Consider the following 121,896-nt stretch of genomic DNA (forward strand, 5'->3'; position numbering starts at 1 on the left):
CTGTCATGGACATTATTTTAATAGTTCTCCTAAGTTAAGATAGATCTTAAAATTTTGATTAAAATATTAGGAAACAGCAACAAATGACCCGCCCAAGGTCACACAGTTGCTATGGAGCTAAGACTGAAAAGCGGCTCCTTTTGCCTGAGTACTCTCCTTGGTTCCACAGGAGGAAAGGAGATTATTCCAAATAAGTCCACAGTCTCTTGGAGCCCCACATACAGTGCGGCCATCCCATGGTCAGGACAGAAACTGACCTTGAGAGGCTGGCAGCTGCCCTGAATCCAGCACAGAAAAAGTGTGTTGCACCATCTTGAGGGCATGTATTTCCAAGAAAAGATTATTCAGAGAGAGAACTGCAGGGGCAAGAGCTGCTCTGATTTGGAGCATTTCAGTGAAAAACAATCTGGTGTTTTACTGACTTGATGATCAGGGTGACACAAAGGGAGCAAGGTGCCTGTCACAGAAAGTCAATCCAGCTCAGGTCACATTAGCCCAGATGCAGTGGAGCAGTTCTCCGGGACCGGCCTCTGAATGCATCTGGCAGCAGCGGACACTTGTGTCCCCCGGAGGAATGGGCTTTTAGGCAGATATAAGCAAATAACAAAGTGTCCCGAGAGAGTCAGAAAGGATATTGATGGAGATGCTGAAATGAGTCACAAAGTACTAAAAGGACTGAATGAAGCTGAAGAAAAGGCTGGGGAAGTATGGCAGACCTGCTGGAATGTGGTGCACATCAACCTCGGAGCAGGCAAAGGTGGCAGGGTGGAGAATGGAGGCAGATTCCTCCCCTAAAAGAAAATTCTACTAATCTTCTCCAGAACAGGACCAGGTATCAGGAGAGAGGGCGGGCAGAGTGCAAGCAGAGGTTATAACAGAGGTGAGGGGGGTTGAAGGAAATGAACACCATGTACCTTCTGATTTTACAATTACATGAGCCTATATTATCATGACGATACCTTATTGTATCAAACCACCAGAAAGCAGGCTCCCTCATGCTGTTTTAGGAAAATAAAACTATTTCTCGTCTGCCTTGTTCGTAAGTGTCTCCTTCACTCCCCGGGCACAGTCCCCGTATGTCCTGGTATTAGAGTCCCTTGCTTTGTAGTTTAGTTCCTGCAATTTCTGGATAGTCTCTCCCATAAGGTTGAGCAGACAGAGGGACTGTTTCCTGGGCCCTGAATATGAGTCTATGAGTCTGTCTGCCACACAGCTGAGTCCTGCATTGTGTCAGAGGAAAGGTGTGGGGTGTTTGGGGGAGAATGGAGTGGTTTGCAGACCGTCAAGGTCATGAGACAATGTGCACTCAGGAGCCTCCTGGGGCACAGGTGGCTCACAGGGGGCAGGTTAAGAAGTTAAGAGGTTAAACTGAGAAGCAGGCCCCCATCTAGCCCAGCACCTGGGGAGGTTCAGTTTTCTCATCTGTTGAGTGGGTGAGAATATTCCTCCAGCTTCATGAAACCCTGTGAGTCCCCATGAAGATCCAATGGTGTAAGCAGTGGGCAGTTAGCTGCAAGTCCGGAGCCCTGGGCTGTGGACTGTGCTGGGCTGTGGGTGCAGGACAGTGGTTCCCACCCTATTTCCCCTACTATCAACCTGCCGTTGCCTCCAGCTCTGCAGTCATAGTTCTGTTTCACGTATGGGTGAGCCCAGAAGGAGGGTAACCCGTGTGAGATGACATCAGCAATGAGAGGCTGTGGCTGAACCAGGGACTCTCAGACTCCCCTGGAGCCCTGACCCTCCCCCAGGTCCCCTTACCTAGCTTCGTGCTGAGGGCAAGCAGGGTCCTCGGCAGCCAAGGAAGGGGCTGGGTGGCCTTGGAATGTGTGAGCTGCGGGGTGCACAGGAAGCCTGGTGGATGGAGTTAAAGAGGATCTGACCAGAGGGCACCGGTGCTGCTAATGAAGAAGAAAAGGCCTTGCCGAGTGTGCCCTGCATCCCCTACAGACAGGAACAGGTCCTCGGGGTGGGCAGAAACTGCTGCAAACAAGACCTAGACACTAGCTAGGGCTGTGGGCTGTGTGTTCCCTCTAATGGGGCGCTTCCTGTCAGAGTCTGCAGGCTGCCAGGCTCCCTCCCCCTCCCATTTCCGTTTTATGATTTGTCAGAGTGAGCAATATTTGAAAGAAGAGGTATTCAGGCGGTGACGGGCCCCTCATCCCCACCCCAGGATCAGAAACAGCTCCTGTGACAGAAGAAATTTCCTATGGGCCACCCCCACCCCCAGCAACCATCACAAGAACACCTGCACCTGCCCAGCCTTACTCCCCAGGGCCCTCCTCAAGGCTCTGCTTCTAGAATGTCCCTGCTTACTGGGGACACACAGGCACTGCTGGCCCACAGAAGGCCTGGATGACTAACTCTAAGGATGTGACTTTGATGGGCTCACCAACTGCAATGCTGGCTGCCCCTTCTCTGCCATGGACAGAGCAGCCTTGTGGGACTTAGGGGGACTGGAGCTATGTGTGGGTTTACTCTGGTGGCAGGTGGAATTTGTCAACTGATCACACACTTAAGGCTGGAGCAATGAACATGGAACAATTGCATTGCAAAGGGAGATGGAGAGAACACAATGGGCTTAGGCTCCCACATCATGTTGGTCAATTCTCATAGTTTGATTGGTATGTTTGCAAATCAAGGAAGCTCTTATAGGTGCTGATGCTGTTTTGTATTGATTATTAAACATGAAATTGATTTATAGCACCACAGCACCCAGTTTACATAAGTGAGATCATAGGGTCTAACCTTGAACTCAGGGGGAAAAGTCCTTTTAGCCACAGCCTGAAAGAACGCTTTGCTAGATGGACTGGTGGATGGCAGCTGTTTTCTAATAAGAAGATGCTGGTGCTAGAAAATTCAGACAATGGTCAGCAGTTTGGCAACTAGGAACCTTGTACATAGAGGGGTATGGGAAAGTCAGCATCACTATTCTTTTTCCACACATTTGTTGGTCCCATTTTATATGCCAGACACTGTATTGTACACAGGGGACAAAGGTGAAAAGGTCAGAATCAGAGTGTGTGAAAAAGAAAATCACTGGAGAAATGCTATTGACCCTGAGGAAAAACAGTTAGACCTCTCATAATATCTGCTCCAAATTCCTGAGATCCTAGCCTAGGCGGCCAGTCTATTCCCCGTCGGGGCACATGCTGGAGTTGGGGGCTCCATCTCCAGTAGGGGGCGTGCAAGAGGCAGCCGATGGATGTTGCTCTCTCATCACTGATTTCTCTCTCTCCCTCTCCCTTCTTCTCTCTGAAATGAATAAAAACATATTAAAAAATATTGAGAACATTTTGAGAATCAGTTCGGGGGTGTCGTAGGGCACTTAGCCCCTCTCTTTGCATTTTATATGAACACTTGCCATCACCACTATAATGTTTTCACAGTAACAATCACCACCACCCAAGACAACTGGCAAACAAGTGGGAAGTTTGTGCTACTCTTTCTGCAGTTGTCATCCTATTTGGGCAGCTGCTGAGAAATTTCTATGAGTGAGCAAATACCACAATGGTGAAAAGTTGAGCCATTTAAACAGACAAGTACTATGGTCATCTTTGTATCATCAAGTGCATTAAAAGGTCACGAACTCTCCAGAGCTAAAGTTCTGGTAAACTTAGTCTTGTTGTTTTTGATTATAAGGAGATTTTTAAAATCTTATTTTGCAGACATGTTTCTTCACAATACCACTTGATCTCTGAGGCCCAGGTATCTTTTTAGACCTAACATAGAATCATAGCCAAAGTGAGACCCGAGCAAGGATGTTAAAAAGGTACAATTCCAAATGCTCTTGGAATTCAGTTAATTCACCATGACCATGTTCGTGGCACTATACTCTCAACAACTCCATCAGAAAGTGTCTAAATTTAAACCTGCACTGTGGGTCATGGCTTCGGTGGCAGCCTGAAAAGTAGCAGGCAGAACAGGAACAGGGTGCACAGCCTCCCCACTGCCATCCAGGAGCTCAGCCGGATCAGCCTGGTCCCCTCCACCCTGCACTCTGCCCACCAGGCTCTGGGCTTCCAGGTGCCGCCACTCGCAGGGCAGAGGAAGCCTCCGACCTCACTGCAGATCTGACATTTGAAAAGGAGAGAGAAGAGGGAGCTGGTTAGACAAAGAGATCCTCAGATCTGACAAAGCCGGTGCCGACTCAGTAGAGAGTTCTGGGACAAACACTGACCCACAGCCAGGTCCTGCTTGGGTGGACGCTGGGAGCTTGCTGAGCTCAGCCTGGGACCAACCTGGCTTTGGCTCAAACGCTGAGGTGGGTCTGGCAGTGTTGCAGCTGGAGGCTGTCCGCTAACTGCCCAGAGAGCCAAATTTTCTTTCCTTCTTTTGCTTTTTTATGCTTTACATTAGATTCCTAGAAATACACAAACTACTGAAAGTGACTCAAGCAGAAATAAAATCTGAATATACCTACAACAAGTAAAGAGGTTAAATTTGTAATTAAAAAAAAAACAAAACCCACCAAAAAACTATCACCAAAGAAAAGCCCAGTACTAGATGCCTTCACTAGCACATTTGCTAAACATGTAAGGAATTAACACCAATACATTGTGGACACTTTCAAGAACTAGGAAAGGAGGAAGTACTTCGCCATTCAATCCATGAGGTCAGTGTCCCTCAAAGATATTACGAGAAGAGAAAACTAGGGAACAATATCCTTTATGAATATAGACTGAAAAATCCTCAAGAAAATACTAGCAAAATGAATGCAGCAGCTTATAAATAGAAGTACATAGGTCAGAAGTATGCACCATATATAAGTACAGATGTCTGGGATTTATAACATTATTTATTATCTGATACGTCTGAGGCCCTCAATGTATGATTTCTCAGTCGTGTGTCAGTTGAGGGCCCCCCACCCCTTGATGACTCGGCCAAAGCGGTCCAAGCTCCAGCTGTGCAGTATGGGAGACTTCAAAGTCCTCCCCCCGTTTCTAACAGTCCCCTTTCCTTTCCCTCAGCCTTTCCCGTTTCCTCATTCCTGTGAAATTGTGTGCGGTTTCTACTTCAGCCTGTGACTCCTAAAAGCCCCAAATGCAGTGTTTTTTAAAAAACTGGTATTTATGGAAAATTATTCATATTCGGCTATGACTTCCTTTCTTCAGTTTTAGAAACTTTACCAGGGATGCTGCCGAGTGCAAGAATCAGGACACACAGCCTCCTCTCTCATTTCGATCACTCCCTTCTCTTGGCTCCTCCCTCTTGTTTCCCCTCTAATTTTTAAGATGCTGCTATTTGTGCATATGAGATGCTTCCCTTAGTGGACAAAAATGACATGCGTCTTTTAGACAGTCCACCTTTGCTTTAAAAAACAAACCAAAACACCTTGCTCTCCCTCCTTCCACTTTATATCGAAAGGCAGGAAAAGTCGATTTAACAAATACTTAAAAATTTCCCACATTGTCGGAATATTGGGTAAATTAGACAAACGCCTCAACTGTGGACCAAAGAACATTCAGGGTTCCCCATCGGGTTTAATAAGAGGACGTATTTGTGCTTATTTCTGGTTCTGGTTTGTTTTCTGTGACTATATAAGGCACTCAATTCAAGTCTCCTAGCTGCTGGAAAAAGGGCTCTTTCTGAATTTTCTCCAACTGGGCTTTCCTGGCTGTTTGCTGCCTGCTGCTTGTTGTTTCAGTTGTTCAAATGCTTTCAGTTTATTTTTTATTCATTTTTTCCTCTATCTCACAATCGCACGATGTTGGTTGAGTGAAGGGGTTTTGTGGTGTGTTTCCTGTTTTGCAGGTTTCTCCCTTATCTGCCTGTGTTTTCTCTGGGGCTGTGTTCGAGACTGGTTCGTAAGTTCACACTTGTGGTTTCATCTTCAGGGTGGTTTCTCGTGTAGCTTGAGACCAGCGACTCATTTGTTGCTCAGAGCCCGAGTTCTAAAGGTCGTCCCAATGTGGGCTCCTCCCTGGGCACTTCACTTACAGCTGCTGGATAAGTGACCAAGCCCCTTGGCAATGCTGTGTCTGAAAACTTCTGTGGGAAAAAGCTAGCGTAATGCAGAACCTTGTCCCTGTTATTAACACATAGCCATCTGGGTACCAAGCTAAGTATGTAAAGTTAGAGGCCATGGTTTTGGAAATAAGTTTGTGTTTTTTATCACTCCATACCAACCTCTGTCTTAAGTTTGGGATCCCATAGCAAGTAGCAACAAGCAAATTGTGGCCTTGACAAGAGTTTGGCTATAAGGCCAAACTCATCATAAATGGGGCCGTTTTGGTAATTGCACTACAGCCTTTCCTTCATTTGTTGTGAGTAGAAGAAAGTTCATTATCCACAGAAGGAAACCATTGTTTTGTTGACATCTGCACTAGTTATGGTTAACTCCCCAGTAGCTCTTCGATCCTATGCCTCCAAATCTGTCTTGGCCTTAGACACTTTTGTGGCTAAAGTTTCATGATGTTACTGAACTCAAGGAGTTCACCATTTGGTGTACTCTATTGAAGAACAAGAAGGGGTTGAGGCAAGGTAGTTTTATTTTCTACAGTAAGGAAAGTGGAAAGGGGATTCACATCCAAAGCTCTGTCTCCCCAAAGGGAGCCTTAGCCAGTGCTTTTATACACTATTTGGCCAATCACGCAGCGATTCCTTCTTTGCAGTTGGCCACCCTTGTGGGGTTGGGTTCCTGTCAAGCTCATTGGGCTCGGAGCTGCCCCTGCAAAAATACTGTGCTACATTCCAACAGTTAGCAAGAATGCATTTAGTCAGAGCTGCCCAGACCTTGAGAGCTTGTCTATCTAATGATGACATCCACCAAAGCAAGGTGCAGGTTTAGTCCAAATCAAAGGAAGTGCACCCTTCTTGAAATCCCACTTGATTGGGGCATGTGATCCTTGCAATGTGCTGTTGAGCTCAGTTTGCTAATATTTTGTCAAGGATTTTTGCATTTATATTCATCAGGGAGATTGGCCTGTAGTTTTCTTTTGTGGTAGTGCCCACGTCTGGTGTTGATATCAGGGTTATTCTGGCCTCATAAAATCAGTTCGGAGGAGTTCCTTCCTCTTCAATTCCTGGAAGAGTTTCAGAAGGTTGGGTATTAATTGTTCTTCAAGTATTTGCTAGAATTCACTCATGAAACTGTGTGGTATGGGCTTTTCTTTGTTGGGAGATTTTTGATTCCTGCTTTCACTTCCTTACTTATTATTTGACTGTTCAGATTTTTTGTTCCTTTATGATTCGGTCTGGGTAGGTTGTACGTTTCCTGGAATTTTACCCATTTCTTCTAGTTTATCCATTTGTTGGCTCATGACTGTTCATAGTAGTCTCTTGCGATCCTTTGTATTTTTGTGATGTCAGTTGTAATGTCTCTTTCATTTATGGTTTTATTTATTTGAGCTTTCTGTACTCAAAAATACTAGTCTAGTTAAAGGTTTGTACATTTTGTTTATCTTCTCAAAATACAGCTCTTAATTTTGTTGATTTTTTCTATTGTTTTCTGATCTCTGTTTCCTTCCTCTGCTAATTCGGGTTAGTTTGTTCTTTTTCCCCCAGTTCCTCTATGTAAAGTTAAGTTGTTTATCTGAGATCTTTCTTCTTCCTTAATGTAGGCATTTATCATTATAACCTTCCTCTTAGAATTGCTTCTGCTGCATTTCATATGTTTCTGTATGTTGCGTTTCCATCGTTGTTTGTTTCAAAATATTTTTTATTTAGTTTGTATTTTACTTTTTCCTCGGGCCACTGGCAGTTCAAGAGTGTACTGTTTAATTTTTATGTTTCTGTGAGTTTATCAGTTTTCCTCCTGTTAGTGACTTCTCTAGTTGCATAGTATTGTGGTCAGAAAAGACACCTGGTGTTTTTACAAGATGTTTAAATTTACTAAGACTTGTTCATATATATATACCATTTCCAGGCACTGAAAAACAGGCTGCTCAGGAGGGGTCCAGAGATGGGTAAGGTGAGCAGAAAATGAAAATGAGTGACAACTGGAGCCTCCATAAAGGAACGAGCGACCTAAGAAATAGTAAATAGGTGGATGAACTGAAAAGATCCTTTTTGTCATTTAAAGATTCCTGCTGCCCCAGCCAGTTTGGCTCAGTGGTTAGAGGGTCGGCCCCCAGATTGAAGGGTCTCAGGTTTGATTCTGGTCAAGGGCATGTACCTTGGTTGCAGGCTCCATCCCAGGCCCGGATTGGAGTGCATGGAGGTGGCAAGCAATTGATGTGTCTCTCTCACATTTATGTCTTTCTTTCTTTCCCTCTCTCTCTCCCTCTCTCTCTGAAAAGCAATGGAAAAAATATCTTCAGTGAAGGTTAAAAAAAAAAAAAACCTTAAAAAATTCCTGCAAAAGGCAATTGACTCTTGAAAGCAAAATAAAACAATATATGGTTGTGTATATTTTATGTGAATGTACGTTGCACAGCAACAATAATGCAGAAGGTGGGAGGAGGAAGGAAGAATATAATGTTACAGAGACCTGACAGCATTTGTCACGGGATAGAATAGTCACTGAAGGGAGAACAGGAGAAGTTAAAGGTGAGTATTGGAAGTTGTGGAGCAGCCACTAAGAAAAGAAATGAGGTACAGCTAATAGAGCAACAGCTGAAATAAAATGGAATTTAAAAAATTCACCAAAAAAGCAGAAAAAAGAAAGGACAGATGGGACAAACAGAAACAAGTAGCAAGAGGATGGGTTTAAACACAACCATATGAACAATCCTATTAGATGTAAGTTGTCTAAATGCTCCAATTATAAGACAGTCCGGTTGGGTATAAAAGCAAGACCCAGCTGTATGCTGCCTAAAGGAAACCCCGCTTTAGAAACAGGGACACAGACAGGTTAAAGGGGGGGAGCGCAAAGGATCCCCATATGGAAGGTGCTCCGCGCACAGGTCAGGCTCCTGGAACCTGCAGAGGCTGTATGAGCGTCAGATAAACGGGCTTCAGAAGGAAACCGCCTTCATACCCGGGTAAAGAAGGGCCATTCACATGAGAAATAGGTGAATTCATCATCAAGACAAGAACGCTGAATGTGCATGTTCCTCATAAGTAACCGAGTTTTAAAAAACGCACAAGAGAACTTCAAACTCAAGAGGAAAACGCTGACACAAACAAAGAAAGAGACAGACAAATCCACATTTACAGTTGGAGATTTCAACGCTCCTTTCTCAGTCCTGGGTGTTCTTTTACTTTTTTCCTACATTGAGCACAGACAAGGGAAGGGAAGCTGGGTATCCTAATTCAGATGTGTCCCACCCCACCGTGACTTGCAGTTTCATTTCCACATTTCCCGCAGCCTTATCTGAAGCGGTTCCTGGAGGGACAGAAGGAACCTAAGACTTTTAGGTTTTGTTTCCTGATCCTGGGCAGTGTGTGGCTTGGTGTGTGGCCTCTGCGCTCTCTAGGTCCCTGTTTCCTCCTTTGTCAGAAACAGACAGTCGTCTCTCTCCTGCTTAAAAGAAAGCTGGAGCCCCCAAAATCACGATGAGTGGGCCGAGACGGAGGCTGTTCACAGCCTTGCAGGGACACGAGCCGTGGTGTTGCCAGCGTTCTGAGAGGCTGAGTCTCAGCTCAGACGGGAGGACGTCTGCCCCGACCAGGGTGCTGCTCTCCGAACTTTCAGGAAGAGGCTAGTTACCCCAGGTGCAGCAGGTCACGCCCATGGGTTAGCACAACAGAACTGGGGGGCGGGGGCTGGCCAAGGGCTGAAGCTGTCCTTTTTTGAGCAAGGTCCTCTGTCCTCTAAATGAAAAAGGAGTGAATATTGGGACCAGGGGACAGACTTGGGTGGGGAACGTTATTGGCTCTTATCTTCAATAAAGGAGATTGGCTTCAGCAATGGGTAGAAAAAAGGGGGAAATGGCCACTTACCCTTCACTTTTCCATCCTTCAGTGACAGTGCGGTGAGTGCCTTCCAAACGCAGAAATGTCCCAATTCAGAGGTAGAATTTGAGCTTGGAAGACCATCAACAGGGCCTTTTCCTAGATTCTGATGAGCATTTAGGGAACCATGATGCTCCTGGTAGGGAGTGCAGACGGTACTTCTGATACCTTTGTGTTTGGAGTTCCAGCTCCATTCCATTGTGGTCCGGGAACATGTCCCATAGGACTTCAGTTCTCTGAAAGGTTGTGAGATTTGTTTTACGGCCCAGGATATGGCCTCTTTTGGTATATTTCCATGTGCACCTGCAAATATGTGTCTTCTGCAAATATCAACTTCTACGAATAGCAGTCGATCCATTGGTCGAGGGTGTTAATGAAATTCTTCTAGATCCCGGCTCACTTTCTGTGTCATTGTTCCGTCTATTGTTGGGGATGGTGAAGTCTCTAACTATAACTGTGGATTTGTCTATTTCCCCTTTCAGTTGTCAGTTTCTGCTTCACATGTTTGGCATCTCTGTTCTTTGGGACAACATTTAGGATTGCTCTGTGTTCTTGGTGGAGTGACCTGTTTATCACTGTACAATGTTCCTCTCTGCATCTGGTAATTTTCTTTGTTCTAAAGTCTAATTTATTTGGTATTAATACAGCCATTCCTTCTTCCCTTTGCGTGAGTAATATTTGCACTATTTATCTTTTGCATTGTTTAATTTTCAGCCTGTTTGTAGTGTAATACTTGAAAGGACCTTTCTGTAAAGAGCGCATGGTTGGGTCATGTGTTTTAATCTACTCTGCAACCTCTGCCTTTTAATTGGTGTTTAGACAGCAAACACTCTCTTCCCTAGTGTGTCCTGGATTGCAGCCTTAGTGGGGTACACCTGTCCCCTGGGACCCCTGGGTGCTCCTTCCTATGTTCCCACCAGCTCAATCACTGTCCCTTGGGAACTGTCTGGGCCATTCCTCCCCAACCAGAGAGCAACAATCGAATGTTTCATTGCTCACAACGGACACCTTGCTACTCTTTTTTCTCATTTACTTTCATCAGTGACCATCCCTTTTCTCAGCAAAGTCACAATGGTAGAGTTTTCCTGTTTGCTCCTTGCAAAAGGATACTGACAAGTGGACAAAACCAAAGTGAAGATTCCCTCTCAGTGCCTCTGCTGGGATCTGTGCACAACCCTTGAGCCACAGTGAGCTTGGCAGCAGAGGAGCCCTCAGGTCTCGGCATTTGGCACTGGACGTCCCCTTCGAGTTCCCAGTGGTTTCCAGGCAGGGCTTGTGCGCCTCTCGCTCTAATATGTGCTCAGCTGTTGAAGGTTATTTTCCCCTTTACGTGTCTCTTTAGAGATCTGAGGGCATCAGGGACCTGGGACTCTCTGTCTGTGTGGGCACCGGGCAGAGGAGACTGTGGGGAAGATCTGGAATGACCCCGCAGTACGGGAGGAGAGCTGGAGTTGTGTGTGAGGGAGGAGACGCTGGGGATGGAGCAAGTGTGGGTGGAGAGAGGAGCCAGGCTAACCTGCCTCATTTTACCTGGACCAGAGAGCCGACTCCCCCAGATCTGCATGAGACAGAAGGGGTGTCTTTACCCCACCATTGTATCACCTGTTCTCAGCCCACGGAGACCTGCCTGCCTTTTATTTTGAGATTGAAATAAAAATTTTCAAACCTAATTTTTTTTCTTTCCCCTTGAGTTGAAAAGCATACCCCACCCTATGAGTGTGTCAGGAGTGAGATAACTCCTCTTTGGAAGTAGACTTTCCGCAGGTCTTGGTGGCCCCTAGGGACTCAAGTCTCTAGTTTAAGTTTCCTTGGATTGTAGAAGCCTCTGCATTCAGGTTGCTAAGGGGTTTGAGTGGGGACGCAAGGGGAGATGTCCCCTACTGGGACAGATGGCAGTTCTTCAGGGCCTTGTCTTATGGGCACCCGCCCCCCCCCCCCCCCCCCCGTGTGTGAGTGTGTGAGTGAGTGTGTGTGTGTGTCTGCACTTAGGTGCAAGGTTTTGCAGGAGGGGTTAGGAATGACAGAGCAGCTTTTTCAACGGGCACATAAGGCAGATGAACAAACATCTACAAATGCTAATTTCTGTTAACACAACGTGAATGTCTGGGGCATTTATTCATTCAATTCAGATTCAATTGAAACAAATAGGTCTGGACTGAGGCTTTGTGTTGGCTCTGAACTTTGGTCCCCTGGGGAGACCAGGGATGATTCCATGACGGGAGGAAGCCTGATGTGAGTGGGAAACAGGCAAAAGCATCAACAATTGTTTGGCTCCAGTAAGAGAAGTGCTGAGGGAGGGTGAGGTCACGTGGGCAGGTTTGGGGGGAGATGGGGCCCTGGGGGGATTTTATCGTTGGTGGATGACTGGCAGGTGAGCCCTGGAAGAAAGCCCTGGAGGCACAGACAGCAGGGATTAATGCGACTCTCAGTTGATGGATCAGAGCTCTATTTAGAGTTTGTCACTCAGGAGGGACCTCAACAATGGCCTCAGGCCAGTGTCTGGCCAGCTGGTAAACCAGGACCACTACGCCCAGCAGCATGGCCCAGCGCAGCATCCTTGGCAGCGACATCCAGGGGAGCCACCAGTCCCACCACCAGCGCCTCTGCCACCGCAGCGCCCGGCCTGCCAGACTCTCGGCCACCCTGAGCCTCCGCTCCTCAGGGTCCGCCTGGGACAGCTCCTGCACCAGGCGGTACACATCGTTGGAGTAGGGGGCGCCTCCGTGGTCCTGCACCAGGCGCTCCACCAGGGCCAGCAGCTCCTGCACCTGGGCCTCCTGCTCCCCACCCACCGCCCGGTTGTTGAAGGTGCACACGCGGCCCCCGCATTCAGCCACCAGTGCTCGCAGCGCACGGTTGTCCGTGTCCCGCACATACTCCTGCAGTGAGCCCCCCCCCAGGTCCTCCTTGCGCGTGAACAGAACGATGGTGCGTGCCATCACCTGGTCCCCGAACAGGCCCTTGAGCGCTCTCACCGCCTGCTGGTCCTGCTCAGTGAAGCGGCCCAGCTGAGTCACCAGGAGCAGCACATGGGGCCCGGGCGCTGACAGCAGGTAGCAGCGGGCCCGTTCCTTGCACCCCGGGTCTGTCTTGGGGACTTGGGAGCTGAAAATGTCTGGGGTGTCCATGACTTCCAAGTGCCACTGGCCCCATCTGCAACTTTGCACCTCGCAGGTTCTGGTCACTGTGGTGGCCCCGAGCCTGGAGAGGAAGCGCCTGTGGCCCAGGATGGTGTTCCCTGTGGCGCTTTTCCCTGTCCCTGTCTTCCCGGCCAGGATGAGCCTCAGCCTGGGCTCCTGCAGGGCCTGCGTGGAGTCTTCAGAACCTGGAGGACAGTGATCTGTGAGCCTCCAAGCCTTAAAGCAGCTGATCCTGGTTACCTGGACCCCAGAGCCCTCTGAACCAGGAGAACATCAGGGCCTCAGCTCTGCTTTTCCACAGGAGCCTCACCGAGGTCCTTGCTCAGAGCTCTCAGAATCCGGGGGGTCTGAGATGACACTATTCCTGTCACCTCTGGCTTCACCACATGCACCTGCAGATGCTCAACACATGGTGGGCATTTCTCTAGGGGACGCCCCTTCATAATCCCAGGCATGACCTCACCTGCATGGTCCCTGGCCGCCCACATGGTGCAGAGCCGTCCCTATTTGAGGCTTCAGTGGCCTCTGCCATGCTGCTCCCAGATTCCAGCCCAGGGAAGGTGGGCAGGAGGGTGGCTGTCTGGGTTCCCGGACACCCTGGGCTTGTCCACAGCCCCCCATCAGCCAGCTGAGCCCCCTTGGAAGTTGCTTACCTAAGGTTAAACATTTGTGCAAAAATGGGAATAATAGTGTAGAGTTGTTTCTCCTGGAGTTGCTGAGAGGATCAGAGGAGCTCACCTCTTTCCTTCTGGCTCCCTCCCTCCCTCCCTCTTAAACCTGCTACCTACTGGTGACACACAGTTCAACCCCCACCCTGCTTCTCTAACACTCTACCTGGCGAGTGACCGCCCTCTAGTGCGTGACCTGATGCCCTCCAAACCCTCCTCTGTGCCGATCAGGGCGGTTCATTACCCCCTTTTGCGCTTGGGGAATGGAGGCGCAGGCTCGGCAAGGAAGTTCATACCTCCCGGCTGGGCAGGGCAGGGACCCAGCTAAAATGCACATCTCAGGGCTCCTGTTTCACCCCAGGCTCCCCAGAGACCCCTTTGGGTGGTCTGTTCAGTCCTGAGGTCGCCCGTTCCCCTCACTCCCCAGAGCTCACACCCAGGGCAAGGACGCGGTGCACGTGCTCTTACCATAGGCACTCTCTTCATCTCTTGCCATCTTCCGTCCTCCCATGCTGGCCTGAAAGAGTCCCAAACACAATTTGTTCATTCATTCATTCTCTCATTCACTCATTCAGTCATTCATTCACTCATTCACTCACTCATTCATTCAGTCACTCATTCACTCATTCACTCACTCATTCATTCATCCACTCATTCATTCATTCGCTCATTCATTCACTCACTCATTCACCCATTCATTCATTCATTCACTCATTCACTCATTCATTCACTCGCTCATTCATTCATTCATCATTCATCAAATAGGTATAACTAAGTACAATATGTCAGGCTAAATCCAAAGAGCTGGTGATACCAGTGACAAAGTCATGGTTCCCGCTTCCCCTGAACATCAGAACCGAGGGAAGAACATTGGAAGGGCCTGGGCTGGGGTTGGAATGATGCTGTGAGAGGGTGTGATGAGCTTGGTTTTGTCTTTTCAAGGACGTCAAACGCAAAGGGCAGAAGGGACATTGTAACACTTGTGTCAGTCAGAAAGCATTAGATATTAAGTTTTCTCAGGTAATTTTCTGTTGCTGACCAAAGCTGTAGATATTAAGTTTTCCCAGGAGGTTCAGCAGCTGGGGGAGACTTTGGAAAACTGTGAGAACTAGAACATTTGAGCAGTGACTTAGGGAACCACTTGGGGTGGTTAGCCTGGGAGACAGAAAAGAGAACTGGAATTTTAGTTTTGGAAATTGGAGAAGAAACATATGTCCCAGGTGATCTGGAACCTCTGACTTTGCTCTCAGAAGTCAAATCACTGTCCTGTCTCAATGTGTCTAAACATGAGCGCTGTCCTGGAGAGACTGGGACACTCCCCTCCAACTCCTGACATCCTGCCACCAAGCTGAGGCTCCTCCAGGTAAAGTGGTTCCAGCCAATCAGTCACATTTAATACAGTCAAACATTTCGGGCTCACAGAGTCCCTGGGCACAGTGTAGTCTGTCCTCAGCCTGCCTCTCCAGCCTCAGGACCATGACACCTCCACTCAGATGCTTCCCAGAGAGGAGATGCCGGGCCTTCCCCAGCCGCCTTGTGCTCTCGGGCCTGTGACTGTTCAGCCTCCCCACTCTCTGTCTGAGTCTTGTCTGTGTGTCATTTCCATTTCTAATAACACCTCTTCACTTCCTCCACCTAGTTATCGCAGGTGACTGCGTTCTTTCTTGTTGGCACCACTCAAGGAAAAGCCAAGGGAGAGGTGGGCTGAATACCTGGTCTCTGGCCAAGGTACTTAGATGACAGACTGGCCTGGTCCTCAGTCCAAAGGTGATCCTGTTTCTGCAGGAACTCCCCTCCCCACAAAGCCTTCAGTAATGTTCACATCTGTTGAAATCAACACACTCCCCTGACTGACACAGAAGCAGAAATGAAGACAGAGCCACAGATGCAGAGCAGAGACCAGGAGTTCAGCTAAAGCGAGGAGCCCTGGGCAAAGGTGGAGATGAGAAGGGGCAGGGAACACCCAGTAGCCCTGGGTAAACCCTCTCGAACTTCCCACAGAGTTGGGAGTGGGATTTAGAAAGTTCTAGTGCAGTCCAGAGAGCTGAAGGCTGGGCTTACGAACACGTACTGTCACTGAGGAATGGAGGACACGGGGGATCCTATACCTTAAGCCTCCCAGGGACCGAGTCTATTCGCCGAGTCCTGGGCTCCTGTTTCTGGGAATTACCCAGGGGATTCTGTAAAATGTGTTTCTTAGAGGTTTTGGCTCACATATCTGTACTGTTAGAACATAAGCACCCCCGCGCCCCCTACCCGTGATTCTGATGCACTCAGCCCAGGATCTGAGCTTCGGGGTCAGTTTCCTAGTCCAAGCCCTTCCTCCTGCAGAGCAGGGAGGGAGTTCAGAGGGTCAGCCGCCCGCACAGCCCTGGCAGCGTGGGGTGGGAGCAGGTGTCTAAGGGCACAGGTGGCACAAGGCCTTGAAGACCACGGTCATGGCCTCGGGCGTCTCCCTCAAGGCACTTTGGGGACACTCGGAGGAGAGCGGAGTGTTTTAGGCGGTCAGCCCAGATACACGCAGGATTTTCACTTTGTAACTTGTTCTGAGGTTAGACTGGCTTGTATGTCCTCAGAAATCTCCCTGCCTGAGCCGAACAAGCCCGTGGGGCGTGTTTGCTGCCTTCTAAAGGGTGTGTTGGCCCCTGTGGGCGAGCGAGCAGAGCCCTTCCTTCCTTGTTGGGGAACTAGGCTAGGAAAGGACTTAGGCCCAGTAAGAGCCCGGGCAGCAGGCTGCAGGAGATGCCTGCCTGCTCCTGAACCAATGTGTGAGGCTCAGGGCGGCCTCACTCACCTGGGGGTGTGGGGTTACCCTTTCTAGGTGCTGCTCCCCTTTCTGGTACCTACTAGAACGGGGGTGCTCCCTCAGCGAGCATCTTACAGGCACTGGATTCTTCCCGGTCCCCACAGCTCCTGCCCCAGCCAGCTCCCTTCCCCTGCTGGGCTCACCGGTCCTGCAGAATTGGAGACAGGTCTGACGCTGGCCCCAGAAGCCCCTGACCTACTGCTGTCCTCCGGCTGTGAGTGCAGCAGGCTGTTCCTTCTAGTGCAGGGAGAAGTGTCCCGCCTCTCAGACCTCAGAGGGCAGGAAGCCCAGGGAGGTGGGGCCCAGGGGTGACAACTTAAAGAGACAGAACACTCGCCACTGAGGCAGTGGGATGGGGCGTTTCCACTGAAAACCCGGCTTTGGATGATGGTGCTGTTCTCAGGAGGTCCCTGTGCCACCAACAGCTTGTCCCCTGGGGGTCTAACCTCAAAGGAGAAGAGCATTTTAGGTTTCTGGGGCCTGTTTTCACTTCTGGCCTTGAGCACTGATCTCAATTCCTTTTGCTTTTTAGGTCTTTACCTATAAAACGGTCTCTTGAAAGCCTCCTTCCCTAGGACAGTGCCACCAAGGTGGTCCTAATGCCAGGACGTCACCTGCAAAGCCTCATCATTCTCAAAGGAAAGGGAGGCTTTTCCACTCTTAAAAATGGGACAGCAGGGAGAGGATGGCACTTTCCTTTGGGGCTCACTCTGGCCATCTTTTAGGTCTCTCCCCCGCAGAGGGTCACGGGAAAGGTGAGGAACATAGCCAGTTACCTCGGGAGGGGGGAGGGAGGGACAGGATGATGGTGATGGGGGCCTGGCCTGGTCAGGTCAATAACAGGGAGGTGACCGCACCTGTCACAATCTCTAGAGTTGGCTCTGCCCATACATAGGGAGGGGTTTAATTTAATCTGAAGCTAATCAGCTGGGGTCTGATTTTCACTCATTCTCGCCAGCACATTGTCTCTAGGGAAGAACCCAGCTCAACTCCACCTAGTTCACCTGCCCCCTAGTCAGCTTTACTGAGATATAACTGACAAATAACATTGTGTTGAATTGATACATTTATATATTTGCAAAAATGATCACCACCTTATAGTTTCCTAGCACCTGCACCACGTCCCATAATTACTATTTCTTTCCTGTCCTGAGAATATATAAGATCTACTCTCTTAGCAACTCTCCAGTACATAACACGCGTTACTAACTAGAACCACTCTGCTGTGCACCCCACCCCAGGACTTACTCACCTCTCACTGGAAGTTTGCTCTGTTTCACCAACATCTCCCCATTTCCCCCACCCACCAGCCCCTGGTAACCACCTCTCTACTCTCCATTTCTATAAGTTTGGATTTTTAAAACTTCACATAAAATGTGATATTATACAGTATTTATTATGCTCAGTCTAATTTCACTGCAAATGCCCTCAAGGTCCATCTGCAAATGGAAAGATGTCCTTCTAATTTCCATGGCAGAACACAGAGAGACACACACAGACACAGACACACACACACACAGTGGGCAAAAGTAGGTTTGCAGTTGTGAGTACTCAAAACACAGAGTTTTTACTGCATTATTATTTATTTATTATTGTATCATTTGTTCCCCACACTCACAGCTCTAAACCTACTTTTGCCCCCCCATATATCTGTTCCTCTGTAGAGGGACCCTCAGGTTGTGTCCATTTCTTGGCTACTGTGAGTAATGCTGGAGTGGACATGGGGTGCAAAGGTCTCTCTTCGATCCTGTTTTCGTTGCCTTTGGGCAGATTCCCACATGCATTATAAAGTGGTGCTATGTTTGATTTTTTGATGACTCTGCATACTGTTTTCCATAGTGGCTGCACCAGTTCCATTCCTGACGGTGCACAAGGGTCCCCTTCTCTCACACCCTCACCAACACTGGTTATATCTGGTCTTTTTGATAATAGGCATTCTAACAGGTGCGAGCAAGGTGATCTCTCATTGAGGTTTTGCTTTGCATTTCCCTGGTGATTAGTGGCGTTGGGCCCCTTTTCTTGTTGGCCATTTGTATGTCTTCTTTGGAAAATGTCTCTTCAGTTCCTCTGCCCATTTTTTAAAAACTGGATTATTGGTTTTTTGCTACTGAGGCATATGAGTTCCATACATATTTTGGATGTTAACCCCTTATCAGATATATGACTTGCAAATATTTTCTCCCATTCTATAGATTGCTTTTTCATTTTGTTGATGGTTTCCTTTGCTGTGCCGAAGCTTTTTAATTTGATGTAGTCCCACTTATTTAATTTTGCTTTTGTTTCTTTACTTTTGATGTCAAATTCAAATAGTCATTGCCAAGACCGATGTCAAGGAGCTTACCCCCTTTGTTTCTTCTAGGAATTTTATGGTTTCAGGTCATATGTTTAAGTCTTAATCGATTTGGAATTGATTTTTGTGTATGGTGTCAGAGTGGAGTCCCATTTCATTCTTTTGCACCTGGCTATCCAGTTTTCCCAGCAGCATTTATTAAAGAGACTATCTTTTTTCCATAGTGTAGTCTTGACTAATTTGTTGTAAAATAATTGACTATTTATTTCTGGGGTCTCTGTTTCGTTCCATTGATCTATGTGTCTGTTTTTTATGCTGACACCACACTGTTTTGATTAGTAGAGCTTTGTAATATAGTTTGAAATTAGGATGTGTGATGTCTTCAGCTTTGATATTGCTTCTTAAGACTGCTTTTGTTATTCAAGAACTTTTGTGATTCTATACAATTTTTAGGATTGTTTTTTTCAATTTCTGTGAAAAATGCCATTGGAATTTTGACAGGAATTGTGTTGAATCTGTAGATCATTTTGAGTAGTATGGACATTTGAAAAATATTAATTCTTCTAATCCATAAACACAAACTAGCTTTCCATTTATTTGTGTCTTCTTCAGGTTCTTTCATCAATATCTTATAGTTTTCTATATATACGTCTTTCAACTCCTTGGTTAAATTTATCCCTAGGTATTTTATTCTTTATGATGTTTTTGTAAATGGAATTATTTTCTTAATTTCTCTTTATGATATATCATTATTAGTGTCTGAAATGCAATTGATTTTTAAATATTTTTATATTGATTTTGTGTCCTGCAAATGTATTGAATTTGCTTATTTTTTCTCACAGGTTTTTGTGTGTGAAGTCTTTAGGGTTTTCTGTATATAAGATCATGTCATCTGCAAATAGAAACAATTTTACTTTTTCCTTTCTGATTTGCATGCCTTTTATTTGTTTCTCATGCCTAATTGCTCTGGCTAGGACTTTCAGTACCATATTGTATAAAAGTGGTAAAAGTGGGCATCCTTGTATTTTTCCTTTCGTCTAAGTATGATGCTAGCTGTGGACTTGCCATATATGGCCTTTATTATGTTGAGGTAACATTCCCTTTGTACCCAGGTTGTTAAGAGTTTTTATCATGAAAGGAGGTTGCATTTTGTCAAATGCTTTTTCTTTGTTTATGGAGATGATAAAATAATTTTTATATTTTATATTGTTAATGTGCTGTATCACATGGACTGACTTAGGGATGTCGATCCATTCTCGTTTTTGAACAGTCTTTTGTTGCCTAATTGCCCTAGTTAGAACCTCCTGTACAAAGTTGAAATAAAGTGACCAGAGCAGATATCTTTGTCTTATTCCTGATTGTAGCAGGAAAGCTTTCAGTCTGTGATCATTAAGTATGGTACTAGCTGTGGGATTTTCATAGATTCCTTTTAGCAGGTTGTGGAAGTTTCTTTCTCTTCCTAGATTGTTGAGGTTTTTTTTATTATGAAAAGGTGATCAATTTGTGAAGTACTTTTTCTAAATCTAGTGATATTATCGTGTGTTTTTTTTTCTTTATTCTATTGATATGGTTTATTACACTGATTGATTTCTGAATGCTAAACAATACTGCATTACTAGGGTAAATTCCACTTGGTCATGGTGTGTACTCCTTTTTATATATTGCTGGGTTCTTTTCATTAGTTTTTTTTTTTTTTTTTTTTTGAGGATTTTTGCCTCCACATTCATAGAAGACATTGATCTGTAGTTTTATTTTATTGTGATGACTTTTTCTGGTTTGGTATCAGGACTATACTGACATCATAGAATGATTTGGAAAATGTTCTTCCTCTTCTATTTTTAGAAGCGTTTGTGAAGAATTGATATTAATTCTTAAATATTTGGTAGAATTCACTAGGGAAGCCATCTGGGCCTAGGTTTTTCCTTGTAAGTAATGTTTTTTATTAGTAATTTCATCCCTTGATGTATTATAGGTCTATTTAGATGTTCCATTTTTTAAAGTTAATTTTGGTAGTTTGTGAATTTTTCCATTTCATCTATGCTCTCTAATTTGGGGAGCATAAATTTGTTTATAATATTTCCTTATAATTGTTTTATTTCCATAAACTCAGTAATAATGTCTGCTCTTTCTTTCCTGATTTTAGTAATTCTCTGTATGTTTTTGGTCAAACTAGCTAAATATTTGTCAATTTGTTGATATTTTTAAAGAACCAAGCTTCGGTTTTGTTGGTTACCTGTATTGTTTTTCTACTCTGTAGTTCATTAATTTCCACTCTACTCTTTATTATATTCTTCTTATGATTGCTTTAGATTTTGTTTGCTGCCTGAATCACTGACTTAATGTGAAATATTAGCTTATTGGTTTAAGATCTATCTTCTTTGTTTAATATAGCTACATATATATGTCTAGTTGTAAATTTTCTTCTAAGCATTGCTTTAGTTACACCCCATACATTTTGCTATGTTGTTTTTTTATTTTATTCATCCCCAAATATTTATAATTTCCCTTTTGATACCTTCCTTGATTCATTGGTTATTTAGAATTATGTTGTTTAATGTCTACTTATTATTGAATTCCTCCATTTTTTTTCCTGTTCCTGATTTTTAATTTTACTTCGTTTTGGCTGGAGAACATACTTGGTATGATTTCAAGCCTCTTAAACTTATTGAACCTTATTTTATGGCCTCACACATGGTCTATATAGGAGAATGTTCCTTTGTGCACTTGAAAAGAATGTATATTCTGTTATTGTTGGGTGGAATATTCCAGTGTTGGACTTAGTTGCTCACATCTCATATTTGTTGACCTGATTAGTTTCTTTATGCATTATTCAAAGTGGGGTGTTAAAATCTACAACTATTATTGTTAAATTGTCTATTTCCCCTTAACTTCTGTTATTTTTTATTTTTATTTTTTTAAAAAGGGCTTTTAAAACAAACTGATATTAGAGAAAGGGGAAAGGAGAAGGAGAGAGAGAGAGAAAAACATCAGTATGAGAGTGAAACATTGATGGGTTGTCTCCAGCACAAGCCCTGACCTGGGTATGTGCCCTAACTGGGAATCGAACCCAAGACCTTTCAGTGTATGGGATGACACTCCAACCAAGTGAGCTACAGCGGCCAGGGCTTGACTCCTGTTATTTTTTTCGCCATTCATTGATTTTTTTCTTTTGCCGGTTCAAACCTACTGTTGAGCTCCTCGAGTAAATGTTTCATTTCAGTTATACTTTTCAACTGCAGAAATTACATTTTGTCCCTAAAAAATCATTATTACCTCTCTATTGACATTCTCTATTTGATGAGATATTGTCATCATAGCTTCTTTTACTTATTATTATTTTTTAATCTTCACCCAAGGATATGTTTTTATTGACGTTAGAGAGACAGGAAGGGAGAGAGAGAGACTAAGAGAGAAATATTTATGTGACAGGTAAACATCCATCAGTTGCCTTCTGTAAACACCCCAACCAGGATTTGAACCTTGGGTATGTGCTCTGACTGAGAATCAAACCCACAATCTTTGGGTGTATGCGATGATGCTCCAACCAACTGAGCCACACTGGCCAAGGCTCCCTTTATTTTTATTTATTTATTTATTTATTTATTTATTTATTTATTTATTTATTTATTATTTATTTAAAAAAATATATCTTTTATTGATTTCAGAGAGAGGAAGAAAGAGCCTTTATTTTTTTGTGTGTGATTTCCTTCAGTTTTTGAAACATATTTATAATTGCTACTTTGAAGCCCTGTTTTCAAATCCAATATCTAGGCCCTCTCACAGGTAGTTTCTGTTGCCTGAATTTTTTTCTGTATATGGGTCACACGTTCCTGTTTCTTTGCATGTTTTGTAGTTTTCATTAAAAACTGGGTTTGTTTGTTTTTCAATCCTCACCTGAGGATATTTTTTCCATTGATTTTCAGAGACAGTGGGAGGGGGGCAGAGAGAGAGAGAAGGAGAGAAACATCGATGTGAGAGAGACAGATTAATTGGTTGCCTCCCACAGGAGCCTGACCAGGCTGGGGATTGAGCCTGCAACTGAGGTATGTGTCCCCGGCCGGAATCGAAACTGGGACCCTTCAGTCCAAGGGCCTACGCTCTAACCACTGAGCCAATCTGGCTAAGGCAAAAACTGGGTATTTTAAGTAATGTAGTGTAGCAACTCTGGATAGTGATTTGCTTTCTGCTTTTCTAGGGCTTGATTTGCTGTTGTTTGCACGTTTGTTTAGTGACTTGGCTGGACTCTTTTGGGAAGTCGATTTCCCTGCAGTGAGAAACCTCTGATGTTGCTCCTCAGAAGGTGCAGCTTTGGGATGTCACTTGGGATGCCAATAGTTTTAGCAGTGTTCTCCTTGGCTATCTCTTTCCTTAATATCTCTGTTAATCTGTGTGCTCTGTTGGTATTGCACCCAGCTGTTAGGCCTACTAATTGCCAGCTGATTGTGCTCTTGTTTTTGACAAAGTTCTTTGGGCATAAATTGCTCCACAGTTGGATATAATTAAATGTAGTTTCTTTTTCAGGGGTGTTTTTTGTGTGGCGTCTTTCAGATTTTCTTTGACCCTAGAAGGACCCTCTGTTCCGGTCTCTTTTCCTGGTTCTCTCAGATAAACTTGCTAGCCCATGCTCTCTCTTGCAACTCTTAGAGGATTACCAGTCTCCTCTAAATTGCTTACCATTAAAATCGCCACTGTATTCAAGAATACACTTTGAACTTCCCACACTCAACTTCAAATAAAGACATTTCCTCAGAGAAGAGCTTTGGATTTCTCTGTAATTATGGACTTCTTTCCCCCCTGAACAAAATCTCTGAGCCACGGCTATGGGCACTGAGCAGGGGATGGTAGCCTTTGGTCTTTTCAACCTGACTCTCCCTGCATGGACCCTCAGTCACATGAGGGAGCTGTAGTATGGGCAGCTGGTTTTCTTGGATCCTTAGCCTGTGGTACCTGGGATGGAGCCTTTGCATTATCAATAGAGAAGCATTATCAATAGAGAAGCAGAAGGGTGCTGCTGGTGCACTCACCGGTTTTGTCCTGCAACTCAGAGATGGAGGGCATGAGAAATGCTTCCAGCCTACCACTGTTGGTAAGGTAGCAGCTTCTCGATGGGTCACTGTGGGGAGAGGGAGTTCCATCTTCTTGACCACACCTGCCCAGAATGGAGTTGCCTTGGAGCTGAGCTGAAGGTGAGTGGGGGAGAGAGGGAGGAATCACCGCTCAAGTACCACACAGACTCTCACTCTTCTTACTAAGATTTAGTCAATTTAAAAAAAAAAAATCACTATTTCTTTATTTCATATGGGACTTTAACACAGCTTTTAGAGATTTTAATTTAAAATAAATTACCATTTAGGGTTGCTCCGCCAGTAATAAGTCTGCAGGGTTCCTCATGATGATGTCTACAGGTGGAAACCCCATGAGTAGTTTTGGATTAAACATAGGCTACCCTGCTAGCTCCCTTATCTTCCTCCCTGCCGAGTGCATGCATTTTGTATAGTTCACTTTTCCCTTCTTGTTGTCTTGAGTGGAGGTGGATGACATATTGCTAAACAGGGGCCCAAATGAGAGCTACCAATGCTTTCAGGTTGCTGTCTTTAGCTGGAGTCCTTGGCTTTCCACTGAATGAGATATGTTATACTCAGAGGACAGGAGAAATGCTGGTGTCTCCTTAAAATTCCAAATAATCATTTATGGTCTCTCACAGATCAGGCATGAGTCTTTTAATTCTAATTTTCAAGTGATATTTCTTCATGATCAACAATATTAAAAAACAATGAGGCTGCTCAGCTCTTAACTCACCAGTTAAGCCTCGAGACCATCATTATTAGAATTTGAAAGATGGCAACATTCATGCGCACTGGATCCAATTTAGAGCAGAGTTTATTTTGTTTGGCTCAGGTGAGGGTCAAAGTGATAACTATAACTGTTGCACCTGCCCTGGAGGAGAAACTGCTGAGGGTTTGGAGCCTCACAGGAAACTCCTCCACTTCATCCCCAGGCCAGCACCAGCCTAGGAGGGGTCCGAATCAGATCCTGAGCACAGTTCAGTGCGATCTCCATGGTGAGGTTTCTTCTTGGCCCAGCCTTCTCCTCTCAGTCCTCTGAACACTTCAGCAGGTCCAAGTAAGGCGACGTGGGCCCCGTAAGCCAGCCTTTCTGGCCTGTGCTGTGACCACAACTTGAAGTGATGAGTGAAACGCAATAAGAGGATGTGAGGCAGGAAAGGGCTGTGGTGTAGGTGGGATGCCTGCTTTCCTGTTTACAGGTGAATTTACACTCAATCACCCTGTAGCTCATTTCTTGGAATTGGAGGGGATTATGAGAAACAAAACATTGTATTGTGCTGTGATATGCTGGGATAGACATTAAAATTCTCCCTTTGTTCCTTCTTAATGTTTTATTTATAGCATTTGTCCTTAATAATAAAGCACATAAAAACATCTCTTTGGCCCTGGCCAAGTAACTCAGGTAGCTAGAGGGTCAGCCCAGGTCAGGGCACATACAAGAGTCAACCAATGAAAGCACAAATAAGGGAACAACAAAAATCAATGTTTGTTTCTCTCTCTCCTTTCTTCTCTAAAATTAATGAATAAAAATTTTAAAAATGTATCATCTTTTTATGGGAGGATTGGAGTGAAACTACAAAAGATGTCAAACTGAAAGTGAAGAGCAGAAAAGCAGATAACAGTAGAAATTGTGCAAAACCAATGGAAAATCCAAGAAAGAGGGCAACTGACTGAAAGTCCCAGATGGATGCAGGAGGCTCTGAATTCTTTCCCGTTCCTGTTGGAAGCAGCCTCTTCTTCTGCCCCTAGGATTGTGGAAGGGCTGCAATTCAGGGGTTTCCACACAACCATGCGGGGTTTGGAGGGAAGGAGCTAAAAAGCCTTGGCAGTCAAGTTAGGAAGGGAGCAGAGGGTGTGCTGAGAGTGGCGGAAAATGGTGGGAGAAACACACCTGCTTCCCTGTCTCCTGCCTTCTTGGCTGTTGGTGCCACGTGGTAAATGGAGCTGCTGTCAGTCCCTGTGCATAACTGTGCATTAGTCTGATGACCTGGGGACTCACAGCATGGGAGCAGAGGGCCCACAGTGATGCTGCTCCTTCACACCAGACCCCTCAGGCCAAGAGTCCCAGGACTGGTCCCTCCAGGTGGCCTTCCATGAGGACCCTGTTCAATGTCACAGGTTTATCACCACAACCGCCCAACATCTGAGAAGTGTGGGTATGCGGCCAGAGTTCAGGATTCTTACTGGTGGGAGAGTCTGGGATTTTTCTCATGGGCCAAGGCCCAGATATTGGCATGTGATGTAGTTCCTTGGGGGACATCAGACCTGGATGATCTGACGCTTCCCCATCTTCTCATTTGTAGAGATACCAGGGCTCAGAGGGGTTATGGTTTGTCCAAAGTCATAGACCCGATGGTGATGGAACCAGACCCACACACCTTCCCTGACTGCATTTCACCTGTTAATGGCAGACACCAGGGCTGCTGTGCTATGATGACAGTCTGCTCTGAAGCTCATGGGACCAAGTAGTGTCACTGGGTGAACATAAGTGGACACACTGTCAGACAGGTTAGCCATCCTGTGCTGTGGCCGAAGCAGGCAGCTCCTGTGTATTTAAATGAATGAAAGCTCGTTTGTCTTATTCTGTTAGGGAAAATGCACTCCTCTCTTTCTTACATAGAACTATTTATTCTTTCTTTAAATTAAATGTATAGGGTTACAGTGGTTAATAACAGTATATAGGTTTCACAATTCTATGGTACATCACCTCTATATGGAGTGTGTGCCCAGCACCCACATCCCGTCGACTTCCTTCACCACATGTCTGATCCCTTTTCCCCTTTACTGCCCCCCCGACCCCCCGTTCCCTTCTGGTAACCATCATAGTGTTGTCTGTGAGTTTTTGTTAATGTATTTATTCTTTTGTGTGAATTTGTTGTTCTGTGGGAGGGTGAGGTCAGCTCTTGCTGGTGCACTTGGAGCAAGCTCTCAGGCAGAGGTGGTCTGAGGACCTGCTGAGCTCACACCCACTGGCAGTCTTCAGGTTCCCCTTTAAGATTCCAGGAGCCCTTCATTTCCTCTGTGACTCTGGAAAAGAAACAGTTATTTTTGGTTTTGTTTGGTGTGGTATAAATTGTTGACAACTGCTAAATTCTGCTGTAAGGGGCCTGAGTTCAGAAAAAGTAAAAGGAAAGAGAACGGGGTGGGGTGGCTCCAGGGTCTGGGAACCCTGGGCAGGGAATAGTCACTGAGAACAGGGTCAGGCAGAGTTTCAAGGGCTTTCTGAGAAAGCTGGCATTTCACTCCTCAGCGGCCTCCGTGGTCCACCTGGTCCAGATGTTGGGGTAGAGGTGGGGCAGCTACTCTCTAAACCCTGGCTCCTGCAGAAGGGGAAATCTCTGGGGTGTAGCGATGATGGAAGGCGAGGAGGCCAGGAGAAGAGGTGGAAGAAAGAGCCAGGTGTTGTGTGAGATTCCAGGGCTGCTGAAACCCAGCACCACACACTGTGGAGCTTGAAGCCACAGAAACTTATAGTGCCATAGTTCTAGGGGTCCAGCATCAAAAGGTCGGCAGAGCCCCGCTCTTTCTGAAGGTGCTGGAGATGATCCTCCCTTGCTGGCTCCCAGCTCCTCCTGGCTCCTGACAGTCCTTGGAGGTTCTTAGCTGGTGGATACAACCTTCTGACTTCTTGCCTTTTGCATTTTACAAGGAGAAACCAGGCTGCACCTCCTACACTGTGCTTGGAAACCTCCTAAGCTAAAGGTTCATGTTTATAGTGTACAAGCTCTTCTTTCCACCCAGCAGTAGAACATCACTCAGCAACTTCTCCCCACTTGGTATCAGTGTCACCTTTCCTGCAGGTTCCATAACACGGTCCTCACATTGATCTGCGATGTCACTTTTAAAATTCAAATTCCCAGCAACAATTTCTTCGAGGCAGTCTAAGCCTTTCTGTCATGTGTCTCAGAATTCTTCTAGCATGTGTCCAAAACCCTATTTCACAACCACTTCCTCAATTAAGTACTTTTTTTTACAGCTCACCCTCCTTCCTAAGACCAGCAGCAACCCGATTAAGTCAACACTCCATTTTAAAAATTGGGAAAGTGAGTTTCTGAGAGATTAACTTACCCACATGTGGTAGGCTGAAAATTACCATCCCTTTCCTCCAATATAGCCATGTCCTAATCCCCAGAACCTGTGTTACCTTATTGCAGATGTGATGAAGTTAATGATTTTGAGATGAGGAGATTGTCCTGGATTATCTGAGTGGGTCCTACATGTGATCACAAAGGCCTTTGGAAGAGGGAGGCGAGGAGATCAAAGGAGGAAGAAGGCAATGTGATGATGACAAGAGATTGGAGTGATGGGGTCACAAGCCAAGGAATCCCACAGATTCTTGATGCTGAGTGAGGCCAAAGATGAAGTCTCTCCTGGAGCCTCCAGGAAGTCCAGCCCTGATGATACCTTCATTTTATCTCCATGAGACTAATTTCAGGCTCCTGACATCCAGAACTCTAAGAGAATTAACTTGTTTGTCTCAGGCCACTAAATTTTTGGTCATTTGTTATGGCAGCAATAGTAACTGAAATACCACTTTTGGTAATTCTTGGTTTGTGGAAGAGTCAGGAAAGTGTCAGGAACCGTCCCTTTCACCTCCTGTTGTTATTTCTTCAATGTCGTAATAAGTTTGAGCTTTGAATTTATCTAAATTCTAGGAGAAAAATAAAAGCCCTGAGCTCCACAAGGCAGACTTCGAAGGAAGTTAAAGAAATGTATTTTAATAACCCCAAACCTTTTGAAAAATCCACATATATCCATCTTGCCAGGTATGTTTATGATGTAAAGAGCACAGAGATAAAAGGAATGAAGGGAAAATGTCAAAAAGGAAGCCGTGTCTTTCGCCACATCCATCTCTTTGTGTCTGACTATGTGCAGGAGCAGCATCCTGGAAGGATTAGATCGGCTTCATGGACTTGCAGGTGGGGACCAGCAGCAGAGAGACAGGTGGCTCACAGCAGAGCTGGAAGTGGAAAGGAGTTTCTACTGCTGAGGAGCATGGCCAGGTGAACAGTGCAGGAGAGAGACGAGGCATCTCTCCTCCTATCACAAGTCTCCTAGAGGGAGGTCACTCTTACCTTAGGGTTCAGAGGTGGGAGCTGGGTTCTAGATGCTCCTCATGGTCAATGGCCTCAAGGCTGTTACCACTCAAGACCTGCGTCCTATCCCCTGTAGCACCGGTGGATTCTGTCTCAACCACCTTCTTCCCTCTTCCCTTTAGGAAACTGTACAGTGTACCTGAGCTTAATACCTGGAGAAGCAATTAGTTGACCAGGAAATCATCCAAGGCAACTTCTGGCAGGACAAGTTTCATTCAAGGAATATGGAGAGTGAACTGAGACTCTGCAATGGTGGAGATGTTTTGAGCAGGAGATGAGGTTCTGGCTCTGCTTTAGACTAATATATATGCAGCCTGTCAAGGTAGCTTCTTGGGTGTGTGAGCTGTAGGGTTGCTCAGGGCTCTGTGCTTAGAGGGACCCCTCACGTAGTTTAATGCTCTGTAATTTCACTTGAAATTTTCATGGTTTTTGAACAAAGGGCCTGGTATTTTCCTTTTGTGCCAGACCTTGCGAATGACATAGCTGGTCCCGATCTGTGTCTTTATTAGACATTGAAAAGCTGTTGCCTGGGGGCCTTCAGGGTGACCCAAGTCATTCACAATAATAATTCGTCCAATGATATAGTCATTAACACCATCATTTCCAAATCTAGCTGCTTCACTCCATGGGTAGCCTCCCATTTTCTACGACTTCCTGCCACATCTGGCCCTCTTAGTACCTACCCTCAACCTTAAGCATCGACAAATCCAATTTCTCAATCTAGCGAACCAAAATATATAATAAAAAACTGAGTATTTTATGATGATGCAACAGACAACTAGAACATCCTGTCCACCGTGAGAGCTTTGACAGTCTGCCTCTCACCTAAACACGATTTCCAGAGCCTGTTGGATGCATCTACTGGTGAATCTAGGATAAGCTGCCTCTGTCCGGATCTGCGGGGGGATAGAAGGTGGGAAGGTTGGGTTGGAAAGTTGCATCTACTCCCCAGGTGCATGGTTTACTCATCAGGTCATGCAACCTTTCAACCTTGCAAGAACCATATGAAATGACCAGAAAGGCAGTTTGGTCACTGGGAGAGTTGTCCAGGCTCCCCCTTCCTCTTTTCCCCTGGTCTCACAGTAGTTTAGACCCCTTTGGCTTTAGTAGTTTAGACTCCTGAGTCTTGTTAGTTTCTGAAGGAGTAACTTGAGACCCACCTGAAAGACTTGACTCAAAACCTATATTGCACCATCACTAGCGAGCACCTGAGGATCCACCAAGTTACATGCTGACTCCCTTCTTGCAGAATAACCCTTCTGTCTCCCACTGCACCTGGGAAGATGACAGACACTGTGCCTGGCTTTCTGGGCAAGATTTATATCATTTAATAAGGGCCTTTTGGATCCACAACTATAAGCAAAATACCGAATATAGCTTTGGAAATTTCAGTGTGAGAGTGGGCACATGGAGGAGAAAGGTTTCACTTTGAGAAACTAAAGCCCCCACCAAATTAGGGGCTATATTATTGGCTCTTAGAGGCAAACAGTTCTTCCTCTGGCTCCGCCCATTCTGAGCTTCCTGGCTCCGCAGTTTCAGAGGCACAAACACTGGATCCTCACAGTTGAAGCAAAAGCATCAGCTCCAAGAGCTTCTTTGCAGAAACCCTGAGAACTCATCAGCTGGTTGAAAAGAAGGTGAGTGTGGCTGAGAAGCGGCAGCGAGCAGTAGAGCTGTGAGGGCGGGAGATCCAGGGGGCGCAGGTGTGGGTTCTGGGTAGAGGAGGAACCAGGGACTGTATTGCTAGCAGCACAGCAGAGGTGGGGTCTGCTCTCAGAGGGTAGTGCTGAGGGGTAGCGGGGGACTCAGGAGCGGTATTAGCACAATGTCACACGTCTCCTATTTGACAGGGCACATGTGTGATGACTGGTGCCCCTTCCTGCTCTTGCTGTTGTGACAGACACTGGGGGCTGCCCGAGGAGTCTCCTTTTCCCTGGAGAGGAAATAAGTGACCCCAAGGCAGGTCTTAGAGCTGGAAGGCAGTTTAGGGACTACCCCGTCTCACTCCCTCCTTTTACTGAAAAAAGAAGCAGGACCCAGGGAGTGTGGGACTCCAGGGGTTGCCTGTCACTGAGGGCAGAAGAAATTGCAATTGTTTGCTATCTCTGAAATGTAACTTAATATGTAGGTTTCCACCCTTCTCTGTTTCTTTCTGGGAAGTTTCTCTGTGTGACAAAGGGGAAGTCTTCCGTCCACAGAACCGGGCGTGTACACTGTGTCGATTCCATCCTCATGGTGTCATTTCAGCTGCTCTTGTAGTTCCAGGGTTTTGTGTGAAGTTATATTTAAGGAGAGGCTTCATCAGACTCTGGTGTGACTGGTTTTTGGTGGGAACACTTCATAGGTGCAGCTATCACCTTCCATCGGAAGGCACATGATGTTTGGTTATCTCTTTTTTAGTGGCATTAACCCACATTCATGATTGCCTTAGTCTCATTAAGGGTCACAAATACTCTTTTTATAGGAATAGTCCTATAAAAAGAAAGTTCCCCTCAACCATTCTCTCATTTCCCCGAGGTGCAGTTATATAAGTCAAGACAAGGTAACTGCTTCATTCTTTCTCTTTGTCAATGTTCAGAACAAAGAGAGGCTTTCCTAGCACATTCCAAGGGTGTGACTGACTACTTTCAAACAGAAGGCATTGCTATGAACTCATGGATTTCAACATATTTCATACATTTGGATTCATTGGAATTATTATCGATGTTCAGATGGTTTCATCTTTGTCCAGTTGGGTTCCCTTGAAGTTGGCTCTTATGTCCTTTTGATAAGGACCTAGTGATTTTTGAGAGCATCCTGGCTTTGTAGCTGACAAGAGTGTAGGTCAACTCAAACATTTCCTGCCTAGACCTAGAATCCGTACTTTCTTCTTAGAGCCCTAATTGTTTTGGTGGGAAAGGGCATTTGAAGACCACAAAGGCCATTTGAGGACCCTGGGCACTAAGGGTCCTCATTGTCACCGGGCTCATTGTTACCTCTATGCCTTTTCACTGGACTTCAAAACTATACACACACAACTAATATTAGGAATTTTGAAAACAATTTGTGTTTTTTTTTTCAGGTTTTCTGTTTTTTGTTTGTTTGTTTGGTTGGTTTTTGGCCTTAAGATATATCCCACTAGAGACAGACAATGAAATTATTGCATTTTCAAGTCTCTTGGACCAATTCCTTATGTGATTTATCCACCACACAAAATAGAATTAGATTTGTTTCTTTCATAAGCTTTTGAATTTAGTATATTAAAATATAAATTTTGTTGTATCATTTTGTTTCTCTCATCCCCATATAACTTTTTTTGTTTGTTTAGTTTTCTGATTATTCTGCTATTGCCTTTTCATATATATGAAAAAATATCTGTATTATATTTTTAAAATATAGTTCATATTCCTCCTTATTAGAGAAATGGTAGGTAAACTCTGTATTATTTTCTTCACTTTGTTTTTTTCACTTGATGGCATATCCTGGCGATCTCTCCACACTGGTCTAGACAGACATATCTCATCCATTTTCACAGCTGGACAGCATCCGTTTTCAGTTGGTTGACTATACCTTACTTTATCCAGCCAGTCCCTGCTGAGGGCCATTTGATAGGTTTTGGGCTTTTGCTGTTACAAATTATGATGCGGTAAATAGCCTTATGCATTATTTGTTCTGTATTTTTGTCAGTGTAATAATATAGGGATAAATCCTGACGCTGGGGACAGACCACCAAGGTGAAAATGTGTAGGTACTTTTGCAGGAAGCGCTGACTTCCTTGTAGGGTGTGGACTGTTTTTCCTTCTCAGCAGCCCCGCAGGAGAGGACCTGCTCCCCTCAGCCCTTTACCAACAGATTCTGCCAGCGAACGCTTGGACTTTTGCCAAAACTGGAGGAGAGAAATACTTCCTCACTCAGAAATAGAGGTGTAATTTTTATTTATTTTCTTTAGTTATTTTATTTTTTGCATTTTGAATTATTTCCTCTATTGTGAGTGTATGTTAGTGTTTTGATACATTCAAGGCACATTCAGTTTCTTTTTCTCTGAATGTTTATCCCTGTCTCTTGCTCAATTTTCTATGGAGTTGTTAGGATTTTGTTTGTGTACTTATTAGTCCGTCTTCCTCCCCATTGATGTGAGATGCTGCCGTCCTGAATGTAACTGTAACACAATGGAATGGAATATAAATGAACACGGTAGGATTAATTTGGTCTGTTTGTGAATTTTCTGTTTTGTTCCGCTGTCCTCTCTCTCTCTCTTTAAAAAGATATCTTTATTGATTTGAGAGAGAGGAAACGAGAGGGAGGGAGAGAGAAACATCAATGATGAGAGAGTCATTGATCCGCTGCCTCCTGCACGCCCCCGACTGGGGATGGAGCCCGAAACCCGGGCATGTGCTCTGACCGGGAATCGAACCCCAATCGTCTGGATCCTACGTCAATGCTCAAGCTCTGAGCCACGCCTGACCAGGCTGCTGTCCTCTCTCTTCGGCACCAACATCACGCTGCTTTAGTCATAGAAACTAGGGTACTTGGCTCCTAGCAGAGCCAGTCTTCCCTGCTTGTCCTTTTAGTTGCTGCTGCTGAGCAACTTTCTTTTTCCTTCACCCAAATAAATTCTATAATCCATTATTTTAACTTTGTAACACACTATTTAACTGTATAACCCACTCTTTCTCACCTTCAGGAAAAAAATGTGCTGACAACATTTTTAAAATTTGTATTTATATGAGATCATGTGAGAGAAGCATCTATTAATTTCAATTTTATGAAATGCTTTAAATATGGGTCAGTGTTGAATTCAGTCCAATGTCTTTTCTTCATCTAGGTAATTTTCCTCTTCATCTATTAATGGGTTGTAACAATCAATTTTGTCATATTAATCCATCCTAGTACTTCTTAACTAAATCACACTTTATCATAATGTATTTATTTTTTCGTTTCTGAAAATTTATTTACGATTTTTTGGTATTAACATTTCCAAATGAGACATGTCTGTAGCTTTACTTATTGGCCAATCTTTGTTAGCTTTTGGGATCAATATTACCCTTGAGTGATAGAAAGAACTGAAAGACTGTCCCCTTTTTTCATGTGATCAGAAATAGCTCACATAGCATGGAGATGACCTGACATTTGAAGGTTGAAGTGAGTTCCCCTGGGACAGCACCGGGGCGTTGGACTCTTTTGTAGGAAACTCAGCTTTATTATTTATTCCATAGTAATTGAACTTGTCTCATCTCTGCCCTTCCTGGGATCAGTATGAATAAGAGACCATTACAAATTTTCAGGGGGGAAAATTATAAAGAAAAGAAGGTTGGGAAGATCCACACTTAGCTAAGTTGACCCTTTCACACTCTCCTTCCCTTCACGAAGGTCCTGTGAGTACCTGCACCCCAGAGCCTCTTGACAGAACATGGCTGGCCTTAAGGACAACACTCTGAGGATTGTTCTCGTGGGAAAAACTGGAAATGGGAAAAGTGCAACAGGAAACACCATCCTTGGGAGAAAGGAATTTGAATCTAAAGTTGCTCCTCATGCTGTTACCAAGAAATGTCAGGCAGCATCGCGGGAATGGATGGAGAAGAAACTTCTTGTTGTGGACACCCCAGGGCTCTTTGACACCAAGGAGAAACTGCTGACCACCTGTGAGGAAATGAGCCGGTGTGTCATTGCCTCCTGCCCAGGGCCTCACGCCATCATCCTGGTTCTGCAGCTGGGCCGCTACACTGAGGAGGAGCAGAGAACAGTTAAATTCATCAAGGAGATCTTTGGGAAGCTGGCCATGAAGCACATGATCGTCTTGTTCACTCACAAAGATGGTCTGGAGGACCAGACACTGAGTGAGTATCTAGCAGAGGCAGATGCGAAACTACAAAACATCATCAAGGAGTGTGGGGACCGTTGCTGTGCCTTCGATAACAGGAAAGATGCAGGCGAAACTGTGAAGAAAGCTCAAGTGCAGGAGCTGGTGGAGCTGATAGAGGAAATGGTGCAGAAGAACGGAGGGGTTTACTTCTCTGATCCCATCTACAAGCGCACACAGCAAAGGCTGAAACATCAGGCGGAGGAATTGAAGAAACAGTATGCTGATAAATTACAGGAGGACATTAAAGTAATAGAAGAGAAATATGATCAGGGAAAAATATCAGAGCAAGGCAAGGAAACACAGATAAAATTCCTACAGGAAAATTACTATAAAGATGTTCAAAAACTAAAGGAAGAAATGGAGAGAGATGTATTTCAAGAAATTGTACATTACATTTCGCGTATCCTTTCTGGTATATGGGATAGGCTTTGGAAATAATGTAAGTTATATTGTTGTTTCTTAACCTACAACGATGTGTTAATGTAAATGATTGTATTTTCCATAGATGGCTATAGTAGTATCTTCTATCCCACCCATTGTTCTTGCAATCTGAGCTTGTTTTTCCTTCTGTAGAGTTATAGGATCTGAGTCCCCTACCTTGAGACTCAATGGACTTTGGGACTGCTTTGACAAATAGTGGATGGTTGTGACTTCTAACGTGAGATAGGGAGAATGCCTCCTTGCTCTTGGGGCACATGCCCTTGGAAATTGGCCACCAAGTTGTGAGGAAACTCAAGTTGCCCATCAAGAGACCACGTGAAGAGGACTGGAAGTCACTGGCCCACTCCCCTGACTGGTCTTTCATCTGCCAGAAGAACCAACTTGCCCAGCCACCCAAGTGAGGCAACACAGAAGCTGATTCTCCAGCTGCCAACTGGGCTACCTCAGATGAAGCTGCAAAGAGCAAAGATGAGCCATCCCCACTGTACCTTCCACCCCCTAGGATTGCAGCTTCAAAAAAAAAAAATAAATGATTGCTGTTGCTTTAAACCACTAGTCTTTGGGATGGTTTGTTATGTAGTGATAGCTAACCAGAAGCATCCTCCCAGCTCATTTCCCACCAAACCCACAATGCCAACAAACAGAAGAAGTTACAAAATTGGCATAATCAGGCACTCATACACTACATAGAGAATTCAAATGAGAAACCCTGCCTGCGTCCTGTGTTAGCACCACTGGTGATGTACATTATTTCAGTCCACGTCTCTGAGCACTTTGTTAGTGAAGCAGCAGACTTCTCCAGCAAGATGGTTCTGTGGTCTCTGTGAGGCAGGATAGCAAGAAGCTAGGAAGGTTCCTGGGCAAGTGGAATGGGGAAACTGAGACAAGAAAATCTAACAAGGCCAAACAGTTTGGACAGCTAGTAGCTAGTTTGTGAACAGCAGGACCTTGTCTTCCCCAACTGAGGGCACTTGAGAGCAAATGGTTTACATTTCCTCTCCCTAACCAGAGAAAAAAATAGTTTAAATGACTCTGGTCTGGGAAGTAGAGCACAAAAACCCAATTAATGCCATTTGTGCCAGCTCAACCCAAGGACAGATGAAGTCAGGGAACAAGTAACAAAAACCTCATTAAAGCCAGACAGACCTAAGGTTAATGTAAAGCGAACAAAGAGTCACCCAAAACTCCCCTATACACTTATTTTGATGCATCAGCATACTAAAAGTGCACTTGGAAAGCTAATGAATAAATAAATGGATAAAGCCCTCAGGAGAAAGACTCAGTGTGTACGTGCTCTAAAGCGGGCCCATGCCCCTTGCAGAGCATGAACTTTTTTTCTTCCCAAACTCTAAGGCTCCCCAGAAGAGACTTGCATTCAGGGGAGCAGTGGACAGTGGCAGCGCACCCAGCCTCACTCCGATCCTGTCTCCAAGGCCCCCTTTTTCCCCTGACTTTGCAGTGAGCTAAAGCAGCCCCACCTTGGCTGCTATCTTTCCTGTAACATTTCTGGGGGGCCAAGCAGCCCCACCTAGGCTCTCTCCTGTTCCTTCTATTCTAAGCCCTTCCTTTGTTTCTCACGGTTCCCACCCTTAATAAACATACTCTCAAAATCAGCTGGACTCACTTGTGAAATCTTTCCTGCATGGATGTTAAGAAGCAACACACTACAGGCAGGCCTGAGGCAGACCTGCTCTAGGCCAGTCCCTGCCAGTAACTCATGGACATCTGGAAGTTTCTAAATTTTCTTATTGTTTTCCTCTCTCTGTTGTTCTTTTAGGTACCATCCTAAAGGGTCCCTGACTGTAACTTAAAAATCTCTTCTGTGCCCAATATTTTTCTTTGCCTCTGCAGATCCACACTTTGTCCATCTTCACCCTTCAGCACTTTGCCCCAGGAGGCTGATCTATGTGGATCACATTGTTACAAACCTCAAGGGGTTCTCCACGTGAGGTGTTGCATTCAAAAAAGGAGACATCTTTGTCACAGGGTAGTTTTATTTACTTGCACCGAGGTAAGGAGAAGGGATTCATATCCAAAGTTCTGTCTCCCCAACAGAAGCCTCAGTGATGGGTTATATATGCTTTTTGGTCAATTACACATCAATTTCTTCTTTGCAGTTGGCTACACATGTCCTGTTGTGTTCTTGTCAAACTCATGCTGGTTACAGCTGGTCTGCTACATTTTAGCATTTAGCAAGAATAGCATTTAGTAAAAATGGCCCAGACCTTGAGAGCCTTGTCCTATCTAACAGCATCAGTGGGATCTCTGGCTCTCTGACTTCTGCTTGGCTTCTGTCAATAGAAAGTCCAAGCCGGAGATCTCTTTAAGGTAGAAAAGCAAGGTTGGGGTATTTGTTCTCTGGCCTCTCTCCCTGCCAGGTCATCTCTGACTTGCTGCAGTCCTAAGCTAAAGGTCACACCTTGTTTAGCCACCTGCCCTTCTGGGTTCCAGTTCTCCTTCACCCCCTTAGGGTTAGGGTTACTGCTCTCTCTCTTATCATTTGCATACCCTGTGTCCACAGCTTGTTGGAAACCCCTGCACTTTACTTTCCCCAAGTACCTAATGAAAGTGGGCCATCTCTACTGCTAGCATCCTGATTGAGAAATCTTAATGACACCAACTTTCTTTTCTCTTTCAGACATACCTTGATCTTTATTAATGTTTCTTTTAAAAAATTCCCTCTAATATTTTTTGGTACCAGACTATCTCTCTTGACAGCTGAAATCATTATCCAAGCAGAATGTTTTGTGTTTATACCTGATGCATCTGCTAATTTATCATCTTTGCTAAATCACATGGGATTAAAAGTCAAGGTCCTGAGCAATCCAATCTGCAGCCCAAGGGACTTGCTAAGTCAGTGGTTTGGGTCATGGGGTCTTGGACGGAAAAGGTTTTCCCTGATTTTGGGAATTGTTGTCTTAACCTGTGTTTTCTCTTGCATGTGACTGTATTTTTGGTATGGTGTCTGAAAGAGTAGCCACCAAACGAGCCACCTCCAGGCCAGTGAAGCCCCTTTTTGACCTCTCGGGTCAGGGGGCTCAGGGGGGGTGAGGCATATGAAATTGTGAAAGCCGGTCACCTGTGACGGAATGTTGGTGATAGTTGGGAGAAGGGTCCCAAGGCCTGGCTGTTATTACTAAATGCTAAAATGTGGCATAGTATTTTGCTGAGGAGCTCTAATGGGATGAACTTGACCTGAACCATGCACTGATCAGTTTAGCCAGCTACAAAGAAGAAATCAACATGTAGTGTTGGTCACTGTTTTTCAGTGGTTAGAGCATTGGCCCACACACCGAAGGGTTATGGGTTCGATCCCTGGCCCCAGTCGGGGCCTGTGGGGGAGGCAACCTGTAGATGTTTCTCTCTCTCCTTCTCTCTTCTTCTCTCCCCCTCTCTCCCTCTCTTCCACTGTCTAAAAATCAATGGAAAAAATATCCTTGTGTGAGGGTTAACCAAAAATAAAAAATAAAAAAGCAACATATCATTTAAAAAACCGTATATAAGCAATGGCTAGGCCTCCCGTAGGAGACACAGACCTTTGGAAATTATTCCCCCATCTCCTTCACGTGTCACAGGTGAAAATAGAACTTATTTCTTCCACCAAGACTTGTGTTGCTTTGGCTCAGACACTCAGAACAGTAAATCCATTGTGTTTAGTTACACTGGGGGAGGTCACGGCGAAGATGTGACCTCCAGGTTGACCCGAAGGCTGGACCCAGGCGATTGGAGGCTCGCCCCACCCTGTCTTTGGAATGTACGATCAGCTTGCCTTCTCTTCCCAGGAGCTGCCTCAAGGACACAGCCTTTGAGATAGTGATGTATTGTTGAGAACACCCAAACGTTGTTGGTGACTTAGCCCAGTTAAGGTCTCTATAGAAACTTTTCAGGCGGGCAGGCAGGTGCAGAAAATATTTGTCTTTGGGCCTTCTAGACAAGCCTTGTAAAGAAGTCCCCTGGCTCATTAAACTGCCACCTGCCCATCTGCAGTGGCCTGCCTCTTTCTTGGGTCTCTCCCTGCCCTCCGTAGGGGGGCTGCTTTGAGATTACTCCCAGGGGGTTTCAAACCAACATATGCTTTTATTATTTATTTATTTACTTACTTATTTATTTATTTATTTATTTGTTTATTTATATATATTTCTGGAATAAACACAGTAAATTTAATTTCATTTAATTTTATTTATCGTTCCTTATTGAATTTATTAGGGGTGACAATTAGTTAACAAGATTATACAGGCTTCAGGTTCACAGCTCCACAGCACATCACCTGTCCATGGTATTGAAGTATAGCACTCCCATTTTCTACCCTTACAACCGTGACTTTGAAGCTAAGCAAGAGCAACAAAATTCATTATGTAGACACAATGACCTCTTCCCTTCTCCTGGCTCTTTGTCAAAGATTTCTGCCCACAAAATTCCAGGGAATAGCTAACTGAAGAAGGTTAATTAATGCTTACCTTAGCTTTTGTATACCGCTTCCCTAGTTCCCCACCAGCTCCCCCCTTAACCAAACAGAAGGTGGTTTTTGCCTTTATATTCTCCCTGCAAAGACTGTCAGAGCCTACAGAGTTTTGTTTTGGGCAGGAGCTCGCTCGCAGTCACGAGTTAATAAATCTCCAAACAGTCAATTTGGTCTCTGTATGAATTAATCTTGCATAAGGCAGGTATAACAGTGCTGTGTGTTCACCAGCCCACGTTAGGTCTCTTTCCAATCACCATGTATCCTCTCTGTACCCACCTCCACCTTCCCTCCCTCCCATTCCCCCCACATCCCACCGCTGCAATCATCACACTGTTGTGTCCTTGAGTTTTTTCGTTCTTTTTTTTTCTTTTTTGCTCAATCCCTCCACGCCCCCACCCAGCTCCCCCCACCCCCTGAGTTCCGCCTGACAGCTATCAGCCTGATCTCTAGCTATGAGTCCTGCTCTAACCAACATGTGCTTTTAAACGAACAGTCTCATCTACAAACAAATATTACAAACAAATATTAAAAATGGAGTATGTAAGGCAATGGTTCTCAAGTTCTTTCTTTCGAGTGGAACGGAGAGAAAGGGACGTGTGTAAATTTTTAAACAAAAATAAAATTAAAAATAAGTAAATAAATAAAAAGCATCTTGATCTTCAAAAATTCTCCACTGGGAATTGCAATCAACAACTTGCCATGTTGCAGAAAATGGTCATCATACCCTCTTCCACAGTCTGGGCCTCAGTCCCTCACATGTTCACACCAAGAAATGATTGCCAGGCCTATCTGCACATAGTACACAAGTGGTTGCTGGATGGGCGGGGTGGGGGTGGGGAGGAAGGGAGGGTAGGTGGGGTGGGCAGGGATTACTACAAGGCATGAGGAAACCGAAAGACTTACTATCTTGCTTGTGGTGATGGTTTCACTAGTAGAGACAGATGCAAAAATTCAATCAATTCTCCGTTCCAATTATATGTGGTATATTATATGTCCAATATGCTTATTCATATCTTTTTTCCATTTAAAATTTGGTTATCTGTCTTTTCCTTGGTGGGTTGTAGGAGTTCTTTGTATAGTCTTTTCTTGGTCAACCCTTTATCAAATACATTTACAAGTTCTTTATCAGATGTGTGATTTGCAAACATTGTCTCCCAGGTCTTAGCTTGCTCTTGTCAGAGATGGTCATGGAGGTCTCTGGCCAGAGATGATCTCTCTGCCCCCAGTTCTTATCTTGCTTGTAGGAATCAATTCAAACAACAGATAACAAACGGCAGCAAAAGCAGGCAAGGATTTATTTGCAAGAAAGAAAAACTCTGAGATAGGACCTGAGCTGGCAACTCGGCTGGCCGAAACCAAACCAAGTGCCTTGATATTTGGAAGTTCAGAGGATTTGTAGCCCTAGGCCGGAATGCTGCCAGGCAAGGAGCAAGTCACCTCTTCCCTCATGTGTCCAAAAAATGTATCTTGAAGCTATAAGGCTCCTTCACCTAGTTGTTATGCCACTGGCTAGACCACACCCTGGGGGCTCTGAATTTTTCCTGCTCACATAGGGACCTGCCACCTCCATTGTCTTTTTTCAGTTTGTCACATCTCACACTTCCTCCAAGCCCCAGCTGCCTCTCCCAGCTCCTATCTATCTAGCTGTCTACTCTAACACTCTTATTTTTATTATTTCCTTGTTGATTAAGATATATTTTGCTGATTTTTTTCATTCTTTTTTCTAATATCTTTTTTCCTCAAAGATAATAATTGTATTTCTATTTTTAATTTTATTAAGTATGTTGGGGTGACATTGGTTAATAAAATTACCTAGGTTTCACTGGTACAATTCTATAATACATCATCTGTATTTTGTATGTTCAGCACCCGAAGTCAAGTCTCCTTCCATCACCATGTATTAGAACCCCTTTACTCTTTTCTATCTCCCCCACCCCCCTTTTACTCTGGTAACCACCATACTGTTATCTGTGTCTATGAGTTTCTGTTTGTTTGTCTTGTTGGTTCATTTGTTGCTTCTGTTTATATCCCACACACAAGTGAAATGATACGGTTCTTGTGTTTTTCTTTCTGACTTACTTCACTTAGCGTGATACCCTCAAGATTCATCCATGTTCTTGCAAATGGCAACATTTCACTCTTTTTATTGCTGAGTAATATTCCATTGCATATATGCACTACATCTCCTTTATCCAATTGTCCATTGAAGGGCATTAATGTTGTTTCCATGTCTTGGCTTCCATGAGTAACGCTGCAGTGAGCATAGGGGTACATATATCTTTAGAAATAAATGTTTTCAGATTTTTTGGGTAGATACCCAGAAGAGGAATTGCTGGGTCATATGAGAGTTCCATTCTTAATTTCTTTTAGTAACCTCCATAGTGTTTTCCATAGTGGCTGTACCACTTTACATTCCCAGCAGCAGTGTATGAGGGTTTCTTTTTCTCCACAATGTCCAACACCTGTTATTACTTGTCTTGTTGATGACTGCCATTCTAACACGTGTGAGGAGGTATCTCATTGTGGTTGTTTTTCACATTTCCCTCATAGCTAAAGAAGTTCAGCATCTTTTCATGTATCTGTTGGCCATTTATATGTCTTCTTGGGAGAAGTGTCTGTTCAGGTCCTCTGCCCATTTTTAAAAATGGAATTGTTTGGTTTTTAGTTGTTGAGTTGTATGTGTTCTTTATATATTTTGGATATTAACCGTTTACTGGAGGTGTTATTTGCAAATATCTTCTCCCATTTGGTTGGTTGCTTTTTTGTTTTGTGATGGTTTCTTTTGCCGTGCCGAAGCTTTTTAGTTTCGTATAGTCTTACTCATTTATTTTTGCTTTCACTTCCTTTGTCTTTCAGGTCAAATTTATAAAGTCCTCTCTAAGACCAAGGTCATAAGTTTGGTACCCATGTCTTCTTCTATGCTTTTATTGTTTAAGGTCTCATATTTAGGCCTTTGGTACATTTTGAGTTAATTTTTGTATAGGGTGACAAACAGCAGTTGTGTATAGTTTCATTGTTTTCCATGTGGCATTCCTGTTTACATAGCAGCATTTATAGACGAGGGATTTTTTTCTCCAGTGTGTGTTTTTTGGCTCCTTTGTTAAAAGTGATCACCCATACATAAGTGAGTTTACTTCTGGGCCTTCAGTTCTGTTCCATTGGGCAGTGTGTCTGTATTTCTGCCAATACATGCTGTTTTGATTATTGTAGCTTTGTAGTATAATTTGAAGCCAGGGAGTGTGATACCTCCACCTTTGTTCTTTTCCCTCAGGATTGCTTTGGCTGTTTGGAGTACTCTGTGGTTCCATAGAAATTTGATGATTTTTTGTTGTGTTTCTTTGAAAAATGTTATTGCATTAAATTTATATATTGCTTTGGGTAATATGGCCATTTTAACTACGTTGATTTTTCCAATCCACAAACATGGAATATATCTCCATTTCCTTGTCTTTTCTTTAATTCTTCTTTAATTTTTTAAAATAATGGCTTGTGCCCAGCCGGGCGTGGCTCAGAGGTTGAGCATTGACCTAGCATCCAGGAGATCATGGTTTGATTCCTGGTCATGGCACATGCCCTGGTTGCAGGCTCGATCCCCAGTGGGGGGGCATGTGGAAGGCAGCTGATCAATGACAACTCTCTCATCATTGATGTTTCAATTCTCTCCCTCCCTCTCCCTTCCTCCCTCTGAAATCAATAAAAATATATTTAAAAAATAATAAAAATACAATAAAATAATGGCTTGTAGTTTTCAGTGCATAGGTCCTTCACATCCTTTGTGAAGTTTATTCCTAGGTATTTTAATTTTTTTTTGCAGTTGTAAAAGGAAGTGCTTTTTTTGTTTGTTTGTTTGTTTGTTTTCTCTGAAATTTTATTGTGGGTATATAGGAACACAATAAATTTTTTTACATTGATTTTGTATCCTGCAACTTTACTGTAATTGTTTCTAATAAATACACTTAAAGCTAAAGCTTGTGTAATTAACAATTTCAGCTGCATCTCATAAGCTTTAATATACAGCATTTAAATTATGCTTTTGATCTAAATACAGGGTGTGTCCACCAAAATGTATACACACTTAGCAGCTGATAGTTCAATTTTGAAAATGAAATGCATTTTAATAAACACTGCCTTTATAATTATTCAGAGAGTATGTGTACATTTTTGGGGGACACCCGTATTTATCAATTTCTATTATATCTTATTTGATCCATGAGTTATTTAAAAATGTTCTCCAATTGCCAAACATATGATATTTTAATAATTTATCTGTTAATTCCATTGTGGTCAGGAAATATGGTCTATGCTATTTCAATCCTATACAATTTTTAGAGCGTTTCTTTAGGGACAAAGGTAAGACCAATATTAGTAAGTATTCCCTATGTGTTTGAAAATAACTGACTGCAAGTTTGTGAAGTATCCACATATGCTCATTAGATCAAGCAGGTGGCTTCAACTTCTGTGTCCTTTTTGCAGTTTTATTTGCCTGTTCTAGCAGTGACTGAGAAATGTGTGTTAAACCTGTCATCATATGTGTAGATTTGTCTATTTTTCTCTTGTGATTCAATTACACCCGTTGTAAATGTGACACCTGTTTATGTGGTCCATATAAATATAAAGCCCTGTTAGACCTTGGTGAGCAGGGCTTTGTAGCTATGCTGTGACCACACTGTGGAAGTTAAACTTGCCTTCTCCACTCATCTTCCTTTTTATACACCCTGTGGTGTTCTTTCTTACATAAATGAATATCTCATATATATATATTTTAAATATTTTTAGTGATCTTTAGAGAGTGGGAAACATCCGTGTGAGATGGAGAAACATCTACCCACTGCCTCCTACAAACCTCCCACAGGGGATGGAGCCTGGAACTTGCCAGTGCATGGGATGAGGCCCAGCCAACTGAGCCACACCAGCCAGGGAAATATTTCATATATTTTATAATTGACACATTTATTCCTTTTTGTTTATTTTCAGCTCCTTCAGGGAATATTGGAAGATCCAAAAACCAAGTGGCTTTACCTATTATTATTTACTATTGTATCCAAGTGCCTAGAAGAGTGCCTGGCACATAATAGGCTCTTAGTAGATATTGAATGAAAAGTATATTTAATTTGGTATTTTGTTCTTGTTGGTTTACAATTTGGGTGCTATCTTGGCCTATACTTTCAAACTTCCTCCGGTTTCGTGCTTTAGACTGAAATTTCTTTTCCAATCCATTTGAAAAAAATGGCGGTGTTGTTTTTTTCTTTAACTGAAACCTGTTTGGTTCATTCCTCATAATTACAATTTCTGAACTGTTTCGAGGTATATATAAAATTTTATTTTTTGCTTTCTACTTGTCCTGCCTGTTCCATAATTCATTTTTTTCCTTCTTCTTGTGGTTGAATTTGGATTATTTGGGTATGCTTTCACATTCTCTATTTATCTCTACTAGTCTGGAAATTACATACACTTTCTTGAATATTTTAGGAGCCACCCAGTGATAGTGACAGCTGTTCTTAACTTATGAAAGTCTAAAGGTTATCTATAATTTTATCTTCCTCTTAGACAACTAATTACTTTGAACATTGTAATTTCATTCCCACTCCCCATCCCAATCTATATATTATTGTGTATTATAATTTATTTTTTATGATTATTATTTTAAAAAATATATCTTTATCGATTTCAGAGAGAGGAAAGAGAGGGAGAGAGAGCGATAGAAACATCAATGATGAGAGAGTCATTGATTGAGCCCACAACCTGTGCATGTGTCCTTACCGGGAATCGAACCCCGATTGCCTGGATCCTAGGTCAACGCTCAACGGCTGAGCCACGCCCGGCCGGGCTAATTCATTTTTTCCTTTTAAATCCTAGGGGTTGTTTCTATTATTTTCTACTGTTTGTGTTAGTTTAGCCTTAGCCCTTGTTTTAACCTTTGATTTTCTATCTGGGGTTACTTCCCACTTGTCTCAAGTACATTCCTCTAATGAGGAAGTGCTGGTGGCAGGAATGCTCATCTTTCCTGTCTGAAATGTGCTTGTTTGGCCCTTATTTCTGACAGCTACTTTCCCTGAGTATAGAGCTTTCAGTTTACTGTTATTTTCTCTCAGCGCATTGGAAATCTGCTTGCCCTGTCTCCCGGCTGCCTTTGTTACTGATTAAAAAATAGTGCAATTCTCACATCTCCTCCTAGAAGGCAATCTGTCTGTGTCCCAGGCTACTTTTAAGAGCTTCTGTTTGCTTTGATGTCATACAGCTCCACTCTCATGTGTTAAAGTGTGAATTCCTTCTTAATGATCTTCTTTGGGGTTTGTTAGAGTTTTTGAGTTTGTGGATTGGTGTGTTCCATCAGTCCAGAAAAACACTCTGCCGTTACTGCTTTACAGATGTTCTCTATGGTCTTCTCTTCTGTTTTTCCTCCACAAGCATCTTTTTTGCCTGTTTTAATTGCATTCTGGGCTTTCCTTTTTCAAATGTGTTCTCCACTCACCAGTGAGAAGTCCCTGACTTCTTATTGAGGGGGTAGCCTTGTGGGGTTTATGGTAAAAGTTCCCTATGGGATCCCTTTTGAACCAGCCCTTGCCTTTGACATTCTTGTCATTGTGGCTTTGAGGAACAAAGTTTAAGTTCTCCAGGTTTGGTAAAACGTCCTGAGTGACAGCCAGCTGCTGCCCTTCACCCATGGGTCTGGGTTTCCACCTTTGCCTCACTCAGCACCTGAGAAAGCTCATTTTCTTGCCCACTCAGACATGGTTTTCAGAACATGTATGTAATATTTTTCAGTATTTTTAGTTGACTTCAGCGGGATGGTTAATAACCAGATACTTGAAAGAGAAGTTTGATTTTGTTTGGTTAGTTTTCCCCCTGTTTTTGTTTCTAGTTTATGGCTCCTTTTAGGGTTATTTTTTCTGTTATCTTTCTCTCTTCTCTTTCTCTTTCAAGTGTCAGTTCTCCCTGATCACCTTTTCACACTTCGGAATAAATCCTTAGACAAGCTACCTGGAGGTAGGAGTGAGGCTGGTGACTGCAGGCTTCCCCCAAGGAGAGGGGAGGACAGGCTGTTAGGCCCAAAGGCTGGCATTTTCCTTTGAAAACAGTGTAGTCTTTCGAGAGGACCCCTTTTCAAGTGTGCGGTTCTGAATAGGGGGAAGTGAGGGGATCATGGAAGCAGAAGTCTCATATTCACATCTTCAGCTCTTTCCTACCATCGGCCCAGTGCCCTTTGCATTGTAGCTGAAATTTCTGGAAGAGAACCTCACTGGGGTGCTCCAGTCAACACCTGTGGCCATCTCAACTACAGAGAGATCATGTTGTCTGTGGACGTTCTGCCCCAGTTCATCCTTCATCTCTGCCAGCCTTCCAGAAATTGGTGGAGACCTATTGTCTCCGTTGGTCCCACTCCCAAGTATGGGAGAAGATTCTGAGAAATGGGCTCACATTAACGGTAGACCACAGACTTCCTGGGGACTGTGGCGTGATGTGTATGAAAATCGTCCTGTGGCCTCTTCACCTTTTAATTTCCAGTAAAGCGGTACAGATATTTTTATATACACGAGAAGGTAAGACATGGGCTGGAAATGGGTGTCAAGTTGTGAAGAAAATGAAGTGTTTACAACACCAGAAACTGTCGAGGATGAAACTTCAAAGCTTTGAGGTTTTGGGTTTCAAGAGGTGCAGAAATAGCCCTGGCTGGGTAGCTCAGTTCGTTAGAGAGACATCTTTATACCCAAGGTGTGGGTTTGATCTCAGGTCAGGGCACATACAAGAAGCAACCAATGAATGCACAAATAGGTTGAACAACAAATCAGTTTCTCTTTCTTTCTCTCTTTCTTTCTCTAAAAAAATCAATACATGAAAAAAAAAATAAGGTGCAGGTATGAACTCTGTCTCTGGACTGAATAGATACAAATTCCTACTGGAAAAAGCACCAACAGGAGCTAGTGTGACAACTTGCGGCCCATTTTACAACCAGTGTACAAAGGAATATCCTAGTTCCATCTGATTGTACCTAAATGGCTACAATTTCCAATCTTCATGAAATTCTAATTTACATAAAATAAAATTCATTACTTCCTTTAGTAGATTCAGTAATCAATTTTGTAAACATATTTCCCACAAGTCTTGGTATTTCCCATTAGCTTACATGCATGTACACATGTTGTAATGTGTAGTCATTTTATTTTATATTTTATTTAATTTAAATTTTTACCTTTTGATCCCCTTTGACCCTTTCTCCCACGCTCACCTCTGGCAACCACCACTCTTATCTGCAACTATGAGCTCGTTTCTATTATTTATTTATTTATTTGATTAGATTCCACAGATAAGTGCGTTCATATAGTATTTGTGTTTCTCTGTCTGACTTATTTCACTTAGCAAATGCCCTTCAGGTCCATCCATGTTGTTGCAAATGGTAAGATTTTTTATGGCAGAACATATTTTATTTCTATATATCTCACAATTTCTTTATCCATTCATCCATCAATGGGCACAGGTTGTTTCCATGTCTTGGCTATTTGAAATAGTGCTACAATGAACACAGGAGTGCAGATATCTTTTCAAGTTAGTATTTTTGTTTTCTTCAACTAAATATACAGTAGTGGAATTGCTGGGTCCTGAGGTAGTTTTATTTTTAATTTTTTGAGGATCCTCCATACTGTTTCCATACTGGCTGCCCCAATTTACATTCCCACCAAGAGTGCACGAGGGTTCTCTTTTCTCCATATCCTCACCAACACTTGTTATTTTTGTCTTTGTGATCACAGCCATTCTGACAGGAGCGAGATGATATCTCATTGTGGTTTTGATTTGCATTTCCCTGATGACTAGTGATGTTGAGCATCCTTTCATGTACCTCTTGGCATGTCTTCTTTGGAGAAATGTCTATGCAGGTCTTCTGCCCATTTTTCAAATCAAACAGTTCATTATTTTGCAATTGAGTTGCATGAGTTCTTTACATAGTTTGGGCATTGAAAGTATTTTCTCCCATTCAGTATGGTGACTTTTCCTTTTGTTGATGGTTTCCTTTGCTGTGCAGAAGCTTTTTAGTTTGTTGTAGTTCTACTTGTTTATTTTTGTGTTTGTTTTCCTTTTGGTGTCAGCTTCAAAAAATCATCACCAAGCCCCGAGTCGAGGAGCTCCCCATCAATGTTTTTGTCTAGAGTTTCACGGTCACATCTATATTTTTCAAGTCTTTAATACATTTTGACTTAATTTTTGTGCACAGTGTAAGATAGTGGTCAACTTCTACTCTTTTGCATATGACTGTCTAGTTTTCCCATCACCTATTATTGAAGAGTCCATTCTTTTCCCATTGTATATTCTTGGCTCCTTTGTTGTAAATTAATTGACTACATAGGAGTAGGTTTATTTCTGGGTTATTTTGTTCCAATGATTTATGTATCAGTTTCAATGCCAATGCCATACTGTTTTAATTATTTCAGTTTTGTAATAAAGTTTGAAGTCAGGTGACATGATGCCTCCAGCTTTGTTCTGTCTTGAGATTGCTTTGGCTACTCGGGGTCTTTTGTGGTTCCATACAGTGTGAGGATTATTTGTTCTATTTCTGTGAAAAATGCTTTCTGTCATCATAGTTTTGCTTTTCCTAGAATTCCACATTATTGTAATCGACAAGACCCTTGATGGGTAATTGAGGGGAAAGGGAGCTCCATCTTCTTGACCACACCTGCCCAGAATGGAGTTTCCTCCTAGCCAAACTGAAGGTGTGTGGGGGAGGGAGGAAGGGAGTCTAAGTTCAAGTACCACACAGAATTTTACTCGTCTTACTAAGATTTAGTCAATTAAAAAAAAAAATCACCATTCCTTCATTTCCTACATGAGTTTAGAGCAGCTTTCACAGATTTTAATTTAAAAAAATTCACCAGTTAATGGTTGTCTACTAGTAAAAAGCCTGCAGGGTTCCTCACGATGCTGTCTACAAGTGCAAACCCCATCAGTAGTTTTGGATTAAATGTGGCTACCCTGCTATCTCCCTCATCTCCCTCCCTGCTGAGTGCATGCATTTTGTACAGTTCACTTTTCCCTTTTTGTTGTCTTTAGTGGAGGTGAATGACATATTGCTAAATGGGGGCCTAGGTGACAGCTGCCAATGCTTTCAGATTGCTGTCTTTAGCTGGAGTTCTTAGGTTTCCACTCAGTGACATATGTTAGACTCAGAGGACAGGAGAAATGCTGGTGTCTCCTTATAATTCCAAATAATCATTTATGGTCTCTCACAGCTCAGACACGAGTTCTTTAACCTAATTTTCAAGTGATATTTCTTCATGATCAACAATATTTAAAAACAATGAGGCTGCTCAGCTCTTAACTCACCAGTTAAGCTTCGAGACCATCATTATTAGAATTCGAAAGATGGCAACATTCATGCGCACTGGATCCAATTTAGAGCAGAGTTTATTTTGTTTGGCTCAGGTGAGGGTCAAAGTGATAACTATAACTGTTGCACCTGCCCTGGAGGAGAAACTGCTGAGGGTTTGGAGCCTCACAGGAAACTCCTCCACTTCATCCCCAGGCCAGCACCAGCCTAGGAGGGGTCCGAATCAGATCCTGAGCACAGTTCAGTGCGATCTCCATGGTGAGGTTTCTTCTTGGCCCAGCCTTCTCCTCTCAGTCCTCTGAACACTTCAGCAGGTCCAAGTAAGGCGACGTGGGCCCCGTAAGCCAGCCTTTCTGGCCTGTGCTGTGACCACAACTTGAAGTGATGAGTGAAACTCAATAAGAAGATGTGAGGCAGGAAAGGGCTGTGGTGTAGGTGGGATGCCTGCTTTCCTGTTTACAGGTGAATTTACACTCAATCACCCTGTACCTCATTTCTTGGAAATGGAGGGGATTATGAGAAACAAAACATTGTATTGTGCTGTGATATGCTGGGATACACATTAAAATTCTCCCTTTGTTCCTTCTTAATGTTTTATTTGTAGCATTTGTCCTTAATAATAAAGCACATAAGAACATCTCTTTGGCCCTGGCCAAGTAACTCAGGTAGCTAGAGGGTCAGCCCAGGTCAGGGCACATACAATAGTCAACCAATGAAAGCACAAATAAGGGAACAACAAAAATCAATGTTTGTTTCTCTCTCTCCTTTCTTCTCTAAAATTAATGAATAAAAATTTTAAAAATGTATCATCTTTTTATGGGAAGACTGGAGTGAAACTACAAAAGATGTCAAACTGAAAGTCAAAGGAAGAAAAGCAGATAACAGTAGAAATTGTGCAAAACCAATGGAAAATCCAAGAAAGAGGGCAATTGACTGAAAGTCCCAGATGGATGCAGGAGGCTCTGAATTCTTTCCCGTTCCTGTTGGAAGCAGCCTCTTCTTCTGCCCCTAGGATTGTGGAAGGGCTGCAATTCAGGGGTTTCCACACAACCATGCGGGGTTTGGAGGGAAGGGGCTAAAAAGCCTTGGCAGTCAAGTTAGGAAGGGAGCAGAGGGTGTGCTGAGAGTGGCGGAAAATGGTGGGAGAAACACACCTGCTTCCCTGTCTCCTGCCTTCTTGGCTGTTGGTGCCACGTGGTAAATGGAGCTGCTGTCAGTCCCTGTGCATAACTGTGCATTAGTCTGATGACCTGGGGACTCACAGCATGGGAGCAGAGGGCCCACAGTGATGCTGCTCCTTCACACCAGACCCCTCAGGCCAAGAGTCCCAGGACTGGTCCCTCCAGGTGGCCTTCCATGAGGACCCTGTTCAATGTCACAGGTTTATCACCACAACCGCCCAACATCTGAGAAGTGTGGGTATGTGGCCAGAGTTCAGGATTCTTACTGGTGGGAGAGTCTGGGATTTTTCTCATGGGCCAAGGCCCAGATATTGGCATGTGATGTAGTTCCTTGGGGGACATCAGACCTGGATGATGTGACACTTCCCCATCTTCTCATTTGTAGAGATACTAGGGCTCAGAAGGGTTATGGTTTGTCCAAAGTCATAGACCTGATAGTGATGGAGCCAGACCCACACACCTTCCCTGACTGCATTTCACCTGTTAATGGCAGACACCAGGGCTGCTGTGCTATGATGACAGTCTGCTCTGAAGCTCATGAGACCAAGTAGTGTCACTGGTGAACATAAGTGGACACACTGTCAGACAGGTTAGCCATCCTGTGCTGACAGCTCCTGTGTATTTAAATGAACAAAAGCTAGTTTGTCTTTTTCTGTTAGGGAAATTGCACTCCTCTCCTTCTTAGGTAAAACTATTTATTCTTTCTTTATGTTGAATTTACAGGGCGACAGTGGTTAGTAGCATTATGTAAGTTTCACAATTCTATGATATATTATCTCTATATGGAGTGTGTGCCCAGCACTCACATCCCTTCAAATTCCTTTACTATATGTCTGACCCCCTTTTCCCTTACTGCCCCCCCTTCCCTCTGGTAACCATCATACTGTTGCCTGTGTCTGTGAGTTTTTGTAAATCTGTTTATTATTTTGTGTGAATTTGTTGTTCTTTGGGAGGGTGAGTTCACTCTTGCCAGTGGGCCTGGAGCGAGCTCTGAGGCAGAGGTGGTCTCAGGACCTTCTGGGGTCACACCAGCTGGCAGTCTGCCCATTCCCCTTAAGAGTTCAGGAGCCCTTCATTTCCTCTGTGTCTCTGGAAAAGAAAGATTATTTTTGGTTTCCTTCATTGTTGTATAAATTGTTGAGAACCACTAAATTTTGCTGTAAGGGGCCTGAGTTCAGAAAGAGTAAAAGTAAAGATAATTGGGCGGGGCAGCTCAATGTCTGGAACCCTGGGCAGGAAGAAGTTGCTGAGAAACAGGGTCAGGCAGAGTTTCAAGGGCTTTCTGAGAAAGCTGGCATTTTACTTCTCAGTGGCTTCCTTGGTCCACCTTTGCCAGATATGGGGGTGGAGGTGGGACAGCTCTTCTATAAACCCTGGCTCATGCAGATGGGGAAATCTCTGGGATGTAGAGATGATGGAAGGCGAGGAGGGCAGGAGAAAAGGTGGAGGAAGGAGTGAGGTGGTGTGTGAGATTCCAGGGCTGCTGAAACCCAGCACCACACACTGTGGAGCTTGAAGCCACAGAAACTTATGGTCCCATAGTACTAGGGGTCCAGCATCAAAAGGTTGGCAGAGCCACAATCTCTGAAGGCTCTGGGGTGATTCTCCTTCTTGGCTCCCATCTCCTGGCTGCTGAGAATCCTTGGAGGTCCTTGGCTGCTGGATGCATCACTCTGATCTCTCCCTTTGCATTTTACAAGGTGAAACCAAGCTGCATCTCAGAGACTGTGCTTGGAAACCTCAGGTAGAGGCTCACATTCATCACCTACAAGCTCTTCTTTCCACCCAGCAGTAGAACACAATTCAGGGACTTACCCCACTTTGTATCAATTATTACATTTCCTCCTCTGTCCAAGAACACGGTCCTCACATTGACCTGAGATCTCACTTTTTATATTCAAATTCCCAGCAACAATCTCTTCCAGGCAACCTAGGCCTTTCTATCATGTCCCTCAGAATTCTCCCAGCATCTGTCCATCACCCAATTTCACAACCACTGCCTCATTTTAAGTGTGTGTGTTTTTTATAGCAACACCACATTTCCCAGTATCAGCACCAACCTGATGAAGTCAATACTCCATTTTAAAGAATAGGAAAGTGAGCTGCAGAGAGGTTAACTTACCCACATGTGTTTGGCTGAAAATCACAAACCTTCTCCTGCAAGAGAGCCATGTCCTAATCCCCAGAACCTGTGAGTGTTACCTTATTGCAGATGCGATGAACTTAATGATTTTGAGATGGGGAGATTGTCCTGGATTATCTGAGTGGGTCCTACATGTGATCACAAAGGCCTTTGGAAGAGGGAGGCAAGAAGATCAAACGAGGAAGAAGGCAATGTGATGATGACAACAGAGATTGGAGTGATGGGGTCACAAGCCAAGGAATCCCACAGATTCCTGAGGCTGAAAGAGGCCAAAGATGGATTCTTTCCTGGAGCCTCCAGAAAGTTCAGCCCTGATGATACCTTCATTTTATCTCCATGAGACTAATTTCAGGCCACTGACCTCCAGAATTGTAAGAGAATTATTTTCCTTTGTCTTGGGCCACTAAATTTGTCATGGCAGCAATAGTTACTGATATACCAAGGTTAATTGTTGATTTGTGGAAGAGTCAGGACAGTGTCAGGACCCGTTCCTTTCACCTCCTATTATTTCTGCAATGTTACCATAATGCATTTGAGCTCTGAATTTATCTAGCTCCTAGCAGGGGGGCGGGTGGGGGGAAGCCCTGTGCTCCACAAGACAGACTGTGATAGAAGTTAAAGAAATATTATTTAATAACCCCAACCTTGTGAAAAATTCATATATATCCATATTGCCCTATGTGTGCATATATAAAAAATAAGTGGAATATGTGAAAAAAGAAGCCGTGTCTTTCTCCATATCTATCTCTTTGCCTTTGACTGTGTGCAGGAGCAGCATCCTGGAAGGATTAGAGTAATTTCATGGACTTGCAAGTGGGGACCAGCAGCAGAGAGATAGGTGGCTCATGGCAGAGCTGGAAAAGAGTTCCTACTGACAAGGAGCATGGCCAAGTGAACAGTATAGGAGAGAGATGAGGCATCTCTCCTCATATCACAAGTCTTCTGGAGGGAGGTCACTCATAAATTAGAATTCAAGGATGGGAGCTGTGTTCTAGATATTCTTCCTTAGCTAATGGCCTCAAGGCTGTTACCACTCGAGACCTGTATCCTAGTCCCTGTAGCATCTGTGGATTCTGTCTCAACCAGTTCCTTCTTCCCTTTAGGGAACTGAACAGTGTATCTGAGCTTAATACCTAGAGAATCCATTAGTTCACCAGGAAATCATCCAAGGCAGCTTCTGCCTGGACAAGTTTCATTCAAGGAATATGGAGAGTGAAGTAGACTTGACAATGGTGGAGATAGTTTGAACAGGAGATGAGGTTCTGGCTCAGCTCTCGACTCACATATATGCAACCTGTCAAGGTGAGCTTCCTGGGTGTGTGAGTTGTAGGGCTGCTCAGGGTCTGTGCTTAGAGGGGCTCCTCACATGGTTTAATGCTCTGTAATGTCATCTTAAAGTTCTTCATGAATTTTGAACAAAGGGCCTGGTATTTTCCTTTTGTGCCAGATCTTGCAAATTACATAGTTGGTCCTGATCTGTATAATTTTTGGAAGTCAAGTGACTTTTATATGGGCCCTTTCTAGGTGACACACGTCATTAACAACAATAATTGGTCCAATGACATGGTCATTCACACCATCATTTCCAAATCTAGCTGCTTCCTTCTATGGGTACCCACCTTATTGTCCACCACTTCCTGCCACATCTGGTCCTCTCAGTACCTCTTCTCAAACTTCGGCATTGTCTAATCCAATCTATAAATTTAGTGAGTCAAAACATATAATAAAAAACTCAGTATTTTTTGGTAATGCACCAGACAACTAGAACATATTGTGAGAGCTTTGACACAATTTCCAGAGCCTGTTGTATCCACCTGCTGGTGAATTTAGGATAAGCTACCTCTGTCTGGGCCTTGGCTGGGGGAAGTTGGGAAGGTTGGGTGGGAAAGTTGTGTCTACTCTCCAGCTGCACGTTTACTCATCAGGTCATGTAGACTTTCAATCTTGTAAGAACCAAATGAAATAAACAGAGAGGTCACTAGGAGAATTTTTTCCAAGCCTCCTATTATTCTTTTTTTCTTGGCTCCCAGTAGATTAGACCCCTTTGACTTTGTACCTAAGTCTTGTTAATTCCTGAAGGAGTAACTTGAGAGCCTCTTTAAAGATTAGATTCAAAACCCATATTGCACCACCACTAGTGAGCATCTGAAGATCTACCAAGTCACATGCCAACTCCCTTCTTCCAGAATCACCCTGCTGTCTCTCACTGTATCTGGGAAGATAGCAGACACTGAGCCTAGTCATCTATAATCCAAAACCCTGAGGATAGCTTTGGAAATTTTGATATGAGATTGGGCACATGGAGGAAAAGGTTTCAACTTGGCAAAACTGAAGCACCCACCAAATTAGGGGCAATATTATTGGCTCTTAAAGGCAAAGAGTTCTTCCTCTGGCTCCACCCAATCTGAGTTTCCTGGTTTTAGAGGCGCAAACACTTTATCCTCACAGTTAAACGTAAAGCACAAGCTCCAGGAGCTTCTTTGGAGAAACCGTGAGAATTCATCAACTGGTTGAAAAGGTCAGTGTGGCTGAGAAGCTGCCTTGAGTGGTAGAGCTGTGAGGGCAGGAGGTCCAGGCAGTGCAGGATATGGGTTCTGCTTGGAGGAAGGACCAGGTACTGTGTTAACAGCACACTGGGAAGGGGGATGTGTTGTCAGTTGGTAGTGTGGAGGGTATTTGTGGAATCGGGAGTGGTATTAGCACAATGTCACACGCCTCCTATTTGACAGGACATATGTGCTGACGGGTGCACCTTCATTCACTTACTCTTATGACAGACACTGGGGGCTGCCTGACTAGCCTTGCTATTTCCTGGTGAGGAAATGAGTGTCCCCAAGGCAGGTCTTAGAGCTCGAAGGCAGGTTAGAGACCACTCAGTCTCACTACCTCTTTTTACTGAAAAAGAAACAGGATCCTAGGGAGTGTGGTGACTCCAGTGGTCCCTAAGGGCAGAGGAAACCTAGACTGCAGTTTGTGAATCCTTTCTATTATTCAGCAGAGAGAAGCTGTGACCCTAATAGTTTGACACATGAGGTGAGGAGGGTGCTGTGGGGAGAGGGTGGGTTGTTCTGCAGGAACAATGCACGTAAAACCCTCCTGTTAGCTTCCCTAGTCACAGGCTTCCTATGAGTTCTCTGTTCTGGAAAGAGTGTCGCCCCTCTTTCCTTTCCTCTCTTGATGCAGCTGTGATGTGATGGGACTTTAGAATCATGGGTCTGAGAGGAAATTGAGAAGAGGCCGTTGTGTGCAGTGTTAGGAGGGAAGGTGGAGGTCAGACAGCCTTCAATTGGATCCCTGCTCTGCTCAGTACCTCTCAGCACTGTGACCCTGGGCAAGTGTCTCAGCATTTTCCAGCCACATCAATGTCCTTGTTTAAAAAGTTAGAAAAATAGCCCGGCCGGGCGTGGCTCAGTGGTTGAGCATCGACCTAGGATCCAGGCGATCAGGGTTCGATTCCCGGTCAGGGCACATGCCTGGGTTGCGGGCTTGATCCCCAGTTGAGGGTGTGCAGGAGGCAGCCGATCAATGACTCTTTCATCATTGATGTTTCTATCTTTCTCTCTCCCTCTCCTTTCCTCTCTCTGAAATCAATAAAGATATATTTAAAAATAAAAACAAAAAGTTAGAAAAGTAAAATCAGCATTTTTGCACGCTATTTTTGGGAATAATGCAGAAAACATTTATCAGCGTACTTGAAGCAGGGCATTCAGTAGTGGTTATATTACACACAGATTAAAATATTTTTATTGTGGGAAATTTTTTAACTTATTCAATGATAAAGAAAATAATAAAAGGATCTTCCTTGTAGCTTGACTAGCTTCCACGATTACGCTTTGATGCCAATCTTGTTTCAACTATATACTCCCCACTCCCTGACACCCCACATTACTTTGAAACAAATCAGACATTTTTTCAGTTCATCAATAAATATTTGAAGCCATTTTAAAATATTATGATAATCAAACTTCAGATAGGAAGTAGAATTTTTAAAAATTACCTGTTGCATTCAGATTTCCCTGATTGTCTTATAATTTAAAACATTGACGTTTTAATGATGCCAGTTCTTCCTATTCATGAGCATGGTATATGCTTCCATTTATTTGTACCTACTTTAATTCTTCAATGTTTTATAATTTTCCAAGAATAGGTCTTTTGCCTTTTTGGTTCAATTTATTCCTAGGTATTTTTTTGTGGTAATTGTAAAGGGGATTGCTTTTTTAGTTTCTCTTTCTGATAGTTCATTATTGGTGTATAAAATTGCAACTGATTGCTGAATTTTTATTTTCTATCCTGCTACTTTATTGAGTTCATTGATCAGTTCTAGTAGATTTTTGGTGGAATCTTTAGGTTGTCTACATTCAGTATTATGTCATCTGCAAATAATGACAGTTTTACTTCTTTTCCAATTGGGATGGCTTTAATCTTCTTTTCTGCAGTGGCAAGGACCTCCATTACTATGTAGAATAATAGTTGTGAAAGTGGACATCCCTGTCCTTAAGATCCCTAATCTTAAGGAAAACATTTAAAAGTTTTCCCCATTGAGTATGATGTTAGCTGTGGGTTTGTCATATATGGCCTTAATTACTTTGAGGTATGTTCTCTCTATCCCCACTTTGCTGAGAGTTTTTATCATAAATGAGTACTGAGTCTTGTCAAGTGCTTTTTTTGCCTCTATAAATGTGATCAATAATTTTTTTCCCTTCATTTTGTTTATGTGGCATTTCACATTAATTGAATTAAAATTTTTTTATCTTAATGTTGAAAGTATTAAAAATGTCCCTCTCTTCCCCCCATTGATCCCCTCCACACTGTATCTCTTCCCCTAGGCCTTCACCCCACTATTGTCTGTGTCCATGGGTTATGCGCATATGCATATAAGTTCTTAGGTTAACCTCTTCCCACCCCACCCCCCTTCCCTCTGAGATTCCTCAGTCTGTTCCATGCTTCTATGTCTCTGGATCTATTTTGTTCATGGGTTTATTTTGTTCATTAGACTCCACACATTGATTGGTTGCTTCCCACACTCGCCTGACCATGGCTGGGGATTGAACCTGCAACCCAGATATGTGCTCTTGACCAGAATCGAACCTGAGACCCTTCAGTCTGAGGGTTGACTCTCTAACCACTGAAACAAACTGGCTAGGGCTAGCCTATGTCTCTTGATTGGAGCATTTAATCCACTTACATTTAAATTGGTTATTGATAAGTACATATTTATTGCCATTTTGAGATTTATAACTGTGTTCCTCCCTTTTTATTCTTTCTTCTTAAAGAAGTTCCTTTCACATTTCTTGTCATAGTGGTTTGGTGGTGATGAATTCCTTTAGCTTTTCCTTGTCTGGGAAGTTCTTTATCTTTCTTTCAACTTTACATGATAGCCTTGCTGGGCAGAATAATCTGGGTTGTAGGTCCTTGCTTTTCATGAATATGAATATTTTATGCCAATCTCTGCTGGTCTGAAGAGTTTCTATTGAGAAATCAGCTGACAGTGTTACAGAAGCTCCCTTATAGGTAACTAACCATGTTTCTCTTGCTGCTTTTAAGATTCTCTTTGTTCCTGGCCTTTGCCATTTTAATGATGATGTGTGTTGCTGTGGACCTCTTGGGGTCCATCTTGTTTGGGACTCTCTGCACTTCCTAGACTTGTGTGTCTTTTCCTTCACCAAGTTAGGGAAGTTTTTAGTCATTATTTTTTCAAATAGGTCCTCAATCTCTTGCTCTCTCCTTTCTCCTTCTAGTGCCCCTACAGTATGAATGTTGTTATGCTTCATGTAGTCCCATAGGTTCCTTAAACTATTGTAATTTTTTAAAATTCTTTTTTTGTTGTTGTTCTGATTTAGTGTTTCCTGCAACCTTGTCTTCTAAATCACTGATCTGATTCTCTGCTTCACCTAATCTGCAGTTGATTCCTTCTAGTGTATCCTTCATTTTAGATATTGTATTCTTCATTTCTGACTGGTTCTCTTTTATGGTTTCTATGTCATTTTTTTTTTTTTCCTTTTAGTTAATCCTCACTGGAGGATACTTTTTCCATTGATCTTCTAGATAGAGTGGAAGGGAGGGAGGGGTGGAGAGACAGAGAGAGAGAGAGAGAGAGAGAGAGAGAGAGAGAGAGAGGGAGAAATTGATGGAAGAGAAACACATTGATTGGTTGCTTACTGCACATGTCCCAACTGGGACTGAGGATTGAACCTGCTACCCAGGTATATGCCTTTGACCAGTAATTGAACCCGTGGCCCTTCAGTGTGTGGACCAATGCTGTAACTACTGAGTGGCACCAGCCAGGGCTCTATGTCATTTTTTATACTTGCCAGCTCTTTTTTGAAGTTCTCACTAAGTTTCTTGAGCATATTTATAACCATTGTTTGAACTCTGTATCTGGTAGATTGCTTGCCTCCACTTAATTAATTATTTTTTTCTGGAGATTTCTCCTGTTCTCTCATTTAGGGTATGCTTCTTTTCTCCCCACTTTGGCTGCCCCTCTGTATTTGAGTCTGTGTATTAGGTAGATCTGCTATGTTTCCCAGTCTTGGTATGGTGACCTTACAAATTAGATGTCTTCTTGGGCTTAGTGGCACAGTCTTCCTGATCACCTGAGGTAGGTGTTTCAGGATTATTTCATGTGTGGAATATGTGAACCCTCCTGTTGTAGTTGAGTCTTCATTGTTGTTGGCCCATCCATGGGTAGGGTTAACCCTCAGGCTGGCTGACTGTGAGAATCAACTTCAATCACAGTGTATGAGCTGCTGAGAGGGGACTGACTCCAGGAAGCAGAATTTGCCCCAGCAATGTCTGATGTCTGCTGAGTTCTCCTTTTGGGTGTGCTGCTTGCGGAACTAATTGGGTCATGCTCTGATGTAGTCTGAAGCCCACCACCAGGTGTGTTGGTTCTGGGGCCTATTTGGAGGCACTGTGGACCTGCCTGTGACCGACCATGGGATACTTGTTTGGAGCTACAAAGGGATCCACATTCTGTGGCTGCTTCTATTGGGCCTGGATGTGTGTGGAAGGGGCCAAGATATGCACCAAGTGTGGCTTCCACCAGCACCAAACCCAGAAATAGGTCAACAAAAGGCAGAGAGTTGTTTCAGATGGTAAGGTGGGCAGGTCTCTTACATGAGCAAGTTTGGACAGCTCTTCCCTGTTGTGGCACGAGAGAACCGAAAGACCACTGGAGCCGAATTAAGGTCAAATAGAGAGCAATTTATTAGCCTGCTGGCGACTGATCCCCACTCCTTCAAACCGGAGTTTTCGGAGATCAGTTACACTTTGCTTTTAAAGGGGGTTGTTTTGCACTTCTGCATTTGCTATTTCCTGACAGCTTAAGGGAGGTACAAGCAGACAAACACAAAAGCAGACATGGCAGTTGGCAATAAGCGGCACTTAATGGCAGTTCATTCTGTAGTCAAGGCTGTAAATTTTATCCTGTCTTTTAGGTTGGGAAGAACAAGTTCACTCAGAGGACAGCCAGCGGGTATTTGTCCACTGACGCTTGTGGAATTTACTTATATAATTAACCCATTCAAGACAGTGTTTATTTTCAAATTTATGCGTCATCACTTCCTCTTTCTTCCTTCCCCTCAATATCCTCCCTTAGCCTCGCCTTTAAAGAAGCCTCCCTTTAGAGAAGGGAATAGGACCCAGATTTTCCAGGTAAAGAAGTATGCTTGTTTGTGTGTGTGTTGAGGGGGAGAGGCAGGAAAATGTGGGATTTGGCGCTGAGGGGACCTCTCCCCTGGATCTGTATTTTAAACCTTTGGCAAACTTGCTGTCAGCATAGATTTGTCACTGCTTTCTGTTTCTTGTCTCTGTTGATTTTAGACTGTAATTGGTTGCAAAGGCTGAGCCCTACAAATTAGTGCCTCTTTCAGGAGTTGTTGATTAGAGGATATTTGTACAAATAATTCCTTTCACCATTTATAGACTTTAGAAATGAACTTGAAGTTTTCAGGGATAGAGTTGGGTAAGGGGGCAGAATTAGCTCTGAGGGCAGCTGGTGGGTGAAGGGCCCTAGGAAATGTAAGAAGCACAGCTCGGGGTGTTCTCCTCTGAACACCCATCACCAACATCAACTTTGCAGCCAAAGCTCATTTGGAACATTCTGTGATTTCTCTTCCCAGTTTAAAAGAAGCTGTTTTCCACTCCCTATCCTTAAGGGATAAAGACATACCTGTTCTTTCAAAAAGTGTGTCCGTCTCTCTAACAGTGTTTCAAGTGTGTATTTGATGGCTTCCTCTGAGATGAGCCTGCCTTTAACAACTAGCATTTTTAGCCTGTTGCAGTCATAGTCTGCTCCAATACAAGTTGTTCAGATGGCTTTCCCCATTGCCAAATGTATAGGTATCAGGGAAAAAAGGTGTTCAAAATGTAATATCATATTTGTATGACTCTAAGCATTGATGAAAAAGGAAAGGATAATCTTTTCACAGATGTAGGCAGGACAGAAATTTCAGAGTCAGAAAGATTTTTCATTGATTTATTTAACAAATATTTATTGAGAACTACTCTTTGTCCATCATTGTGCTTGTCTCCAGGCAATAAGGGAAATTCAAAACACAGATGGTCCCACCATCATCACAAAGCTTATGGTCTAAAGGGGAAGAGTAAAAAGAGCAGAAAAACAACTTCCTATTGTGCTGTGTGTTCTGTAGGAACCTCCGCAAGTGAGGTTAGAGCACATAGCAAGTGGATCCCAGCTCATCTGTATTGTTGATGGTCATTGTGTTGGGGAGGGAAACCTTAGAGGAAAAAATATATATATCAAGTTTTAGTTTTAGAAAACCACCTGGTTACAGAGGAGAAAAGGGATTGGAGGTGAGATGATAGTTTAGGAGCCTGTTACATGGCAAACAAGTAAAAGTGCTTGGATGAGCATGAAGTTAAGGAGAATGGATAATTTTGCATGATTTCGAGGTAGAATCCATAGGATTTGGTGGGTGGACTGATGAGCAAGTAAGGAAAGAGTGATGTAGTGACCCCAAGAGTCTGCAGCAGCCACTGGCTGAATGGTAATGCCATCTATTGAAATGGGGCGTAATCATTGCCGTGATCTGGTGGCAGGATGTGCTGCAGCTGGAAAAGGTAAAGGGTTCCATTTTGACCAAGTTCTGTTTGAGATGCTCATGAACTTGCCCAGTGAAGACGTTGAATGGGATATAAAAGTTCAGAACACTGAGAATGGTCTAGGCTACTGAGTATGTGCAAATGGCATTCAAAGCTAGAATTCCCTGAGTAGATGGGGGAAGGGCGCCCAGAACCAGAGCTGAGGAATCGCTTGAAACATTCATGTTTGTGTGAGAAAAGCAACAAGTGAGAATGAAACTGACCATGGGGAAGTTGAGAAGTGTTGGGAAATAAGGAGGTGAAGTCAAGTAGCAAGTTTGTGGAAAAGAAGGAACTATTGGTTGCACGAGGTTTCAGTTTGCAGTTACTCTCCATTTTCCTAAAATGAATTCTCTTTCTTATCTACAGGAATTCAAACCACGATGGCAGCTCAATTACCCATCACCCATTTCAACTTCAGTGAGGCCAAGATCAGCCAATGTGAGAGGATGGCTTGGACTCCCCAGGCCAGGCTGGAGGGACGGGACCTGGAAGGGGGTTCTCCTGTCCTGTCTGCCAGCCCCCATCTGAGCAACAACAAAATATTTCCAACCCCATTTCTGATTTTTTCTTCATTGACTCTGCTCTTGCTTGTCTCTAGACCCTCTGCACGGTCGCTTCCTGACATAGCCTAACCTCTAAGGGGAAGAGAGCTTAAAGCGTCCTGACTGAGCCCAGGCGGATGAGGTTTCTGATTTCCTACTCCTTACAATGTGGACACAGCAGAAGGGCCAGCTGGAGCCTCTCTGGTTGTTTCTCTGCACCTCTATTGAGCCTGAGAGAGGACTGGGAAGGAGGAACATGAGAGGAATTGATCTTTCCCTCAAGTCCCTCATTTCCCTGTTCAGGTGGCCTCACTATGACCAACAAAGTCAACAGACTGGCTCACTCAGTTTCTCACTTAACCATCCTTTTACTATTTTATTTATAGGAATCTACAATATCAGTTGAACTTTTGCTGGTTTTGTACCACACTAGACCACCACACCACACCACAATTTAGTAGCCTAACACCTCAACCATTTATTTGGCTCTGGATTTGGTAGGTCACTGGGCAGTTCTTGGGTCTAGGCCATCTGGCCTTATCTCAGCCAGATTTGCTCATGCACAGATGTGGTAAGTGGGTGGTTCAGTACACAACTGGATAATGTTGTGTGTTTTTTTAGATTAAATTTATTGGGGTGACATTGGTTAATAGACTTATATAGGTTTCAGGTGTACAATTCTATAATACATCACCTGTGTATTAACATTGTATGCTCACCACCCAAAACCTTGTCTCCTTCCATCACTATATATTTCACCCCCTTTACACTCTTCGACCTCCCCTCAACTCTTCTTTCCCTCTGATAACCACCATACTTTTGCCTGTGACGATGATTTTGTTTGTTTGTTTTGTTTGTTCGCCGGTTGACTTATATTTTATATCACATATGTGAGTGAAATCATATGGTTCTTGTCCTTTCTTCATCTGACTTATTTTGCTTAGCATGATACTTTCAAGATGCAGCAAAAGGATAATTTTGAATTGGATAGCCCCATGGCCATGTCTGGTAGTTAGCAGGCTCTTGGGCAAGACAGGGTGACAGGGATAAAAGGGCTTTGTGTCCCTATCAAGCAGGCTAGTCCCAGCCTCTTCATAAAGCAGTTGCAGGGTTCCAAAGAGCAGAATACAGCAAGCCACACAGAGCATGAGCACTTTCAGAGTCTACTTGCATCATGCTTCCACTGCCCTATTGTCCAGAGCAAGTCACAGGGCCCACCCAGATGCAAGGGCGCAGAGAAACAAACTTAGCACCTTGTGGGAGGAGGTGCAGATCCACATCCCAAAGAGGCATGTGCACAGAGATGGGAAGACTTGATGGCCAAATCTCCAGTCTGTCAAGTAGACTTGCGTATTCTGTTAGCATTGGGAATTGTTGCAGTGTTGGAGCTGGCCTCTGGTGATTTTTCATTTCACCTCCCATGATTTTCCTACTCCCTCTCTCAATGATCAACTAGTGCCCTCAGGATTTCCTTATGTTGGAGTCTTCCTTTGTGATGCTAAATAAATAATAATCTGAACTCCCACCCACAGTTTCCCTTCATCTTAGCCATCCTATGGCAAATACCCTCAGCTTCTGGAATTTACTTCTCTCACCTCAGGATTCTGTTTCTCAAACATGGGAAACTAACTGCCTTAGGGGTGATTTTGCTCATCCCTGAATTAGCAACAGTTTCACCATAAAGTGTGTGGGAGATGGGGAATAACTACTGATTTTATGGAAGCCAGAGTGGGACGTTCTGCAAAATCTCTCTTCTGTTTGATTGATATTTCTAAAGAATCATTCCAATTTACAGAACGGACAGAAGAGGGCACAATGGAAATGAAAAGACCAGTTAGGGGACTGCTGAGGCATGGGTGGTGACAGTAGCTTTGGTTAGTAGAGAGAGAACTAAATGGAGAGAACTAGTCAGATTTGTGGATGGAGCCAGGAGAACTTGCCAATGGGTGGGATCTGGAAAGTAAGGGGAAGACAGGAATCAAGGGAGAATGGTGATGATATCTCTGAAAAATAAAATGGAGTTTATAATCATGTCTGCAGTATTGTCAGGGTGGTGGTGTTTGCATCGACTGAAAGCAGAGACAGATGGTGGTCATACAGGACTCCTCCTGCAGGAATCAGTCTTTGTCAAGGGCTGTGCTGACAGGCTCTTCCTTCTGGGAGAAACAGGCTCTCAGATGCCATTGTCAGTTGTCTTCCATGGTCCCAGTCTGTGCCTCACAAATCCTGAAGACTTTAGCTTCATAGACACATTAAAGAGATAAGCAGAAAATTACTGAATAGAAATAGGGGAGGAGCTATTTAGATGATTTGGTGTTAACTTAAGACACAGTTACCTTTGAAACATCAGTCAGGTGATAGGCTCTGCTGTTCTGTTCTTAACTTCCCATTGTCCTAGGAAGTGGACACCAAGGAACACTAAGAAAATGTAACTCTACTGATGCTACTCTGCATGAGTTTTTGTTGTTACTATTATTATTATTATTTATGTATCACGGGATTTTATAGTAGCTCCAGAGAACTGTCAATACTTTCTGGTTTAAGTTTTCAACATATTAATTTTTAAAAATATTTATCTTTATTGATTTCAGAGAGAGGAAAGGAGAGGGAGAGAGAGAGATAGAAACATTAATGATAAGAGAGTCATTGATCGGCTGCCTAGCCCGCAACCCGGGCATGTGCCCAGACCCGGAATTGAACCGTGATCACCTGGATCCTAGGTCGACGCTCAACTGTTGAGCCACGCCCGGCCAGGCCCAACATATTAATTTTTAAAAAATTATCTTTATTGTTGAAAGTATTACAGATATCCCCCTTTTTTCCCCATTGACCCCTTCTACCCCTTACCCCCTCCCCCCACTCTAGGCCTTCACCACACTATTGTCTGTGTCATGGGTTATGCATATATGCATGTAAATTCTTTGGTTAATCTCTCCCCACCCACCAACCCCCGCCTTCCCTCTGAGATCTGTCAGTCTGTTCCATGCTTCTGTGTCACCGGATCTATTTTGTTCTTTAGATTCTACATATAAGTGAGATCATGTGAGACTTGTTTTTCTCTGTCTGGCTTATTTCACTTAGCATAATATTCTCCAGATTCATCTATGTGGTCTCAAAGGATAAGAGATCCTTCTTTAGCTTCATCAGATTTCTACACTAAAGTGGTAACTTTAAAAGTAAGGCATTTTATTTCCTGTGAGTCAAAATCCCTGATGCGATGACCGTGTATGTGAAATTTAAAGGAACACTTTGTCTTTCTGCTCAAGTGCCTTTTTCTCGCCTACAAGGGTGGGATGGCTAGAATCACCCCCTGACTTGGCTTCCAAATGAGAAGAAAAGTCCCATTTTGAGTATAAACTGGAGGGAGGGGATCTTCCACTGTGATGCCCCAAAGTGAGATTTTGTGTTACTTTATTCATTAACTTATGAGGAAGAGGCACCAGCAGGGGCTCAGAGTTTTCACTTAGACCATTTTGCACCTTAATCTCAGGGCACTTAGCTTCCAGAGATCACAGTGAGCAGACCAAGGGACTCCTGAGGAGTGCCCAGCATTCCCCGAGTCCTGCAGGAGGGAGGCCAAGCCCAGGGGTTCTACAGACCTCCTCTGGGTGGAGAGGTTGCTTATGGGATAGGACCCGAGTGGGCAATAGAGAAGGGCAATGATGAGTGGGCACACTGTAGAGGAAAAGGTAGGAGGTCAGTCCTAACTCTGTGACTTTTGTTTATTGATGTCCCAGGGCTTGGAAACCGAGACTCCAGAGATTCACAACTGAGGCTTGTCTTAGTGGGTAAGACTGGAGCAGGAAAAAGTGCCACAGGGAACAGCATCCTTGGAAAGAAAGCATTTTATTCCAGCATTGCAGCAAAATCTGTGACCAAGGTCTGTGAGAAAGGGAGCAGCATGTGGAATGGGAGTGAAATTGTTGTAGTGGACACACCTGGCATTTTCGACACCGAGACACCGGATGCTCACACAGAAAAGGAGATTATTAATTGCATCATCCTGACCTCCCCGGGGCCTCACGCTGTGATCATGGTGGTTCCCCTGGGCCCGTACACAAAGGAAGAAGAAAAGGCCGTTGAGAAGATGCTGACAATGTTTGGACCCAAAGCCAGTAAATACATGATTCTCTTATTCACCCGGAAAGATGACTTGGAAGACATGGAGTTCAAAGATTATTTAAAGGAAGCTCCAGGAGGCATTCAGGATCTGATGAAGAAGTTCAGGAATCGCCACTGTGTGTTCAACAATAAGGCGACAGGGGCTGAGCAGGAGGCTCAGAGGGCACAGCTGCTGGACCTGGTCCAGTGCATGGTGAAGGAGAACCAGGGGGGATTCTACACTAATAAGATGTACCAAAGGGCTGAGGAGGAGATTCAGAAACAGATCCAAGTGATACAAGAACAATACAGAGCAGAGCTGGAGAGAGCGCAGAGGAAGTTAAGGGCGGAGTATGAAGAGAAAATCAGGAAACTAGAGGACGAATTGGAGAAGGAAAAGAGAAGGGCAGAAATGGAGAGGGAATTCGCAGAAAGGGAGAAACTCTATGTTTCAAAGCAACAAAATGCCAGAGCTGAAGTTGAGAGTCAGAGTAGCATCATTGACGTAATTGCGAGTGCATTGAAGATTGCGTCCTTTGTGTTTTCATTTCTATTCAAGGAAGATTAAGCTTAATGAAAATCTGTCTATATTTCCCACATACTTTTGGGTGTCTCTTCCGCATACAACTCATTCCCCAAAGTCAGAGCTCTCTGTTTTTCTCTCAGGCTTTTTGGACTGGGAAGTGTAGGGAAAGTTCCTTGTTGGAAATTTGTAGACTTTTGACTGATTTGACTAGGGAGAGAGATATTCTCAATTTGTCAAAGTCCAAAGCAGAAAGTATGGGTGCTCCCTATCTTCTGAACACTTTCTCAGACGCACAGAGAAAAGGAATGCAGGAACCAAGAACCATGACCCCAAGCTTTCTCTGTGTCTCCCCAGTACCTGTTTCTCCTCTGGATTCTGTCTAGATTGGCAGATAAGCTTCTCCTGTGGCTTCTACGCCTCATTGTTGCCTTTAGGACCATGCTGCTCATTTTACCCATGTGGTCAGAGAAGTCAGTTCTTTGCCTTAGATAATCTATAGATAGAGATTACCGAATTCTTTCTGGATGAACGCAAATTCATTGAATTACATTTTTATGGAAGGACTGAAATTGTTCCCTGTCATCTGCCCACTGAAGAACAAAGAATTGTCTGGGAAACAGATCTCTCAGAACCCAAGTAAGTGAAATGCCAGGAAGAGCCAAGGACAGAGATTCAACAGACAAGAGAACCATGTTTGGTATATTCAGATGTTCCTGTAGAAGGTGCTTGACCAACCTCAACATAACCACTTAGCTGAAGAACTAGTTCTCTCTTTTTCATGGGAAACGAGCTGTTGCCACCGCACCTCCATCACCTCACACCTTCATTACTTACTGCTGGGGGGTCATCCCCACACTGCTGCGCCACCCACTTGAATTGTTTGCTTATTTTTGCTGTAATAAAACTTTTCTATTCTCTCATATTTGTGCAGAAGTGGAATTTCTTTTATCTTGGGAAATACCACTAATACTTCTAAGAGCACAGGGATGAATTTCACTTTTTGGTAGAATGTCAAGATGATTTCCAAGCTTGGCTTGGTCTACCCCTAAGACCTCCCTCATTTCACCTGGAAGTCTGAACCACATTCTTAACCCCTCTACCCAGCAAAGACCACATTCTCCTTGGATCCATCCATTATGTGCTGAAAGAAACCAAGGAAAGGACAAGAGAATACAACCTTAGAGTGGGAGTCTGGCTTCAAAAATAACAAGAGTGGCTTATAACAGACTAAATAGTCCACAGATAAACTTCGGGAAACTTACAACCTTCAAATACTGGAAAGCAGCAGAAAGCAACCAAAACCAGATAGAAACTGAAGGTGTACCCTCATCTTTAAAAAAAGAACCACATAAGGTGACACTCATGTCTTATTTTATGTTTTTAAAAAATATTTTTATTGATTTCAGACAGGAAGAGAGAGAGATAGAAACATCAATGATGAGAGAGAGTCATTGATCGGCTGCCTCCTGCCCTTCCCCCACTGGGCATCCAACCTGCAACCCCGGCATGTGCCCTGACTGGGAATCAAACCACCATTTCCTGGGTTGTAGGTCAATGCTCAACTGCTGAGCCACGCCATCCAGGCGGTGACATCCGTGTTTTAAAATCGTTTCCCCTGAGGGCACTCCCCAGGCCACAGCTCAGTAAGTGACTAGAACATCTTTATGTAACATACTTTGTGTTTCCTGAACCTGGAGAGACAAAATTTGGGATGCATATCTGTTTGCTCCATCCTTCTGCTTCCTTTCCACTTGGAGACAAGGGGTGTTCCCATCTCTTAGGATCCTGACTTCCACTGTATAGAATGTTAGCGCCTAGCAAATGAAACCTGGGCCTTTTTCTGCAGACTGGACATGTGATAGAATATAGATAATCCATTCTAAAGAACATACCCAAGTCTCCAAAGCTGTCATCTTGGGACAATTCAGATGCATAGGTTAGTTAATATTAAAAGCAGATTCTTCAGGTCCTTTCTGCATTTTGTGAGGCACAGGCATGCATCAGAGCCACTTGGGAGGCTTGTTAAAATCAAAGTTTCTCACTCAGGAGGTGTAGGATGGAGCCCGAACCTCTGCATTTCTCACAAGTCCCTGGGCATTGCTGTTGCTCTGGGACCACACTTTGAGAGTGGCTTCACTGGAGCCTATATCTCATGTTTGAAAAGGAAAATGGGAAAGTCACTCTAGAGTATTCAAGGTATTTCCAAATGTTACCAGTTGCTCCCAGGGCACCAAAGACCCTTCTCTCTTCCAGTCAGCTTGGTGTAGTAATGCCCAGGGCTGCCTGTGGGACCCTCCTTGTGACTTTCAAAATCTCCAGTATAGAAGCTAAAGGCTACACAACGCTTCCTACATGTTGTTACTGTGGAAACCAGCTAAAGAACTGAATTTCAAGTTTATAGGAATTTGGGGAAAAATAGACAGGACTGCGGCACATGATTGAGAATGTAGAGGGAAGCTTGAGGAAGTGATCTCAGAAAGTTCCCTCAAAGAGCAAGAGAGATTTGGGACTCTCCATGCTGTGGCAATGTCCCTTGAGCCCAGTTTCTGCAAATCTCCAAAAGGTAGGGTGACAGATATTTAGTGAGGGCCTCATGCACCCTGGGAATCTGAAAGAAAACGGTGAGCAAGGAGGAGCCCCTGGCACCCACTCTGATGACAGCATGTGTTAGTCCACTTGGACCACAGGTCATGAAAGTACAAGACAGTAAGTTAATACTCTGTCCCGGGCATGCCCCGCATCTTAGGTGTAAGTCCTACTGCTGCCTTGGATGAGATGGAAACGTTTCCCTAGGAAGGTCAGGCACCAGTGAATTCTCACAGGGACTATTCAGCTGGCTGAGTCCTCTGTTGTAAACAGGGCTCCGTGGATTGTCCCGCTGTGTTCTCAGCATCACAGGGAAGGGCCTGGGCACATCCTATCGTCCCTTCTTGGACAGGTCAGGTTAGGATCTGCCACCGGATTCTTCAGCAGATGCTCCATCATGAGGAGTTTGTGCCAAATAATGACTAAAATTCTCACCTGACACATTCAGACTTGGCCAAGACAACCCTCCCCAGCCCACCCTGCCCACACCACCTCTTTCTTACTGATGCACAGACTGTGGAGTTTCCAAACACGCCCACACCTGGGTTCCCCACTCTCTCAGGCCCTGGAGTGACACCAGGGGAGCAGCATCTGTCACTCCTCCTGCAATGTTGTGGGAGGCATCTCCCAGGATTTTTAGTAATAAAGGAGAGAAAACACTGTGTTTGATATAATTTGAAATAATTCCTCTAGAATTTTTAAAACATGATATATTTTGAGTGACTTGCCATTTAGAATCACTGACTGGGTGTCATTTTGTAAAATGCTTGTATTTTCTATTATGAAATGAATTAAGCTAACAGTGAAAATAGCAACACTGAAAGAAATTTACCTTGTTATCCTAATGGCAATACAGATGGCTTTAACTATTACTCAGTAGCTCTGAAGCTGCGAGTCTGCTCACTCAGAAACAAGATCACCTTGGTTCACGTGTTCTTGAAGTATTTAAAATTCTCCCAAAGGTAATACAGAGGTGAAAGACAACTCCAACTGGAATGCCAATAAGGTCTTTTTCTGAAAATTAAACAAGTGATTTTAATTTTCATGTAGAAGAATAAATGCCTGAGAATAATAAAGGAAATGCATAAATGAGGAAATTAAAGCCCCTGTAATCAGATCAATATTTTATTCATAAGGAGTAGGAAAGTAGAAGACGGGACCAGAACTGAAAATCCTACCATGGGTCTTGGGGATGATGGAAGACTGAGAAGTGCTAACGGCTGTGTTTGGTCCATCGTAAGTCAAGTGCTGATGTAATAAGTGGTCTGGCAGGAAGCCTGTCTTAAGTATAAATCAAAATAAGCCTCCCTTCTGCCTTGAGACACTTTCCTGAATCTTTCAGCCCAAGAAATGGCTCGGCTTTCTTAGGCACCCCCTGTGTCTGGGACGGGGAGTGCCATGGCCTCCTGACTGGGAGACCAGGGTCCTCAGAGAGCCTCTGACAGTAGAGGGTCTCTGACCAGCAGGTCAGCATTCAGACAGACCTGAAGCTGTGTTTCTGATTTCTGATTCTCCTGCAGCACTGTCACCCCACCCCTACTTCCCACCTTTCCTCAAAGAAGGTAGCTGGAGACCCTTTGCCATGTGGCTTAAAGAAAGGAAAGAAGGATCTATGGGGAGGCATTTCCCCTGTCCCCTCCTATCGTGTTTCCAACAGTTGATCAGATTCCACAAGGAGCATCGTGAACCTTAAAGAAGCTCAAGTGCATCTGAGGTGTGTCAGTCTCTTTGTGAGGTTAGATCGCATCTCCCTATCAGAGGCTTGGCCTGGACCAACATTCCCTGGCCTCTGGTTCTGGTCCCATCACTTCCCATGGTCCCTGTGGGTAGAAGCAGCCCTCCACAAAGACCCATGTGATGCAGACTCCTCCCCATCACCATGTAGGCTGCTCCCTAGGATGTTCACGTCACTCACTCGCCACTTTTGCCAGTTCCCCTTCTTCTCTGCCTCCCTCCATTTGACACCCACACATACCTTACTTGGGAACCCCACTATACACTCAGACACTGACCCCATGCACGCTTTCTCCCCACTGTCAAGGGAGAGGGGAAGGTGTTGCAGACCAGGCTGACACAGGGTTGAAAATCACCTTATTTTTCCAAAATTAAAAGGCTGATATAATGAGAAGGGGCCCTAATTATAGCATCCCGAATCCAAGTCCACTTTAGGGAAGTGCCCCTCCTCTACCCAGCCTCATTGGCACCTCCGTGAGCCTCCATGTCCTGTAGCCATGTTTAGGGGTCACCTTCCTGACCAGGTCTGGCTTCTGGGATACCCTGGCCCCACTGTGCTCACCATTCCTACCAGGAAGTTCCCATGAGGCTCCTTTGTTGTGATTCAATGGCCTCTTTCAGGGGTGAATAAAAGGGCTGCTTCTCCTGCCCCCTTCCCTTGTTCAATTTGCTTTCTAGTCCCCAGCCCAGCAGCTGTCCTTCCCCACATGTCACAGAGCCAGTGCTATGTCCAGACCAACCACACGCAGCAGATACAGGCGAAGACATAGCCCAAGAGGTATGAAGTCACCTGGGAAATGTCCCACACTGATTTGCTATCATCGTTCATGTGACTCCAGTGACCAGGACGCTGTGGGGTTGCGTGGAAGAATGAGGCATGACCTGCCCTAAGGAAGCTCTGGTTCTATCAGGGTAAAGATAAGAACATCAGGAAATGCAATGCCAATGCAATGTCAGGTTCCATGTGAGGAGGTGTGCTGGAGGGCACAGAGGAGGGAGCGCCCACCTGCTCCCAAAGATGTGATGAAGGACCTGGATGGGAGCTGGCAACTCAGGAACCCATACCCTCTACATCACACCAGACACCCACCTGGAGACTGGCATGGTCAGTGACCCATGGGATAGAGGGGACAAGTGACAGGCTGGAAGCTGGATACAGGACCGAGGGAGGTTAGAGGAAACAGCTGTCCCTCCCTGGAGTCCTGCATATGCTCAGGTGGGTGCCCCCTTCAGGAGATATTGCTGAGTTTCCTCAGATGCCTTCTGGATTTGGCACAGTCCCTCAGTCAGGAATCCCCACTGGGCCCTTCCTGAGAGCCTGGCCCCTGCAAGCAGAAAGCTTTACTTCCAGTATGTTAGGATTTGGCCGGTGACACGGGCAGTGAAAGAATTCACAACGAAGAGAAGAGATGCAGTGAGGAAATTTATTTTACTTTCCAAGGGAGGAAAGGACCAGCATATTGCTAGTAACACAGGGAGGGGAAGAAAGTGTGGCTTACACTTTTAAAGAGCAAGCAGTTGCTGTTGTTAGGCAACAAGGAAGGGAGGGCAATTGTGTTGAAACTGACCAGGTACCAAGGATGGTCTTGAAAAGTTAGTTTGCTTGCTTTGGAGGAGACAGTCAGGCAGATGTGCTGAGAATGTGTCTTACCAGAATTTCTCCCAAGCCTGTAAGACAAGCTTAGAACAAAAGTTATAAATAGTTCAAAAGAGGCTTTTCTGAAGAGGAGGGAAAGGCAGCTCCCTACTAACTAGAGATGCCTTGGTGCAAATTATCCAGGAGTGGTTAAAACAGCAGGGAGGCGGGGTTGGGAGGAACGTGCAGCCTTGAACTCAGGCCTTATCTATCCTGCTGTATGAATAGGCTGCTTGAATCAGAAAAAACAATCGTGTATAATTCCCAGAAGCTCCCCATATTTTGTGAGTTGTGACAGAAAAACAAAGGAGAGGCCTTTTCCTGTCCTTGCAGAGCACTAGTTAGCCTTGTGGCTATAAGGATGGCCTTGGGTTTCCCACAGGACTCCCTCGATTTTTAACATGAGCTCCTCCAGCTGGGCCTCCTGCTCTGAACCCTTTGCCCTGTTGCTGAAGCCACAGTGGCGCCGTGAACAGATCACATCCAGTTGGGCAAGCTCCCGGTTGTCAGTCTCTTGCACATACTCATCCAGAGAGTTACCATCCAGGTCCTCCTTCCTGGTGAACAGCAGGACAGTGTGGGCCAGGACGCCCATTCCAAAGACCTCCTGGAGGCGCCTGACCACCAACTGATCCTCCTTTGTGAACCGGCCCAGCTCTATGACCAGGAGCACCACATGTGGCCCTGAGGAGGAGATGGCTTCCCAGGAGCCCTCACCTTCCACTTCCTGTAGAAGCCAAGGGGACAAAATATCAGGGGTGTCGATCACCTCCAGCTCCTTCCCGGCCCAGGTTCGGCTCCCCCTCTGGAAGGTCTTGGTCACTGGTCTGGTGCTGAGCTTAGACTCAAACACTTCTCCGCCAAGGATGCTGTTTCCTGTTGCGCTCTTCCCACTTCCAGTTTTTCCCACCAGGATGAGCCTCAGCTTCTGTGGGGTCTGTTCTTTCTCCCTCAGATCTAGAAGCATCAAGAGAAAGCAGAGGGATTGGGATTAGAGCCCATGCACCCCATTTAGTCTCATCAGAGGCCTCACCCTTGGATCTGCTCCATGACCTCAGGCCGACTGTCCTGGGAGGAGGGACAAAGATTAACATCTGCACCTGAGACCTGTCCTCAGCTCCCATTTCTTTCATTGTTAAATTTTTTATTTGTGATAAAATACACATAACATAAAAGATACCGTTTTAACGGTTTTCAGGTGTACAATTCAGTGGCATTGAGTACCTTCACACTGTTACGTCATCATCACTCTTACACATCTCAAGAAAGTTTTTATCACCCCAAACTGAAGCTCTGTCCCCATGAAACAATAACTCCTCAAACCTTCCTTCCCCTGGTCCCCTGCTAACCACCATTCTCCTTTCTGTCTTGAGGGATTTTACTATTCTAGGGGCCTCAGATAAGTGGGTGTTTGCAAATATGACCTTCTGTGTCTGGTTTATTTCATTTGGCATCATGTTTTCGAGGTTCATCCTTACTGTAGCCTGTGTCAGCATTTCCTTCTTTTTCAAGGCTGAGAAATATTCCATTGTGTGGATGGACTACATTTTGTTGATTCTTACATGTGGACAGGGGTTGCTCCCACATTTTGCTATTGAGAATAATGCTGCTGTGAGCTTTGGCATGCACATGCCTGCTTGAGTCCCTGCTTTAAATTCCCTGGGGGCATAAACCGAGGAATGGAAAGGCTGGATAATACGGTAGAATTCCACAGTGTTATGTTTAGGTTTTGAAACTTCTTATCAGGGTCCTGTTGACACCCAGCTGCAAACCAGCCCATCATGAAGACCCTGAGCTTCCCTAGGTATCCCTGAGTAATGAGGATAGAAGTGAGTGGCCTCTGTGTCACCTCTTGTCCCTGAGGTGACTGACCACATCACCTCTTTCAGCTTTTCCAACAGGGACTGTGGGGAGTGTGGGACATTTCAGCCAGACCCCGGGCTCAACAGCACAGAGGCACACGGGGGTCACGTGCTTAGGCTACATCCTTGATGTTTGGGCCAAATGTTCCCACCCAGCCAACATAGAAACCATTAGCAGGGAGAAGACTTGGAGATGCCAACCTAATATAAAAAAAATCTAATGATAAGGTTTTAGAAATGACTGGGGTTAAAGGACAGGAAGAGAATTTCTTTCTCTTCCTGGTGGGACTGGTGCTCTCTCTCACCTCCTTTCTCACCCTGTGCCTGTGGGAGGAGGAGCCTTTCCCCCTTATTAAGTGGGATAAGCAAGGGCCCACCCAAGGGCCCCCTGTTGGCTGAAGCTCTGCCTGGGCTGCACTCTCTGGCCTCTCCAAGAGCACCCCGCAGGTCGCATGTCCCTGTTCACACCTGTCTCAGGTTCACCTACAGAGGGAAGACTTCTTACCTTCAGACTCCTCTTGTTTAGGATGCTGGGCCGGTGTTCCTGTGGGATTGTCCCGGGCAGTGAGCTCAGATTCTGCTTCCTCTATCTAGAGAAATTACGAAGTCTGGCTGATTTTCCAACCGAGTTTCAGGAGGCACCTGGCTTTGCCTTTCTCTTGCCAGAGGGATGTTTTTTTTACATTGCTTCGGGTGGGGGTGAGGTGATTGGGTGAGGAGAGGGGAGGAAGGTCTGAGACACTCTCTACCTCCTTTCAAGACCCTGCTTCTCTGTCTCTCTCTGTCTCTGAGTCTCTGTTTCTGTGCCTCTATCTCTGTGTCTCCGTCTCTCTCTGTTTCTGTGTCTCTGTCTGTCTGCTCTGTGGTCTCCATCGTGAGTTTAAGTGATTTCATGGAGAAGGTGCAGTCGGCCTGCAGCCTGAGGATGGGGTGGCATCTGGATGGACAAAGGGCCCTGGAGCTGTCATGTGAGGAGGAGAAAGGAGTAGAGACACCGAAGCAGGTCTGACACTGTGTCTTGGAAGCAGTCAGTAGAGTGGCCAGAGTGTGTGGGAGGGGGAACAGGGAGCTGCGGTGAAGGGCTGGCTGGGGTAGGGGTGGGGTCCTGGGGCCAGGATGACCCCCGAGGAAGGCCTGGTGGTGAGGGTGGCAGAGGGCTGAGAGGTGAGTGGCCTGGTGTTGTGGTGAGGAGGCCAATACCCTTGGCATAGGAAATTCATGGTTCAGGGACAGTCCTGCTGGGAGCTAGGAGACCTCAGTATCCATCTCTATCGCCATCAGGTAGTGCGGTCACAATGCCTGAGCCTGTGTCCCCATAAGTGTCAATTCTGGGTCTGACCTAGATGTCCCTGTGGTCCCTGTAACATGCGAACACTTTTTATGACATTTTCTATTGCAAGTCCTAGTCTTTGCAAAGAGGACCTTGTCACCCAGCCAGTTCCTCGTGCCATCTTTCTGGCGAGAGGGCAGTGCACCCTGCTGCCACCCACATCCCTCAGGGTCTAGGATGGTTCTTTGTTCCAGGAGCCTGTCCTGGGCTATCTGCTCCATCTCCTCTGTGGAGTTGGGAAGGAAAGTGCACAGCCCCAGGACTGTTGGCCAGGACACTCAGACACTCGGACACATCTACAGTCAGAGACCATCTCCAGATGAAGGCTCTGGGGTGTGGGGACACCTGACTCATGGGCCTCCATAGAAAGTGCCCTGAATAGTGCCTTACACCTTTGCCACACTTTGTAGTTTTGTCTCTAGCATAGAACACAGAGTAGGTACATTGTCTTGTTGTGCTTCTCAAGAAGAAAGTGAAAGCCACAGAAGCATTTTCCCCGGTTTAAGTGGGGAGTTTCCAGACAGGCTCAAGTGTGCAAAGACCTCCTGACTTTCAGTCCCAGCCCTTTCTAATATATCACAAGCACACACATAGACACAACACACACAGACATGACATACGCAGCACTCACACAATGCACTCAAATACACTCACATCCACAGCACCCACATACACTCACAAACATACAAACACACAACACTCATAAACATGTTACAACAAAATAATACACACAACCCACAAACACTTCCTCAAAAACAACACACACAACATAAGTTGTGCACAACATATACGCACAAACACACACGCCAACACTCACACATACACTCGACATAAACATAACACACAAAAACAAAATACACGCCTCACACACAGTTCCTCACAAACACAACACACACATAAACAGACACACACAACATATACATACAAACATAACACACACACAAACACAAATACATGCACAACACACAGATACACTCGGAAACATACCCTGTGCTCCTGTGAGTTCTTGGTTTCTCCGTTTGGGGCCGACACATCAGACACTCCTGGGGGCCTTGGCTGGAGGAAGTCTGACAAAGCATTGTAGACATTTGAACACAAAGACAACATTGCTTATATTTTTCAGCAAAATGTGTCTGAAAGCTCAGCTAACAACCACTCTAGAAGCAGCAGCTGTCTACTGGAAGCTAGAGAAACAGGAAGTGGGTGGGAACAGCCGGGGCCAGGCCTCTCTGAGTCAGAATCATGCTGTGCGCACTGTGCCTGCAGCCTTAGTGAAAGAAACAGGACAAACAAGAAGAATTGAGTGTGCAGAGCTGGGGCCAGAGGTTTCTCCTTTCCCAGGAGAGACCCACAGAGAGACACAGTCCCCCTTCTCCTCTGCGCGTGGTTGGGTCTGAGTATGATGCTTGGAACTCGAGCCACCATCCGGTCACCAGCCTGAGGTTGACACCAACACCTCAAAGCAGAGGAGAGAGTTGTAACAGAGATGGGCCCCTGAGTCAACTAGCCCTGAAGCTACTCCATCCTTGGACTTCAGCCGGTCAATTTCCTGCTGCCATTGGTACAGCCTGCGAGTTACTAAGGAAAGGCTTTTAGGTATTTGAAAGGTTGAGGAAATGAAAAGAATAGTAATGTTTCCCGGGCACATATGAAAGTTACATGAAACTCAAAGTCCCGTGTGCACCAAGTTCTGTGAACACAGCCTCACCCATCACTCCCGTCTTGTCCATGCGCCATTCCCTCTGTACGTGACTGAGAGCGTGTCCTCTGCTGAGTCTAAAGGACCCACTATCTGGCTCTGCTCTATGGGATCCCAGTTCCTGTATTTCCCAGCCACTGTCCCTGCTTTCCCCAAGGCCTCACCCCATCCCACATCTGTGACCGTTTTCTCTCCTCCCCGAATGTCCACGTCCCTCCCACCTTCCTCCCCAACCCCTTCACGCCTCCAGAATTCCCCCCAGAACATCCTCACCAACCTCTCCCGGGTGGGACAGTGATGGGTGTCATCCCTTACAGCCTACGATGAAATCACAGCACGTTTCTGAATGAAATAAGGAATTCTGCAACCAGCTTCTAATGTAACATTTCCTCCCTCAACGTGAAATACCGCAGGCCACTCGCCTTCCTTCCTGCAAACCCCTCCCAAGGACTCCAGGAGGCTATCCAGTTAGTCTATTATTTATCTCCACAATTTTTAACAAAACAACAACAAAATATTTTTCCTTTGTTGTTGTTTTTTTAAATCTAGAAGCACTTGGAGAACACGAGTGACATGTCTGATGCCAAGAAGAGAAATTAAAACTGAATCTAAGTAAAAACAAATCAAAGGGAGTGGGGGTGGGGAGTGAAGGGGGCCTAATATATGAAGACAGAAGATGATTTGACTTTGGGCACACAGTGCACTATACAGATCTTGTATCATAGAAAACCACACCTGAAACCTGTATGATCCTATGAACCAATGTCACCCCAATACAATTTATAAAAAAGAAAGAAAAAAATCAAATCGAGTATCTTACGTAGACAGAGATGGTGAGTCTGAAAAATAAAAGCTGATTGTAGAAGCCACCTGAAAATGCTCAGCGACCATTAGTAATACACAAGTTAATTAAAATGGCAAGGAAAATCAAAATGTATGTCACAAGAAAAGCAGATAGCCCAATGTGAGAAAGCATCCAATTTTTGACTCTGTGGACGGCCTTGGACACTCAGTATCTCCAGGCCTCCTGCAGGTCTCGCCTTTGCTTTTCAACGTGAGCTTGCACCTTGGCCAGGTAGCGCCTGTGCTCTTCTCCGCGGGTGCCACCCCCACATCCCAGGAGCAGCTGTGCATCGAAGAAGAGGTCATTTGTGTAGTAGGCGCCCTGGTGCTCCCTCTCCAGGCTCTCCACCACAGCCATCAGCTCCTCCAGCTGCTCCCTCTGCTCCTCCCCAGTGGCCTTGTTGTTGAAGCCACAGTACCTCCTCCCGCACTCCTGGACCAGGCTCCGCAGGCTGTGGTTGTCCGTGTTGACTACATAGTCACCCAAGGAGTCGCCCCCTAAGTCTTCCTTGTGGTTGAACAGGACTACCGCATGTCTCATGGCTTCTGCCCCAAAGATCTCCTTCACCCTCCTCACTGCCACCGTGTCCTGGGCAGTGAAGCCGCCGCGCTTTGTCACCATCAGCAGCATATGGGGCCCTGGGGATAAGAACAGGTAGCAATCCCCGATGTTCTTGTACAGGTCTTGGTCCTGGGCCTTTGCCTCAAAGATGGATGGTGTGTCAACCACCTGATGTTCTTCCCATTCCACGTGCCTGAGGCCTCCTGGCACGTCCTGGTCACATCCTGGGCCCCCAGCTTGGACTCAAATACCCGCTGGCAGAGGAGGCTGTTCCCAGTGGCACTTTTCCCACAGCCAGATGTGCCCACCAGGACCAGCCTCAGTGAGGATGCTGCTGCTAACTGGTTACCTTCTGCTATTCCTGAAAAGAAAATTGTGTGTCTTACTATGATAGTGATGCTCAAGATTTTTCAGTTATGGACCCTCATAGTATCTCATGAAAGCCATGGACCTCCCTCCTGGGAAACAGTCACGTCTAAATATGTACAATGTTTGCCAACATTATGAGGTTCTTGGGTCACAGGAAGTCCACATAGGAAGCCCACTTTGGACCCACAGGCAAGAGTAACGACTGCTACACTGAGGAAAATGCTCCAAGCCCTTCATCTAGACCAGGGCAGGTACCGTTTTTCTGAAGAAAAAGTGGTCCCTGTGTTGTTTTTTCTAGGGATGGTGCCTAGGCCAGTTTCATGATGAATAAATTTGATTACAGGGGGGCAGAAGATGAGAAGTCACACCTGGGAAAATACTACCACCTCTTTCTCACCCACAAATTCCCAGGCACACCCGTGTAGAAGTGCTCAACACATCCACCGGAACCTTGGGAGCAAAGGAAGTGTCAGCTGTGACCTCCCACCAAGGGCCAGCTGAGGGTCCCTGGTCTCTGCTCTGTGGGTGGGGAGTTGGACGCTTGGAACTGAGACGACAGGAAGGTCGTAGTTGACGTCAAGGGCAGAGTCTGGGAGATGAGTGAGGATGGGTGGCTGAAGAGGAGTGGAGGATTAGAGCACTAGAAGGACCTGTGTTGGAAAGATCATCTCCTTGGTTGATTGAATTACAGGAAGTTAAGAAAAGTGGTGTTGGGGGGGGGGGGACCCTGAGCCAAGAGCTAAAACCCTCAAGGGATGAAGAGGGTGAGAACCCGAGGAGTTCTGGAGTCTTATGAGCCCAAATGGATTCCGAGTTCATTGTAGCCTCCTAAAGTCTATTATTTTATTCCTTCTACTCTGTGTTGGTTCTTCCTTCCTGCAGTTTTCTGGGATGTTTTGTAGCAAAAACAAGATTACTAAATCTCTCTGGGAACTTTTCCAGTTTCCAGCTGAGAGCAGATAAGGAAAGAGAAGTTTTGTCCACAATTGAGTTCAAATCCTCCAATTTTTGACTTGAAGTTTCATTTCCTGTTTCCCACACATCATGTGCACCGAGAGCATGGCACTGTGGGGGTCGGGTGGGGGTGTGATGACGGGGGGTGGTGGGGGGGTGGTAAAGAATAAGGGAGCTGTCTTTTTCTTCCTCAGATTAAAATCACTGGGTCTGTTGCTGTGTTTGAGGTGAGGGGCTGGGGCCTCTTGAGAACTTGGAGGCTTTCTTAACTTCAGCCATAGTTCCATATCTGGTCTTCGGAGGCCCTTCCATTGTCTTCTGGAACAAAAACAGGAAGAAAATAAACAGCAGATGTCCACTTAGGAGTTGGCAAGGCCTGAGGGCACCTCCAGTTCAGACTCCTAAAACTAATTCTCCATTGAGGAGCCATTTCCATGCTAATCTCCTAACTCACTTTGTACTTGCAAACACCTATAAATAACTTGAAGCAAACCAGGGGATGCTAAAGCAATGCACTGTTCACACAATGCATGAGTACTTTCATTTTCTCAGTTTACAGGAAAGCAGGAAATGTTTCTTTAAAAATCACATGCTTATGTCCCTCTTTCAAAGTATGTTTGCTGCAAAATAATCACACAGAATGTGTGTGTGTTTACACATATATAAAGAGATCTCTTTATTATAAAGAATATTTATTTATTATAAAGAATTGGCTCACGATTTATTATAAGGAATTAGCTCATGTGATTATGGTGTTAACAGTCTCAAGATCTAGTCAGCACACTGGAGACCCAGGAGAGCTGGGGGTTCAGTTCCTTCTTGAAGACATTCAGCTCAAGCCTCAGGAAAAGCCCATGTTTCAGTTCAAGTCCAAAGCCTTGTCCTGAGAGAAAACATTTAAAGGAGGGATGATTTAGGGGAAGAAAAAAGACAATGCATTTCTGTCACGATAATGAAGGATAGGATAGCTGCAGGAGTTGGGCTGTTCTCAGAAAAGGGAGATCAGAAAAAAATCATTTTTCTAGCACAGCAACTTTCAACCAGTATGATGCAAAAAAATTTAAAACATGCAATACTGACTATTTAGTAGGGGCCTTGACCTCTTTTCCCCTAGATGGTCAAATAAATGACAACAGCTAACATAACAATAGCTGTCCACTGTGAATGAATCAAAATTATACACATTTTGCCCTGGCTAATATTGTTCAGTGATTAGAGCCTCAGCCCCAGAACCAGAGGGACACAGGAGTGGTTGCAGGTGAAGGGCACATACCTGGGTTGCAGGTTTGATCCCTGGCCCCATCAGGATGTGTGCAGCAGGCAACCAATGGATGTGTCTCTCTCACATCAATGTTTCTCTCTCTTTCACTTTCTTCCTGTCATCCCCTCCTTTCCACACTCTAAAAATCAGTGGAAAAATATCCTCCAGTGAGGATTAACAATAACAACAACAAAATTATACCTATTCTTTTTTGTCAGATTTGCAAAAATATATCTTCTGTAATTAGTTTCTGTGTGCAATGAGATGAAAATTGCTGTCCTAGCATAAAATTTTCTGAAGGGTCTGCTGCCTTGTTAAGCCTCGGAGCTCTAGCTGTGCTAAGTCAGGATAAACGTAACAACAGTCTCATGCTCTTGTTTTTCCTGTTTATATCACTAAAGCTGCAGGCAAAGTGCACACAGCACACTTCTGAGGAGGGAATGCTAGGTACTGGGTATTCCCACCCACTTCCTGTTTCTCTATCTCACAGCAGACAGCTGCTGCTTCTAGAGCAGTTCTTAGCTTATATACACAGGTCCAGCTTTTGGGCCAGCTGGAGGTCACATCTTCTCCATGACCTTCCCCAGGTTAATAGACCATAATGGGTTCAAAGGAACACATTCTTCTAGGTGGAAGAAAAAGTTGTATTATTACTTGTGACAAGTGAAGGAGACGAGGGAATAATTAACAAAGCTCTGCCTCTCCTAAGGGAGGCTTAGCCATGGCTGATATACACAGTTTGCTTAGTTACATGTTGATTTCTTCTTTGTAGCTGGCTAAACTCATCTATGGTGGTTCAGGTCTAGTTCATCCCATTAGAGCTCCTATGCAAAATGCTGTGCCACATTTTAGCATTTAGTAAGAACTGAATAGACTTGAGACACTTGTCCCATCTATCACCAATATTCCATCACTGGTGACCAGCTTTCACAATTTCAGATGCCCCCTGACTCCTTCTTCTGCAAAGTGCCCTGAGAGGACAGCAAGAGATCTTCACTAGCCCGAAGGTGGCTCGTTTGGTGGCTGCTCTCTCAGATGCCATAGCAACAATACAGTCATATGCAAGAGAAAACACAGGTTAAGACAACAATTCCCAAAATCAAGGAAAACATTTTCCACCCAAGCCCCTGTGATCCAAACCATTGATTTAGCGAGTCCCCTGGGCTGCACTCAGGGCATTGACATGTATTCTCATGAGACTTAGCAAAGATGATACATTAGCAGATGCATCAGGTATGAACACAAAACATTCTGCTTGGACAATAATTTCAACTGTCAGGAGAAATATTCTGGTGTCAGAATCACTGGAGGGAATTTTGAAAAGAAACTATAATAAAGATCAGGGTATATAGGAAAGAGAAAAGAAAGTGGGTATCGTTAAGATTTCTTGATGAGGATTCTAGCAGCAGAGATGGGCCACTCTAAATAGGTACTGGGGGAAAATAAAGTTGAAGGGTTTCCTACAAGATGTGGAAACAGGGTATGCCAGTAACAAGGGAGACAGCTGGTAACAGGGAGGAAGTTGCACCGTAACCCTAAGGGAGTGAATGAGAACTGGAACCCAGAAGGACAGTTGGCTAGAGAAGGTGTGATGTTTGGTTTAGGATTGCAGCAAATCAGAGATGACCTGGCAGGGAGAGAGGTCAGAGGACAAATACCCCGACCTTGCTTTTCAACCTTAAAGACATCTCCTGCTTGGACTTCCCATTGGCAGAAGCCAAGCAGAAGTCAGAGAGCCAGAGATCCCACTGATGCTGTTAAGACAGGACAACGGTCTCAAGGTCTGGGCCATTCTTATTAAATGCTATTCTTGCTAAATATTAAAATGTAGCAGACCAGGTGTAAACAGGATGAGCTTGACAAGAACTCAACATTATTTTGCAGACCAGCTGTAACTGGATGAGCTGTACAAGAACTCAACTGGACAACTGTCAACTGCAAAGAAGAAATCAACATGTCATTGACCAAATAGTGTATATAAACCATCATTAAGCCTCCCTTTGGGAAGACAGAACTTTGGATATGAATCCTTTGTCTCCTTAACTTGCTGCAGGTCAATAAAAATACCCTGTGATAAGCATGTCTCCTTCTTGAATACAACACCCCACACAGAGAACCCCTTGAGTTTGGTAACAATGTGATCCACACAGATCAACCTCCTGGGGCAAAGAGTTGGAGTGAAGGAAGGCAAAGTGTGGATCTACAGAGGCAAAGGAAAAATATTTGGCACGGAAGAGATATTTATGTTACAGTCAGGGACATTTTAGGCTGGTACCTAAAAAAGAAAAGAGAGAAAAACAGTAAGAGAATTTAGCAATATCCGGGCATCCATGTGTTACTGGACGGGGACCAGTCTGGAAAGGGTCTGCCTCAACCCAGCCTGTAATGTGCCCATTCATTTTTTTTAAAAAAATCTTTAATGTTGGAAGTATCACAGGTTTCCCCTTCCCCCTCCCCCCCTGTTGTGTGTGGGTTCTTGACTTGGTGCAGGTAAGATTTCACAACATGAGTCCAGGTGATTTTGAGAGTCTGTTTATTAAAGCTCTGGACAGTGAAACAAAGGAAGGGCTTAGGGTGGAAGAAACAACAGGAGACAGCCTAGATGGTGCTCTGCTTTGGCCCACTAGAAATGTTATAGGAAAGAAATGAGCCCAGGTGGGGCTTTAGCTCACTGAAAAGTCAAAGAAAAAGGGGGCCTTTGGAGACAGGATCAGGGGGTGAGCCCGGGTTGAGCTGCCGCTGCCCACTGCACACCTGGTTGCAAGTCTTGTTGGGACCCTTAGAGTTTAGGAAGAAATAAAAAATTTATGCCAGGGAAGGTGCATGGGTCTGCTCTAGAGCATGTACACATTGTTTTTGTTTTGAGGGCTTTTATCCTTGTGTGTGTTTATTTATTTGTGATTTTTATTTTCTTTAGTTTTTTAGGTTTTTTTTAATGTTTCAACCTTTTTTTTACTTTTATTTTTCAAAACATCACAGATGTCCCCCTTTTTCCTCATTGACCCCTTCCACCCAGCACCCACTCCCCTCCCCAAGCCTTCACCACACTACTGTCTGTGTCCACATGTCTTGCATATATGCATATAAATTCTTTGGTTAATCTCTCCCACCTCCTCCCACCTTGTCCCACCTTCCCTCTGAGATTCGTTAGTCTGATCCACGCTTTCATGTCACTGAATCTGTGTTGTTCATGAGTTTATTAAGTTCTTTAGATTCCACATGTAAGTGAGATCATGTGATCTTTGTCTTTCTCTGTCTGGTTTATTTCACTTAGCATAATATTCCCCAGGTCCCTCCATGCTGTCACAAAGGATATGAAGTCCTTCTTCTTTACAGCTGCATAGTATTCCATGGTGTAAATGTCCCACAGCTTTTTTACCCACTCACCTACTGAAGGGCATTTGGGCTCTTTCCAGATCTTAGCTATTGTAAATTGTGCTGTTATGAACATAGGGGTGCATATATTCTCTCTGATTAGTGTTTTAGGATTCATAGGATATATCCTGTGGGGAGAATCTTAGGGGACGGTTTCACCACAATATTCATCAGCTTTCCAGGTGCATTTTTTATATGCTGATGCATCAAAATAAGCATATAGAGGAGTTTTGGATTATTCTTTGTCTGTTTTACTTTTAACTTAGGTATGTCTGGCTATAGTGGGGTTTTTGTGATTTGTTCCCTGACTTCATCTGTCCTTGGGTTGAGCTGGCACAAATGGCTTTAATTGGGTTTTTGTGTTCTACTTCCCAGACCAGGGTGATTTGAGCTATATATTCTCCGGTTAGAGGAAGTATAAACTACTTGCTCGCAAGTGCCCTTGGTTGGGGAAGATAAGGTCTTGCTATTCACAAACTGGCTGATACCTGCCCACTGTTTGGCGTTGTTTTTTATCTCAGTCTCCCCATTCCACTTGCTCAGGAACCTTCCTAGCTTCTCGCTATCCTGCTTCATAGGGACCACAGAACCATCATGCTGGAGAAGTCTGCTGCTTCACTAACAAAGTGCTCAGAGATGTGGACTGAAATAACATACATCACCAGTGGTGCTAACACAGGACGCAGGCAGTGTTTCTCATTCAAATTTTCCTTAATTGAACTATACATAATATGTCATTGCCTGATTATGCCAATTTTGTAATTTCTTCTGTTTGTTGGCATTGTGGGTTTGATGGGAAATGAGCTGGGAGGATGCTTCTGGTTAGCTATCACTACATAACAAAACATCCCAAAGACTAGTGGTTTAAAGCAGCAACAATCATTTATTTTTCTCATCAACCTGCAATCTGGGGGTTGGGGAGCACAGTGGGGAAGGCTCATATTTGCTGTCTGCAGCTTCATCTGAGGTGGCTAAGCAGGCAGCTGGAGAATTGGCTTCTGTATTATCTCATTTGTGTGGCTGCCAAGTTGGTTCTTCTGGCAGATGAAATACCAGCCAGGGGAGTGGGCCAGTGACTTCCAGTCCTCTTCACGTGGCCTCTCGATGGGCAACTTGGGCTTCCTCCCAACATGGTGGCCAATTTCCAAGGGCATGTACCCCAGAGAGCAAGGAGGCATTCTCCCTATCTCACGTTAGAAGTCACAACCATCCACTATTTGTCAAGGCAGTCCCAAAGTCCATCGAGTCTCAAGGTAGGAGACACAGGTCCCATAACTCTACAGAAGGAAAAACAAGTTCAGAATGCAAGAACAATGGGTGGGACAGAAGATACTACTATAGCCATCTTTGGAAAATACAATCATTCACATTAACACATCATTGTAGGTTAAGAAACAACAACTTACATCATTTCCAAAAGCTAAGCCATATGTTAGAAAGGATCTTCCGAATGTGATGTACACCATCTTCAAATATATTTCTCTCTGTTTCTTCCTTTATTTTTTTAACATTTTTATCATAATTTGCCCTTAGGAATTTTATCTTCCCCTCCTTTTGTTGCTGCGATATTTTTCCCTGATCATATTCCTTCTATTACTTTAACTTCCCTCTGTAATTTATCAGCATACTGTTTCTTCAATTCCTCCGCCTGATGTTTCAGCCTTTCCTGTGTGTCCTTGTAGATGGGATCAGAGAAGTGAACCCCTCTGTTCTTCAGCACCATTTCCTCTATCAGCTCCACCAGCTCCTGCACTTGAGCTTCCTTCACAGCTTCGCCTGCATTTTTCCTGTTATCGAAGGCAAAGCAGCGGTTCCCACACTCCTTGATGATGTTTTGTAGGTTCGCTTCTGCCTCTGCTAGATACTCACTGTCTGGTCCTCCAAATTATCTTTGCGAGTGAACAAGATGATCATGTGTTTCATGGCCGGCTCCCCAAAGGTGGCCTTGATCAATGCAACTGTTCTCTGCTCTTCCTCAGTGTAGTGGCCCAGTTGCAGAACCAGGATGATGGCATGAGGCCCAGGGCAGGAGGCAATGACACACTGGCTCATTTCCTCACAGGTGGTCAGCAGTTTCTCTTTGGTGTCAAAGAGCCCTGGGGTGTCCACAACAAGAAATCTTCTTCCCCTTCCAATCCTGCGATGCTGCCTGGCATTTCTTGGTAACAGCATGGGGAGCAATTTTAGACTCAAATTGTTTTCTCCCAAGGATGGTGTTTGCTGTCGCACTTTCCCCACTTCCAGTTTTTTCCACCGGAACAATCCTCAGGGTGTTGTCCTCAAGGCCATCCATGTTCTATCAAGAGGCTCTGGGGTGCAGGTACTCACAGGACCTTAGTGAAGGGAAGGAGAGGGGGAAAGGGCAAACTTAGCTAATTGGGGACCATTCCCAACCCTCTTTTATTATTTTCCTCCCTGGAAATTTGTAATGGTCTATTATTCATGCTGATCCCCGGAAGGGCAGAGAGATGATAATAAAGTTGAGTTTCCTACAAAAGAGTCCAAGGCCGAGGTGCTGTCCCAGGGGAACTCACTTCAACCTTTAAAGATCTGGTCATCTCCATGCTATGTGAGCTATTCCTGATGCAATAAAAAAGATGAAAGCTTTCACTTTTTATAGGAATCAAATGTAATATTGATGTAAAGCTAACATAGATTTTACCAATAAGTCAAGCTACATATGTGTCTCATTTGGAAATATTAATACAAAAATCCTAAATAAATTATTAGACACTAAAAAATAATACACCATGATTGTGTGATATATTTCAGAAGTACTAGGATGTTTCGATATGAGAAAATTGGTTGTTACATCCCATTAATAGATGGAGAGGAAACTTACCTAGATGAAGAAAAGACATTTGACCAAATTCAATCCTGACTCAGGTTTAAAGAATTTCATAAAATTGGAATTAATACTTCTCTCACATGATTTTATATAACTATAAAGTCAAATTTTTGTTACCATCTTTGTTTTTATGCAGGTGACAAATAGTGGGTTATACAGTTAAATAGTGGGTTATAAACTGTAACGGGTTATAAAGTTCATTTGAATGAAGAAAAAAGAAAGTTGTTCGGCACCAGCAAGAAAAAGAACAAGGAGGGAGGGTGGCTCTCCCAGGAGCCAAGCATCGTAGTTTCTATAACTAAAGCAGTGTGGTCTGGCCAGTGTGGCTCAGAGCTTGAGTACTGACCTAGGATCCAGGAGATATTGGTTTGATTCCTGGTCAGGACACACGCCCCAGCTGTTAAGCTCGATCCCCAGCAGGAGGCATAGGAGAGGCAGCCTATCAATGACTCATCATTGATGTTTCTTTCTCTCTCTCTCTCTCTCCCCCCTTCCTCTCTCTGAAATCAATAATATTAAAAAACAAAACAAAACAGTGTGATGTTTGTGCAGAATAGAGAGACCAGTGAAACAAAAATGGAAAATTTAGAAACAGACCAAATTAATCCTACCGTGTTCATTTATATTCCATTCCATTGTGTTACAGTTACATTCAGGACGGCACCATCTCACATCAATGGGGAGAAAGATGGACTAATAAAGCAGCTCTGAGATAACTAAAACCATATAGAAAAGGGTGAAGCTGCATCCATTGCCTCATGCCATTCAAATTCCAAATGGATTACAAGTTTAAATGTAAAAATCTTATCCATATAAATAGAACAAACATGGATAAATTCTTTGTAAGCTGGGTGTAGGGAAAATACTTCTAAGATTTGAAATGGGGTGAGGAAAAGGACGAATAAGTGTGATCCCATAAAAATCTCACAGGTAATATGGGACAAAGCCACCATACACAAATTAATGCACAAATGTGAAACTAGGGAAAGAAGCATTTTCCAACTTGCATAAAGGGAGTGAATTTTCCTGTTATTAAAAAAAAACAAAAGGCCAACAACTGGATAGAAAATGGAGCAAGAGATGGGAATAAACATTGAGAAAACGAAATTTAAATGTGCCCTGAATATATGAAAAGGCATTAACATACACTCATAATAGAAAAAAAGAAATCAAAACACACAAAATAAAATAAGTAAAATAAATTAAAACTACAGCTCTATTTCTGAGTGAGATACTATTTCTCTTCTCCAGGTTTGGCAAAAGGGTAAATGTTCGCTGGCAGAATCTGTTGGTAAAGGGCTGAGGGGAGCAGGTCCTCTCCTGCGTGGCTGCTGAGAAGGAAAACCAGTCCACACCCTACAAGGAAGTCAGCGCTTCCTGCAAAAGTACCTACACATTTTCCCCTTGATTGTCTGTCCCCAGTGTCAGGACTTATCCCTAAATTACACTGAAAAGTACAAAAAATATGATGCATGAGGCTACTTATTTATTGCATCATCATCTTAATACCAAAAGACCAAAAACCTATCAAATGGCCATAAGCAGGGACTGGTTGGATAAACTAAGGTATAGTCACACAGTGAAGTGCTGTCCAGCTGTGAAAAGGGATGAGATGTGTCTGTCTAGACCAGTGTGGAGAGATCTCCAGGATATGTCATCAGGTGAAAAAAAGACAAAATGAAGAAAATAGAGTTTACTTACCATTTCTCTAATAAGAATGAATATGAACTACATATATAACACTGTACATATATTTTTTATATATATGAAAAGGCAATAGCAGAATACTCTAGAAACTAAACCAACGAAAAGGTAATGGTATGGGGATGGGAGAAGCAGGGTGAAGGTCACAGGGACAGAAGCTGGAAACTGGACGTCTTGGATACACTTAGATTTCATAGATTTGATCTTGAAACCAGGTAGGTAATTGAAATAATTATACAACAAAAGTTATGTTTTAGGATGCTAAAATCAAAAGCCAATAAACAAATCTAATTGTATTTTGTGTGATGGATGAACCACATAAGAAATTGGTACCAGAGACTTGAAAACGCAGTAATTTCACTGTCCATCTCTAGAGGGATATATCTTAAGGTCAAAAAAGAAAAAAATCCAAAACCTGAAAAAAAATCTCAAACTGTTTTCAAAAATCATAATCTTAGGGCTGTGTGTGTGTGGTGGTTTTGAAGTCCATTGAAAAGGCACAGAGATAATAAACTCAGTGAATAAGTACCCTTAGTGTCCAAGTATGGTCTTCAAATGCCACTTCCCACCAAAAATTAGGGCTCTAAGATTAAAGTACTGATTTTAGGTCTAGGCAGGAAATGTTTGAGTGGAGCCTACACTCTCATCAACTACAAAGCCAGGATGCTCTCAATAATCACTAGGATCTTATCAAAAAGACTTAAAAGCCAACTTCAAATCTAAATGGATAACAATGGGCCAATTTGAACATCAATCATAATTCCAGTGAATCAAGATGTATCAAATATGTTGAAATCCATGAGTTCACAACAATGCCTTCTTTTTTAAATTTATCTTTATTGTTGAAAGAATTGCAGATGTACCCCTTTTTCCCCACTGACCCCTTCTACCCTGTTGCCTTCTTAAAAGTAGTCAATTGATCCCTTGGAGTCTGCTAGGAGAGCATCTCCTTGTTCTGAACATTGACAAACACAGGGAAAGAATCGAGCATTTATCTTGTTTTCCTTTTTATATTTGAGTATTATCATTTGTGACCCTTAATGAAGCTAAGGCAATCATTAATGTCAATTAACGTCACAGACAACCAAACATCATGTGCCTTCTGATGGAAGGTGACCACTGTGCCTATGAAGTGTTCCCACTAAAAACCAGTTAAACCTGAGTCTGATGAAGCCACTCCTTAAATATAACTTCACACCAAACCCTGGAGCTAGAAGAGCAGGTGAAATGATGCCATGAGGATGGAATGGACACAGTGTACACGTTCTGTTCTGTGGACATAAGACTTGCCCTTTGTCCTATAGAGAAACTTCCCAGAAACAGGGAAGGTGGAAACCTATATATTAAGTTAAATTTAAAAGAAATCAAACAATCTGATTTATGGGTCATATTTGGATCTGAATTCAAACATTTTTAAAATTTTATGAGAAAATCAGTAAAATATGGACACAACTGGTAACTTTTTAAAAAATTCTACTTGCTTTGTGAAGTTTGATTATTGTTAATATTTAAAAAATTGTTTCAAATATTTACTGATAAACTGAAACAATGTCCAATTTGCTTCAAAATAATGTGGGCAGGTGGGGAGGGCGAGTATACAGGTGAAAGAAGGTTGGCATCAGTTAGTAATTGTGGAAGCTGCTCTAGGTTTCTTGTACTATTCTCTTTATCTTTGAATAAGTTAAAATTTTTCTGCAATAAAAAAATTTAATCTCTATGTACTATAACCACAAGTATTCCTGACCAAACACCTGATAAATTTTTTGTACATCTCATTTATTCAACCATATTAGCCTGCAAGGAAGCTAACTTTATTATTATAACTATTATTTTTTAACCCTCACCAAAGACATTTTTTCTATTGCTTTACAGAGGGAGTGGAAGGGAGACAGAGGGAGAGAGAAGTATTGATGTGAGAGAGACACATCAATTGGTTGCCTCGGTATCTGCCCTGACTGGGGCCCAGGGGTTGAGACTGCAACAGTGGTACATGCCCTTGACTGGAATCAAATTCAAGACCCTTCACTCCATGGGCTAACACTCTAACCACTGAGCCAAACCAGCCAGAGCTATTGTAACTTTTTAAAAAAGTATTTTTTTATTGACTTCAGAGAGACAAGAGGAGGAGAGAGAGATAAAAACATCAATGATGAGAGTCACTGATTGGCTGCCTCCTGCACGCCCCACGCTGAGGATCAAGTCCGAAACCCGGGCATGTGTCCTAACCAGGAATGGAACTGGCGACCTTTCAGTGGTGGGTGACGCCCAACAAACTGAGCCATACCAGCGAGGGCTTTTAAAGTTTGAGAGGGAAAATGGGAGGGAGAGAGAGGAAAACATTGATTTGTTGTTCCACTTACTTATACATTCATTGGCTGCTTCTTGTACGTGCCCTGACCAGAGGAGGATGCTCTAACCAACTGAGCTACCAGCCACCAGGGCTCCTATCTTTTCTTTTTAGCATCTCATTGGCATTTTTTTTTTTTTTAAGTTATTGACTTTAGAGAGAGAAGGAGAGACAAACACTGATTTGTTGCTACACCCATTCATGTATCCACTGGCTGACTGTTCAATGTGCCTTGAAAGGGGATGGAACCCACAACCCTGGCATATCGGGTCGACACTCCAGCCAACTGAGCCACCAGGCCAGGGCTACCACTGACAAACTTTTTGAGTGTTGTGTGCTTAAGTGGTTTCCATTGCATGGTTCTGCCTGGTGCTGTTTAGAAATGTGTATGATGTACTACAGCAGAACTGAATGTATGTTTTTATTTCTGTGTTAAATACTTATTCTCCTCTTCTTGGTGGTAAATTCTCTACTTTTATTTTTTAATGTTTTTATTGACTTCTGAGAGAGGGAGGGAGGGAGAGAGGGAGAGGGAGAGAAACATCAATGATGAGAGAGTCATTGATAGGATGCCTCCTGCACGTCCCCTAGTGGGAATCAGCCTGCAACCTGAGCATGTGCCCTGACGGGAATCGAACTGGTGACCTCCTGGATCCTAGGTCAATGCTCAACCACTGAACCACACTGGCCGGGCAAATTCCTTACTTTTAAATAAATGTTTTTCAAAAATGCTCAAAAAGCCTTCGTTTATGACTTCTTCAGACGTTTACAAGATCCAGAAAATCACAGATCATAACAAGCATCCTTGTATTTACCATTGATTTTAACATTTTTTCCTTCAAATTTCCCTTTAATAAAATGGAGCGACAGATGAAGCTCAAGTCCCCTTCGTCCCTCCTTCAGTCTTGTTCTTACACTCAGTCCTATTCTCCCCCTTTCCAAGACACAAACAGTATGATGAATGTGTTAACTTTTCAGTTCATGTTTTAATACTCATACATATCTATAAATAATATATACTACTGCTTTGTCTTTTATGCAAAAATGCTTTATGATACTGCAACTTGTATTTTTCATTCAATATTCTGAGCTCTGTGGATATTTAGAGAACTGATTTATTTTCTATTTGTACAGAGTTTCACTGTCTGAATGTCACAATTTTTTACCCATTCTTTTAACCATTGCCCACTCACTGCTTTCAGTTCTGCGAATTGCCTGTGCATATCCTTTGCCCGTATTTTTACTGGGTCACCTGTTCTTCCACTTTTAGGATTTGTTTATATAATCTGTACATTGTTGACTACATTAGGTTGCAAATGCTTTCTCCTAGTGTGCCTAAATCTTTTAATTTTACTTATGCTGTCTTATACATAAATTTTTTATTGTGATGTAAATATAGCAATCTTTTCTTAGGTTATTTTGCTGTCTGTGTTTTAAGAAATCTTCTTCTACACTGAGGTTACAAAGATATTCCACATTTTCTTCCAAAAGGTTGTAGTTTCACTTTTTACATTTATATTTTTAATTTACACCGAATGTTAATTTTTTAAATGGTATATAGTAGTGATTACCTCAATTTTTCTTTTTTCCCAAATGGAAAAGTCAACTGTTCCCAAACACTGCTTTTGAAGGTCTCTGTATTAGTTTCCTAGGGGCTGCTGTAACAAAGTACCACCAGCTGGATGGCTTAAAACAATGAAAACTTATTCTCTCTCAGTTCTGGGGGCTAGCCTGAAACTAGGGTGTCAGCAGGGCCATGCTCTGTCTGCAGGCTCTAAGGGAGGCTCTGTTCCTGGCCTTTCCCCTCGTTTGCGGTGGTGGCTGTGCATCCTTGGTGCAGGTTGGCTTAGGGCTGCATCGCTCCCCTCTCTGCCGGCGCATGGCCTTCCCCCTGGTGTGTCTGGTCCCTGCGTCTCTTCTTATAAAGTCATGCTGGCCTGAGAACCGACCCCACTGCAGAATGATCTCATCCTGTTACATCTGCAAACACCCTCCTTTCTAAGCAGGGTCACCGTCTGAGGTCCCAGCAGAGGCTTGAATTTGCGGGGGGCGGGGGGGGGGGGAGGTAGGGAGACGCTCAATCCCATACAATTCGCTTCCGGTGCTCTTCCGGTTTCCACCGCTCTGTGTCTGTCTCTCTCCACACAAAACAGCACAGTATGAATCCTACAGATGTAGAGTAAATCCGACTACCTTCTGGGCTAATTCCTCCTCCTTTGCTTTTTTTTTTTTTTTAAAGAATCACGTTCCACCTTTTTCCAAATGAAATTCAGACTCTGTTCATCTAAATCCCTAGAAACCTCGCCGCCGTTTTGGTGAAACCGCAGTTAAAACTCACACCTGAACTTGGAAGAAGAGCATCGCACCTGCCGCTCAGTCTTCCCGTCGGTGGGGCCGGCGCGTCCCCCGTCTACTCGTCACTCCCTCTGCGCATGCGCCCCGTCTCTTCCACCTTTAACCCCGGAACTACGTCTTTCCTGGAGACGGTTGACGGCGCTTTCAGACCAATGGCCTCAGGACCTCGTTTCGGAGGCAGCGGAAACGCTCAACGTAAAAGCGCACGAAGCGAAACGTAGTGAACACAACGGCCACCCCTCTGAACCGCGGTCTCCACCGACCGCTAAAGCGACGCCGCGCGGGTCTCTCCGCCGGGCGCGCCCGCCGCCTCCTCCCTCCGCCCCGACGCCGCACCCCTGCCGCGCTGCGCAGGCTCCTCAACCTTCGAAAACGCTCCGTCTCAGTCCAGCCTCGGAAGCTGGCGCAGCTGCGGCCCGCTCGCCGCCCCGGGCCTCCCCGAGCCCGCCCCGGCGCCCCCGAGCCCCCCGAACCCCCGGCCCGGGCCCGGCGCGCGCTCGGCTGTCAGGCCCCGGCCGAGCCCGCCCTCAGAGCCTCGCGCCACCCCACCCGCCCCCCAAACCCGAAACAGAAGACCCGCCCCGACCCTGGGCGTCCGCGCGGGGGGAGGGGGCGCCCCTCTTACCGGAACTAGCTCGGCCATGACCCTTCGCGGCTCCGCCCCGACGCGCAGGCCCAGCCCTGGCGCTGTGCACGCTGGGACTCGCGGCCGGCCGACGCTTCGCCCGCCACAGCGCCCCCCGCGGCCGGGAGGAGCGAACGCCGCCTACGGGAGCCGCCCGAGGAGCGCGAACCTGCACCGACGTCCAGCCCACGCACTTGGGCGCAGGTTAGAGAACAGGGTCTTTCTCGTGGCGCAAAGGAACCACGGACTCACCGAGAGACTAACACCTACAGGAACATACCAGACAGAGGTGGCACCTCTCCTTTCTGTTTAGACACTATGATTCCTGGAGCGCCCTTAATCCCAGCTGATGGATTCGGGTAGTCTGGGACCTCACGTCGTGCTACAAAGACAGAGCATTGATGTACGCCCTGAAGCTTTTGCCACGCTCGACACGAGGGATTGGAGCAAGTGGCTTTTCAAATTCCCTTTGAGCCGAGAGACTCTTGTCGCACTCGGGGCACCGGCAGGGCCTCCCGCCGCCGTGGGTTCTCCCGCGCTCGGCGAGCTGGCGCCGCGGGGCGCAGGCGAAGGGCCTCTGGGCCTGGTGCCCGCGCTGGTGCACCCCCTCGGAGGCCTTCCAGAGGGCGCCCCTGCCGCAGCCGGGGCGCTGGGAAGGCTCGTGCTCGGAGAGGTGAGAGTGTCGGCGGAAGGTCCGGCTGCACTTTGCACACTCCGGCTGCACACCCCTTGGTGTGCACCCCGAGGTGCTCCGTGAGCCTCGACTGCCGCTGAAAGGTCCTCTTGGGGAGCTCCTCCCACTTGCCCGGGGCTCGGCCTTGGCGACAGTCTCCTAACCCAAAGTTTCATATAAGTATCAACTATTTTTCATTCTACAGCTAAACCAAGGAGATAACAAGAGAAAAATACCTATGAGCTTGAGGCACAGGCATACATCAGAGCAGTTAGGCAAGAGGAGTCAATTAGGGGCATAAGAGGAAATAAAAAAGGAAGTGATACAGAAACTGTGGTTCATCCATAAGGTGGAATACAACTTACACATCAGCAAAAGAGACCAGCTATTGATACAAGCAACTTGTGTGATTCTCAGTCATTATACTAAGTGAAGGAAGCCAGTCTCAAAGGGGACTTCGTTTTACTTTCTCTAGATTCTCAGTGTCCGGGATAAAATCTTCCATCAGGTTCAAACCATCACTGACTATTATGGAAGGGATGCATAGCATGAATCCCCAACACTCTTCAGAGAAGGGAACATGGCTCATCCTTCTATTGTATTGATCACAATGCATGGTATTAATCAAAGACCTTCTGTCTGCCTTCTGCCCTGGGAGACAAATGGATAGCACAGCTCTCATGATTCACGTAAGAATCATGAACTTTCTGTGATACTTCTCTTATTCCTGAACGTTTGCTGACTTTCATTCTATGTAAAAGCTCAACTAATGTGTGTTTGGGGAAGTAAGGGAGAGGTATATGTCCTATTTGGGGCAAAACGGGGTGAGGCATGGAGAAGCCAATTTCAAAATGGCAGAGCAGGGACAGTAGCATGTGACCACCAGGACACACTGGTAGAACATGGACATGTGGTTTTGGAAATCCTAAAACTTATTATGGTAGGAGGACCCGGTAGAAAAGGGATAGACTTCAACTCTTTATTCACATATTAAAGGCATTTTCCCCAAAAAAACCCACAAAAGGTCTCAGAAAACTTGGTTACAGATAACTTTTATCAGCACGTGATGAATGAATCCAAGGAGAATGTGCACAGAGAAGACAAGAACAGGGTTCAAACATTCAGGGGAAATGACTGGAAGATGTCTTAGGGGTAGACCAAGCCAAGCTTGGAAATCATCTTGACATTCTACCAAAAAGTGAAACTCATCCCTGTGCTCTTAGAAGTATTAGTGGTATTTCCCAAGATAAAAGAAATTCCAATTTTGCACAAATATGAGAGAATAGAAAAATTTTATTATACCAACAATAAGGAAACAATTCAAGTGGGTGGGGCAGCAGTGTGGGGATGACCCCCCAGCAGTAAGTAATCAAGGTGTGAGGTGATGGAGGTGCGGTGGCAACAGCTCGTTTCCCATGAAAAGGAGAGAACTCGTTCTTCAGCTAAGTGGTTATGTTGAGGTTGGTCAAGCACCTTCTACAGGAACATCTGAATATACCAAAACATGGTTCTCTTGTCTGTTGAATCTCTGTTCCTGGCTCTTCCTGGCATTTCACTTAGTTGGGTTCTGAGAGATCTGTTTTCCAGACAATTCTTTGTTCTTCAGTGGGCAGATGACAGGGAACAATTTCAGTCCTTCCATAAAAATGTAATTCAATGAATTTGTGTTCATCCAGGAAGAATTCGGTAAGCCTCTCTATCTATAGATTATCTAAGGCAAAGAACTGACTTCTCTGACCACATGGGTAAAATGAGCAGCATGGTCCTAAAGGCAACAATGAGGCGTAGAAGCCACAGGAGGAGCTTATCTGCCAATCTAGACAGAATCCAGAGGAGAAACAGGTACTGGGAAGACACAGAGAAAGCTTGGGGTCATGGTTCTTGGTTCCTGCATTCCTTTTCTCTGTGCGTCTGAGAAAGTGTTCAGAAGATCGGGAGCATCCATACTTTCTGCTTTGGACTTTTAGAAATTGGGAATGTGTCCCTTCCCTCGTCATTCAACCAAACCGCTACCTACTGCCAACAGGGAACTTGACTTAACTCCCTAGTTCTGAGAGCCTGAGAGACAGAAACAGAGAGCTCTGACTTTAGAAATGAGTTATACGGGGCAGGGACACATGAAAATTTGCAAGAAATATAGACATTTTAAAAAATTAAGCTTAAAATAATTTGAATATGCTTACAAGAATGAAGCCAGCATATTGCAAAATTTTCAGGATAATATCAATTATCTTGTTATCCTTCTCAACTTCAGCTCTGGCATTTTGTTGCTTTCTAGCGTAGTCTCTCTCCCTTTCTGCCAATTTCCTCGCCATTTCTGCCTTTCTCTTTTCCTTCTCCAATTTGTCCTCTAGTTTCCTGATTTTCTCCTCATACTCCGCCCTTAACTTACACTCATCTCTGTCCGCCTCTGCTCTGTATTGTTCTTGTTTCTTTTGGGTCTGTTTCTGAATCTCCTCCTCAGCCCTTTGGTACATCTTATTAGTGTAGAATCCCCCCTGGTTCTCCTTCACCATGCGCTGGACCAGGTCCAGCAGCTGTGCCCTCTGAGCCTCCTGCTCAGCCCCTGTTGCCTTATTGTCGAACACGCAGTGGCGATCCCTGAACTTCTTCATCAGATCCTGAATGCCTTCTGGAGCTTCCTTTAAGTAATCTTCGAACTTCATGCCATCCAAGTCATCTTTCCGGGTGAATAAGAGAATCATGTATTTCCTGGCTTTGGGTCCAAACATTGTCAGTACCTTCTCAATGGCCTGTTTCTCTTCCTTTGTGTACCGGCCCAGGGGAACCACCATGATCACAGCATGAGGCCCCGGGGAGGTCAGGATGATGCAATTAATAATCTCCTTTTCTGTGTCAGCATCTGGTGTCTCGGTGTCGAAAATGCCAGGTGTGTCCACTACGACAATTTCACTCTCATTCCACATGGTGCTCCCTTTCTCACAGACCTTGGTGATGGATTTTGCTGCAATGCTGGAATAAAACGCTTTCTTCCCAAGGATGCTGTTCCCTGTGGCACTTTTTCCTGCTCCAGTCTTACCCACTAAGACAAGTCTCAGTTGTGAATCTCTAGGGTGTTCGTTTCCAAGCCCTGGGACATCAATAAACAAAAGTCACAGGGTTAGGACTGACCTCCAACCCTTTCCTCTTTAAGTCCCCCACCCCTCATTGCCCTTCTCTATTGCCCACTCGGGCCCTATCCCATGAGCAACCTCTGCACTCATAGGAGGTCTGTAGAACCCCTGGGCCTGGCCTCTCTCCTGCAGGACTCAGGTAATGCTGGGCACTTCTCAGGAGTCCCTTGGGCTGCTCACTCTGACCTCTGGAAACTAAGAGCCCCCAGATTAGGGCGCAAAATGCTTCAAGTGAGAAAACTGAACCCCTGCTGGTGCCTGTTCCTTATAAACTAATGACCGAAGTAACACAAAGTCTGACTTCAGGGCATCACAGTGGAAGATCCCCCTCCCACAATTTATATTCAAAATGGAACATTTTTCTCCCCATTAAGAAGCCAGGTAGGCGGTGATTCAAGCCATCTCACCCTTGGAGGGGAGGAAGGGGCACACAGGCAGAAAGACAAAGTGTTCCTTTAAATTTCATGTACAGCCATCTCCTCAGGAATTCTGACCCATGGGAAACAAAATACTTTACATTTAAAGTTACCACCTTATCATAGAAATCGAATGAAGTTTTCCTATTTTAAATTAATATGTTGAAGAGGTATAGCCAGTATTACCAGATCCCTGGGGTTACTATAAAACCCCTTGATAAATCAACAACAACATCAATAATAATAATAACTCATGCAGAGTAGCATCAGTAGAGTTACACTTTCTTAGTGTTCCTTGGATAGGCATGTCCACTTCCTAGGACAATGGGAAGTTAAGAACAAAACAGCAGAGCCTATCACCTGACTGATGTTTCAAAGGTACCTGTGTCTTAACACCAAATCATCTAAATAGCTCCTTCCCTGTTTCTATTCAGTAATTTTCTGCTTATCTCTTTAATGTGTCTATGAAGCTAAAGTCTTCAGGATTTGTGAGGCACAGACTGGGACCATGGAAGACAACTGACAACCGCATCTGAGAGCCTGTTTCTCCCAGAAGGAAGAGCCTGTCAGCACAGCCCTTGACAAAGACTGATTCCTGCAGGAGGAGTCCTGTATGACCACCATCTGTCTCTGCTTTCAGTCGATGCAAACACCACCACCCTGACAATACTGCAGACATGATTATAAACTCCATTTTATTTTTCAGAGATATCATCACCATTCTCCCTTGATTCCTGTCTTCCCCTTACTTTCCAGATCCCACCCATTGGCAAGTTCTCCTGGCTCCATCCACAGATCTGACCACTTCTCTCCATTTTGAAGACCATCCTAGTAACCAAAGCTACCATCACCACCCATGCCTCAGCAGTCCCCTAACTGACCTCTAGTTCCATCATACCCTCTTCTATTCTGTAAATTGGAATGATTTTTAAAACATCAATCAAACAGAAGAGAGATTTAGCAGAACCTCCCACTCTGGTTTCCATAAAATCAGTAGTTATTCCCCATCTCCCACCTACTTTATGGTGAATCTGTTCCTAATCCAGGGATGAGAAAAACCATCCCTAAGGCTGAGTTTGCACATTTGAAAAGCAGAATCCTGGGATGAGAGAAGTAAATTTCTAGAAGCTGAGAGCACTGGCTACAGGATGGCTAAGATTAAGGGAAACTGCAGGTAAAAGTTCAGATTATTATTTAGTTAGCTTCACAATGGAAGACTCCAACCTAAAGATATCTTAGGGCATTAGTTACAACTAGGGAAGGAGTAGGAAAATCATGGGAGGTGAAATGAAAATTCACCAGAGGCCAGCTCCAACACTGCAACAATTCCCAATGCTAACAGAATACGCAAGTCTTCCTGACAGATTGGAGATTTGGCCATCAAGTCTTCCCATCTCTGTGCACATGCCTCTTTGGGATGTGGATCTGTACCTCCTCCCACAAGGTGCTAAGTCTGTTTCTCTGCCCCTTGCAGCTGGGTGGGCCTTATGACTTGCTCTGGACAACAGGGCAGTGGAAGCATGATGCAAGTAGACTCTGAAAGTGCTCATGCTTTGTGTGGCTTGCTGTATTCTGCTCTTCAGAACCCTGCAACTGCTTTATGAAGAGGCTGGGACTAGCCTGCTTGATGAGGGACACAAAGCCCCTTTATCCCTGTCACCCTGTCCTGCCCAAGAGCCTGCTAACTACCAGACATGACCGTGGGGCTATCCAATTCAAAATTGTCCTTTTGCTGGATCTTGAAAGTATCATGCTAAATGAAAGAAGTCAGATGACAAAAGGCCAAGAACCATATGATTTCAATCACTTATGGGGTATAAAATAGAAAGCAACAAGCAAATAAACAAAACAATAAACAAACTCATAGTCATAGGCATCAATATGGTGGTGACCACAGTGAAAGGGGTTGTGAGGAGGTTGGAGAGGGTAAAGGTGGTGAAATATATGTTGATGGAAGGAGACAAGGCTTTGTACAATGTAACACATAGATGATGTGTTATAGAATTGTACACCTGAAACTTATACAATATTATTAATCAAGGTCACCCCAACGAATTTAATAAAATAAAAAGATTATCCAGTCTGTTGACTTTGTTGGTCATAGTGAGGCCACCTGAGCAGGGAAATGAAGGACCTGAATAAAGACTCAATTCCTCTCACGTTCCTCCTTCCCAGTCCTCTGTCAGGCTGAAGAGAGGGGCAGAGAAACACCCAGAGAGGCTACAGCTGGCCCTTCTGCTGTGTCCACATTGTAGGAAGTAGGAAATCAGAAACTTTGGCAGTTTGGGCTCAGTCGGGACACTTTAACCTCTCTTCCTCTCAGAGGTTACTCTACATCATGAGTGTAATGATAGAAGGAAAAAAAGCCTCTCTTTTTCTTTGCAGTGGCCTTCCACAATTATGAGAAGCACCTGGTAATTAAACCCCAAGATTGTTGGCTCCTCTGATTCAAACAGCCCCTCTGTTCAAACCACAGACAAGATAAGCTACTCTCAAGGCTACATTCTTGCATCCCCCCCCTCCCTTCTGTTTCCACAGCTCAGGGATAATTCACACCACGGAGTCTGAGTTATAAAGCACCCCCCGCCCCCCCATTCAACAGGCTTCTTTTACACTCTTCATAACTTTTGCTCTGAGCATGTTTTATAGGCCTAGGTAAAATACTGATGGGACACCTCCCTAGGGTACCTGACAGACTGTGGCCTGGAAAGCAAACAAAGCACTTTTCAAGAAAACCTCCCTAGTATCTGCCCAACTTCAAGGCAACCCAAACCCCTCTTTTCCTTGTCACCTAGCAACAGTACCTGCTTAAAACCCTAGGCCACCCTTTATTTTTTGCCCTTGTATTGATTAGCATGCATTAGCCCTTTCCCTCCTTCAGGGGCAGGAAAGTAAAATAAACTCCCTCCCCGCATCTATCTCTTTTTTCAGGTGTGAATTCTTTCACAGACCACATTGGCTAAACTCTAACAGTAAGGAGACAGTGCAGAAGATTGAGAGTAAAGAAAGAGACAAGTCAATGACAAGAAAGTAAGAAATGGAGTTGGAAATACTTTGTTGTTGCTCAGATGGGAACTGAGAGGCAGGACAGAAGAACTCCCTGCCAGGTCCCCAGTATTCAGCCTGGCCTGGGGAGCCTGAGTCTCTCTCACCATAGCTGGTATTGGATTCACTGACGTTGACACTGGTACTGTGGGATTCAGCTGCCATTGTAGTTTGAATTCCTGTAGATAAGAAACATAACTCGTTTGAGGGAAAGGGAGAGTAATTTGAAGTTAAACCCTCATGCAGCCAACAGTTCCTTCTTTCCTATAAACTTGCTACTTGATTTCACCTCCCCTATTTCCCAGCACTTCTCCTCAACTCCCCATTGTCAGTTTCATTCTCGAGTGTTGTTTTTTTCCACACAAATATGAATGTTTCAAGTGCTTCCTCAGCTCTGGTTCTAGGCATCCTTCCCCCCTTCATTCAGGGAACTATTGCTTTGAATGCCCTTTGTAAGTCCTCTGTAGCCTAGACCTTCCTCGGAATTCTGAACTTTTATATCCCATCCAGCTTCTCCATTGGGCAAGTTGTGGGCATCTCAAACAGAACTGGGCCAAAATGTAACCCTTGACCTCCCCCAGCCCCAGCCTGTCCTGCCTCCAGATCATGTAAATGACTCTGTCCCCATTTCAGTAGGTGCCATCGCCATTATGTGCACCCCTATGTTCATTGCAACGTTATAGTAGACAAGATACGGAAGCAACCTAAGTGCCCATCGATTGACCAGCGGATAAAAGCTCTGGTACCAATATACTGTGTAATATTACTCGGCCATAAAAAAAAAGAAAATTTTACCATTTGAGACAGCTTGAATGGGCCTAGAGAGTCTTATACTCAGTGAAATAAGTCAGTCAGGAGAAAACAAACACCCTGTGATTTCAATTATGTGGAATCTAAATGACAATAGAAATTAAACCAAAACAAAGCCGAAACAGACTTTTAGATTCAGATAACAGAGTAATGGTTGCCAGAAGGGAGCAGGTTTGGGGGCCTTGGTGAAAAAAGGTAAAGGGATTAAGAAGTACAGATGGGTAGATACAAAATAGTCATAATATGCAAAGTACAGCATAGAGAATATAGTCAATTATATTGTAATATCTATGTGTGGTGCTAGGTGGATATATAATGCAATCTACTCAGCTATAAAAAGCATGAAATATTGCCATTGGAGTGTATCACGCTAAGTGAAATAAGCCCGATGGACAAAGGAGAAGAGCCATATGATTGCACTTGTATGTGGGACATAAAAACAGAAAGCAACAAATGAACAAGACAAACAGACAAACAGAAACTCATAGACACAGACAACAGTATGGTGGTTACCAGGTGGAAAGGGGGTTGTAGGGAGAGATAGAAAAGGTTAAACAGGATTAAATATATGGTGGTGGAAGGAGACCTGATTTTGGCTAGTAAACATGCAATACAATACACAGATGATGTATAATAGAATTGTACAGTTGATACCGATGTAATTTTACTAACGAATGTCACCTCAAGAAATTTAATGAAATAAAAAAATAATAAAAGAAATAAAATTACTACCTTGGAAATGAAAAGGGATATATATTATTCAAAAGTATGAAAAATAATCAGCAAATATATCTTAAGCAATAAGGAAATAATAAAAATAAGAGCAGCCTAAGAACTGGGAGAAAGTGCAATTCACACATCTTATAAAGAACTTGTAAATATATTTGATAAAGGACTGGCAAACAGAAGATTATACAAAGAATTCCTACAATCCATTAATAAAAAGACAAGATAACCCAATTTAAAATGGGGAAAAGATATGAATAAGCACTTTTGACATAAAATATACCGTATGTTATTAGAACAAAGAATTGGTTGAATTTTTGTATATGTATAGACCAGTGAAACCATCACCACAAACAAGATTATGAGCCTATGGGTTTCCTCATGCCCTACAGTAATCCCTGCCCACCCCACTTACCCTGCCACCTCCCCAATCCCCCCATCCAGCAACCACTTGTGTGCTATGAGCAGATAGGCCTGGCAATCATTCCATGGTGTGAACATGTGAGGGGCTGAGGCCCAGACTCAGAGCTGACATCTTCGACTTCTGTGGTGGAGATGATGATGGTGTTCAGCGACATGGCAATTTGCTGATTCTAAATCCCAACTTAGGAAGAATTTTAGAAAATCAAGATGCTTTTTAACAGGAAGAAAGAGCTTGAGAATCATTGATTGCCTAAGACACTCCATTTTTTTATATTTGTTTATAAATATAGATGAGACTGCTCTTTTAAAAGCTTATGTTGGTTGGAAACCTCCTAGAAGTAATCTCAAACCGGCCCCCATAGTTCCTTGTACTATTCTCTTTGTGTGTAATAAAATGACTACTGAATACTCTATACCGAGCACCCTGATTAATGTTTTGTACATGATCTCATTTACTCCCCCAAATAGCCTGCGAAAATGCTAATGTTATTTTTCTAACCTTTTAAGCAGGAATATTGATGTGGCTGGAAAATGTTGAGACTCTTGCCCAAGGTCACGGTGATAACAGGTTCTGGGCAGAGCAGGGATCCGATTCTAAGTCTGTCTGACCTACGCCTTCCCTCCTAACACTGCACACCACGGCCTCTTCTCGGTTTCCTCTCAGGCCCATGACTCTAAACTCCCATCACATCACAGCTGCATCAACACAGGGCAGGGAAGAGGGGCCACACTCCTTCCAGACAGAGAACTGGCAGGGAGCCTGTGACTAGGGAAGCTAGCAGGAGGGTTTCACATACACTGTTCCTGCAGAGCAGCCCACCTCCTCCCCACAGCACCCTCCTCACCTCATGTGTCACTTTACTGGGGACACATCTCGTCTCTGCTGAATAATGGAAAGGATTCAGCAAACTGCAGTCTAGGTTTCCTCTGCCCTTAGGGACATGGGCAACCCCTGGAGTCCCCACACTCCCTGGGATCATGCTTCTATTTCAGTAAAAGGAGGGAGTTAGAATGGGTGGTCTCTAAACCACCCCTGTGGTCTCTAACAGCCCGGCTGGGCGTGGTTCAGTGGTTGAGCATCAGCCTAGGATCCAAGAGGTGGAGGTTCGATTCCCGGTCAGGGCACATGCCTGGTTGCGGGCTCGATCAATAACTCTCTCATCATTGATGTTTCTGTCTCTCTCTCTCTCCCTCTCCTTTCCTCTCTCTGAAATCAATAAAGATATATTTTAAAAAAACAACCAACAAACCAGCTCTAACACCTGCCTTGGGGATACTAACTTCCACTCCAGGGAAAAGGAAGGCTCATCAGGCAGTTCTCAATGTCTGTCCCAACAGCAAGTGCATGAAGGGGCACCAGTCAGTACACGTGTCCTGCAAATAGGAGACGTGTGGCATTGTGCTAATAACACTCCTGACTCCCTCGACTATCCTCCATACTAGCCTCTGACAGCACCCTCCCCACCTGGCACTGTGCTGCTGGCACAGTCCCTGGTCCCTACTCAGACCATAACCCACACCCTGCACCCTCTGGGCCTCCCGCCATCACAGCTTTACTAACTGGGGCCGATTCTCAGCCATACTCACCTTCTTTTGGACCAGTTGGTGAGTTCTCAAGATCTCTCCAAGAAGACCTTAGAGCTGGTGCTTTTAACTGTGAGGATAAAGTGTGCCCTCTGGACTCATTAAACCAGGAAGCTCAGATTGGGAGGAGCCAGAGGAGAAATATTGCCTTTATGAGACAGCAATATTGTCCCTTATTTTGTGGGGGCCTCCGTTTTGCCAAGTTGAAACCCTTTCCTCCATGTACCCAATCTCACACCCAAATTTCCAAAACTATATTCAGTATTTTGACTTATATTGGTGGATCCACAAGGCCCTTATTAAATGACCTGAATCTTGCCCAGAGAGTGAGGCACTGTGTCTGTCAATTTCCAGGGTGCAGTGGGAGCCTGTGGGGTGATTCTGGAAGAAGGAAGTCTGGCATGTGACTTGGTGGATCTTCAGGTGCTCCCTGGTCATTGTACAATATGAGTTTTGAGTCTAGTATTTCAGGAAGCTCTGAAGTTACTCCTTCAGAAATTAGGACTCGGGGACAAAGCAAAAGGGGTCTAGACCATTGGGAGCCAAAGTAAAAGGAAGAAGAAAAGGCCTGTAAAAGACTTCAAGTGAACACACAGCCTGTTTTTTTTTTTCCTATGGTTCCTGCAAGGTTGAAAATCTGCATGACCTGACAAGTAAACATGCACCTGGGGAGTAGATGCAACTTTCCCTCCCAGCCTTCCCACCTTCTCCCAGGCCAGGCCCAGGCAGAGGCAGCTTATCCTAGATTCACCAGTGGATGCATCCAACAGGCTTTGGAAATTGTATTCAAGTAAGTGGCGCAGGCTGTCAAAGCTCTCACGATGGACAAGATGTTCTAGTTGTCTGTTGCACCACTGTAAAACACTGAGTTTTTTAATTATACATTTTGGTTCAATAGATTGAGAAACTGGATTAGTCCATGCTCCCTTCCTGACTCCTTTTCCAAAGTACCTTATCCCCCGCCCCCCTAAAACCCCACACAGCTGCTTAGAAAACCCCTGAATTCCAGCTATTTCATGACGCCAGAGGCAGAAGAAGAGGCTGCTTAGGACAGGCACCGGGAAAGAATTCAGAAGCTGTTGGGTCCATCTGGTCCTTTCAGTCAGTTGCCCTCTTTCTGGGATTTTCAGTTTGGTTTGTACAGCTTCTGCTGTTTTTTCCTTTTGGTTTTAGTTAGAAATCTCTTGCTTCATTCCAATCCTCCCATAAAGATATGTTCTTAACTGCTTTGTTATAACTGGCAAATTCTGTAAATACATCCTTAACAAGGAACTAAGATACAACGCCCATGTGTATCTCAGCATATCACAGAACCGTTAAACTGTTTTGTTCCTCATAGTCCCCTCCGTTTCCAAGAAATGAGTTACGGGGTTACTTATTGTAAATTCAGTTGTTCGTAGGAAAGTATGGCTCCTCCCTCAGCCACAGTGCTCTCCTGCCTCACACCCAGCTTACTCATCACTTAAAGTTGTGGTCACAGCACAGGCCACAAAGGCTGGGTTACAGGGCCCACGTCCCCTTACTTGTACCTGCTGAAGTGTTCAGAGGACTGAGAGGAGAAGGCTGGGCCAAGAAGAAACCTCACCATGGATATCACACTGAACTATGCTCAGGGTTTAGTTCAGGTCCTTCCTAGGCTGGTGCTGGCCTGAGGATGAAGTGGAGGAGTTTCCTGTGTCTCCAAACCCTCAGCAGTTCCTGAGCAGGCACAACACTGAGCACTTTGACCCTGACCTGAGCCAAACGAAATAAACTCTTCTCTCTGTTGGGACTGGTGCTCATGGATGGTGGCATCTTTCAAATTCAAACAATGACATTTTCAAAGCTTCACTGGTCAATAAACAGCTGAGCAGCCTCATTGTTGTTGTTTTTTAAAAAATTTATCTTCAGTGTTGAAAGTAATAAAATGTTCCCTTTTCCTCCTCGTTGATTCCTGTCCCCCCACCCCCAGGCTGTACACCTCCACCCAGGCCTTCATCACACTATTGGCTGTTCTTAGGTTAATTTCTCCCCACCCTCCCACGCACCCCTGCCTTCCCTCTTAGATTCTTCAGTCTTTTTCTTGCTTCTGTGTCTCTGGATCTAATTTATTTATTGGTGTATTTTTGTTCATTAGATTCCACATGTGAGTAAGATCATGTGATACTTGTCTTTCTCTGACTGGTTTATTTCCCTTAGCATAATATTCTCTGGGTCCCACCATGCTGTCTCAAAGGGTAAGGGATCCTTCATTTTTACAGCTGCATAGTAGTCCATGGTCTCAATGCCCAAGAAGATGTTTGATATGGATTTCACTCACTCTTCCTGAACTTGTAGAGACTTGTTTTGTGTCCTAACATGTGGTCTATCTTTGAGAATGTCCCATGTGCACTTGAGGAGAATGCATATGGTGCAACTTTGGGGTGAAATATTCTGTAAATGTCAATTAAATCCATCTGATCTTGTGTGTCATTTAGAATCACTGTTTCCTTGTTGATTTTGGTCTGGAAGATCTATCCAGTAAAGTCAGTGGGTTGTTAACGTCCTCTGCTATGACAGTATTGCTGTTGACCTCAATCCAATAACCTAATGTTCCACATTAAGGCAGTGATTAAGGCAGCAAACTAAACCTACAGCAATCACAAGAAGAATACAATAAAGGGTAGGTGGAAATCAATAAACTAGAAATAGAAAAAATATAAGATACTAACCAAACCAAAATTAGTTCACTGAAAATATCAACAAATTGATAAATATTTAGCTAGTTTGACCAAAACCACATGGAGCCCTCTCCTGGGAGCTCAGTGGATTCGAGCACTACAAAGGTTATGGGTTTGATTCCTGGTCAGGAGACAGACAACTATCAACCAATGAATGCGTGAACATGGAGAACAACAAATTGTTGCTTCTCTCTCTCCCTTCCTCCCTCTAAAAAAAAAAATCAATAAAATATTTTAAAAACCCAGATCTGGCAATATATTAAAATGATCATACACCATGACCAAGTGGGATTTATTCCAGGGATGTAAGGCTGGTATAATATTCACAAATCAATAAACGTGATACATCGCATAAACAAATTGAAAATCAAAAATCACATGATCATATCAACAGATGCAGAAGAAGCATTTGACAAAATCCAACACCCATTTTTGATAAAAACTCTCAGTAAAGTGGGAATAGAGGCATCATACCTAAACATAATAAAGGACATATATGACAAACCTACATCCAACATCATAATCAATGGGCAAAAAGAAAACAATTTCACCTAAGAACAGGAACAAGACAGGGGTATCCTCTTTCACTACTCTTATTCAACATAGTACTGGAAGTCCTTGCCACAGCGATCAGACAAGAAGAAAACATAAAAGGCAACCAAATTGGAAAGTAGGAAGGAAAACTGTCATTATTCATAGTGGACATGATATTTTATATGGAGAACTGTAAAGACTCCACCAAAGGACTACTAGATTTAATAAATGAATTTGGCAAGGTAGCAGGATACGAAATGAACATCCGGAAATTAGTGGCATTTTTATGCACCAATAATGAACTCTCAGAAAGAGAAACTAAAAAACAATCCCATTTACCATTGCAACAAAAAAACTAAGATACTTAGGAATAAACATCCAAGGAGGTAAAAGACCTCTACTAGGAAAATTACAGAATGATGAAAAAAGACACAGAGGAGGATATAAACAAGTGGAAGAAAATACCGTGTTTATGGATTGGAAGAATTATCCTCATTAAAATGTCCATACTACCCAAAGCAATCTATAAATTCAATGCAATCCCTATTAAAATACCAATGGCATATTTCACAGATCTAGAACTAATACTCCAAAAATTTATATGGAACCAAAAAAGATCTCGAATAGCTTCAGCAATCTTGAGAAAGAAAAACAAACTTAGAGGGATCACAATATCAGATATCAAGTTATACTACAAAGCCACTGTAATCAACACAGCCGACCACTGGCACAAGAACAGGCATATTGATCAATGGAACAAACAGTGAACCCAGAAATTGACCCAAGCCTCTCAGGACAAAGAAGCCAAGCCACATAGTTGTCGTCAGAATTTTCCTGGAATACTCATAAAAATGATAAATTTCTAAAGTTATTGAGGTTCCCTACCCAAAAATGTCTTGAGGTTCTTTCTTTGCCATCTCCCAGGAAAGCAACCTTCGTTCTGACCTGGAAAGACTGCCATGGACCATGTAAATAATCAAGGTACCAGGCGGTTTTTCCAAGGGGTTTTATCAGCTTCCATAGTCAATCTTAATTTTGTTGTTGTTGTTGTTTAAAATGTTACAGATGTCCCTTTTTCTCCCCAATGACCCGTTCCACCCCGAATCTTAATTCTTTAAAGCTTTCTGGTGACATTCAGAGTCTGGGCATGTCTCTCTCATATATGACATTGCAGTCAAAGGCTCAGTTAATAAAAAGTTTCCACTCATGACCTGTTATAAAGAGAACAGATTCTTATTGGATTCATGCAAACAGACATGTTGTTAAGAAAGTAATAATAGTCACGCAATAAGAGTTTTCAAATTCTGGAGGAATCAAGTAGGGAGAAGAATATAAATTCTTTGATATTACTTATCAAGGTATAATCCACCAAATTGCTCTAAAAATCAAGTTTCCTTACGTCTGGAAAGGAACAAAAAGATTTAAAAATCAGTAATATTTTGAACAAAGTCATAAAAATAATAATTATACTCAGTTCATTCCGTCCCATAATCAATTTTTATTGAACCTGATTATTTGATGGTGAGATCTTAGGAACAGTTGTTTCTAACCTTACCAATTCAATTATGAGCAGTCAATCAATTCTCTATATGTCAATGTTTAAATAGAAATGTGTAAATCCTAGTAGCTTTGTTAAAAATTTAACACTTTATTTGTTGAATGAAACTGATGAGGTATAGAAAATATATCAACATTATTTCTGAGAATATTTTAGATGAGTTCTGCCTAGTCAATGTACCATAGACTCTCTAAATGCAGCTTTAATAGGTGCTATGTAATCTGTATTTGTAAATTAACTGGGTCAGACCACAGCTAGTGAGCCATTTCAGCACCAGTAAGTTATTGAAAATGAGAATTTACCTCATTAAGGAATAAATTGGCTGGATATTCAAATGTTTTAAGGTCAATGTATTATTTGAAAGACACCAAATTTCTGGGGGAAAAAGTTCTTACTAATAGTATTTTCACAGCTTTACAATAGTAGTTTTACTCTGCTTAAAATTGTATGCAGTCTGGGCATATCAAATATATGATATTTAAGAAGCGATAAAGAAGCCCTAGTCCTAACTCTAGTACTATGAAGAAATAATTCACTCTGCACATTAAAAAGAAAAACATCTATTCTTTCAATAGCAAATTATTAAAAGCATTATGTGGGACAATTTCTATTGAAAGAGTGAATGCTTTATTATTTGTGCAGTGTTGAAATTTACTACAACTCTGATTTCCTCTTGAACACAAATCAGGCCCTTTTAAATATAAACATTATATGTATTTGGTATTCAAGTAAAATCTTCTCACAGTTAATGACATTTGAAAGGTGTGCAAAACTGCAAAACTCGTTGTAATAGAAAGTGTAAGGTCAGAAGGGTGGACGGCTGACGGCCAGCTTCTCCTGCACACTGAGGAGGGGCAGTCGCCCCTGCTGCTCCCACAGCCTGCATCAGTTCCCCCATTACTCCCAGGACTTCAGCAGCTCCCAGGCCTCCAAGAGGAAGATTTAGGGTGTTTAAAAGACTCACTTCATTGTGTTTTCCTTCTTCCTGAGTTTTACTGTCTGGGAGAGGAGTGAGAACTTTTTTGCCTCTTTGAACCATCCACTTAGATCTTTTCTGAATAGAATCCTTATTATGTAACAGCGGGAAACCTTCCACTTAAGAGATCTCATCCCAATTACCAGACCTTTGGCAAAACATTTCTAATTAGTTATTGGCTTATAGATAGAAGTCAACGGGTCAGCTAAAATATGGCCTAAAGGATTCTCTGGTAGACCTGAGACTGAGCCACCCATTTTATTTTTTAATTTATTTTATTTTATGTTATTTTATATTATATTTTATTTTATTTTATTTATTTTTCAAATCCTCACATGAGGATGTTTTTTCCATTGCTCGTCAGAGAGAGTGGAGGGAGAGAGGGAGAGAGAGATAGAGGGAGAGAAACATTGATGTGAGAGAGACACATCTTTCAGTTGCCTCCCACACCCTCCCCAACTAGGGCCTGGGATCAAGCCTGCAACTGAGGATCATGCCCTTGCCTGGAACCAAACCTGGGACAACTTCGGTCCACAGGCCGATGCTCTAAACACTGAGCCAAAACTGGCCAGGCCTGAACCGCTCATTTTAAAACAGAAACAAACTCCAAAACAAAGATTAAGTTCAAACAAACAAGGCCTCTCAAACCAATCCTCTGGTATTTGAACTTATCTCACGCCAACAGATTACCAGGAATGGTCTTTACAAGGTCCAAATGGCACAAAGCCCAAATGGAGGAGACAGAGGTGTCTTAGAATGTACACCTGTTTGACTTTCCCAGGCTTGGAGTTTATCAACTCCCCCAGTGACCATTTCCTTCTTCCAATAAAGTGTTTATAGTCTGCTGATACCCTGAGAGGACTCGTAGGGAGAGTCTCCAATATCAGAAACTCTGGGCAGCTGGGTCAGCAATAATCCCAGATCCAGAATGTCTGAAGGTCAGAGTCGACTGCATCTGAAGTTAGTTTATAGAATTCTAGAGCAAACAGGCTATCTAATTGCAGCCACACATTAGTTAACAGGTCATCACTTACAGAAATAATGTTAAAAGAATGGTGAGGTTGTTCACAAGATGAGTAAATACAATAGCAGGGACCAGAGGCCAAAGTTAGGGGACTTCATTCTTCTCTCCGGATGGAAGGGAGCCAGTTGCACATCTGGGGCCACCTGACGACCAAAGAGTCACAGTCTGAGAAGATGACACCAAACAAGTCAGACTCAGCGAGACCCACCTGACAGAGAACTCAGTGGTCTGCCCAGAGAATGAAACAAGGAACCAAAATGCAGCTCTGATGTGGCCACCACTGGCCAAAAGGGAGAGAAGGCAGTCTGTTTCCTTTTTGCGAAAAGTAAATAGAATAGCAGGTAGTGGTCCCACATCCTGAAACAGACCACCCTTTCCTCTTGTGAGAAGAGGGTAATTTATGAAGTATCACCCAGAGCTTCTCCCTCCAGGGTTGGGGGTTAAGCTCTCCCTCTTTCCAGAACGACACCAGTCAGCTTGGTGCGGTAATGCCCAGGGCTGCCTGTGGGACCCTCCTTGTGACTTTCAAAATCTCCAGTATAGAAGCTAAAGGCTACACAACGCTTCCTACATGTTGTTACTGTGGAAACCAGCTAAAGAACTGAATTTCAAGTTTATAGGAATTTGGGGGAAAATAGACAGGACTGCGGCACATGATTGAGAATGTAGAGGGAAGCTTGAGGAAGTGATCTCAGAAAGTTCCCTCAAAGAGCAAGAGAGATTTGGGACTCTCCATGCTGTGGCAATGTCCCTTGAGCCCAGTTTCTGCAAATCTCCAAAAGGTAGGGTGACAGATATTTAGTGAGGGCCTCATGCACCCTGGGAATCTGAAAGAAAACGGTGAGCAAGGAGGAGCCCCTGGCACCCACTCTGATGACAGCATGTGTTAGTCCACTTGGACCACAGGTCATGAAAGTACAAGACAGTAAGTTAATACTCTGTCCCGGGCATGCCCCGCATCTTAGGTGTAAGTCCTACTGCTGCCTTGGATGAGATGGAAACGTTTCCCTAGGAAGGTCAGGCACCAGTGAATTCTCACAGGGACTATTCAGCTGGCTGAGTCCTCTGTTGTAAACAGGGCTCCGTGGATTGTCCCGCTGTGTTCTCAGCATCACAGGGAAGGGCCTGGAGACATCCTATCTTCCATTTCGAATAGGTCTGTTGGAGGCACCTCTCACAGACACCAGAGAGGTGTCATTGGACAGCCCCCCAAGTTGGATGGACAAGGTTGTTCCCACCATTGATTCTTGTGTTCTCATATAAATAAATTTCAATGAGAAAACTCCAGATGATTGCGTTGTCGTGAAACCAATTTTATTAAAGCAAGCACCATTATTCTAGAGGTAAGGTGGATAAATCTATACATCTGGCTTATGAAGCACAGAGGGGCTCTCAGCTAGACTGAAGGGTGAGTTGGGTGGGGGTCTGAGGCCTTATACTCCCTCCTGCCTCTAGGTTTCAGAACCCCTCTGCTGAATATTCTGGTATACATTCGTTCTCAAGGTCCTTTTTGACTTTGCTGTGGCCTTCCTAGGACTCATGAGAAGCACCTGGCAATTTTATCTTGCCAAGCCCCCAGACTGCTGGCTTCTCTGCTTAGGGAGTAAAACTGCCCTTTTCCCACTTTCCCCTTCTCCCTTCCTTTTCTTCATTCTCTTGTTAGGGAGGCTTTTAACCATTTGCTCTCAAGTGTCCTTGGCTGGGAAGATAAGGCTTGTTATTGAAAAGCTGGCTGCCAATTGCCCACTTTGTTTGGCGTTGTTTCAACTTCCCTATCTCAGTTCCCTATGCCTCCTACCCTGGAATTTTCCTAGCTCCTTACTGCCCTGTAACAGGCCTAGGTTAGGGTCCCCCAATGAAGGGCCCTCCTACGAGATTAGAAACATAGGGAACAGAGGAATACCGGTGTCTGACAGCTCTTGCAAACAGACAACAGTTGTGCCTCGTCGTCTGACTTGTCATACCTAAAGTGACTTCAATTTTTGAATCAAATACTGTGTATCAGTGGAGGTCGATGAAATGTTTCTGGAGACAATCTAGACAAATAGAAGCAGGATCCAGAAGTGGAGGAGACTTGGTCCAGTAATTCTGGGGCAGACAGAGTGAGACTGGAGTATTAAGCAGATGCTTCCATTATCTGACATGTTCAAAAGATTGAAAAATATCTGTACCACCAATTTGAATTTCCCCACTGAGTTCCTAACATTTCTTCATAGCTTTGGGAATTCTTTAAGACCTACAGTACTATTTGGGCAGTGTCATATATCACACTTCTCGTGTAGCTCTAAAGAATAATATTTGCAATTTTTTCAAATTTTACATCAATTCGTTTTTATATTGTTCAAAAGTTCTTGTCTTTAACCCTCCCTGGTGTTCTCAGTGGTTAGAGCATTGGCCTGTGCACAGAAGGGTGACAGATTTGATTCCTGGTCAAGGACACATAGGTGGGTTGCAGGTTCGATCCCCACCCCCGGTCTTCCAAGGCTCTGAGTCTATTCACTGAGTCCAGGGTTTCCTGAACCTCCTGTCTTTGGGAATTATCTAGGGGATCCTGTAAAATGTATGTTTCTTAAAGATTTTGGTTCACATATCTGTACTTTTAGAACATAAGGACCCCTGCCCACCTGTGATTCTGAAGCACTAAGTCCACATTCTGCTTTTCTTCATGGGTTACACCTCCCTGTTTCTGTATATTTCTTTGTATATATATATATATGTATATATATATAGGCATTTTAGATAATATAGTGTAGCAAATCAGGATATTGACCTACCTTCTGTATTTCTACAGCTCAATTTGCTGTTGCTTACATGTTCGTTTAAAAACTTAGCTGGACTCTTCCGGTGAACTTTATTTCCCTTGCATTGTGAAAACTCTGATATTGTTTTCAGAGGGTGTAACCTTGAGATGTCCCCTAGATGACAATTGTTTTAGCAGTGCTCTGTTTGATTGTCTCTTTCCTTAATCTCTTTGTTAATCTGTGTGTCTCTATTGGTATTACACCCAGCTGTTAGGGCTACTAATCACCAGCTGATTGTTCTCATTTTAATTAATTAATTTACTTATTTAAAAGTGTATCTATTGTTGAAAGTATTACAGATGTCCCTCTCCCCCCCCATTGACTCCTACCTCACACTCACCCTCCAATCCCAGGCCTTCACCACACTATTGTCTGTGTCCATGAATTATGCATATACCCTTATAAATTTTTGGTTAATCTCTCTCCACCCACCCTTGCCTTTCCTCAGATATTCACCAGTCTGTTCCATACCTCTGTGTCACTGGATCTATTTTGTTCTTCAGTTTATTTTGTTTTGTTTTTTTTTGGTTTTCTTTGACAATGCCTTTGTGCATAATTTACTCCACAGTTTGATATAATTCAATTGGGTTTTCCTTTTAAGGGTTGGTTTTTGTGGTCAGTCTTTCACGTTTTCTTTGAATCCAGAAGGACCATTTGTACCTGTCTACTTTCCTGATTCTCCCTGGTAAATTTTCTGCCTGTGATTTCTCTGGAAAGTCTCTTGTAGGATGATCAGTCTCCTCTAAATTACTTATCATTAAAATCATCAGTGTTTTAAAAAAAAAACGCTTTGAACTTCCCACACTTTGCTTCAAATAAAGTCATTTCCTTTGAGGAGAGCTTTGGGTTTCTCTGTAATTATGGACTTCTTTTCTCCCTGAACAAAATCTCTGAGCCACAGCTCTAGGCTCTGAGCAGGGGATGGTATCCTCTGGTCTTCTCAACCTGCCTCTCCCACTATGGACCCTTCATCATATGAGGGAGCTGGAGTGTGGGCAGCTGGTCTCCCTGGATCCTGAGCCTGTGGTACCTGGGATTGAGCCTCTGCACTATGAATAGAGAAGCAGGAGGGTGAAGCTGGCTGCATTCACCAGTTTAGTCTTGCAACTCAGAGTTGGAGGGCATGAGAAATGCTGCCAGCCTGCTCCTACTGGCAAGGTAGCAGACCCTTGATGGGTAACTGTAGGGAGAGGGATCCCATTCATTTCACCACACCTGCCCAGAATGGAGTTACCTTCATGCTGAGCAGAATGTCAGTAAGGGGGAAGAGGAAGGCTGGCTCAAGTACCGCACAGACTATCACTCTACTTACTGAGATTTACTACATTTAAAAAATAAGCAACATTTCCTCATTTGCTATATGACCTTAGTGCAAATTTTAGAGCTTTTAATTAAAAATAAATTCACCACTTAGGGTTGTTTCACCAGTAATAAGTCTGCAGGGTTCCTCACAATGCTGTCTATAGGGTTCCTCACAATGCTGTCAACAGGTGGAAACTCTGTCAGTAATTTTGGATTCAACGTGGCTACCCAGCTAGCTCCCTCATATTCCTCCCTGCCGAGTGCATGCATTTTGTATAGTTCACTTTTCCCTTTTTGTTGTCTTGAGTGGAGGTGGATGACAAATTGCTAAATGCGGGCCCAAGTGACAGCTGCCAATGCCTTCAGGTTGCTGTCTTTAGCTGGAGTCTTTGGCTTTCCACTGAATGAGATATGTTATACTCAGAGGACAGGAGAAATGCTGCTGTCTCCTTATAATTCCAAATAATCATTTATGGTCTCTCACAGATCAGGCATGAGTCTTTTAATTCTAATTTTCAAGTGACATTTCTTCATGATCAACAATATTTAAAAACAATGAAGTTGCTCAGCTATCAAGTCACCAGTGAAGCTTTCAGAACTTCATTGTAGAATTTGAAAGATGGCAACATCTGTGAGCACCAGTTCCAATTTAGGACAGAGTTTATTTTGATAGGCTCAGGTCAGCGTCAAAGTGCTAAGAGCTGCCCCTGCCCTGGACGAGAAACTGCTGAGGGTTTGGAGCCTCACAGGAAACTCCTCCACTTCATTCTCAGGCCAGCACCAGCCTAGGAGGGGTCCAAATCAGACCCTGAGCACAGTTCAGTGCGATCTCCATGGTGAGGTTTCTTCTTGGCCCAGCCTTCTCCTCTCAGTCCTCTGAACACTTCAGCAGGTCCAAGTAAGGGGACATGGGCCCTGTAACCCAGCCTTTCTGGCCTGTGCTGTGACCACAACTTGAATTGATGAGTGAAACTCAATTAAGAGAATGTGAAGCAGGAAAGGGCTGTGGTGTAGGTGGGATGCCTGCTTTCCTGTTTACAGCTGAATTTACACTAAACCACCCTGTACCTCATTCCTTGGAAAGGGAGGGGATTATGAGAAACAAGAAAATTTAACGGTCTTGTGATATGCTGAGATATACAAGGAAATTGTCCCTTAGTCCCTTGTTAAATATTTATTTACAGCATATCTCAGTAGTAATAAAGCACTTAAGAACATATCTTTATGGGAGGATTGGAATGAAGAAAAACTGTAAAGCTAAAACCGAAAGGAGGAAATGCAGATAACAGCAGAAACTGTGTAAACAAACCTGAAAATCTCAGACATAGGGCAACTGACTGACAGTCCCAGATGGATCCAGGAGCCTCTGAATTCTTCCCTCGGTTCCTGTTGGAAGCAGCCTCTTCTTCTGCCCCTGGCATCATGGAAGGGCTGGAATTCAGGGGGTTTCCAAGCAACCTTGTGGGGTTTGGAGGGAGGGGAATAAAAAGCCTTGGAAGACGATTTAGGACGGGAGCAGAGGGTGTCCTGAGAGCAACAGAAAACTGTGGGAGAAAGACCCCTGCTTCTCTGCCTCTGCCTTCTTGGCTATTGATTCCACATGGTAAATGGAGCTGCTGTCTGTCTCTGTCTGTAACTGTGCATCATTCTGATGACCTGGGGACAGACAGCATGGGAGCAGAGGGCCCACAGTGATGCTGCTCCTTCACACCAGACCCCTCAGGCCAAGAGTCCCAGGACTGGTCTCTGCATATGGTCTTCCATGAGGACCCTGAGCAGTGTCACAGGTTAATCACCACAATCACCCCAAATCTGTGAGGAAGTGTGGGTACGCGGCCAGTGCTCAGGGTTCTTACTGGTGGGAGAGTCTTGGACTTGTTCTCATGGGCAAGGCCCAGATATTGGCGTGTGATGTAGTTCCTTGGGCGACATCCGACCTGGATGATCTGACACTTCCCCATCTTCTCATCTGTAGAGATACCGGGGTCAGAGGGGTGATGGTTTGTCCAAAGCCATAGACCCGATAGTGGCAGAAACAGACCCACTCACTTTTCCTGACCACATTTCAGGTGTTAATGGCAGACACCAGCGCTGATGTGCTATGATGACAGTCTGCTCTGAAGCTCATGGGACAAAGCAAGTGTCATTGGGCTAATAGAAGGGGACACCCTGTCAGACAGGTTAGCCATCCTGTGCTGTGGCTGAGGCAGGTGGCTCCTCAGTTAGGTGTATTTAATGCATGAGAGCTCATTTCGTTTTATTTTGTAAGGGGAAATGGCTGCCACTAACTTCACTGGCGAGACAGAAGTGATATCACTGATAGCTTCCAAGTGTAAAATTCTATGATATGCCCTATGTATATTACATTGTGTGCCCACCACTCCAAGTGTAGTCTTCTGCCTTCACCATATATTGGACCCTCTTTTCCATTTACTCCCCACCCACACCCTTCCCTTTTGTGACCACCATACTGTTATCTGTGTCTGTGAGTTTTTGTAAACCTATTCTTTTGTGTGAATTTGTTGTTTTCTGGGAGGGCGAGGTCGACTCTTGCTGGTGGGCCTGGAGTGAGCTCTCAGGCAGAGGTGGTCTCAGGACCTGCTGGGCTCACACCCGCTGGCAGTCTGCCCGTTCCCCTTAACAGTCCAGGAGTCCTTCGTTTCCTCTGTGTCTGTCAAAAAGGAGCAAGGCTTTGATTCTGTCTAGGTGTTGTATTCATTGTTGATAACTGATAAGTTCTGCGTTTAAGGGCCTGAGTTCAGAGAGGGCAAAAGTAAAGAGGGTGGGTTGGGGCACCTCTCGGGTGTAGAGTCCTGGGCACTGAGAAGTTTCTGAGAAACAGGGTGAGGCAGATTCAAGGCCTCCAAGGAACCCAGCAATTCACCCTTCCATGACCTCCATGGTCCTTCTGGTCCACATGTGGAGGTGGGGGTGGGGCAGCTGCTCTCTAAACCCTAGCTCCTGCAGAAGGGGAAATCTCTGGGGTGTAGAGATGACGGAAGGCGAGGAAGGCAGGAGAAGAGGTGGAGGATGGAGTGAAGTGTTGTGTGAGATTCCAGGGCTGCTGAAACACAGCACCACACACTGAGCAGCTTGAAGCCACAGAAACTTATGGTCCCATAGTTCTAGGGGTCCAGCATGAAAAGGTTGGCCGAGCCCCGCTCTCTCTGAAGGTGCTGGAGATGATCCTCCCTTGCTGGCTCCCAGCTCCTCCCGGCTCCTGGCAGTCCTTGGAGGTTCTAGCCTGGTGGATGCATCCCTCTGATTTCTTGCCTTTTGCATTTTACAAGGTGAAACCAATCTGCACCCCCAACACTCTGCTTGGAAACCTCCTCAGCTAAAGACTCAAGTTCATCACCTACAAGCTCTTCATTCTACCCAGCAGCAGAACACAACTCAGCAACTTCTCCCAACTGTGTATCAGTGTCAACTTTCCTCCGGTGTCCAGTAACACAGTCCTCACTTTGATCTGAGATCTCACCTTTAATATTCAAATTCCCAGCAACAGTCTCTTCAAGGCAATGTAGGCCTTTCTGTCAGATGCTTGCTCAGAATTCTCCCAGTGTCTGTCCATCACCTAATTCCACAGCCACTTCCACATTTTAATGATTGTTTACAGCAGCACCACACTTGCTGGTACCAACACCAACCCTATGAAGCAAATATCCTTTTAAAAGATTAGGAAAGTGAGTTGCAAAGAGGTTAACTTATCCACAAGTGGTCGACTGAAAATCCATCTCCCCAGTATAGCCATGTCCTAATCCCCAGAACCTGTGAGGGTTACCTTAATGCAGATGTGATTAAATGAATGATTTTGAGATGGGGAGATTATGCCAGTATTTCTGAATGAGTCCCAGAAGTAATTACAAAGGCCATTAGAAGAGAGAGGCAAGATGGTAAAAGGGGGAAGGCAATGTGATGATGGCAGGAGAGCCTGGAGTGATGGGGTCACAACTAAAATAATCTGGAAGCTTCCAGAAGCTGGAAGAAGCAAGAGTTGGATTCACTCCTGGATCCTCCTGAAAGACTAGCCCTGATGACACCTTCGTTTTACCTCCGTAAGACTAATTTCAGGCTCCTGATCTTCAGAACTCTAAGAGAATTAATTCGTATTGTCTCAGGCCACTAAATTTTTAGTAATTTCTTATGGCAGCAAGAGTAACTGAAATACCAAGGTTAATTGTTTGTTTGTAGATGAGTCAGGACAGTGTCAGGAACAGTTCTTTTCACCTCCTGGTATTATTTCTGCATTGTCGTAATAAATTTGTGCTTTGAATTTCTATAGATCGTAGCAGCAGAAAAGCCCGAAGTTCTGCCAGCAGACTCTGATTGAAGTTAAATAAATGTGTTTTAATAACCCCCAATGTTTTTAAAAGTCCATATATATCCACATTGCTCTGTGTGTATGAGGTAAAGAACAAAGAGGAAAAAGGAATGAAGGGAAAATGTCAAAAAGGAAGCCGTGTCTTTCTCAACATCCATCCTCTTGCTTCTGACTATGTGCAGGACCAGCATCCTGGAAGGGTTAGAGCAACTTCAC

At 44.1% G+C, this 121,896-nt stretch overlaps 6 protein-coding genes and 1 pseudogene across 23 annotated transcripts in view; 2 read left to right on the forward strand and 5 right to left on the reverse strand.

Moving 5' to 3' along the window:
• The window catches only part of LOC308561903 (GTPase IMAP family member 5-like), a 20,427-nt gene extending 3,751 nt beyond the window's left edge, over window positions 1–16,676 (reverse strand). The window contains exon 1 of one of the 5 annotated variants that reach the window (XM_081147497.1): window positions 16,592–16,676. The gene's annotated coding sequence lies outside the window, so the exon portion shown is untranslated. Of the gene's footprint in view, window positions 1–1,758; window positions 1,959–16,485; window positions 16,547–16,591 lie in introns of those variants that run through there. The other 4 variants (XM_081147498.1, XM_081147500.1, XM_081147501.1 and 1 more) reach the window with 4 other exon arrangements.
• Window positions 11,931–16,707, reverse strand: LOC308561902 (GTPase IMAP family member 1-like; the record flags this gene model as incomplete). Of its 8 annotated transcripts, none has more annotated exons than XM_081147494.1 (4): window positions 11,931–13,159; window positions 14,111–14,159; window positions 15,355–15,466; window positions 16,592–16,707. In XM_081147494.1, the coding sequence occupies 2 exons, from the start codon at window positions 14,151–14,153 to the stop codon at window positions 12,294–12,296; spliced, it is 909 nt and encodes a 302-aa protein (XP_081003620.1). In that variant the 3' UTR covers window positions 11,931–12,293. The 8 variants fall into 8 exon arrangements, with proteins under 8 accessions (XP_081003620.1, XP_081003621.1, XP_081003616.1 ...); XM_081147495.1 differs by having other exon boundaries at window positions 16,490–16,664; XM_081147490.1 differs by lacking the exon at window positions 15,355–15,466 and having other exon boundaries at window positions 16,592–16,692.
• A 13,743-nt stretch (window positions 16,708–30,450) lies between these two features.
• LOC308561906 (GTPase IMAP family member 7 pseudogene) lies at window positions 30,451–36,796 on the forward strand (annotated as a pseudogene). Of its 3 annotated transcripts, none has more exons than XR_014000630.1 (3): window positions 30,459–30,537; window positions 32,661–32,802; window positions 34,250–36,796. The product of XR_014000630.1 is annotated as a GTPase IMAP family member 7 pseudogene (transcript). The 3 variants fall into 3 exon arrangements; XR_014000631.1 differs by having other exon boundaries at window positions 30,471–30,537; window positions 32,732–32,802; XR_014000629.1 differs by lacking the exon at window positions 32,661–32,802 and having other exon boundaries at window positions 30,451–30,537.
• Window positions 30,451–68,539, forward strand: LOC308561900 (GTPase IMAP family member 4-like). Of its 3 annotated transcripts, none has more exons than XM_081147482.1 (3): window positions 30,451–30,537; window positions 62,759–62,830; window positions 66,672–68,539. In XM_081147482.1, the coding sequence occupies exons 2-3, from the start codon at window positions 62,773–62,775 to the stop codon at window positions 67,601–67,603; spliced, it is 990 nt and encodes a 329-aa protein (XP_081003608.1). In that variant the 5' UTR covers window positions 30,451–30,537; window positions 62,759–62,772; the 3' UTR covers window positions 67,604–68,539. The 3 variants fall into 3 exon arrangements, with proteins under 3 accessions (XP_081003608.1, XP_081003609.1, XP_081003610.1); XM_081147483.1 differs by lacking the exon at window positions 30,451–30,537 and adding an exon at window positions 55,694–55,805; XM_081147484.1 differs by lacking the exon at window positions 30,451–30,537 and adding an exon at window positions 60,875–60,940.
• A 4,752-nt stretch (window positions 68,540–73,291) lies between these two features.
• Window positions 73,292–78,804, reverse strand: GIMAP6 (GTPase, IMAP family member 6). Of its 2 annotated transcripts, XM_081147508.1 has the most exons (4): window positions 78,686–78,804; window positions 77,697–77,776; window positions 75,885–75,969; window positions 73,292–74,474 (listed from the first exon to the last, which is right to left on the reverse strand). In XM_081147508.1, the coding sequence occupies exons 1-4, from the start codon at window positions 78,714–78,716 to the stop codon at window positions 73,855–73,857; spliced, it is 816 nt and encodes a 271-aa protein (XP_081003634.1). In that variant the 5' UTR covers window positions 78,717–78,804; the 3' UTR covers window positions 73,292–73,854. The 2 variants fall into 2 exon arrangements, with proteins under 2 accessions (XP_081003634.1, XP_081003633.1); XM_081147507.1 differs by lacking the exon at window positions 78,686–78,804 and having other exon boundaries at window positions 77,697–77,976.
• Window positions 78,805–79,288: 484 nt separating this feature from the next.
• Window positions 79,289–103,084, reverse strand: LOC308562018 (GTPase IMAP family member 8-like; the record flags this gene model as incomplete). Its single annotated transcript, XM_081147706.1, is given in 6 exon segments — window positions 79,289–79,417; window positions 79,421–79,983; window positions 79,986–80,174; window positions 80,670–80,796; window positions 98,508–99,415; window positions 103,027–103,084. Coding segments are annotated over 6 exon segments (1,974 nt in total).
• On the reverse strand, window positions 87,043–95,666 carry LOC308561910 (GTPase IMAP family member 7-like). Its single transcript, XM_081147511.1, is given in 4 exon segments — window positions 87,043–87,644; window positions 87,647–87,887; window positions 87,889–88,105; window positions 95,652–95,666. Coding segments are annotated over 3 exon segments (711 nt in total). The 5' UTR covers window positions 88,066–88,105; window positions 95,652–95,666; the 3' UTR covers window positions 87,043–87,351.
• Window positions 103,085–121,896: the final 18,812 nt, after the last annotated feature.

This window comes from Miniopterus schreibersii (genome assembly GCF_964146895.1).
Source record: "Miniopterus schreibersii genome assembly, chromosome: 9".
In the NCBI taxonomy this organism is placed as follows: Eukaryota; Metazoa; Chordata; class Mammalia; order Chiroptera; family Miniopteridae; genus Miniopterus; species Miniopterus schreibersii.

What these genes read in the sequence shown, in the direction of transcription:
- LOC308561900 (XM_081147482.1), top strand. Translation starts at nt 62,773, where the DNA reads ATGGCAGCTCAATTACCCATCACCCATTTCAACTTCAGTGAGGCCAAG. An exon ending in TGAGGCCAAGATCAGCCAAT is followed by an intron (nt 62,831 to 66,671) that starts GTGAGAGGATGG and finishes TTGATGTCCCAG; the next exon opens with GGCTTGGAAACCGAGACTCC.
- GIMAP6 (XM_081147507.1), bottom strand. Translation starts at nt 77,816, where the DNA reads ATGTTGTCTTTGTGTTCAAATGTCTACAATGCTTTGTCAGACTTCCTC. An exon ending in AGAACTCACAGGAGCACAGG is followed by an intron (nt 75,970 to 77,696) that starts GTATGTTTCCGA and finishes TAATTTCTCTAG; the next exon opens with ATAGAGGAAGCAGAATCTGA. An exon ending in TAAACAAGAGGAGTCTGAAG is followed by an intron (nt 74,475 to 75,884) that starts GTAAGAAGTCTT and finishes TGATGCTTCTAG; the next exon opens with ATCTGAGGGAGAAAGAACAG.